Here is a 144179-nt window from a genome sequence, read left to right on the forward strand (position 1 = left end):
TGGTTTGCTTTACTTCATGCAGTCTGCCTTAGGAACTTTCTGAAGAAGGTGTTAACCCATTTGCTGTAGCTCAAGGTCACACATTTTTAGGAAGACCAGTGACCTGTGTGTGTCTGTGAGCTGGAAAACAGCAGCTCCATCAGGCTGAAGCTCCAGCAGCAGAGCCAGGGGTCTGGGTGCTTCCAGGCAGAGCCCCTGCCTGCAGGTGCTGCTGCCAGCTGAAATACTTGGCCTGGGCAGGGCAGAGACACTATATACATACCTGTCTCTTTCCTTTTAATGGGTAAACGGGGCCTTTTGATCTGCTGGACCATTAAACCAGCACCTTCCTATCATCAAAGCACTAATTTATTGTCTTCCAGTTATATCAGTCTGGAACAATACACTCCCATTGAGAACTGCTTAACTGCTATTGTTCCATTTAATGCCTATTACAAAATCTTTGTTTACTTTGTATCCAGATGGCTCTAATCTCACCTCTGTAATCACTTCTATTTCTCCTACTGAGAGAATATATAATCTTCCTTCCCAGGCTCCACTCAGTGTTGTCAGCTTCCATTAACTTACTGTAACTCTCTCAATATTTTTCTCTAAACCCTGGGTTCCCTGAGTCACATGAGTATGTGAGAAGCTTAGCTTTCATTACCAAACTATGCTTCTAGCTTATGTGGCTGCCAGTGAAGCTTGAAGACCTGAATCCGAAGGGCTCTGAAGCTATAGAGGACATGAAATGTTTCCTGTGTATTCCTATATAAGAAAAAAAAAATCCTAGTCTTGAAGTAAATCCTCTCCTTTTGGGCATTAAACTTTCTGATAGCTTAGACTGATGATATTGAGGAGGAGATTTGCCAGTGTAATTATAGCAGCAAAGCTGCTGCTGGGACTCAGGCAGCAGTAGCAGGTAGATGGAGAAAAGGATGAAGTATTTGAGACTGAGTGACAGGTATTTTTGGCACTGAAAAACTATAGTAAGACCTATTAAAGTAAGTATAAGAAATCTGTTTCAAAGCCTGGATGTTTCCAAAGGGTGTCTTATCAGAAAAGCCCAAGCTAAAATAACACAATAGCGTCACTCAGTATGTGGATCACTAATATACAATATAAATGTCATTACCTAATGTCTTTGGGAAGTAAAGAATTTGCAATATAGAAGAGCAGTCACTGGGTACAGTCTGTGTGATTGCAGGTGCAATGTTTGGTATTGTGGCACAGAAATCCATCTTGAAAACAGGTAGGCTTCTCTTTTCTGTTGATCTTTTTCTTATCTTTCCTTTACTTTCTTGTCTTCCTCTGTACTTTCCTCTCATTTTTCCCTTTTCCATGCGATTGCCATGATGATCAGAACCACCTTAGTTTCAGTCTAAATTTGACTAATCTTTATGGAAGATATGCTTTTATAGTGAGAACTGTGCTAGGTTGCATTAACCTGAATCTTGTCTTAGTTTCTAATGTGAATGTATGACACACCATTGTATTTCAGGAAATGTGCTGAGGTTGCATACACAAGCGTGATAATGATTGCATAATAAAAAAGGTGTACTGACAGTTATGGGAACAAAAATGGTCTTGTACTACAGGTTGATTCCTGCTCCTGCTGTTCTTTATTCTTCATGTTTTCAAAGGCTTGCTTACTATGTGTGTGTATATATATATATATGTTTAAATGTAACTCCACAGTTAATCTTGAGGAGTTTCCTGGGATTTTGTGTACCACACAGAGTTGCATGGACTAAAAATAAAAATAGTCTTCAGCTCCAAGACTCTGAATTGCTGAAACAATGCTTGTGTTTAGGATTATAGTATAATCCCAATTCTGCAAGAAAAGCGACTAAAAGCCCTTTTCTGCTCCCACTGTCAATCTAAAAAGGGAGGTTTCACAGACACATATTTACCAGAAAGGTACCCAACTTGATTTTTCAAACTCTGTATTTGGGTACTTCATTTCCGCAAGGCAACACAAGTGTTTCTGTACTTCTTTCTGTAAAGAAGATGCAGTATTGTATCAAAATATTAACCCCATTTCCACCTCTGTATACCTGTTCTGTCCCCTAAATCTTTCTTAAACGGTATAGGCAACCTAGGAATGACTAAAAACTTGGACATGTACATGTGGTTGGTATGACTAATTATTGGATTGCCTACTACAAGGCACTGTTGCCACACCCTAATTTTTTGCTGCTTAGCCTGAAATTCAAAAAAAAAAAAAATTACTTCTGACTAAAGGTATTGCTGGTCGACTGTGCTCCCTGAAGGTCAGTGGCTTTTTCTTATACCCAAGGCATACATTCCCGGTAGCCTAATTTCCAAATCTCCAGCTTAGACAATCTAATGATCTTCTTTTTGTTAATTTGTCAGGTTGTCTTGAATCCAATTTTATACAAACACCCATGACATCCCCTGGTAGAGCTTTTAATTACAGAGCATATTTTAATTACATTTTAAAGAAATCCTTCCTTTTGTTAGTTTTAAGTAAGAAAAAAACCTTCCTGTCTTTGGGAACTGTGATAAATACAGGGTAAATCCTTGTATATTCTATGCAAGGCAGAGATGTGGATTTTCTGCCAAGCTTCTGCAAGAAAAAAGGCAAGGCAGGCATTGCAGGCTCAGAAGACTGATGTTCTATTTAGAAGAGAAAACAGAGGACCCTGCCACACGTTTGGGAAAAGCAGGCGTAAATCGTCTGAGTAAATGCTTGTGAAAATGTACCTCTCTCCGGACTTCTGAAAGGAACCAGAGTTGCCTGAGTTCCCCGTGCCTGAATGCTGTTCTCTGTTACTGCAGCCTCCAGCAACCAGCACTTATCTACCCTAGTGCTGAGTCAGGCAGAGGACAAAAACCTACAATCGGTCTTTACGTTAAAGAGTAGAGGACTGCTTCATCTAACGCGTGGCTCTGATCATAAGTGCCCTGTGATGGCATTTGGTGGTATGCTTCTTTGTCCTACAAGGAAACCTTAGAAGCACACGTGCAACACGGGACTGTTGTTGAGTTTATAAAATCTCACAGTGAATAACTGTGAAATAGTCAAATAATTTGTGCAATCTTTATTCAATCTTCTGGTGTATGTACCTTATGAAAGACTCCAGTGCCATGATTCTCATCCTCAAGGGCACAAAAGGATACCTTCCACAGCAACTCTTACGACTGCTGTCTGTCTTGGCTGAGTGACTGCAGATGGGGCTCCCTTCTTACCACTGGTTTCACTCCCGTCTGCTTCTTTTTTCTGCATTGAAAAAAAACGGATGTAGACCACGATTAATTAGTATTTTTGTCATGTACCATTGCTTTACAGGCTAAAGTTTGTTGGAGAGAAATAGGCTTATTTTGAGATAAAATCAAAGGGTTTAGGAAGAACACAGTTTGCAGGTATTGCAACATCAGTTGTTAATCAACATAGTTAATCTCTGTATATGTTACTTAGTAAAAGTGTTCCTAAGACAAATAGCAATGCAAAATTAGAAGAAAGGAATCTACAAGAGCATAAGTAACAATGGATGAAACATGAAAAAACTTGTTTCAAAACCATGGCATATTGTCAAGTATCAAGAGGATTGTTTTGAATAATGACCTTCAAGGCAGAGAAAAATCCCCAAATCCCTTTACTCTATATCTGCCTCTTCTAAAAACAGCACTGGAATTCATATCATGATTATGCGCATAACCCAAGGCTGTTTTCACATCTGAGAGACACCATCTTCATCCGTTGAACTACATAATATAACTTGAAACACAATGCAGCACCTGAATTCTCTGAATCAGTGTGTTATTACAAAAAATAACAAACAGTTGCTTCCCATTGTACCTCACTGACTCCAGCTCGGTAGCATACAGGGATTTGGCCAGGAGTCTGACTTTTGGACCAGTTCAGTTGCTCCTGGATGCAGTCAGTGGGGATAACGCAATTACTGGTAACACCCTGCCAAGTCATTAGTGCCACCGTTATCTTTGCAGGACATCAGAAACATACCTACAAGGCAAGAGTGTCTTCTAGATAAAACGTCAGTTTCAGATTGTAAGTGGCTGTGGTCATTCTGCAGTCTGTTCCCTCACTGTTTGGAAATTGAAGTGCTACTGATTCGTAGCAGGCTGCTTACCTTCGGACACACGCTGTTACTCATTCTTTGCCAAACTTGCATCCCTCAGCTGCTGAGAATGGGATATTGGAAAATTACCTGGTCTCCAGTGATTTATGAAACAGATGAAATCACAGTTGGGGGAGATGAGCCATTTGTACTTACCTCATTGTACACATTTATAATGTCTACATCTATACACATAATATTTTCATCTATTGTTTGAAAACTCTCATTTTTGTACTTCCTCACGGACCAAGCTCCAACCGGGGCGGTACAATTTCGTGGCTTTTGGCCAAACCGGGCGCTTTTGGGGTACGTTTTACTGGGATCCCGGGCCTCCTCCCCGCTCACGACCCAGGCTGGGCACCGGGAGCGCTGAGGGCTGCAGCGCGGCGGCGGCCCCACGAGATGGCGGTGCGCGCCCCGCACCGACCGGGCCGCCGGGGCGGGGCCGCCGGCACCCCCCGGCCCGCAGCGGGGCCTTTGTCTCGCCGCCGCCGCCTCCCTCACGGCCTCGGGCCCGGTGCGGGGCGGCCCCCCGGGCCTGCGGGCGCCCCGTGCTGCCCCCTCCGGGCGCAGAGCGCTGCCCGCCTCCTGCCGGAGCCCTCCCGGAGCGGCGGCTCGGGCCCTGCCCCGCCCGCGCTCCGCCTCCTCGCCCCCCTCCGCCCCCCCCCGGCGCCCGGCGGGGACCCCCCGAGCGGCGGGCGGTGCTCGGCCGGGGCCGGGGCCGGGGCGGCCGTGGCGCTTCGCTGGTGGCGGCGGGCGGCGAGGAGCGGGCGGGCGGCGCCATGCATTGCCGCAGCCCCGTCTGGGCGCAGGCGGCAGCCTTGTGCAACCAACATGGCTGCGGGCGGCCGCGAATGAAAGGAGGCGCTTGGAGCTGAGGCCGTCTCCCCCCTCCTCCTCCTCCTCCTCCGCCGCCACCACTCCTCCTCCTCCTCCTCCTCCTCCTCGCCCCGCGGCCCTGGGGCCGTGTGGCCTGCAGCGAGCGGGGCAGAGAAGTTGGCTGCGCCGCCCCGCAGCAGGCGGGGGTGCCGGCTGCCCGGGAGGCGGCGGCAGTAGCAGCGGCAGCGACCCCCTCCCGCGGCTCCCGCTGCCCCTTTCCCGGCGGGCAGCGGCAGGAGGAGGGGAAGAAAAAGGAGGAGAAGTTGTCTCGCCGCCCGGGGGGCGCCGGCTGCAGGAGGACGAGGAGCGGCCGCCCCCCGTGCGCCGCAGGGAGGCAGCGGCAGAGCCGCCCTCGGCCCGGCCCGGCGCCGCTTCCCCGGGACGAAGTTCGGCGGCGGCGCCTCCCCGGGGCCGGGGGGCGAAGTTTGGCGGCGGCCGCCATGGAGCCGAAGCACAAGGAGCTGCTCGCCCAGTGCCGCCAGAGCCTGGCGCAGGCCATGACCGAGGTGGACAAGGTGGTGGAGCTGCTGGAGGCCGCCGGCGCCCTCGGCCCCCGCGACCTGCGCGACCTGGAGGCGGCGGGCGGCGGCAAGGCCGAGCTGCTCATCGCCCTGCTGCTGGCCAAGGAGCGGGACCACTTCCAGGACCTGCGGGTGGCCCTGGAGAAGACGCAGCCCCACCTGCTCTCCATCCTCTACCTCAACGGCGCGCCCGGGACGGCGGCGGCGGCCGAGGAGACGGCGGGTGAGCGGGGCGGGGGGCGCGGGCACGGCCCGGGACCAGGAGGAGGAGGAGAAAGGAGGGCGAGCGGCTGCCCCCGCCCAGCCCCGCCCGGCAGAGCGGGCCCCTCGGGGCTGGAGGTGGGGACGAGCCCCGGGGTCCTGCTCCGCCGGGTGCTCAGGGCAGGGCGTGGGGCGCTCAGGCTGCGAACCCCTATTTGGGGCGCTGTGCTGCGGGGGGTCCCGCGGTTGCTGCGGGCTGTGCTGCTCGTGGGTGAGCTGGGAGGAGGAGAGCTGGGTGTAACTGCACGCCCAGGTGAGAGGGGTTCAGCGGGAACCTTCCTCGGAAGCTGGGCTTTGGCCCAGGGGTCTTCCCTTTCCTCCTTTCTGCACACCACGGTCTGCTTTTCTTGAGATGGTATCAAGCTTCAGAAAAAAAAAAAACAAAACAACAACAACAAAAAAGAGGTGGTAATCCTCAAATCCAGCAGTGTTTCTAGATGAGAAATACTGAAATTGAACTAAATAATAAATCTGTGTTTAAATCCGTAGATAAGGAAATACGTGTTTGTCCAGGGGATGTGCAGGCATCCTCTTGTAGTGTGCGTACAAGCCGAGTGATTAAGAAGAGCGTTGTGGGTTTTTTTGCTGTTGTTACCAGACTTGGGAATTGCAGGTTGACTACCTGGTTACATAAGGAACTGCTCTGGGAGGGCTTCCTGACCCTTACAGGCTATAGGACTTGGCCAAAACAATATAACTCTTCAGAGCTGCTTCTGTCAGGAAAATAGTGCTTGTGTGCGCATTTGCACCGTGTCATCTGCCCCTATTTGAGTTATGCTGTTGATGGTAATAGTTTGCCAAATAGAAAAACACGTCAGGGTCTTCTGTTTTGTTTCATATCCATGTGTTAATAGTGTATGGCCTTGTCTAATGAATATATGGCAGGACCTCACAGGAGAGGGAAAACAGACTAAACAATGGACCTCAACACTTCTGGCATTATGTGGTCTGACATCAATGGGAGATGAGGGCACTGCTGCTTTTCAGAAATGGGACCCATGATGTTTTTGTATGATTAGATTAATGCTGGGGCTTGTCTTGTTGAGAACACATATTAATTGTACTGGGCTACCAGCATTCCCCAGCCTTATAAGCAGAGGTGTAAAATGTGAATGCCAGGAAAAAAAATGCAGTATATGTTGTACTTTGTAATACTTCTTATTTTTTATATGAAAGAATTGCAGAATGTCGTAACACTGAGCTCATAAGGAAAATGTAGTTTAATTAGCAAAACTAACCATATCCTTCTTGACTGAATGTGGTCCTGAGGATCATCTGAATTCTATTAACATCTGCATGGGGAAGGATGGTCCCCTGACAGGGTGGTTTTCATTACTACCGATAAATGAAAGCAAAAGAAGAGCTAACTTTGAGGGCTCTGTTTTATTTTGCTTTGCAATAAACATGTCTACAAATGAGTATGCAGAAAATAGCTACCAGTGAGTGAGCTTAGGGATAAGCTGTCACTCATGTATGAAGGTAGGGGACCAGAGCCTTCAAACACTGTCCTATGTATTTCGGCATTACTTGTCTGAGGAGGTCTCATGGTAAGTAGTCATGAGACTGCTTGTGTGAGCACCGAATGCCTCTGAAGAATCACAGCTGCTGTGCAAATTCATCCTGAATATGTTATGTGAAGGGTTAATGTTTGAGGGTAAGTGCAGTAGAACGGTTCTTGTTTGAACCTGTATTCAGATGTAACCAGGTTTTATTGTAGTGTCTCCCTGTAGGAAGTCTGACCACCCGTCTTCTCTTGTCTTGCCACTTAGGATTTTTACTTCTTTTCACTGTGGATGCTGAAGGCGGATGAGTCAAGCTGCTTTTTGTTCTTTGGGTGTAGTAGCAAACTGTAAACATAGTAGTAAGAAATGCTGTTGGATTCTGGTTTTAAAATACTCAAGAGAAACAGTTCTCAGCATATATTACGTAAAGAGGGGAAAAAAATAACAACAAACACCTCCATCTTAAATACCCCTTTAGTTGAACTTGTCTGGCTGAATTAATTTTTAGGATTACCGTTAGTATATGGAATATGACAGTTTGCAGTGGCATACTTGAGTAAAGGACACATCCTGAATGCCTGCTGTAGGTGAAAATGATTTACAACTGATACTGTATCAGTACTTGTTAATTCCTTTCTTCCATCCGATGTTGCTGTGAAAGAAAGGGGAAGGTAGTCAGCAACGTAATTTGGTTCAGAGATGGAGAATTCATACGTAGTCTGCTTATGACACAAGTGAGAGAGTTGTTCTCCTTAGGCTTGCATGTATGTGGTTAGGCTTGCATTTTCCCTTTGTTTTTCGGTTGCAATCACTGTGTTTTCTTCTGTCTCATTTTTAATAATCTCCTTTCAGATTTGAAATGTGATGTGAACTGTGATGGAAATGTAGGCTGTTGTTTATATCAACAGCTCTTGTGGCTGGCTGGACAATGTATAGCTGACACTTTTATAAGTATTTATCTACACAACAGGAAAAGAAGTCAACAGCTGTTCTGAGAGCTAAAGGGAAAGAATTGGGGTACTAGTATCTGTTGGAAGACCTCAAGTGTGGATAAGTGTAGTTAGGTTACAAGGAGCTTGCTTTCTTTGTAGAATTTTCCCCAGTCCCGTCTGTTTAAATATTTTTGTACTTTATAGTAGTTTCTACTTGCTTGTGTTAAATATAAAACTTTGTAGTGGTTTGATGACAGTTTTTACAATAAAATGTGTATTTTTAAGCTTGTTTATTTCTACTTTGAGAATACTGTGCTTTAACAGTGTCAGTCAACAGTGTGTAAAACCGAAAGGGCAACTACTTTTCATCAAAGCAAAAAATAAACAGAGTACTGTTAGCTGTGTTTTCCGTAGTCATGTTTATAGATGGCATTCAGTTCTTCCTTGAATAATACGTTTGGTTATTATGTTACAGTTCTGTGCAAGTGTTTTTGTGAGAAATGGGCTCTGTCCATTTCAAAGTGAATGCTTTGCTGATTTAAAATCTCCCAGTGCTTTTTGAACAGGGACCTACTCTTTCTTTTAAGTAGTGTGCTAGTTGCTTTTATTTCTCTATTTTGGTGACCCATGGGATTATTATTTGATACTTGATTGGGCAAATTACCTCTATTGTTCATATGAGAAATACTGTATTCCGATAGTCAAATATATCCTTCTAATGTAGACTTAAATCACTTCCAAGAAGTTGCTTCTGTTTCAGATACCTTCTAAACCAATGATCTTTCACATTAATGTAATACACATTTCTTTAACATAAAACTTTTCCAAGAATACAGCAGAAGATACGTATTTGTGACAAATGCTATTAAAGTGTTTTTCACTATTAATTTAATAAAATGGCCAGAACACATCCATTTAGGCAGCATAAAATAATATTGGGGCTTTGTAGTTAGATATTTATTTAATTATTGTTGTGATTTTTGGAAATAATAATAATAATAATAATAAAAAAAAAAGTAGGAGAGGCTGGGTTGCCATGCTTGAAATTTGTTTTTGATATGAACTTGTAGAGTGGAGGCAAAGGTGCTCCCAGCTCTGTATCCGCAAGCTGAGTGAATTGTTCAACTTAAAAAGCTTTGCTGATGGTTTCAAAACTATTAAACAGGTAGGTTCACAATCTCCTTTTTATATTAGCAATTGTTTTTCTTCATTTCTGTAACCATCTTGCTGCAGTAAGTGCATCTCGTCTCTGTAAGATTAGTAAGAACACAATGACTTCCTTTACCTGTAAGCGTAAAGCACCCTTTTGGATTTAAAAGCAGAGCATGTCAGTCTTCAGAGATGTTTTATTTATACAATTCTAGGTTACAGTTTTAGTTTCAAAATTTCAAAATTTAGAACTCTGATTGTATTTTTACACAAGTTCTTGAAAGGGGTCTGAAGGAAAGCAGGAAGATAGTTAAAAATTGACTAAATAGTTTCCTTCTGCTGTTTTATGACACTTATTTTTTTCTAGCTCTGTTTGTTCAAGGATAAAGTTAATTTCCAGTCCAGAAAGTAAATGTGGGCACTTAAGGGAGTAGAAATAAGTTAGAATTGAAACTTTTTTTTTTTAAGGATTATATGAATTTCCTTCCTTAGCTTTATTTAAAAAGAAAAAAGTATAGTGTTTCAGACAAAACTGATTTTAGGTCAGAGTTTACTTGTAAATATTGCTGTAGTCCTCATATACAGGCAGGCAGTGTGTCCTCTTATGTATGAAGTGTGGAGGTGGAAAGCTGTGACTCCCTCTGCTTGCTGGCAGCTCTGGGGCAAGGAGCAGAGAAGAAATGCACAAAGGGTCCCCAGGAGGCTGGAGCACAACAGCTCAAGGCTGGTTCTGGGGTCTCTGCCTTGTGCCCCCATCTGTAGAATGGTGCTCCACAATGGTAGAAGAGCCAGGGAGCTGGAGCGAGGAGCCGAGACCCTGAGCGGATAAGCTGTGAAATACGGAGACAGGCTGCAGCATCCTGCAGGAGGAAGTGGGAAGGCAGGGAGGCTTGGGAGGAGAGAGGGAGAAGATAAGAAATAACACTGGAAGCGTACGCTCCCTGGGGAAAGATGGAGAATGAAGAGAAATTGTAAAAGCATAATTTACTGATTCAAGGGCTGAACTGACAATTTTGCAATTAGGTTCAATTTATGCTCTATTCCACTGCTGAAAATTGAAGAGTGGGAGAAGTAGAGCAGTATGTCTGGGTTCTTTCAGACCTTTTATTAGTTCTCAGGGTAGCCTCTCAAGCCTCCTTAGAGGACTTCTTAAAAATGGTGCAGATTAAAAAGCAGGCAGCATTTAGGAGTCACTTACATTAGGGGAAATACAGGTCTCTGGCAGTGATGAGCAGTAATTAAAGTTGCGAAAATAGCCAGTGCTAGTTTTGTAGTACCTGTGCCTTCTGATGACCTCAAATACACGGTGTCTTTTGGAAATGTCAGGGAAAAAAAATGCAGGAAGCTTCTGGCAGGTGTTAGAGGGGTATTCACAACTGAATAGGTAATAGTAAGTGGATGGAAGTCATCTCTCCATCCCGAAGAAATGATTGTTTTAGCAGTTCAGAACTCCCAAGCATGGTGGTTCTCAATTTCATTTTTGTTGTGCTCATATGGGAGGGAGCAAGGCAGCCAGAGTAAACTGTTCGGACCACTGTTTTTGGCAGTGTAAAATCACTAGTGATTTTTGTGGTATTAGCGCATACAGCTACTGAGCTGCTTTGGAGACATACAGGACTTGATGTCTTACAAAATGACAAACCAGAGCAGAGTATGATACGTTTCTGAAGGACTCCTTTAACTTGTCACTTTCATGAGTGTTCTGAAATAGGAGCAGTTCACTTTCAGACATGGTCAGTAACAAACCAACAGCTTTCCATAACTGGTGACTTACTTGTTCAAGCTAGAGAATGCCTATCTAAGCTTGTTTCAGATCTAATTGAACTATCATTCTTAATGTTATTGTTTTATTGCAGCTGTAATGGTGTTGTGAGCTGTTTAGACCTCTGCCCTAGATAGTGAAGACCTCAGCCACCACACGGCTAATGAATTTGTGCTTTCCAGTTCAGTTAACAGCCTGCAATTTGAGCTTTTTTTTTTCCTTTGTTGTTTGCTTTTACCACTTTCTGACCCTCTTCTCCCCTTTTGTTTCATTCTATTTGCTTCTTAGCTTCCCTTGGTCCTGTTACTTTTCATGTTTTTGCCCTCAGTCCTACTTGCTATTTCCATTATTATTTTTTTTAACAGCACAACAATTTTTTAATCAAAATCTGTATCAATAAACATATACCAGTAAGTCTTGGTAAATTTCTTCAGTTTTGCACTTTTTTATTTTTTGAAGACCTGTAGTTCTGTAAGATGTCAGCATCTTACTTTATCTTTCAGAGCTGTTCATTGTCCAGCATGGTTCAGGGTGTTCCTGTTTTTTATATATAAACAGTCTTGAAATGCTGAACATGCTATAAAACTAAAAATGATCTAGGTAGCAAAACATGTTGGTGCACGTAATTTTGTAGGAAAAGATTTATAATAATAAAGTTGGGGCTTTATTAACATAATCTATGCTTCTGTGATTTTCTAATTATATTGTTTAGTTGCTGCCAATACATTATTTATCACCCTCAAGATACAAGTCATTAGCTGTTATTTAGTAAATGGTGTTGATTTAGAACTGATTCATCCTGATGTAGGAGGTGGAAATGTTGCACTGACTGAGCTTTGACTTGAGGGTAACCAATGTTTTTCTAATGTAAGCCTCCAAGAATGGGCTGTCCCCGGAGGAGATGAGCACTCTAACTGTATCTTGAACATGTGAGTTCTCTTCTTCCAAGAGGGTCACGTTTGGGTGTTCTGGGTGTCACTCTGGGTTATTAGTTCTTGCCAATGCAAGGCAGAGTTACTAAAATATTCAAGGAAACCCACAGCACCATTGCTCAGAAATGAGTTAGAAATGCGTGCTGTACAGTGTTTGCTGTGTCATTGGTGTGTTTATGAACTCACCATAGGCTGTGTTGTAGCAACAGTTATTTTGATGGTGATAGGTGTTATACCAGCATCTGTTGTTTTTTCAACTAATAAGTGAGATCAAGTTTGGGAATGCCTTCAGTGAGCTGCTGTGCGAGAAGGATCTGATCTCTATAGGATGCTCTTTGCATTGTTAAGCACCTGGGGATAGAGCAGATACGGAGGACTGCTGCATTTTGAAGAAGCTGACAATCGCTTGGCCACTTGGGCTGAACAATTAAAGATCTTTTTCTTGATAATGTCTGTTTGTTGGGCCATACAGAATAACATAATTACTGGAGGGCCCTTTTTACCTAAACTCGTGTCAGAGGAAGTTAAGAGCAAGCTACTGCCTTCTCGCTCAGCTTCTGCAATCTCCAGTTTACCAATTCCTGGGCTGAGTTACTCAGCAGTTCGCTTGTTCACAGCATAAATTAGTGTGCTCTGGGTTTCTGCTCTTTGTGTTTTGGTAATTTTTTTTTTTTTTTTTGAATTGTTGGCTGATAAAGGAGTTGGATTCAAAACGGCACATTATGACCTGGTTCAGAAGCTTTCCAGGCATACAAATGGACCTCTAGCTGGAGAAAAAAGGCAAGAGGGAATGTAAAGCCAGTGAATGTTTCAGCTGGTGAGTTGGTGGGTTGAGGAAAAATTGGCAGACCAAGGGTTGTTTTTTGGCAAACATTTTACGTAAATGACAACTGTGTGTTCAGAAATGTACAGGAAAAAATTCCAATGATAAATCAAGAAACTTTTCTCATGACTGTTTACATGCACTGTGACAACTTTCTTGTGTCCTCTCTCCTTTCACCATAGCTTTTTATTGTACTTGGCCATAGTTGCTGATTCATGAGTATGGGTATTATTTGTGTGGTTTTTGACCGTGTGAAGTAATCCCCATTTATATGCATCAAGTTGGACACGTGCTTATGGTGGCAGGATCAAGGCCTTGTATATGAAACTCATTGGATTAACCAATGTCTTCATCTTCAGTAAGCTGCCATTTATATATTGGGCCTTGGTAAGTATGGCTGAGACCTGCCACACTTACTTTTTTTCCTTTCAGTAATACTTAAAAGGAGCTTGTACGGGAAATTTTGTCTTGAGGGTTGATCTATAATTTAGTTCAAACTTTCAAAGTGCTCTGTGCAGATGAGCTGCATCCTGTTGATGCAAATGCACCAAAAGCCTTGCTTTTTGAGTGTATTCATTCTCTGAGACAGGCAGGCCAGCAGGTATGGATATGTATGATTTTCTTCAAAAGCATAAGAACTTTGGGACTAGGAAAAACTAAGCTGATGCAGTAAACATCCATATCAAAATTACTAAATATAGCTGCTAAATTGCTATGTAGATATTCATGCTATTTTAATAAGCATAAAATTATATGTACGTCCTTTACTGTTTCTGTGGATAGTGTTCTGTTGCGTGGTTACATGGAAAAATAAGTTTAGGAGGAAATAGATTTAATGATCTTGATCGAGCCATGTGATCTCGTACTTATCAAGCACTTAACATAATTTTAAGTGTTCCTCATGATCCTCTGGAAGAAAGAATTGTTGATTGTCTCTTCAACTGGAAGTCAGCAGGAGATGGATATGGTTTTAGTGACTTTACTCAGGAAAACTTCTTGCTATGTGTTTTTTGAAGTTCTCTTTTAATACCTCCTACACAGTCTTGTGAATGCTTGCAGGGATTTTCTGGAAGGTCTACTTCTCATTTAAAATGTGATTATCTGGCTTTCAAATAGTGTGCAAGTGAGTGTGGTGAAATCAGACTATCTAAAGGTTTTCTTTGAGGCTGTATGCATCACCACAATGACAACATCTGGGTATGAACTTAAGTTAATCTTGAAAATCATCATGAGTGTCCAGACATTAATACATCCTGCTCATGTAAATAAAAATACTTATTGGAGAAAAAGCATTGTATTGAAAATAAGTGAGAATTTGAAGACCTGTTCTCTCCTATTAGAACATTTCAGCTTATTGCTACATTATAGCTGCATTTAAGAGAGCAACAAAGAAAAAAATCCTCAAAATTTTAGGTTTTGTTGAGGTATGGTTGTATATATTACCATTATTGTATAAGACAAGAAACCACAGTAATTACTGAAACTTTTTTTTTAGTATTGGGGTAAATAGATACAGATGAAATGAAAGGAAAATACTGCTAACATTTGGTATCTGTTAGCAGTAGCTAGACTGTTTTCCTTCATGCTAATAATGGAGGAAATTATCAGAGTATTTTTTTTTTCTTACAGGCAGCCAGAAATTATAGCTATTGTAGTGTTTTATATAGGCTAGTCAGTATAAAACAGCATACTTTCATTAAGAGAAAAAATAAATCATAAAGGTCTCCATTAGTCACTTAAATGAAGTATTCAGGTTGAAAGAATGGAATCCTAATGAATTTCTGCATTTTGCTGTTTTCTATATTTTTATTGTGCTTGTTCGAGTGCAAACTATATTTTCATTGCTATCCAAGTATTTTAAACATTAAAAAAATTTGTCTAACATTGGGAAAATGTGTGTGGAAGATGTGTTCTTGGGGTATGTATTGCTCATTGAAAAATTCTAGCAAAGCCTGATTAGTAAATAATTGCAGCATTAAGTAAAAATATTCTCCAAGTCTTGACTTGCATTAAATATTTGATCCCTTTTTTTACGTTAGAAATCTTTCATTAATAAGTTTTTCTCCATTCTCTTATTTTTTTTTTTTCCCCGTGTATTTTTTTCTGCATGTTTCAATATACTGGCGAGTTACTGAGTATGAGTTTACACTGGAAGTTTCTTGATCCTATTGGGCTATTCAGGAAACTTACCTATTGAGGTAAGCAGTAAGACAAGTAGTTCTGATGTTGAACAATGCTATAAATTTGAACGAATGAGGCAAGTGAATGAAAAGCAACAGTTGATATGTTGCCATGTGCTTTCATCAGAGCATGCTACAATGTTGTGTAGCAATGCTTGTATTTTTTTTTTTTGCATCCTTTTATTGTTAGACTTCTATTGTCAACCTTTGATATATGCAGATTGTTCTTAAAATGAAAAGGACTTGCAATTATTTGTGATTTTCTCATACCTCCTATCTATTCAGAAAAGCATCAATTTCTAGTATTACAAATATTAAATCACGATGCAGTTGTTGTACCTCTGTCTAACTTATTTTTTTTGGTAGCATTTCCACGTAATACAGGTGAAAATGTTTTTTGTGCAGTCAGGCATAGGGGAAGTCTGGTAAAACTTAAGGATTTAAGATTTATTGACGATACAGCTTATGAACTCTTCAGACAAATGTTTTTTTTTCTCTTTGCATACTTAGTAGATTACTAAAGACTGCAGCAATAGGCAGCTGGTATTGGTTTTGTTCTGAGTGTTTTCGAAAAAGAAACAAACAAAAATGCAGCCTACCTCACAGGACCTTTGAAATGTTTACATTATTATTTAATGGACAAATTTAAAAAAAAAAAAAAAAAAAAAAAAAACAAAAAAACACCAATACAAGCTGTTGAACCTTCTGTTATTCATTTTAAGATTACTCATACCTTACCAGGAGTGGGTGAGTATTGAAGCAAAGACAAGTGGGAATGAATTCAAGATTAGGTAACTCTTTGATATCAGTACATTATGGGACAGGACCTCAAAAAGGAATTAAAACTGAGGACATTTTGTATTGGCCAAATACAAGAGAAACAGAATGATTTCATTATGTGTGCTGTGTGTATTCACTTACACAAGAACATATGCATGTTTGTTTTCATTGTTTCTTTTGCTGGCTTCTTTGTTTGTTCAGAACCAGAGATGATGGCATCAGTTTCTCAGTTTATGGTGATGTATTTCAGAAATGCTTGCATTCTTTTTAGTTGTGCATCTGGTAAAATAGTGTCATGTTCAACTGTGTTATTTTGATTATAGATGGCTAGTTAACAAAAAAAATAAATAAATAATGGAAGGAGAGAGTGGATGAAATATGTATTCCACATTGTGGTGAAAAGATAGTTTGTGAGAGAAGAAATTTGCCATGGTTAGAGCAATTTTAGGAAATCGTTCCCTGTTAATGAGGCAAGTTGACTTTGGATCATAGGGTTTTTAAAATTTTGACCCTGTAGGTGAAACTGGGAGATTGTGGCCCTTGATGGTGACTAATATCAGATGTTGAATAGTATTTGCATTTAATGTAGAATCCTTAGTGTTAAAGAGATTTGCAACCTTTTTGATCTAGTACTGGGCATCCTTTTGTGGTGGTGGCGTTAATAGACCTGTACTACTGCATGCACAAAAACATAAACATCTTAAAAGCTGATCAAATGGAGTATTTTGAAGTTATTTATTTCTAATGTTAGATAATTTAAATATAAATGTACTTTATGTTGTTCTCCCCATCTCTTCCCTGGCAACATGATCTTATGTACTGTTTGTAGTGTTGGTAAGATACCGTGTGGCACTGTAAGTTAAAGAACCCAGGAAAAATTTTTTCAGTCCTGCTTGGGCTTTATATAAGATAAATATATCTATAAAAGAAAGCATTAATAATAAAATCATTATATATTCCCTTAAAGCATGTCCTTAAATTGATGACCAATGTTTGTTAGCTTCAGGGGAGATGTTCTGAAGTTACCGTGGATAACAACATCTTTCTGAGCATTTACAAAGGTATTGAATGTGCGGCGCGCTGGGAAGTTGTAACAAAGCATCTATGTCTTTGGCTGTTCCAAAGATAAGCCGGTAGTGAGACTTCTCTGGGAGTGTTTTTTTTTTTTTTTTTTTTTAAAGGTTTTGAAGAAATTAACTTGTTCTCCAAGTTATTCTGTTACGTGTGACAGAAGTGATTTAGAAGTTAGTCTTTCTGCTGCAACAGTTTCTTTTCTGGTAAATAAGTGTATATCTGCAGCCTTCTGAATATAAAATTTGGGCATGTCAAAACATTTATTAGTATTACAGCTCTTGCTGAACTTAATATATTTTTTTCTGTTCTTTTAAACTCACTTCAAGGAAGTGCTTTATGTGTGGTCGTTCTTATTTTTTTTATTCTTCATTTCATATCATCCTGGAGAAATTTGCACAATTCTTGTTAAGAAGTAGTTACCTAAGACTAGTTTTCGTTAAGCACTGGTCAGTTAGAATAATGAAAATAATGAAATATATAAATTGGTGATACCTTTTCTCAGATCAAGTATAGGGTTTCAATAAAATAACGTTGAGTCCTGGACTGTTTCATTCTGTTTCCATCAGATACAGTGCGTGTCTGCATTTTTGGCGAGAAGTAGCATCAGAGGGAAAAATCTGTTACTCTGCATCATCTTCTAGACAGCTCTGTGCTCGTTAACAGTTTCATTAAGGATTGATCTGGTAGACTTTAAGCTAAGAACGTTCACTTGATAGTAATACAAAAAATGATTTCAGCTTCAAATAGTGCTTCTAAAAATAGCTTTTTAGAGAGAGACTTTCTTTGCCAACTTTTCATGTCCCTTTAGCCGTTCCATGAATGGCAGGAAAAAGAGGTGTAGTCTCACGGCAGCCAAAGCTTGCTGGTGCCTCTGGAAGGGCTGCACTCTGCCCATTCCTCAGCCACACGCAGCACCAGTCAACTGCTAAATTGATTTTTGGCACAAGGTGTCTTGTTAACTACTTCCTACAGACTGTTTTCGCCATACCATCCCGTCGTACATCTGAACTGAACATCCAGCCTTACTGATGCTAACCTTTCTAAATTCTTCTGTAATTTTTTTTACTAGCACTGCTAGTGTTAAAATGCTGCTTGAAAATGAAATGGAGGTATCTTCAAGTTTTAAATATGCAGTCTAATGCTGGTTTTCAAGCACTAAGCAGAACAAGTGTTCATGGTATTGCATGGGGAACATGTCGAATGAAATGTCACATCCCTCATTATTAAATATTCCTGCTCAAAGCTGAAGCTGTAAGGCAATGGACTATTATAAACATATAGTTAAAATTGCTATATTTTATTTAGTTTTAAGATTACAACTGTTCTCTGAGTATAAAGACGTCAGTTCACTTTCATGTAAGAAGTTATTTCTTTGGTGGAAATATTTCTTATTTGTGTCCTCAAAATTGGTGAAAATTACACATTTTTACAAATGTATACACTGTAAACTAATATCTAATTGAAGACTTTTGGAACAGGTTTCTGTCATTCTTAGGAAACTTTAATATGTGAATATTAATCTCTGTGGCAGACGAGAATCATGTCTTAAAAGACATAAATGACATGCCATATTGCATTGCATTTTTATTAGCATTTATGTTCCTAATTCCATTTTCAGCAGTTAATCTAAATTTACAGGTTCAGAATTGTGATAAAATGTGGTTTTGTAGTTGGGGAGGCAGTGAAGGGAGGAGGTCATCCCAAGAGACAGAAGCAGGCTAGTACTGGAAGACACTCTGCTCTAGTGCAGCCCGCAGAAATATGAATATAATTGCCATTTAAAAAAATTGCTTTCTTAAAGTACACGTTGTAAACTAAAACTAATATTTGAGTGCTGTGATGGTGTCACAGTAGCTGAATCTTCTTGGTACGTTTCCACAGAAACAGCCTACTTCCCAGTCCAAAGAAGAAATACAGGAAATACTGCAGCCTCTCCCAGTGGCTTACTGCTGATGGACTTTGTAATTACATCAGTCTAACTACATCTGCAGCCTGCTCTGCAAGAGGTTGGATTTAAGATTAATTGTATGACGAAGGATCCTGACTTACAACTATATCTTAATTAGAATTCAGAATCCACTTTACATAAAAAAAAAAAAAATCTGAAAAGTCTTTTCTGAAAGAATACTGATTATAGGCCAAATGAAAACATTTTGATCTTTCTCTTCTCATAATTTGGGAATAGCTTAAGTATATATAAATATATTCCCATGCCATCTGGTTTATTTCTCTTTTCATCTTGCTCTCGGCTTCTGTCATCTTGCTTATTCCTCTTTGCATTTATAATTAGTAGGAAAAAGCAAGTAAAAGTGACTTTCATGCATTCACAGTAACATTTATAAAGTTTTTGAATGCCATGTAAAATCACGCTTTTCTTGGTTTTGAAATTTACTGCTGTTAAATATACCTCTGCCGTTGATGTGTATATACTGGGTCGCTTATAACCGAGTGCATAATATTTTAGCATTGGTAATCAATACTGTTCTGGAAAGTATCACATTTTTCATAAATAAGTAGTTCAGTTCTTGAACTACAATATGAAGGCTGAACTATTACTGTTCTTTTAAGGTCTGGTGGTGTCCTGGCAGACATTATTATGTTTCTGAAAGCTGTGGTTTGGAAGTATTTAGTTAAATGTGCAGGAATTAACATTGATTACGTTCTGCGAACTCTCAGGGTATAGTCTTTTTGAAGAACAGTAGAGAAATTCTCTCTCTTTCAATGATTGGTTGGCATGTGTGCCAAAGAAGTGTGGGCTGGGAATTGGTTCTGAAGTCCTTCCTTAAACAGCAACACATTAAAGGTTCAATTTGGTGTAACAAGATCTATAAGCGTATGCTGCTCTTAAGCAAGAGATGAGTTCTTCTCTTGGGTTTTATAATGATATTGCTGCTTGCCTGAGTTAGCATTAGTATCATACTTAATCATCCTGTCAAACTGGGGCCTGAGTTACTGATAAGATAATTTGCAAATAAAATTTGCTTTCGTATAGTGTCAGTTGTGTTCCAGTTTTTCTGGCAACGTTTGGAAGTTACCTGCCCTAAGTTGGTCTTTCCTTGCTTCTGCTCAAGATCTTTCAGAATACTCTTAATTTCTAAGCAAATGCTAAACTGAAGGAAAAGCATCAAAAATACTTAAGATTTTACTTAAAACTTTCGATTAATCATGGGATAATACACCATTTTAAGGTTCCCTTAAAAACTAGGAAAATTAAGTTGGTTCTTATCGTGACATAATCTGTTCTGAAAATATGCAACTTTGTGTACTGCTTGCAGATAATAACAACTGTCATCTACTTTTTTATGCCATTAATAAATAACAACAAGTTCTCATGCGTTTCCTCACTTGATGGCAATCTACATAAGGTCTGTTGCCTTCCACAGAAATAAAGTAAAGCCAAGTAATTCTGGTGTTTGTGGTATTTTACAGCTGGACAGAAATGGTCTCTGTGAACCCCCTATTACTGGATTGCGGGAAGGCCTGCCATAAAATGGTCTTGATTACGTGGCTGTTCAGAGTAGTTGATTTGAGCTAATCTCTGATTAATGAGTGATCTTTAGCTTTACTGGAGCCATGCTGAGTGTTAGTGAAGTAAGAAATCTGATTAGGGTTTTACTATGTTATCATCTAAGAACTAAAATCTGTGTTTTATTCTGTAGTTAGTTAAAAGACAGTTAAGGTATTGGGATGTCTTCATATCTTGTCCCTCTTTCTGTTTGCTTTGTGCCTGTCTTTAGTATGGCTTTGTAATTCGCTTTAGGCATAGGTGATGAAAAGGGGAAACAGTCAGTTGGAGCATTATTATTGAGAGAGGAAATAGTCCTCCTAGGACAGCACCACGAGGATTTGAGCTGATAAGAAGCCCTTTGCTGTGTGATGGGATGGATGCTGTTGACACTGGCAGCATTTTGGATGGAGAAGAAAGCTCAGGTGGCATTTGTTTTAAGGAGGTACAACTTGAATTGTTTTTGTCCTGCATGTACAGAACTGAAAAGCTTTACTTAACTTGTCATCACTTCTTTTTTCCCATCTGTGGAGAAGATTGTTCTGATTAAAGTTTGTGAAGGGAATTTTGTACTTCAATACTGCAGTTCTAGTGTCTTAGGATATGGGGTGCTTTTTTGTCTTTGCTAATTTCTCCACAGATGCTCACCCCTTTCCTCATCAGCTTCTTAATTAAGTTTAGTGGATATCAGGAACTTGAAGAGGAAGAACCATGGTATATGCCCTTTACCAACTAAAATCGTTATGTGAGAGCTACTTAGCTCATCTGTGCAGTTGCAGTGCAATATTGTAGCATTATACGGAAGAGCAGTGCTGTGGTTAGATTCCTAGATTTGGGCAAAATCCAAAAGCTAGTTTTGAAAGCAAACAAACGCCCCAGTTTCCCTCTTGAGAGGGGTTGTAGTGCAGTAGTAAAATCCATTTGTGAGTGACCTCCCAGAACTTTGTAACTCTACACCAGCACATAGTAATTGTCAGCTGAGGTGGCGGCTGGTCCCGCCATTAGCCGCACCGACCAGCACGGCACTGGGCCGACTGGTTGAGCTGTGGCCTGGCGCTGCCGAGAACAAGAGGCCTTTGTTGGGCAGCCCAGGCCTTGCTGCAGGTCGCTCGGCCTGGGGGCTGCCAAACCTGTCAGCCAGCGTCTGGGCGGCTTGTGCTAATAAATCACCCTGCCTCCCACAGCAGCACAAAGTCCAGAGGGTATCGGCAGCGCCTCGCTGGGTTTTGAGCGTGAGGAGCTGTGCCGTGACATTTTGTGCTTGCTGTTTGCACTACAGCACAGCTTGTGGTGCCCCAAGGGTGATGGTGTCCTGGGTGGGTTAGCAGATCATGGCAGCTTGGACTTCTCTATCCGTGTCCTCACAAGTACTCTGCTTATGTGTTATACCAATGAAGCGGCTTGTAAAAGCTTACAACCTTTTTTAGTTTTGTTTTGTAAACAGAAATTTTGTTTTTGTCTTTTAACTGCTTGTCTTTAGCAACTCTGGGATAGAGACCTATATTTGTTTGCTATGAAAACTTATTTTAGGTTGCCTTCTCCAGACCTGTGTGTATAAATGTCCTGATATCAGAATAAAATTTTAAGTAAGTAAGCGTTGATAAAAGCGAAATGTCTTAGGTTTCCAAGGATATGGAAACCCAGTGATCTGGCTTGTTTCAGAGACATTGCTTTATAAGAATACTGCCATGTCAGGAAGCATATGAAGTATTTTGAAACTGCATCTGAACTGATTTCCATGGAGGTCTTTTGGATCTGTGTCACATTTATTCAGGCATTGCTCCTAGGATTGTTCTGATTTTTTTTTTTTTTTTTTTATCTTCTTGCTATTTTAATACAAATGCATTCTGCAGCTCAACTAATGGAGTACCAGTAATACTTGGTTGTTTGGTGTGCATAGCTATAATTTCTTCAGCTGTTTCCCTCCCCAGCATTAACTTATATTTTTAAATCACAGGGACTAAGCTGAATAGTGACTTCTGATACATACTCATAGAATATATGTTGCTCCATGTAGAGTACGGTGTGACTGCCTCTAATAATGCTTCCCTTATGCTTTTTTTCATAGTTGATACTGAACTTTTTTAAGCTTGCATTAACTCAAATAGAGTTCATTCTATTTTACTAACTCATGTTTTCTCATCTCACTCATCTTAAAAGCAGAGCTGAAGATTGCAACAAATACATTATTGCTATGATGTGATGAAAAAAATAATAAAAAAAAAATGTAATTTTACACAAAGCACCTGAAACTAGGTGATAATTACTATGGTCATTAAGCAACCTGTCTGCCTTTAATCAGGGACCTGTTTGCAGAACATGGGCTTGATGAGGAAGACAATAGCCAAATGATAATAACAAAGCTTTGCTAGGTTGGGAGGACGTGGGGAGGAGCATATATACTTCACCATCTGCATGATCAACCTGTAATCGTTGAGTTGAGGTGGAGGATGAGTTGGAAGAGAGCAGAAGCTGAAATGCGTTACTGTAGAGCTGCACTGAAAGGTATTGTCAAATTGAGTGGTTGCATCAGCGTGGTGTGGCTGTGTGGGCTCTGTGTTGGCTGTTCTTTTGCCTTTCTGCTTGGTTTTCGAAAGAGAATGGAAAAAGGACATGAAAAATCTTGAGTTACTGTTGCTATGTTGCTATGTGTTTTTTTTTTTTTTTTTTTTTTTTTTTTTTTTTTTTTTACTCTTATGCTTCCTTTATGGTACCTTTTTCTCTTTCTGGTGAATTTCATTATGTTGTTGATATGCATCTTGTACAGTGTATTCTGTGTTTTGGCTATTCTTTGCAGTAGTAAAGAAAGTTACTGTCCACAAGCAAAACTAATGGAAACGAATTGCCAGTATCCCTTTATGAAAGGAAGAACGCTTTCTGAAAATGTTTCAATAAGCCATTTTATCTATTGTTAAGTGAAGCATTCTGAGACTAGAATCAGGCTTTTCTTGTGGTTTGGTTATGATGGTGTCATAACCCACTTCCCTTTTACAGTGCTCAGTATTGTATGAGGTTCTTCAGCTTAAGTCTCAACCACCCTGGCTTCCTGTGGTTGCCTTGAGACTGATTAAAAACCACACATGGGGGAAGATGATTCTTTTTTTCCTTCAGATATAGAAATTTTTTTCTTCATATAGGATAGTATATATGATATGGCTACGTGCCATGGAGTAATTTCTTCATGAGCCATGTTAACCTTTTTAGCTTTGTAGAGAACCTGTAGCAGGCAATTCTGTACTGTAGCTTTTCATTATGTTTGTTCCTATATTGACAGTTTTTCTATAGATGTTAAATGATTTCTGGTAATAGTTTGGCAATAGATAAAATGGCTTATTGAAACATTTTCAGAAATGTTGGACCACCTCGTACTGGTCTGCATGTCCCTGATACTTTATAAATAGTGTAATAGGCAGGAAAGTATTCCTTCTAAGTGATGTTGAAGTTACGAACATGTGAATGTGATGTCTCCAGTTCATACCCCACAACTAACCTTCTTCCATTTCTAGCCATGTATAGAGGAAACAGTCTCACTAGCAGTTGAAACTGTAAAATCAAGGCATTACAAACCTGGATTTTTACAGCCAGGACTTTCTACAAGTGGCTTCTTTGTAAATGGAAGTCTTGCTAGTCACTGTCCTCAAACATATGGTGTTTTCATTTCTGTACCCACCTCCCCAAATGTTTTTGTTTTTAAGGTCTCACTGAACAGAACTTGTCCTGGAAATTCTGTGGGAGGGTTTGTATTAGCAGTGTTATTTGTAATGAAGCTTTGAATTTGCAGCTGTAGCAACCTTTTTATCCCAAACTGGGGATCAAATGGAAATTGTTGTGTTTTGGACGTGCCACAGCCTATATTTTGAATGGAGTGAGGGGCATTAATGCATAGCTTTTCTGGGAGAAGTTGATTTACTCCAACAACGTTAGTTCTGCACGGTGTGTGTTGAATGGAGCGTGGCTGAAAGTATTTTTTTCTGAGGGTTGCCTGGCTATCGTGGAAGACCTCATTGATCAAAGGCATCAGTGGGGCTGCAGTGTGGAAATTTTTTTTTTTTTTAATAAAACGTTCATAGTTGAGCTTGTTTTAAAACCTGTTTAAAGAGAAAGATAATACATGTAGCTGATGTTTCTATAGATGATGTTAAAAAGAGCATTTTTGTATACACACATGGATTGCTAGGCACATCTGTGATGTATACCATCACAAGGCATTCACGCAAAGATGATTTTTAAGCATTTTGTACTGAAGACATGAAACCTAAGTAACAACTGTTCTCATTCCTTTTCCTTTGCAACAGTTAGTGTAATTTTTCAGTAGTGAGAATAGGTTTCAGAAGGAACGAGTTGCAATAAAATAGCTTTGTAAGTTTTCAAAGTTTTGTAGCATTTCATCCTAAACACCAGCTTCTCACTCCACAGAAAACAAAGAAGTGACTAAGGGTGAAAATGATTAAGAGTTACAGAGTCTGCAGGAATTGCATTTTGTGGGGGCTGTGCAGAGATACTTCTGTACCTCCTGCATGTCACAGAGATCTGCTGCCTGTTTTGTGGAAAAGTAAGCTGAATGGGGACCACAATCACCTTTTTGTGAAGCCTGATTTGAACAGTCGGTAGCTTCTTGTTCAGTCCACAGGCAAATACAGGGACAGACTCATGGGACACGGTGAATAGCATTTGTCTTCACTATCTGCTTTAGTGACGTGGCACTTAATTACATGAGATAAGTATCTCATGGGGGATGTAGACTTTGCTTTCGCTATGTTTTATATTACCACATGCATGGATTTTGTAAAAGATTAAATATTACAAGATAAATTCATCTTGTAGTCTAGTAAATTGCAATTGCCACCCCATCGAGTGTCACTGTCAGAGCAGCTGTAGGGATATTAAGGCTAAGTGACATTAGCTTCAGCTGTATCTCCAGTTTCTTCAAGTTCTCAATTTAATCTTTCTCCACCTGTCCAAAAGCTTTTCACCTTCTTTTAAAATTCTTGATCCATCCATTCATCCGTAGTATTTTTGTTCAGACAAATATGCCCACCCAATCTTTTAGCTATGCCTTCTTAACAAAGAAAATATCACTTTATAGGGGTTTGTCTTGACGGAAGTGTGGGTTTTGTCATTGCAGTTTTCTCAGCGTGCATATACAAATCATCCTGACAGCTTTCCTGCCAGTCACAGCTAGGCACAGAGGCAAGAGGATATTTTTAAAATGAAGTTACGACTTATTTTTTTAGGACTTTCTGGTTCATATGTCTTATTCCTCTTAAAATGTGCTGTTAGGGCTTCAGTACTGCTTGACTATAATTGTGGAAAGCATGTGCATGCTAAATTGCAATTGTAGTCTGTATTATGTAGGATTTATTTGCATTGAGGTTGCTCCAAGTTTTCTGATGGGGAAATAACCTGTGTAATAAGAGTAATTCTTGCTTTTCAAATGGGTGTTTTGCTATTTAAGTTTTTAAATTTAGTATGTGTTTGCTTGAATATCAAAATGCATGGAGAAAAGAGATACTCATGCCTAATGTGGCTGTGTGCTTCAAGTGTGCTCCATGATTCAGAGTGCAAGGTCAAGGCAAATGCCCATTTACCTTGCTACCCTCAATCCTTGTGGTAATTCCATGCCACTTGAAACTATCTGCTTCAACCTTGTAGTCACAGGGACACAAAAAGCACCTTAGGGTGCTCTGGAAGTTTGTTAGGAGGTTTGACACAGAGAGCAGGACACTAAGGCATGTGTTCCCCTTGAGATGGCCACTTGATAGGTGAGCATTGTATATCATAACTCAGGGTTTTCTCCTGTCCTCATCCTGTTGTTAGCAACTGCATTGCAAGTAGTCTGTTTCCTATTCTGTTTTATCAGCTTCTTCCATGCCTACATCACTCAAAATAAGGCTGTATTTTATGGATATTTCTGGTCTTTCAAAGCTTTACTGTTGGAGAACAGACTTAAAACCACTCTGAGTGATACTAGTATGCTGGCAGCTTCCCAGAAAGCCGTCTGCTTCCCATTAACTTTGGAGAACATGACCAGTAATTTAACAACTCTGAAGGTTGATTTCTCTTTTTTTTTTTTTTCATGCTGTATTCTACTGGCTGAAACTTATAGCTGTCTAAAAACATGAGTTATCTTTTCTCTTTGTTTTTGTTGTTTGTAGAAAGAACAATAGGAGTATAGTGCACCATGAATAGACTTACTGTGCTCTAAATGCAATTTTCATCTGAAGTTTCAAAAATAGTAATAATGCTTTCAGTCATAGCTAGACGCATTCATGTTCCCCTTGTAAATGTAGGCTACGGCGTTTGGCTTAAAATCTCATCAATCTTGCAACCATGGAGGTTTGGAATAGGGGAAAAATAGTTTGATGTCAGTTCACAGTTTTGGGAAGGTAAGTCCAGACACATCTTGCTTCCATATATCGGCAGTGATGCTTGGTGATTTTTTTTTTCTGCTTTTGAAGAAGCTAATCTAGCCACATTTACTGTCTTGTACTAAGACCTGCAACAGAAAAACAATGCCATTTGTTTCAAATGACGTCTGTTGATTTAATCCAAAACGCAAAATTTACTTTGATAAATGGAATCAAGTAAGCAACAAACTTGCCTCCTAATTGTGTTGTCACTTGATGTAATTATTTAAGACTTGTTTTTTCACGTTGTGCATTATATTTTCCAGCTATAGTTCTATGTAGTTCTATAGTTCTATATTAAAAAAGCACCAGCAAGGTGCTTTCCTAGAGAATTTACTGAAGTGGAAAACCACTGTTTGTTGAATAAAAAATATTTTATAACAGGTCAATTGTCTTGAAGTAGCTAGCAGGGACTGGAGTGAAACAATTTTTGTTCTTCATTTTCACGTGTTCCTAATCTAATTACTCCAGGACCTAATCATCTTTTTCCTGTCTCCCCTTCCTTATTTGTTGGTAAGTGGAAGATAAAGGCATGGTCTCTAGTTGGGAAAATAGACTATTAGTTTTCTGAGTAGTGGACAGGAGATACTTGATGTGGTGTTACATGTTCTAAGAGGTTGTCATGTGTTGGTTTGGAGGGGGACTCCTGGCAGGGACTTCTTGCACTGTTGAAAATAGGGCTGTTTGCTCCCAGATGACAGCTTTTTTTTTTTTTTCTTCACTTCTCCCAAAATGCTAGTCATAATAGTGCCCCTTCCCCTGAGTAGTAAAGCTTGTATCTTTTTCTTCCTAAGAGCGACAAAATTAAATAGAAGTTAAAGTGAAGAAGCTGCCCACAGTAAGAAGATTAGCAATGCCTTAAAGCAGATAAAAGTTTGTGATAAAGAGCTAGGACTTATCTCTTTCTGTTGTGAGATGTAAGTAGGAGATAGGAGCCGCCTCCACTGAGGAGGGATGAGACTCAGAGCTGGAATTATGCAGGGCTGTCAGGTTTCTACTGGTGAGGAAAATGAAGGAGTGCAATTGCCAGTGTGGATTTCCTTACCCTGTTTCTACTAGTTCTACCAGTTGCTTCTCTACCCAATCTTACAGGAGGGGAATAGTTAGAAAGATCCTCAGTACTTCGGAAAACACAAAGCCAATTGTAATACCTCTGCATTCCAGTAGAGAGGAACACGATGGCCTGGTTGTCTGATCTGGACTCTCTCTGAATGTTAATCTTCAGCATTTCTATGAAATACTGTGCTTTTTGTCATGCTTAGCTGCAATAAACGCTGATACTTTTTTTTGTTGCATGTTGCTTTTATTTTTACCTACTGCTAATTACATTTAGGTGATCAATGTGCGTGGCGGGGGGAAAGAGAAATCATTCCAGGTCCTCAACTGCCCAATATGTTGTTTCTGGTGGGTTCCGGACCTCTCTAGCCAGGGAGATCATAACCTACCAGGCAGACAAGAATCAGTGGCTGAACAGCTAATCTATGCAAATATCCTCCATGCTTATGGTGAGCTGAGGAACTGCGGAGATAATTTTTAAAAAGCACTTAATACGTGACTGGAAGCATGTCATCTTGAGAATCAGGTCACCCATGCTGTATAATTGGTTCTGCAGGATTTACTAAAATACTGTTTGTGCGCTGTGTCCAGACATGAAGTGCTTTATAGTAGTGACTATTATTTGTTATTCCTAGAATGCTCACACAGGCTCATAGACATAGCAGGGGGAGATAAGTGTTGTAAACAGGCGAGGTGCTTCCTTTGACTTGTTAAATAAAACATATTTGCCTTGTATAGGTTTCCAGGATAGGGATGTTGCTTTCCTATCCAAAAGGCCACTGTAGGTCAGATACTCCCAAGTTTCCTTTCTCAAAGATTTTCTACCAGCTCCCCTTTCCATGTTGTAATTGCTTCTGTACATCATCACCAACAAAGCACTTGAGGCTGTGCTTTTTGGGCAGAGAATTCCTCCATGTTTTTTAAAATGAAACAGGTTCCAAATCTTCCTGGATGCAGCTTGGGCTTGCTTTTGAATTTTAAAGCTTCTATATGCCTCGGAGGATGCTTCTGCTCAGTTTATCTTAGTTCCAAAGACTGAACAATCAGCTCCTGTGTGTCATACATCTGGAGCTGAGGCCAACTCACCAGCTTAGCTTTCCTGTTGAGTGCTTGGGCAATGCAGAGAGTTTGAATAGGTGGGACAGGGACTTCAGCAAATCTCCCTCAGTTTACGCCCTTCTTTCACCTTTTTCTCATTTGAATTACATTTGTGCATTGAGTGCCTTTGTACTGATAATTTGCCTAGGGAATGGAGAAAAACATAGTTTATGAAACTGAAAAATAAGTATGACCAGCCTCCAAGCTCATATCTGTCAGAACGTATTACTGAATACATGCAGAGAATGTTCTAAAAAACAGGAACGCTCTGCAGATCAAGTCTCACTGCTTTATCCCATTATCCTCACGCAGAAGATAGCAGCATGAGGTTATCTGGCGTTGCTCTTGATCAGAAAATAAATATGAACAGATTGAAAGCCTATAATTATTTTTTTTTTTATAGTTAGAAACAAGCTATTTTTTCTTTTTCTTCCTTCAGGGATTTCTACAATAGTTTGGATTTCATTTCACTTTTTTCTTTTTCCATTTATCGCTATCCTGTGCATTTAACTGTCTTTCTTTAAAGAACCCACCACCATCAAAACAACAATACAAAACAAAACAAACAAAAAACAACCACTGATCTATTTCGTATTTCTGGATGGTTCTTTGCATTTCATTTAAAGTAAAATAGAATCATCATAAGCATTGCTAATTATACCTCAAATTAAGCTTTTCAAATGAGAAGTTGCAATATCTGTTTTCCCAACAGGGTAAGATGTGGAAGCAATGATAAAAAATGTGCATGCTATCAGTCTTTTCAGTGGAAGAATTTAAGTTGCTGCAAAATTTTCTCTGGTGTTCGGCTTTTTTTTTTTTTCTTTTGGAGGGGGGGAAAAAAGAAGGGTTAGTTATATGCTTTCACACATACTAAAAGACTTGGAAATTTGCATTATGGATATGGAGATGGGAACCACTTCATAATGGATCAAAGCTATTATTCACATTTAATTTATTTCTGACATATCTTCAAATGTACTCAAAACATCAATTTTTGGAAGGCATTATCCATGAAGAGAGAAAAACATTTCTCCTAAGGAACTTGTGGTTTACAGCACCATTGGGAAAATCAAACTATTGACCTGAGCTCAGATCCTGTATTTCTCTTTACGTACTTAAATTTATACAATAAAACATCTTATTTTTTCAGACATGTACTCTGTTGGAAGTGGAAAAAATGTAATCAAATGTAACCTGATTGTAAATTAAACATCTTGAGTGTTCCTTTTTTTTTTTTTGTAATGGAAACATAGAATAAAACTGTGTGTTGTAACAATGGGAAATGATGCCATAATATGCAAGATTAGGTTAAAAACAAAACAAAAACATCTTGTAGAACAGAGCTGCTGTATCAAAAGTAGGAGTAAAACATGATAGGGTAGATTTTTGTTCTACACTTCCAAAACAGTGATACATCTCATCCAGTGCTGTGTGTGTGTGTGTGTGTGTGTGTGTGTGTATATATATATATATAGTACAGACTAGTTGAAGTCAGTCTTCACTGTAACCTGTTTGAAACACCTTCATGAGTATGGCTAAAGTAGCATGATAAGAAATGTTCATTTGTTTTATTTGGTGTGGGGAGAAGTATTTTCTTACTGCAGAGGAAGATGCATGGTTTTGGTTATAATCGGTGCTTAACTGTCCATTAGCGTTTCATACTGGAGGCACTATGTATGCGAGGAGAACAGTGAATGTAAGGGATATATATATATATATATATATTTTTTTTTTTTTTTAATGCTCTGGCATTTTCTTCATGTCTTTCCTGTTCCTCTGCATACTGTGCCTTGCTGCCATTCTATTGATATGGAGAAATGGGAAATAAAATTGAACTGAGCCTCCTGGCAGCTGCTTTTTGACACCATCTTCAGTAGAAGCATCCACAGTATAGTCACAGTCTGTTCGAAGAGGGAGATGTGAAGCAAGCTGTCCAGTGTGGTGGTTTTACGGTGCTGGGCAGCTAAACACTACAACCTCTCTCTCACTCCCCCTCCTTAGATGAAGAGGGGAAGAAGTAAAGCAAAGAACAACTCACGGGTTGAGATAAGGATAATTTAATTAAAGGGAAATAATAATAATAATAATATTTAAAGAAAGATTATTATGAACTATACAATTTAACTAAAGGGGGAAAAAAAAAGGGAAAGGGGAAAAGGGAAGGGGAAAGGGAAAAAAGGGAGGAAAACAAAACAAATGAAGGCTATGTGGAAGTGAAGAGGAAAGAAATTAAGCAGGGCCTCAATCCACGTAGCTAGTGTTCAGGAGGAAGACTGATGTTTTCACAACGAGAGCCCACCCCTCCCCTCTTCTTCCTGTTTCCACCTTTTATTGCTGAGTGTGACATCACATGGTATGGAATATCCCTTTGGTTGGTTTAGGTCAGCTGCCCTGGTGATGTTTCTCTTCTTGCTTTTTGCCCACCCCTTAGGGGGGTTAGAGAGAGGCCCAATGCTGTGCCACTGCTGCTCAGCAGTAGACACAACACTGGTGTGGTAACACTGCTGTTCCAACTACAAGTGCAGAACGCAGCACTGTATGGGCTGCTGCCGGGAAAGTTAACATCCCAGCCAGACCCAGCACACTCACCAGAGGTTTGAAGTGAAGCAGAGATGTCACAGCCCAGATGAAGCCTGCCTGTGGAGGCGCAAGTTTTACTGCCTCTTCCTCTGTTGATATGGGAACTGTTAAAACACATGCATGTTTATACAGTTAAAGGAAGAGGTTGCAAAATGTTACCTATTCTATTTGCTACTCCAGGCCACCCAACACGCTTGTTTAAGGTATATCTGTGCTGGCACCAGTAGTCCCAGTGCACTGTAAACCTGAACCTGAATGTTAGAGCTGTCCTCACTCAGCCTTCATGTCTGATAATTAGTGCTGCTGGTGAGGCAGCATCCTTCTCTGCTTTTTGCATATGAGACGCAGGCAGGAGGAGGTTGAGGTAGCTGCTCTTCCAAGCAGGGCAGCTCTTGGCTCATTTACTGGCTCAGCTATTTCTTTCAGGTGGGAGGCCACTCTTTCTGTCCTTGACAGCTCTGATGTGTGCTGTCAGTGTGCCACATTCCATTTCTCTGGTGTTGAAGTCTTTTTCTCTTTTGTCTTCTTGTGCATTGCTGTCTGAATGCTGGACTAAGGCATTACATTCACCTTTGGAATCACATTCTGGACACGAACTGCATTCAGCAAGTGCTCTTTTTCAGTCTGTGACTGTTCCGGAGAGGCCTGTTGCACTCCATTAGTCTTAGTGTGCACTGTCATGTAATGATGATGGCAATACCACTTGGTGTTAGGGGTGTAATTTCAGCCTGTTGTACATGTATCGCCTATCCAGTAAGCTTTAAAACTTTTTCCAGAAGGATGAAGTGAGCAGCATATGACTGCCAATAATGCTGGCATTTTTTTCTCCTCATCATTGATCTAATGGTGAATATTAGGCTCATAAAAATACTTGCATCACCAAGATATGCCTGGTTGTCATTGATAGCTCAAATTCTTAGTTATTCTTTGTATGCTCACGGCTGTTGCTTCTTACCCAGACCTATTGGCTTAAGAGGTCATTGTTTACAAGTCATGAGCTACTCCATGACTTGCTAGAGTTGGAGCAGTTATAGTCACATTCTCTCCAAAAAATCATCTCAAGAAACTAAAGACCCACCTAGCATGTCGATATCCTCGCTGTGTACAAAAAAAGCTCTCTTGACTCTAAAACTGTTTTAGTCTTCAAAGAGGGGTTTATCATTAAGGAACGACAAAAAAGAGGGAGCTGAAAGAGGGACCCCCTGGCAATACTTGTGTCAAATCAAGCACACTCTGGCCAGCCCTGTCAAGAACTGCCTGGACGGGTAGCACAGACTCCCATGGTTTTCCATGACCATGGAAGAAGGGTAAGTAGTCACACGGGTGCCCTATAGAGAAGAGGCCAAAAGTGGGACAGGGGTGCATGCTGTCACTGCTTCCAGATGAGTTTCCAGCATTCCCCACTCCCTGCCTCAGACAGGAGAGTGAGCATTGCTGTACTGGGGCATCCTGGAGAAAGAAGGCCCTGTCACGTTCAGCTCCCCACGTTGCCTTTCCCTTTTGGAAGCGTACAGCTGCCTGTGCCAGCTGAGGAGGTAGCAGGCCGCTGCCACTGGCGAGGGAGGGGAAGTGCAGGTGGGTGGTGCAGCTGCAACCAGAAGAGGCATGAAGCTCGCCCTGGGGATTTCTGCAACAAATTATTGCTGTAAATAGTTCATAGGTAATAGGCTTCTGTAATAATCACCCGGTACAGCAGAGCACTTAAGGACATGCTTAATTATGTTGTTTAAAAGAGAGCGTAGGCGTGGTTTCTTTTTTATACCTATGTGTTTGTCTTCTGAAAAAAATATATTCTATGTTTTAAATACGTTTTTAATTGATATCATTACCTTCTCCACTCCTTCTTCTGAGGTCATTCGTATCAGTACTTGGCATATTCATTTCTGGAAACTTGTTTGGTTAAGCTATTACCTTTGCGAGAACTTGTACGTGTCTGGAAAGGTCCTGTACAGACACACATAACACTTGCTCCAATTTGACCAATTTTAGCGAGGATTTTCAGTCACCTCACCATTTGTTGAACGTTTTTGTTCCTTGCAGCATGTGCTATGCTGTAGTGCCATTTGTACAGTTGCGAGGAGCTTCCTGTTACTGGATGCCTCTTCAGGAGGACTTACGCCTAAGTCTGTAGGTGACAGGGACTTGTACCCTGCTTGCTGACCAGAGCCTTGGACTGTGTGCCTACAGAATTTATATATTTAATACATAATGTATATGTTTAATATATATACATTAAATATATGTATATCTTTAATACGGAATTACTTCTGGCAGCAGGATTTCTGGCTTCTCCAGCACTAAGTGGGGGAGGGGAAAGGAAGGGGGGAAGCTCTATGTTTTGTTGGTTATTTTTCCTTTTATAAATGAAAGCAACCAGGTAGAGCGTTGAAAAATTGTAAAGGAAATGGGAAATCTTAGACTAAATAATGTAGCTTATCTATTTCTTTTCTGTTACCATTTCAAGTAACAATCGTGAAATGAAAGATGGAAGAAGCCTGGATGAGAGCCATCTTCTACATGGAAAAGCATGTAGTTTTTTCCATTGTAAGAACACAACAAAATTAAATGTAGAGCCTTGGCTGAGGTATCTGAATGAAACTATTCATCTCAGAGCATTTTTTTTCCTGTTGTTGTTTTCTGAAGAGGGGAATACTGAGCAGCATATGAGTAGATATTGTATAACTGTAACTTCAATCAGTCGCTGTTTTAGTTCTGGAATAGTAACAAAGGCTGCTGTTTAAGAAGTGCATTCAAACTGTATGTTTCTTGTGAGATAAGTATTTTTTGTCAGTGTGCTAGAATTGTAGAAATCAGAAGTATTCAGAGTTGATAGCTTTGTAAGATGAAATTTTGTGTGGGCAAGTTGAGATGAAGTGTATAGTATTGGGGGGGGGATTCCTTGACTTTGATATATTCTCTTAGTATTACAAAGGATTGGCCTAAAGGCAACCCTCCCCCCCCCAAGTTGTAAACACCATCATCCCTTGGTATGGTTATGGCTTAAGTACTTTTTTCTTTTGTACTTAATTCTCTTCCGGTACTACTTTGACCGTACCATTATCATTAAAGCAGGTCAATTCTTACGTTTCGGCTACATTTATGAATGGGTGTAGATATGTGTGTGTTTGTGTGTTCCTGATGACTTGTTCTCAAAACGAAAAAAGTGAACTGTGGCTGTCATTTGTTCTGGGAGAAGTCTGAGCTGCTAGAAAAAAGCTCAAGTTAGGCACTTGATAGATGTTGCTGTTGCCTGCAGTAGCAAGCATGCACCCGGCACATTCTGCCATGTAAAAACCCAAGTACAAGGCTGAGAGTTCGTGGAGTATTGGATGCAGTAAGAGGTTGTTCTCATTGAATCAGTGCTTGCTTTCCTTGTTACCTAGTAGATTTCTGGTCTTCTGAATGCCAGTGTCTGCAGTTTTAAATACCTACCTGTAGTTTCTTTTTTCTTCCACGTAGGTTTGGTTATGGCATGTTGTGTCTACAAACATAATTAAGTGGTTACTTTGATTTAATTCCAAAATGTAAATTAAATTTTAAATATAGCATTTAGTTCAGGGTTTAATTTTATTTTGCCATTCATATTACCTGATTGCACAATTATTTGGTGAAATAATATGCTGCAAAGCTCTGTGTATATCTATGCAAATTAAATGAAGTTTAAATTTCTTTTCACCATTGCAAATTTTGTAGACCTACTGTTACAGATAGCTAAGGTATTTGTAGGGATCTGGTATTTACCACCCTCATCCCACACCAATTTCTTCCTTCTGACTGTGTAAGTATGTGGGTATGTTTTGAAAATCGTTTCCTTTCACTTAAATCTTTTAGGGTCAGTTGGAAAGGGCAGACTGCATCATCCTTTAGAAATCTCAGCCACGTTACTTGCAAAGTGTCTGGGAAATAGCTTCATGTAGAAATAAAATTGTCTCTAGAGAGAGAACTATCCTTGCAAACTTGAGCTTTCCCTGAAGGGACTGTTGAATAACAAAATAGGCAGCCAACAAGTCTTTCATCAAACCTCGAGAATTGGTTAGTGTGCTAGGAAAAGTAGGTGTGAATATATTACTGTCGGAGGTTAAATGAAGCTAGCAAGGAGAATTGAAGGTAGTCAGAAATGTTACTTTTGCCACAGCTTAATGACAGGAAACAATATTCTAAGAGGTGTTTGTTCCCGGCCCAAATAATGACGTGTTAGGTAACTCAGTGCATCATCTGTCTGTCCTTTCTTCCCTCCAGAATAAAAAGGGATGTATAACCTCCATATTTTTAAGAATTGTTGCTAAGCTCTCAACTTGATGGTATTCTTAAAAAGCTGTACCACAGCATCAGAGGGGTTGGGACAGACTTCTCTGCGATGCAGGTTGGAAGGCGCTGAGGAACAGTGACCAGGTGTTTTCTCCATGTCTAGCTTTTCTGTTTGCCAAGTGAAGTTTAAGGGTGTATATATAAACTGTTATGCATTTGTTTTCCAGAGCATCAACTGCTGTGCACATTTAAAAATGCTTCATGGCACTGCACGGTAGGACAAACTGTGCTCACTGCTACTACAGTCATTTCCTTCTTTTGATTTTTTACCTTTCCTTCCATATCACTTTTCACAGTTTTTGCTTTCGCTGTGTTTTTTTTTTTTTCTTTGTAACAGCTCTAATTTCCTTATACAGCTTACTCTGCCTGTTTTCTCAACTGATTTGTTGATACACTGGGTATAAAATGCTTCAGGTTTTTGCAGGGTGTAAGGGCTTCTCAGAACTGACTTAAGCTGCATTTGTTCCTAGGGTAGTGGAGTCCCACACTAGGTTGGTCCAGGGGTCCTGCTGATACTGGATATTTATAATAATCAGTTGATCATTGCATTTGGGCTTTATAGTTAACCTTGAACAAAATGGATGAGCCAAAATATTTACTTGCCAAAGCCCTTGAGTACAGATATGAAGAAAGAAACATTTCATCACTTCACATACGGGAAATGTGCTCTGACGCTGATAGCTGAAAAGATAATTTCATTTCATTTATATCAAGCTTCATATTCTAGTTGCAGGCTGGAGACATGCTGCTGCTTGTGTGCACAGGTGTGTTTTTTGTTTGTTTGTTTAAAGAAATTATACTGACCACAGTTCTGTTAAACCTTTTTTAGAAGTGGTATCACTTGCAGATTTATTGGCAATACTGTATTTACACCACACTAAGTCCTCTGGCCATAAAAAGCCAATTAAACCTTTTTCCAAAAAATATGTTCATCTACCAGCAGAAAGCGGGAGGGGCATTTGGAATTTTTCTTTGACTGACACTGTGTAGGATGAAGATGAGGAAACTTCCCTGGCCTCCAGGACTAAGTAGCATCATGTTACTGCTTTAAGGTATCCTCTAGATTAATCCTGCCAGATGACTTGTCTGATTTCCAAATTCACCTTCCTTCTGCAGTTGTAGTGAGCAATGCCATCCTCCAGGCATGGCCTAGGAGGAACCCAGATGGTGTCTGTGGCCTTTTGGTGCTGATGTCTGGAACTCCCCGGCCAGCTCTCCAGCTACCCTGTGTTCAGGTTCATCAGGCTTGAAGCATGAGGTCCTGCGAATAGAGACCATTGGCAGCAAGAGCAGCGTGCTTGAACAATTCCTTATCTTGCTTTTATCTATAGAGATGCCTCAGCTTCTTATTTGCCCTGTATGTGACAGTAAAACTCAGAAAATGGACCAGATGGATTACATAGTGGCCTTGGAAAAGACCTTTACTAAATGACTGATGAAAACCAGTCACTCTAGGTGTAGAGCAGATGAGAAACTTTTTAGAAATGGATGAGTCTGAAGTGCCCTGATCTGTTAGGAGTGTGGTGAAAAAAAAGGGTTGGAGAACAAATGGGACCAGGCTAGGTGTAAAAGCAGAAAGAACTGGCATGCTCCTTGAGGAGTGCTGCAGGGACCAAAACAGGGAAATTTGTGGGTGCGCCCTGAGTGGAGTAGATATGCCATGTGCCACTGCTCTCCCGCTGGTGTGCAGCTAGTCCCTGCTGGAGGTGGCATCACACAGGGAGAGCTGAGAGAAGTGCACTCAACATGATGTGGGTCCATAGGGCCTGCTGCTTTCTGGTGACTGCTGTCACTGCACTGCCCAGCCGAAGGAGCCTTGGGTCCTACCTCAGTGTCAGGAGTACCTAGTGAGAGGGCGGGATGCTGTTTGGCTGGACACGGTGCAGGTAGAGCCCTGGAAGAGCAGCGGTGTGCCAAGTGAATTTATGCTATAGGTTATCTGATTTCCTTCTCTAGATAGAAAGGGATTGGTGTATGTTCTCTGTTAGGTTTTAGTCATCTGTGAGGGTTACTGAAACATTACATCTCTCTTAATAAACATCTCACCTTAATAAACAAAATTAATTATATCCTGTTACATATAATTTACAGAGGAATCCAGATCAGAAAGATAACTTTCAGAGAAACATGAGGATGTGAAAATGAGATTGCAGGAAGCTTGCTAAAGTAAAATGCTACTAGGCATTTTTATATTTTTTTTTTTCCCCTTTGGCTTATCGTATAGAATCCACCAAGAAAATGTCAGCTTCCTGCTGGCTAGAAGCAAAAGAAGATCTAATGAATATGATTTACTCGTTACCAATGTAATGGAGGTGGCCTGTTCTGGGAAAAGCCAACTTGCAGTTTGACGAGTTTATATTAACCATGATTCTTGAAAATGACTTCTGTTTGATCACTTAGTAATATCTCATGAGACTTCTAGAACAGAAAACAGCACCAATGCTCTGGCAATAATGCAAGGACTAACTGTAATGTGCAAGAGCTGGAATATGTGACAAGTTGATTCAGCTGCCTGCATTGCAGTTTTACTAAGACTTGTCTTTAAATGCAGCTTTTTCCTGTCTGTACGAACTTCTGAGGTTAAAGAATCTGGAGATGTTTTTTTTTTTCCCTTTTTGAGTGTGAACCTACAAAAATGAACATTTCTATTGTACGAAGGTTACCAGTGAAGGCAGTGTGTGCATTCTATAAATGGGAAGTTGTTCTTTTTGCCAGAATCTAAGTGTAATGTAAGTTAGCATTCTGGTATTTCCACAGTAGCGAGGTATGTTGCTGTTAGCCTTAAAATAACTGCTGAAAAACTATCGCCCGTCTCATGTCACTACCTAATGGGAATTCAGGGCTGTAAGAGGGGCATAGTTGTTGGCTGTGTGCTGTTGAAGCTGAGTGTTGGAGACAAATGACTTGTCAAGGCAAAATGCACTGACTAGAGCAGAGTTAAAAGCCATCCCAGTCAAAAAGCAGGAAGACAAAGGTTAAAGTTGTTGTTGCTGCTTCAGAACCTGTATTGCTGCAGGACTTTTTGAATAAGTAATAGCAGTAGTAATTATTGTTGCATCTTTGGTCCTGGTGCTCCAGCACATACATTTAATCGCTTCTCATGTAGTTTCACAGAGTGCAAGAAATTAAATAAGTTGTTTTGTAAATAGTGAAGAAATAAGTGAAAGAGTGGAAGGTAGCAAGGGTCATATTATTTCTAGCTGACCTGATGTACTTGGGCATCTTTTTTGTTAGCTTTTAAGCAGTCATAAGGTTTTATTACCTCTTTGCAGTCACCAGGTGGCAATAGATATATGTAAGCTGATATCCTGCTAATAAAACATCATGGTCATTTGGCTCTTAAAATTTGCTTTTGTTGCATCTCCGTAAGACATGATCAGAGCATTGTATCTATGGCAAAATAGCTGGTATGCTGTTTACTACAGCACTGTCATCGTGTGTATTTTTTTGAACCAAACTACGCAAATTTAGGTTTGTCAAGTGGTTTAATTTTCTCTGTCCATCCTTATGTGAAAAGAGGATGATTTGACCCCAGGTTCACAATTCAGTAAACGAGAACAAATAATGTTAATAAAGTATGTGGATAGCAGCAAGTGTATCCTAATGATAAAATGAAAATGTATGAAAGTTAATAATCTTTCTTGTCCCTTTCCTTCTCTCCTTATCTTTCTGCTGTTCTTCTTTGTTTATTAAAAACATCAATTTCTATTTCTTTTGTAATTCATACTGCAGTAAGATGCACAGCAGTATTCTAGTGACTTACATTCTTTTTAAAGATACCTTATAAATTCTTCTTAGTACCTCACTGAATTCCTTGCTGACTATCAGAATAATTACCTATAGCAGTGAGTGTAGTCATTACTTAGCAGGGTATATTTAGGAATGCATGTTTAGAAATAGTAATGAGTGTCTTCGGTCTACTGCAAAGTGTTTTGAACATTTGTTCATGAAAACAGGAATTTTCCAGATATGGATATGTTGTTTTTAACACCTGAACATCGGATGTTGTACGTAATTACATGACTGATGGCTTGGAACTTGAGCATCTGAACTCAGGGCTGCTTACTGATGTCTCTGGCCTCAGGCAAGTTACTTAACTTTTCTGGATCTCAAGCTGCACAGAAACTGTCACATTACATTACAATCAGCCTGATCTGTTATTCTGTCACTGCCACTGATTTTTACGTGTGTGAACTGTTCTGTCCTTAATAAGAGTTTATTCTTTATCTTTTCTAGTTGAAAAATAGCCTAAACTCTAAAGTATGTCTTTTCCAAAACTATATTCTTGTTGTCTTAAATATGTTGTTGTAAAATACTGTCTCAGTTGTAAAAGGAGAATAAATACTTTGACCCTCACTGTCTATGCAAAATTATTATAGTTTGAGGTATTTGAGAAATCAAAATGATAATTTTTCATCTGCTTCATTCTTAAAAAAAAAAAAAAAAAAAAAGCCATTAAATGGCTTTTTTGTTGTTGTTGTTTTCATACTGTCCTAAAAATAAGAGAGCATTTTATGCTTCAAGGTACAGTGTTTGTGAACTGTGGGTATGATGAATAAATGATAAAAGTGTGTTTAAAAGCAGATGGGAGAAGAGTGCAAGCTTTTGCTGATCTGACCTCTGCTACTGTTTTACCTTTACTGTGAAGTTGAGTGCCTTTTGGTTTTGGAGTTACTCTTATCCTTAAAGGTAAATGGCTACAAAGCATCAAAAGTGAAGGTGACACGGACAGAAGTGAAAATCCTGACCTCACACGACACCTTAAATAGGATATAAGGTCTGAATGTCACACAACTAGCAAGAGATGACTGCATTTTATGGTTTCTGACAAACCTGGCTGTGCAGGCTTCCAAGAGAGGAGTAGCCTCAGAGACAGACCGTGGCAGATCCGTGTGGTCTTCAGCTCCTTGGGCAGTTTTGCTTGTTGTAACATGAAAAGCAATGAAAATGCTGTAATCTGGGTCATTTCCAGTTTTAATCAAAGTTTTTTGCTCCCCCACAGCAAGTAGGAGTCCTGCCAAAGTCAGTTGAGCTTAGTGTGCCGAGATGTGGATAAACAAATGTTTGTCCTGCTGCCCTCCATCCGGTGTGCTGGACCCCCGTCAGAAACAGCCCTTGCTGACAAGGAGCTGAATCAGCTGGCAGCCGCAGCACTGGGAAGGGAGGTAGGAGGAAGAGCAGAGTTAATTAACAGTGGAAACTGGCAGCAGGGGAACATGAGGAGTTGTTTAATGACATCCTAAAAGTAGAGGTGTAGTAAAAAACCTTGTGTGGGCAAAGCAGCCTTTCTGCCTTTCTAGGCTGAGTCCTGCAGCACTAAGTGTTCTAGTTGGGAAGGGTAATGAAGTTAGAATCAGCAGTACTGCAGATTGGGAATAGAATCCTTTAAAGATGGGTTACATGCCAGGGGCTGTGCAGCTCAAATCAGAGCACTCTACATCTTGAGGGATGAAGCACCCCATGTTCTGTGAGTTAGAGCCTGGTTCTTCATACTGAAGCTGCTTCAGTAGACCCACCTCTTTGGCTCTGTGCTTAAGGTGTATATCTGAGGGAGTAATTATTCTTATTCCTACACACTTACTCAGAATAGGAAACTTTAGAAAGTAAAATAGCCTTTAGACTTGACAAAAAATCTCTTTCAGTTGAATTTTATCTATTAACTTTGTAAGTATTGGAGAGTAAAACATACATTCTGGGGGGAAAAGTAAGTATTAATGACACATGAGATGAATTTAGAGAAAACTGAGTCCCCTGTATCTTTTTTTTTGCTGCTGTAATCAGTACAGTATTTGTTACAGGGCCGTGAGCAGAGCTGGTTTGTATGCTCTCTGGAAGAAGAGAAGGTCGTAGCAAAGCTAGCTTTCAGCTTATGTGTGACTTCCTCAGCTAAGCAAGTAGTTCTGTTAGTTCTTAGTTCTGTTCCTCAATTTCCAATTTTTTAAGTGGTCTTCCTCCCATCAAACTTCATAAGAAAAGCAAGAATTTGAAGACATTCAACGTGTTGTAATTGTATAAGGTAGAAGGAAATGGTATTCTTGAATGTTTTCTGTACGTAATGTAGCAGTTACTAAATTGCTCTGTTCTTTGAAAGCTGCTTATTGTAGCCAGGAACTAATAAGAAGCTCAATCTGGTTGAGCAAAATAGGAAAAAAACATAACAAACAAACAAACAAAAACACACACACACACAAAAAGCAAGTCTGCCATGCAAAGGCAAGCATGTTTGGGCTTTTCTTCTTTTTAGTATGAATGTGTATCTGTAAATGTCTGGTCACTTTTTTTAATGAAGTACGAGCAAAATGTACTGTGTTTATCTAATATCTTTCTACTTCAAGCTGCAATTTTGAACTTGAGTCAGTGAATTGACATCTGATATAACAAGTTTGTGTGCTGGGAGACTGTGGCACGTGTGATGAATACTATGGGAAACATATAAAAGGCAGATACTTGGACAAGTGTGGTGAAAGGCAGGCAAACCCCCAGATGTGAAGCATTTTCAATATTAACTTAATGTACTCACTGGTTCTTGGTGTTTTTTTATTCCGATGTTACTCCTTGTGCAGCCTGACAAGATGGACAGCCAAAAAGTTCAAGAATTTCAAATAAAGAGGAGAACAGTTTGCTCAGTGAGGAGAGCTCATGAATAGATCATATAATGCTTTTTCGTTATAAAATCTTGCCTATGCCTTTTTTCTTGCCTTTTCTCTGTATTTTAATTTCTGTTGGAGTGATTAGGAGCATTTTCCTATGTCATGTGAGGAAGCAACCTACAGGGTGGGGAAATGCTCTTGAGGACTGTTTTCAAATACTTCTGATCATGTAAACTATGGTGCTAATTGAGCATGAATTTAATACATGGATATGTTTCAGTTCAGCAGCTAAAAGTTAATTTTAATATTATGAAAGCTATACTGAGTTTTCTAGTAATTGTTTCTGACATTTAATATTGCTGATAATGATGATGATGGCACATTAGAAATAATGAACTCATAACTTGTGTAGTTAGAAAATCCAGACATCCCCACAAACAGCTTGGAAACACGATCAACAGTGCTACTGGATTTTGGGGGGCTGGGGTGTTAGTAGTGAGGAATTATGAATGGGTCTGGTGATTCCTCCCGTTTTCACACTTCTCACGTTTTCTGTGATAATGTATCATGCATGCCGTATCTTGCATTTCGAAATCTGAACTGATGTTTTAAGAACATTACTGGAAACAGTCATATGTCCTGCTTTGATGAAGTCAGCTTGACAAAACTTTTCTATCTATTCCAGAGAGCAGAATTTGACTTGCTTTAAATTTTGTCTTTAGCTTTTAATTCAGGGAATGAGGACAGAAGGGATTAGTGCTCTTGAAGATAGATAAAGACAAGATCAGCTCAGATGATGAGAGTAGTTCAAGTATCTGTTTCAGATCAGCTTGTACAATCATTGATGTGCGATTTAAGCACTTTATGTTATGGACAATGGATCCAAGTTTTTCTGTTGCTTACATTACTGTTAAAATATGAGAAGTGCTGTAATCCTTGATTACATATCAAGGTGTTCTATCCAGTATTTTTTTTTAAAGGTACACGAAAAGCCCACTCATTTTCAGAATATATTTCTCTTTCCGCTACTACTTATGTGGATTTCCCCTCCTCCTTCCTCGTCAATTTGTGAATTAAAATAAACAAATGTAGGCAAGTGTAACTTAAGACATATCTGTTGAACAGTGGAAATCCGTTGAGCATCATTTGAAAGTATGCATGTGAAACAGAATGTTGACATAAAAATGTAAGGGGAAAATAAGATACTGTTCTGGAAAAATTGTCGTTGACCCAAGTTGTGTGGGAAATGTAGTTCATGGCTTTAGTAATAAAGTATAGTTATACATGTAAGACAGCTGCGGAATGTCACCTTGTTGATTTTTCTTACAGCCTCGGTGTTGATTAGTGTATGGCTTCTTTTGCTTTGTGGGTGCTATATAGGTGCTGTAGTTATCTTCTAATATCAAGTGCTTTTACAAGAGTTACTGTATTTTTCTGAAAGACAAACTCTACAGCTAATCATTATATGCAGATTTATAGTAGTAATTACTTTAAACTGGTGTTATCAATCAATGTCTAAACGTAATGTGATCCATTTTTAAAACTTGAGATGATAGATGCTAAGCACTAGAATATATCTTAAGTCTCTTAAAATTTTCATGTTGATTCTTAAATCTGACTGTAGAGAAAATCAGACTGAGGTGTCAGGTAGAAAAGCCTGTGCATAATTTTATTTTGCTTCAGCTTTGTACAGCACATGTAGCAAGCTATCTTCAGGGCTTTCCATCTTGATCAGTTTATCCTCAAATTAAATATTTAAAGGTGGGAAACTGAGATGTACCAAATACATGATTTATACGGATTGCACAGAAAAACTGAGAAAGAGCTAGAGGCAAAATGCAGATCATGTAAGTTTGATCTACCATACTTAAAATAGTATTGCAGATACTTACTTGGGTACCTAGAGACATCCTGTCCATTCACAAAATAGTCAATGGATTATTTTGTAAATTTGGTTTTACAAAACTCCAATGCTTTCCATCCTTTTCATTATGGTTGTGGCAGTTGGTCTTTTTGCAAATATCCCGAAGGAAGAGGAGAGCACTTAATCACATTATCTGTCATGGAAACATTTTCTTTCTCCATGCCTAAAAAGAAGCAGCAGCAGCTAACAATCACTTGAACTGTGTTTCCATGCGGGATTCCTATGTAAGCTTTTAGAGGAAGTGAGTGATTTTAAGTTGCTGAGTGTAATCATGCCTCACTTCTTGGCACACGATTTCATTGTCTTTGAGTCCCATGCAGTTCTAATATGATCTCGACACACATTGTCTGTTGTAAATATGTGTTCCTTTGTTTAATACATCGATCTGCTTTCTTCAGCTTCCCCTTTGTCTCTAATCATTCCAGCTCATACCACAAGAAATCTGAGTTTAGAACAGGCAGACGTTGATTTTAATTAATGACAAAATTATTTTGCTTTTAATAAGCACTAATTAATTAGAAACAGCTTAAATTGTTATCTGAAAATGGTTCAAATGGAAGCAGAAATACACAGCAGACTTCTTCCTGAAGCTGGTGTGTCAGTGTTGTGCTTGTAAGGTTTTATTTAAAAACCAGAGCAAGCCAAAGCAAAAATAAGCCCTTACATCCTGTATAATCAACTAAAATTATTTGTGACCAATGTATTTTGAATCATTATTTATAGGAATGTGTCAGGTGGAACAGTGTACTTCATGATCCATTTCTTTTTTTTGTACTTATTGGAGCAACGTCTGCTAGTAAAACCAAGGGATTTGTTTGGAAGGAGTTTAACTTGGCTTTTGCCTAGCCATTGTCCCTTTAATCAAACTGGGGAGCCTGATTCTTTGTTGAGATAGCAAACATTGAAACTGGGGGGTCCAACCAAATTTTACTGGCTGGGAATCTGGCCCTAAGTGTGTTTTTTCAGTTGATTTTGCTGTTATTGCTTGTGTTGTTGGTCAGCTTCTCTTCATCACTTCTTGTCTTTCCTTTATCTGATACTGTGATGATAGGTGTTAGTTTTTTCCTGAAGTAGCACAGGAGATGAGCTAAAGCTGTACTTTATTTAATTCATTTGAAAGGTAGATCCATGCGTTTCATGTGATGCTTCTCACCTTTCATGTCTTAATTTCAAAAAGATTGGAGGAAACAAATGATGAAACATAGAAAGGAGGACTATAGGAAAGACAGCTCCTGAATATATTGATTTCATTCTTGAGCTCATGTCCTAGTTGTGGCTGGAAATGGACCAGATTTCAAATCACTTAGCCACAAAATGATTCCCTTTCCTTTACTATGGGGTGCTCGTTTTGTTTGTGAGGGATGGTGGAGCTGTTTAGTTGTTAAGGTTTTGAACTAGGGCCTGTTTTTTCAGTTCTTCTGGGAAGTCAAACTTAGCATACTTTTAAATCAACTAAAATGAAAGACAACTCTGTTGATCAATTTATGTGTGGGGAAAAAAAAAAAAAAGCTTTCATTATCATCAGTGACAAGTTGGCTCCAGTTGCTTTTGGGATCAGATACTTGAAGTTGCACGTGTATGCAAGCAAAACTTATTTACTAATTAAATTATATTTCAAAGTGAAGAAAGGAATACAAATCAGTAAGATGATCAAGTTGAAGTTGGCTCATTAAAAGACAAGTAATCAAAGTAGATTCTGATGATCATCAGACACTGCTCAATCTTAATGTTTCAGAGAAGAAACTTTGTATTTTCACTGTCAGAAATACTCATTGTTTTAGTTCATTTTTTTTTCTTCCGATTTCAGTTTTACTATTTCACCTGGAATAATTTCCTACTTGGTGTGTACTGTGATGTTTATTTACAAGTTATCCATTTCCTATTAGAGAGCACAAATGTTATTAATGCATAAAAATCTAAGTCAGTGCCAAGAAAACAAATGGTTAGCTTGATTTGGGGAGAAGAAAAGAGAAGTAGTGGTAACACTGTTTGTCTTTTTCTCATTCTAGGATCTACTTACAGTGTGCTGTCCATAATGCCTTCTGATTCTGAAAGCAGCAGTTCTCTGAGTAGCATCGGTGAGTAAAGGATTAATTTAAGAACTTGATAAGCAAATCTTTTGGGAGCTGGGATAACATGGTTTTAACCAAGTTGTCTTTGTGAAGGGTGGAGGGCTTCAACTCATAGGATCAAAGAAGTTGAACTAAATGATAGAGCTATGCATCTTGATGAGGGAAAAATATATCCATATTGTGTAGTGCAACTGAAGCATTTTTGTATCTGTATGCAGTTGTTGCCAATAAAATCTATGATATTTGGATACATCAAATTACATTACTATGCTCCAAGTTACTGAGTAAAATGATGTAGAAATGGCAATGTTTTTACAAGTCTAGTGTGTGTATATATATACATACAATTACAGGCATTTATATATGTGGATGCATATGATTATATAAATGATAAAAAGCATCACAGAAATTAAAAGGCTATGATCTTGGCTAATAGTATTTGAACATTCTTGTAAGTGGCTGCAAGCTACCTTTTTTCTTTTATTTTCTTTTATTTCCTTTTTTTTTTTTTTTTTTTTTTTTTTTGACCTGAGTGTAATGAGTTGATTCATCTTTTGCATTTTTAAAGCTATTGGGAAAGAAAAAAGAAGACTGGAGGAAAAAGGAATGTGGACAAAAGCCCTCTAACAACAAGATCATCTCAGAGTAGACATATGGGCTGTTAATCTTCCTATTTACTTATAATTTTATAGTGAAATCCATGTAAAAGTCATTGGTCTTGGATAGGGAATGTATGGTTTTGCATATTTCAAGTTCCACCGTAGTGTCAGGCATCCATGGAGTTCTCTGACAGCACCAGGCAAGTCAGTTGTCTGTTTAAGGATGCGTGTAGACATCTGTTGCAGTCATTGGAGTGAACTTTTAACTCCAACATGAAGGAACAAGATTTTAGGGTTGATTGAACTATTTTCTGAATGTATGGGAAGCAGTGACATGTTGTTCTGATTTTTATCAAGGTCACACTTCTGTGCTACCTGAAAGAAGGGTATGATTTGAGTTATTTAAAAAAAAATAAATGGGGGGGGGGCTGGAGAAGGGGGTGGTCTGTAAGTAGGAAGAGAAGAAAGTTTCTAAGCTTTAGATTGTTTTTTCTTTTTGCAGAAAGAGCCTTCCAAAGGAAGTTCTTCAAAGGTGAAATACTATTAAGTCCGTGAAATAATTAGATGAAATAATGCTTGAAATATGAGAGGATGCAGGTGGTCCTTTTTAGTCCCATGTTCCCAACTTCAATAAAGGAAGGGAACGCCTAATCTTGTTATTTTTTTTTCGAGTTTTATAACTTCATGAACGCACATAGTTGATCCTTTGTACCTGATATTTTATAAATTTGGAAGTAAAGCTAGATAGATTAACAGCTAGTATTTGCTGTCATGGAGAGAACTTTTGCTTTAACTGCTACCATTTGCATGTTACATGTATATAGCCGCTGTTTTCCATTTTACTGATTTTCTGTACCTTATGCAAGTGCAGGACTATTGTTTTCCTGTTTCTGCACATGTATTTAGAATTTGGCATTTTACTTCTGAAACTTCCTTTATTCCCATATATGAATCAGAACTGAATTATTTTGAAACTGTTTTGTTCATTTCATATTTGAAAATATTGAAGTGCATACTAAATAACTGGCCTGTATATTGTACCTTCAGAGCTATCCTTGGAAGTGTTATCCTTGGAAGTGCACACACCTTTGGTGTGTGCAGTGGTACAAGTTATTTAGAACAAGAAAAAAGTGACCGTTCTTAAACAAAACTTGTCATTTCCATGCTTTTGTTGTTATCATATGATTAAATTAAATTGGGTATTTAATATTTAATACACTAACAGCCAGGGGATTTCCTTGTTTGAAGCTGGCATGTTTGTTTTATGGCCTGGTTATAGACTTGTTAGTCTTGAATATCATTCTTCTTTCCCAATCATTTTCTCTCCCTCATATCTTGTTCTACAAGAGATAATATTTTTAATGTGGTCTAATATCAATAGCAAATTTTCTCTGCTTAGTAGCCAACATGTCCTAATAGATGTTTGCAAGTCACTTCAAAGCTGTAGTCAGGTTATTTGGATACTGACTGATCCGTTGAGTGACAAGCCATCATAACTGAAAATGTTTGTGTGCCAGCTCCCTGAAGGCTCGTTAGGACTTCTTGGATGGAATCCCAACAGATAGTGAGTTGTTTCAGTGTTTCAGGAATGTTACATGCATCTGCCTTCCACCACTGCTCTCCACCATGTTGGGCAGTGGAAATAAGTTCTTTGCCCATGAAATGAATGCATTGGTATAAAAAGGTAAATAGCTCATAGTTTGGAGACAATACAAGGTTTGAAGTGTATCGTTGGACCATGGATAGGTATGTGCACACATGTAAATAAAAGAATATTTACATTTCTCTACTCACATATGTGTTCCTTGTATGGCAGAGAGGGGATCTGTTTTTTTTTTTTTTTTTTTCTGGATTCAAAACACATTATCGTATAGCATTTAACTAATTTTTGTTTCTGATGTGCCTAGTTACTGTTTGTCAAGCAAGTTGGAAATTTGACCTTTCAGAGAAAATTAGAACTGTATTATAGATGCTAATTTAGTCCAGGTAAAGAAGCAGAGAGTCTATCTTAGCATCTTCAACTAGGAGAGATGATCCAAACTTTTGTAGTCTTTGGTCTCTTGTTCATAAAACTAAATAGTGAAGAATTATGTCCTTATGCTTCATCTTTTATTTCCAGTCTTAATAATCCTAGCTATTGTTGTAGGCAGTTTCTGCTGCTAGCATTGTTAGTTAAATGATGTTTTTCTGAAATAGTTCCAAGTAAGACAGGATGTTGTGAAATTTAGATGATTCTATCAGTTTTACAGCTATGCTGGTTTTGAGTTAATTTATGGAGCTGATGTATATAGTAAGAAGCATATTTCAGGAAAAAAAAAAAAAAAAGACCTTGATCTAAGGACTAAAATAGTTCTAGGGCAGTTCTTAAAAGACAATTTGACGAAGGTGTGTGTTCAACCTCAGTCAAAGCAAACATGGTGTTAGAATTTGGAAAGGAAGAAGAGGAAAGATGGTTTTATCACTGTAAACCTGTGGTGTGCCTAAGTCTGGGGTTATTTGCACTTCTGAATCTTTGATTCTAAGAGAACAGGATAGCAAGCACAGAGCAGCAGCACAGCTGCACGGTTGTGGAGCAGCTGTGGGGAAGCTATGTGGGGAACAGCTGGATACTCTGGGTTTCTTTGGTCTGCAACGGACAATTGTAGACATGCTTGTTAAGTCATCAATGGCTTGAGGAAGGTGAATGGATAATACAAAACTGGATGGGCATCAGCTTAAGCTATCATGACAAATTCTTGTAACTTGTATTTGAATCAGAGAGCTTCATTCTAGAGGATACTCCAGGTGTTTGTATTTGATGTGGCCTTGACAAACAACTAGACAAGTTCATGAAGGCAAAACCTCTTGCTCAGGTGATTGTCCTGAGCTGACAATTACTAGAGAGAGTAAGAATTCTGGGCAACCTCTTTTTTTTTTTTTTTTTTTAATTGTTCTTCAAGATGTTTCAGAAGCTGGTAGTTTGCTCTGTAAAATTGCAGTATCTATTTTCTCATTAGCATCAGTGCTGGAAGTGGTATAAATGCTCTCCACACACTGTCTGTGACAAGTTTCTACCTTCTTTGTGCATATTTTATGGCATGAATAGCTTGGAATCCTGATCTCCCGAAAGTGGGAATAGTAACACTAAATGGTGGTCATGTGGTATAAATGAACTGATGCTAATGATTGTTAATTCTGATACATGAATGCAGAAACAGAATTGATCAGCAGATTGTACTTGTTGTGGGACAGGCAAACCTGATAGTAGTGAAATAGACAAGGAAAATTACTTTTTGTAGATCAATCTATTAGGTCTTTGGCACCACAACAGACTGCAAAGCTTTCTCCTTCGTTTCATGAATGCAGGAGGAAATCCTTGCTGACTGACTTTTTTTTTCTAATGGTACTTGAAAAAAATGTAATAAATGGATAAGCACACGGTTTACCTAGCTTTGCTTTACATTGGCTTAATTCTTTCCATGTCAGATGCTTCATCGCTGAAGTATCACTCTTATTTCTTTGTGTAGTGTATTATATAAGTGTTTTCATAGGTACAATATTTATGTTTTAATCCCTGAAAATGGTGAAAGGGAAGACCTAAGAAGTACACTAATAAAGCCACTGAGATACGATAGTTTTGTTTTTCCTTGTGTAATAGTGTTCATCTTTTAAAAATTCCATTCTTAGTGAGTTAAGTGTTTATTTGTTAAGTTTAGTCAGAAAAAAGGCTGGTTACATCTCACAGTTTTGATATTACAGGGTACAGATTAATATGGGGAAGGCATTCATTGTGCAGTGCAGTGTATCAGTGCATGTCCCTCAAGGTTGTTTTCTCTTGCTTCAGTTTGTGTCTTGAACTCTTTCTCTGTCCTGCTGCATGCTCAGTGGCTGTGTCTGCAGGCTCTCAGCAGCTGGGCAGGCGCTTGGACCCTTCAGGGCAGGACAGGCTGGTGACGTTCATCAGAGAAGCAGCAGTTCCCACAGGAAGACAAGAAAATGACCTTGCCTGTCTCTTCGTATCCCAATGCAGAACTAATTGTGAAAGAGGAAAAATGTCTCATTTTGGGGCAAAGGTCTTTTGAGGGAGAAAATTAAGCTTTCTGACAGTTCGTTCCAAGATAAGAACAATATAGAACGAGAGGCATGAATTGTTAAGATAGAGCTGTATATGCACAAGGTGATTCTTCAAAGCATGTGGGAAGTCCATGCATCTTTGCTGTATGTTTTTCTAGGTTAGAGTCAGGATTTTTAAATTTATAAAGTCATTGTCTTCATTAACGAGCTTTTCTATTACCATAGTAGCCTTAATTATTGTTGTAAACATGGAATGTTGGTACAATAGGAAAGTAAGGGATTTTTGGTAGGTATCGAAGAAATTTTACTAAAAGGGTTTTGATGCGCCTAAGAATAGTTTCCTCACTACCTTCTTAGCTTTTTAAATAACCTGTGAACTTTTTTTTCCCTTTGTTTTTATGATAAGCAGGATGGCAATAAGTTGTCCCTTCACGCTATTACTTCCTTACAATAAACTAAGGTACAGCATGACCTGTTTAATACTGCTATTGCTGGGGTTTTTGTTTGTTTGGAGTGGGGGGAAATAGGATTTTCTTGACAGTTACACCACGAAGTAGCAATGCGTTTCATGATTAGGTGTTAGGTAGGATTCTTGAAACAGAGCAAGGTTTTCTTTCAGTGACCACAGTAACTGTTTCAGTGTTTCATGCACTTTTCACTGTCCCAAAACAGGAAAGCACACAAATGGATGGGATCTGGAGCCAGATTGTGAAATTCCTCTCCCTCTCGTGTTGCTGCAGGTGTATATTCACAGGGAATTTTTTCATCTTTAGCCTTCAGTAGCTGTTCTAGTCCTGATTTGAGAAGAGAGCAAGGAGTGATGTAGCATGTATAATTACTGATATGACTCACAGAAGAGTGTAGGGCTACTCTGTAGCAAGCACTGTGCTGTTATCCCAGCTTTTTTCCCTTCCCCTGCTTAGAGGGGCTTGCAGGGCATGATGGATACAGCAGGAATGAAATCCCAGCCACGCATGGTAGAAGAAGTGGTTGAGTAGAAGCCAAGGTATCAGACCTGCAGAAAGAATTGGCTCTTCATAGACATAACTGCCTTTTTGTCTGTTTAGTCTGTACATAAATACAGTACAGAGTGACAGGCTGTTGTACTCTACAATTTTTTCTTGTATTTCTTCCTTATCATTCAAAATTTGTTTAGATAACAGTATTTTCTTTGTTCCCTTAGATTTCCTTCCTTTTCTTTCCACTGTATTAATAATGTTCATGCTGTGCATGGGAACTAGCATTGGTAGCACTGAGGGGGGTAAGGGGGGGCGTGTCACTATTAATTCCCAAGAGAGTTATGATATAAACTGCTGTAACCTCTGCATTCCACCATTGTGCTTTGGCCCCACCTTTTCCCCTGCAAAGGAATAAATCCTCATTAAATTGTCATGCTCTCTTTGTATTTCCTTTCTCTTTGCTCTCTGTTAGTCACAAAGATTTTTGTGTGTAAATAGAAGCATCCTTCATCTGCCCACTCCCCGTGCTCAGCAGACTCTCTGAATGGAGCTACAATCCTGCATCTCTGACATCAGAATAATTATTTATGGAGATGGAGTGCCTGGCGTGCCAGGAACGGAACAACAGTGTTACTTTAGGAATTGGATAGAGCCCAGTAACAGAGCTGTTGTATGTGACAGTCACTGGCCCATCTCCCACTTGACCAGTAATGGTAACGGAGAGGGAAAGAGCACAGAATAAAGAAACCTTTTGTTTGGTTGTTTTTTGTTTTATAATGTGCCAGTTTGTATAGTGCACTCAGACATTTGGCTTGTATAATTTTGAAGATAAATGTTCAGCAAGCATTGAACTGAACTTGTATGACACAGTCTTGGACAACCGGTGCCAGGCAGCCCTGCTTGAGCAGGGAGGTTGGACCAGATGTCCTCCTCCAGAGCTCCTTTCCAACCTCAGCTGTTCCGTGAACTATTCTAAGTTCGTGTGTCAGAGGTGATTTGTAGGGTATGCTGAACTCAGCTCTAGTGCCAGTGTGCCAGACTGGCACAAGGGACCATTCCTGTTGATGTTCAGGAGTAGATGACGTAGGCAAAATGGTGGAAGTATTCAGGAGATCTGCATTTTGGATTTCTGTTTGTTTTTTCCAAAGTGTAGTATAGTTTTAAGTTCCTAATGTCAGGTTAATCTCAGTCTCAGTTTCTCGCTGTACAGCATGTATTCTGTACAGTATCAGCTACCACACTGTATAGCATTGTCTGAAACGTCCATAAATGTAACATTACAGAGAAAGAGATGCTAATTACTGAGTCACTTAATTCCAGCTACTTAGGAGGAACAAAGTGATAGTTCCTCTGAGTATTAAGTTACTGGGAATTTATGTGAATACCATATGTACAATGTATCTTGAGTTCTTTACCTTACCTTGATATACTCAAACTGAATAAACAGTCCAGACTAGAAGTGTTGTATTTTTGAAGTATGCTCTTAAAATATGTGAAGTTATTTTTACTCTTGCTGTATTCCAGCAGAATTTTTTGGACCTGTAAGGAAGGTTGGAAGGCTTGTTCTGACTCATTTCCTGTAGATGATGTAACATCAGCCCAAGGCCACCCTGCTTATACTTCAGCATGAAATTGTCAAATTTGTTTGCTACAGGAAGTAGTAACACAATGTCTTAATAAATTTCTGTGACTATATGGATTATCTACTTGACTTCCCATCTTTTTTTTTTCTAGTTTTTTATTTTACTGGCTCCTTTGTCCCTTTTTGTAGTAGGCAAGTAAGCCATGGCTCTGACTCACGTTCTTTGAAAAAAAAAAAAAGTCTCTATGAATTTATTTAGTCTATGCTACAAGAGTTTTGAAACCCAGTGTCCAATAATACGCTGTTGACCTAAGCAATGTTTTGCCGTGACAGGATTATAGTTTCTGGAATCAAGCCATTATTTAAATATCCCAGTAACGTAATATAACTTCAAAGTTTTCTTTTAATGCTTTCAAAAAAAAGTGATTCTTTGTCCCCGCCTTGCTGCACAGTGTTCTTTTTTAATCTTTATTTTTTCAGAAACATGTAAAGAAAAACAAGCAGTTACATTCGGGGGTCAGGCAATAGCTCTGAGGACATTCTGCTGCGTTATGCTTTTTTATGATGCATTTTGAATAGAATGGCATTACATTCTTTTTCAGTTTTCATAACTATACCAAGATATTAATGAGTGAATTTCCAGAATGGAATAAGCTCTCCATCTGCATTTCTATAATTTCCTCATTTCCATATCTAAATCTGAGTTGTTGTGATTGCAGCTGTCAATCTTGTATTCCCTGTACTCTTCATCATGTATTCAAGCCTCTGTCTTGCAGCTGAAACCATGCTATTATTCCAGCTGTTCAGTTCATTGCAACTGGTATCACTCTTTTAGTCCTAAGTGTTTTTTTCTTGCCCTTCCCTGTTAGTATCACTCTGCTGCCTTTTACTAGGTGAATTTCCATTCCCGTCTGTAACAAACGCCATCATCGGCACTATCGTTTTATGACTTTCTCTTGTAGTTATCAGGTTCCATATGTCTGTCCCCACTGATCTCTTCCAAATTTGACTTGAACCAACAGTGTTTCCTTGCTTAACACTTTGTTAGTTTATCAGCCTGACAGGCTATTTACAGGTAGTTTTTCACTAATTGCAATTCAAGTGCTTAATCTGAGGCCCTTAATTCTTACTCCAAAGCAAACATTACACCCCTCCCATCTGATAATAATTCCTTCCCAACAAAGCGTAGCCTTTCTTTCACCGCTTCACCTTGGCCATTTTGACAGCTGTCTCTTTATATTGATGTTGTTTCTATTTATTGCCTCACACTTTGTACAGCTGTGCATAACAAAGTAATTGTTTTCAGTATTCATAGAAAGTGTTCAATTACAGGTGTGGTTTATGATACTCCTTCAAAGATAAACTCTATTTCATTGCTGGAAAATGTCTTTTCCCTTCCCTTTGCTTCCCCTCCTTGGCAGTCAGCCTGTAAATCTCTTTTTTGTTGATGTTTTCAGGTTTTGTGCTAATGCAAACACAAACTTTACAATTGATAAAGACACCTGGACAGTTGTCACTTGTTCCTTTGTCAGCATGTGCTAATACGACACCTGCTGAAGAGTTACAAATGATGCAGAAAACTTAAGAATGCTTCCAGTACACCACATCAGGATCCTTTTGGGCATCCCAGACTTCAACCTGCTACCTCCATCCCAGTCGTTCTCTCTATTCAGAAGTCATTTTTTTTTTGTGTGTAAAGTTTGACCTCAACAGTTGAGGCAAACCGCTTTTTATAGATTTAAATCCTATGTAATTTGCTTTTCCTTTGATCTGAGTAGTACATGTTGAGTTTACTGGAAGCATGGTTTATGAAATAACCACTCTCTTACACAAACTTAGAGTAGCTTCACTCTCCTTTGATTTTCCTCTGTTCGGTTCATAAATCATACAGGTTATCCTTAATCTCTTTGCCTGAGTTTCAATATGTTTACGAATAAGCACCTTCTCTTAACTACTAAGTTCTTTGAACAGCTTCATTGTATTCTTGCTGACTTATGGCATCCATTTCCTTGTAGCTATGGGTTAAAATGTAGTCATGCAGTGTTCTTTCAACTTCTGTCACTTCAGAAGTACTCAAGAATTGTTAAGTGGACGTGATGCTCTTTTTTAAAACTAGTAACAACAAAAAAAATGTTAACTTTGCTGATATATAGTCTTGGGAAAGGAAGGATTTATTTTTATTATTTTACATTGCCTGTAATAAATCAGTTTGAATTACTTCTTGGTCTCTTAAGGATTCTGCTTGAAAACCTGTAATTAGTATCTGACCACTTCATGCCGTTTCACTTGCTGCAGTATCTTCTTAATGCTTGGCAACTGACTGATGGAATTCCTGAAGATTCCATCTGTAATGATTTGAATGGGAATACAGCATGTGTGAATACCCATCTCCTGCACTCCAGACAGCACGTCTGGAACACGGTGTCTTTACTACTCCCTGAGGCCCTTTATCAGTCTGTGCATTCAGGAAATCCTTTTGGTGTCAGCAATTTTCTTTCAGGACTGTAAAACAGTATGGTGGAACGATGCTCAGAACTCCCCTCAGGAAAAACCTCGAAGGGGTGAGTATTGGCAGGTCTCAACCTTTTGGTCGGGGTGCAGTAGTTGACCCTAGCAGTTGCCCTGCTCAGGTTTGCATGGGGTTCTTGAGCCCAAGTTATGCTTTTGCTGTGTGGTTGTAAGCCTTCCAAAGGGTTTGATCTTTCCCACAAGGGAGCTCTTAGCTGCTCTACTCCAGAAGCTTCAGCTGTATTTTCATGGTCATGGTACAGGTTTACAGATTTTATTCTCTGTTGTATTTTACTGAAGAAAAGTTCTGCAGGGAATTTTTGAACTGACATACCTGGTATTTTTTCTCCTTTCTTGTAATTACTGGGTATTAGATTGGGATTATCATTCATGTTGATCTTTCCAGAACCACTGCTCAGTGGTTCACTGCTTCAGATTCTTAAGTCTTAAGTTTATCTAAGCTGAAGTTTGTTTCATATTTTGGACAGTTGATTTAGCTTGTTATATTCTGTATTAAAGCAAATACTGAAGTGTTTTATGTTCTTGTTCTTGCACGTTACATGATCTTTGCTGCTTTCATAACCTGTTAAGTTTTCTGTCTGTCATATGAAACTCTTTCCACTGCTCAGTATTGTGCTTTTCAGTTTCCCTTCCTCCATGCATTGCTGCTTGTTTTCATTAAAGTTTTATTTCACTTGCAAGGCAGTTCTGATCCGTTATTTCAAGACCACTTCAAAAGATACACATGAGGAAATATATCTAAATGATAGCTTTTGTTATGTAATCCCATTCTAGTCCTCGTAAATTACTGAGAGCAAGTCAATATTTTAGCTGGTATTTTCCTACACCTGGCGTAGGTCTTCCTGAGCTTAGGGAGAAACCCTATTGGTCATACTTTGCAACACATCTTTTGTCTTGTTTTGCAAAATTCTTTTAGTTTTATTAACATGTTCTTTCATGATTTACAAGGCCATAGAGAAATGATATTCTGACTATCCATGTTGTTTTTTCTTGGAATGAAAGCAGTGAGAAAGGCTCAGGTGTATAATGACTAATCTGATTGCTTGCAAGCAAGAATTGGCACAAATTTGTAAGATGACACGAAAAAATCCAAGTAAAATTTGAAGCATTATGTTAGCTTATGATAGATTGCCTCTTGAATTGGTTAACACTCATACAAGTGTATTCTCAGAGTAAATTAATGAGTTTATTATAACTTAAAATATATTCACAGTATTTCTTAAAAACAAAACAAACAAAAAAAAACAATAGTTTTTCATGCATTGGTACTCATTTTCCTACCTCAACATGCTCTTGTTTCAGTGTTACGCATCTTGGTCAGTTAAAAAAAAAGCACAACAGTCACATTTCTCTTCATGTTGTGTGTTTCAAAGAGTGCACTGCCCCACACCAAAATAATGGGGGTGACATGAAAATGAAGTTAACAGTGCTGTGGTTTCTGTATGGTTGTATTATCTCTTCAATCATTGATGATTAGGAAAATCATCAATAATTTTATTTAGTATGTACAATGTTAATGGATCTTTGTGATTTCTGTGAAGTCAGGTGTTTGAACTACAGTTAGGGAAGATACCATTGCTTCAGATGGAAATTTATTTATGTATTTATTTATTTATTTTTTAATGCAGCATATGTTGGGAAATCTGCTTTAGATTAAGTTCATGTGTACTCAGGACTTATTGCATATACTGCATTGGAGTCAAAACTTATTTTGTCCGTAACGCACACCCAGCATAGGGCTGTTTCAGGTGTTAGTGGAGCACAGCTTACCTGGAGGCTGGCCAGCAAAGTGGCTTGCATACTATTGTGTTTTCAGTGCCAAAGTGGACCTAACATCAGAAATGAGTTTTGAGGCTTACTGAAGCAGATGAATGAGTTGTACTTGGCAAGACACACAGTAAATCCTTTTTAACAAATGCAGGTTATCTGAGAAAGCAGGTAAGTTACTGTAAGGTGGCATCATTTGGATAATGGAAATTTAGCCTGTAGGCTTGTACATTTTAAGACCAGTTTGTCTAGTTAAAGAGCAGAAAGGAAGTACTGTTGCGTAAAATATGCAGTCAGATGGAAAAAGAATACAAAGCTGGAAGCACAGGTCGCTTTCCTTACACTGCATCAGGATGTCAGATGCAATAAAGGGCTTTTAGCATCTAGCTATAAAAGCTCTTTTGAAGGAAATGAAGAGTATTGAGTTTTTCTGATGAAAGAGAAGCTTACTGAAGCTTTTTGGAGTGTCCACAAATTTGATTTAACATTGTTAGATGTTTTGTACAACTATTGAAAATGTAAGGTTGTGATTAAATTGAGCAATGATATTCTTTTTGGACTTCTTCTAAGTTTAAGAAGGAGAATATATGAATTGCATTGATCTGAATTTTTATAGCACTTACGTGTAAATCTTGGCTGGTATTAAACATTGACAATATCATCATTGAGTTTGACATGCAGATATTTGTTGATGTGCATGTAAAAAGGGACGAGTCAATGAAAAAACAATTTCTGGTACTAAGATTAATGGTTTCACATTAGTCAAGAAAGCTTCTTTCCTAAGGCTAGCTAGCTTGTCTTTATGTAAAGCAGCCTTGCCTTGCTTGGCATAGCTTTGGGACTGAATTTGCCCAAGACCATGCAGCCTGTCAGTACTTGAATTAGAGTGTGTTTGTCTACCTTTTCACTTCTTTATGAAATGATCCTGCTCATGTCCAAACGGTTCCAAGTTAATATGCATTTTGACTTTTGCATTTGTTTTTTTCCCTATTTACTCCTTACATCATGAACATAGGATAGTGCATGTTTATTATTTTTAGTTTCTCTATAATCTTTCCTTAAAAACTTGTAGAATGATTTCTGTTTTAGAAAATCAAAATAGTAAAAAGAAAGGAGAACTGTGTTTCAAGTGTGAGATCCTTGGCCCTCACAGAAGAAGGGTCTCCTGGGTGGAGGAGGGGACTATAGAATAGTGAGAGAAAAACTCAAATGCAGCTTCCATTTAGAATTCTTTAGAGCAATGTAAATCTCTGTCTTTGTGTCTTTCTACAGAAGACAGGTTGTTCCTGCAGTTCTTTATTTCTTCATTTGCTATTAAAGTGTTTGCATGCACTGTTTTGCAATAGCTAAAATTAAAAATGAGTGTATGCTCCCAAATTGCCTTCACAGAATTATAGGAGCTGCTGAAGGGAGTAAGAACAAGGATCCTTATGCTGTATGTATGGTAGTCATAACCCTAAAGTTACTTTGGTGTGGAAACTTAAGCACAGGTAGATCTACTTAAAATTGGAGCGAGTTCTTGCATTCTGTAATACCTTCTTGAATTGCATTTAGAGGAAGAAAATGAATAATAATAATAATAAAAAAGTCAATCCTTGTAACTCATTAGCACTTGATCAGATGAAGTAACTGAAAATCTTTATCTTTCAAAAGACAGATCAGTGATCATCATTTTACAAATGGATCTTTTGTTGTTTCATTAAAAAAAAAAAAAAAAAAGGCACTATCAGGGCACATCTTAGAAAGCTAATGCCAAGTAGTTCTAGAACTTCTTTTGGGTAGAATACAGTAAATTCTGGTATACATCAGGACTTTAATTTTCACATTTGTAACTTATATCTTTGCTGTCATGTGTGTATGATTAAAATGGGTAGAAATAAAATTAGAGTTGAATTAATGTCAGCATGTTGTGAAACATAATATATCAGACTGTCATCTGTTAGGTGGAAGACCTCTTTGTATTGATGTCTGAGGTATCTGAGAAGACAGTAAAATTCATTCATTGTACATCTCTGATATTTAGAAAACAGAAGAAGATCCCACCATACTCTTTAATGTATGACTGCCCCTTAGAGGAAATTTGATGTGCTGCCCAGTTGCAATTATTGTAATGTGTTCATTTTAACTGGTGTTAATATGAAGCCCATCTCTCATAATTTGCTGGCAAGTCAAATCTGTATGAACTGGACTAATAAGTTGTGACATATGAAAACATAAGTTGTCTTTAAAAAAAAAAAAAAAAGTGGTAGCACATAGAATAGTGTGTCTGTGAGGCTAAAGGAGCAGCTGCTAATGTGCTGTAGCAGTTTCTCAGTTGTTGGGCTATGTTGGTATATTTTTTTCTATGTGATTTTTTTTTTTTTTAAAGCATGGAACATGTCTCTTCTCTCTAAGTGACCTTGCATCTGTGAGTTCTTTGTCACTGTTGTAGTTTTGGAGGTCTTTGCAATTGTGACTGCTAGTTATTTGTCCTCTCTTTGGTAACTTGTAAGTATGGGGGGAGCAAGGGGCCTATTTGTGCAAAATTAACTTGTAACATGGATAGAGTTTTTCCAATAATGTAAAGTCTGACTGAATTGAGTTGTTCTTCTACCAACTTGCTGGTGAAAACTCCCACGACTTACTTTGGTTTTGAATGGGATTCTGCAACCAAAAGTATGTGATTTTTTTATTGTTGTTGTTGTTGTTAGCACTGACATCTTTGGTGAAGTTGTATTGTTCTTTTGAGGGGTTTTCTAACTGTCAGTTATTTGTCTTTTGGTCAGGTACAACTGGTAAAGCGTCATCTCCACCACCTGTAACAGACACAAGACAGATGAGTGAGAAGCTGGAGACAATACTATTTCAGCTCCGTCAGGTAACTCGAGAGAGGGATGAGCTGCGCAAGCGACTTGCACTTTCATCTCCTGGATCAACTTTTGATGACTGCAGGTAAAAATAAAAATAAAACAAATGTACATTTGAATTCGGTCTTCAGGAATATTTTCAAGTGTCTTGTCTCCTGCTTGCTTGAAAAGCAGCAATAATATTACAGTGCATTTATGTTGCATGTAAGGTACCTGCTTTGTGGTGATGTATATGTAGGTGACCATATCCAGGTTTCAGAGCTGCGTGTTGGATGCCTTCTCCTGCTTTTTACAGCAGTGTTACTGTGGGATTGAGGGGAATAGGGCTCAACTCCTTCTCGAGAAAAGCAAGCAAGTTGTTGAGGATTCCTAGGTTATGTTATGGAAAGAGGTGGAAGACTGTGTGTCTGAAGTGTTCGCAGTTTTGAAGTGGTGATTAATTGAGCATTTCATCCATAGGAGATGAGGTCTTGAGGTTTGAACCAGTGAACTGATGTTGAGAGAATGTTTAATCATTCATTCCTTAGCTAACCATCTCAGGCTCCCCAAGCCGAGGTGGTTGCAAGAGATACTGTAGGTCTTGAGGACCTTTGTGTTCTGTCAGAGGGTCTCAAACGAGTTTCAGGGATGGGAGAGGAAAAGTTCAAATGTTAACATCTTCTGCTGAGCTTCGTGTTACTTTTAGCTCACACCAAGGACCTTATCTGAAGTCAGTAGAGCTTAGGCATTGAGGATTTTACAGCTTAGAATATTGTTCTCTATAATCCCAGCTACTATTAATAAAGTTCTGATGAGCTGTCCTCTAGACTGTCCCAGTTTTCTCTTTTTTGGTTGTCAAATCAATTTTCTGCCAATGTAGGGTTTGTATGTTGTGGAAAATATAAATGTTTACAGCTTAAACAAATCTCATGAAAATAAACATTGTGTTTGTGCAGTGCTTGGACAGTTTGTTAGATGGAGGATGCTACTTCCCCCCTAAAAATTAATTATCTGATGGGGTCGAAATGAATGAAGTTGATTAGATGACTTACTGTTTTCCTTTAGTAAAAAAGGAAATTACTGCTCTCATCTAAATACACATCTATGGTTTGTGAAAATGTGCTGGTATTTTTCACTTTGTTCCACATTCTTTCTTCATATAAAATTAATCGTCAACCTTCCAGGATTCAAAGCCCAGATATTGCCAGCTACCACCCTGAATTGTCAAGTCTGAAAGACCACTGTTTAGGTGGTCACTCTGACAAGCCAAAAGGCTTTGGCTTTCCTGTCTACATGTGCTCTTTGAAAAATCACTGAACCAAATGCAGGTAGTGTAGAGACAAATCCTGACACATCATGGTGGCGTGCTTAGAAATGGTTTCAGCTTGCAACATGTTCATAGGCTGGGCTGGGCTGGATGTGAAGGCTGGCAGTTGCAAAGTTGAGATCTGTTTTCAAAAACTGGTGTTGACTAAGTCCAGAGCAATGGAAGAGGAGCTGCAGAAGTGGATTGTGATGAGCTGAATCTGATTAGCATGTGTCACTCTGCTGGACAGGAGTAGGATTGCTCATGCTGTGCTTGAGTCACTTGACAGTGATTATACGCATGCATGTGTTGTGGTGATTAAGCAAAAATTTAACTAAATTATTTAGTGTGATCAAGGTGAGCTTCAAATACTTATATTTGATGTTAGTAATTGTAGTATTTCCCTTAGAGAACCGCAATACAGAGAAAACACCTAAAAACTGCTTTTGAGAAAGGACTGGTTTATGTGCAGTCTGCAGTTGTTGTTCATGGACCTGATATTGTAAATGAAAATGTTTTAAAGTTGTTGGTCAAGTATTGCCCATAGGAAGGTTGGAACTGCTCTTGGCATTAGCTTTTACATCCTAATCAAATATATCTAAACGTCAGTCTTGATGTGGCCCTCATTTAGAATCGGGGTGATTCCCTTGGGATGCAGAGGATTTTTAGAATTGTTATGTGAATATCAGAACAACAGTTGGAACTCTGACAATAGCATTTTAATTTTTTTTGTATAATTTGTATCTTGTTTGAACTAATGCTTTCAAAGCAATAACTGATGCTTCTCCTTTATTGAAATCATAATATTTTGTATGTTCTGGTGCAATTTAGCATTATACTGTGGTGGTCTTATTTAAATGAGATTTGATCACTGTGTGGTTTTGAGTGGATTGCTTTATTTTAAGAGTTAGTTTTTTGACTTCTGACCAATGTTTAGTTCCATATCCATATTCTTGCTGATTAATAAGCCCTTGAAACAGTAGTGCAGGACATAACTGCCTTGGCAGTGCAGGTGTTCTGTTACATGTAGATGAGCTAGAGTGCGGGAGGTTACTGGTGGCATTGTTTGTTTCTCATTGTATAGGTAGGCTAACTTTTGTATTTACCATGTTATCTTTTTATCTAGGATTTCTGTTTAGAATTATGCTTCAGCAATATATGAAATACAGATGTGATTGATGTTAGATATGTTTAAGTTCTCACCATAGCTTTGAGGCTGACTTAAGTTACTTTTTAGAAAAAAAAATGCACAAATATTTTGCAGGAATGTGTGTTTATGATTACAAGCTTAATATGAGCAAGTGTTAATGGAACTCAAGCTTAAAGATTCAGCTGAACTAAACCATGCTTCAATTAATATTCTCATTGTAACGGCTGGGGGACAGATGATGTCTACCTACAATGATTTCATCCTAGAGACTAATTTAAATCAATACTTGCGGTTTTAGTGATTTTGTCAAGGGTGTGAACATCTCAGGTAGTTTTACTTACACTAATTGGGGTTGTATTTTCAAAGAGAAACTAACACTGCAATAGTTATGGTAATATGTCTGTAAATCTGTATGAAGTATTTCCTTTTATACCCATAAACAGTGAAGTAAAAACAAACAGAAAAACATCCAAACAAACACTGAAAAGACATCCCTGCAGATCTGACTTTATATGTTACTTTATACAAATTTGACTTTTACTTCTTGTTACAGTATGTCAGTTGAGGAAGGGATTTTTTTTTTCCTTTGCCTTTGTTTTCCCCGGGAACACTTGTTCAGGGAGTAGGGAGAAAAAGAGGAATTAAAATGAAAGACTGTACTACTCTGCAACCTAAACACAACTAGGTTGCAAAAATGCACCTTCAGATCTCGCACACATTCCCTGAGCATCTGTGAATCAGATGTGACTGCTATTTATTTTTCTGTTACTGTCAGCACTGCAGCCATGCAAAACCATTTCATTTCAATTCAGATGCCAGCTGAATTTCTGTTCCAGAATCCATGCTGCTGTTCTTATATGAAGCGAAGAGCATTGTGATTACTTCTTAGATAGAGCTTACAGTGAAGCTGTTTGGGGGAGAGAATGTTAGCAAGGAAAGGGAGAAAGGGTGATCTGTGCAGCAGTGGAGCAAATGTGATAGGAGAATAAGCAGTCAAATTAGACATCAATTAATATCTTTCTTTTCTTGTTGTTTGTTAGAGGTATGAGACCTGGGAGATGCCATAGAGACAGCTGTTAGTAGTTTCATTTTGAAAGTAGAAAATTGATTGGTGAAAAAAATTTGAGACTGCAGAGGAAGAACATAGTTCAGTGTAGAGTGTCTTGAAGAGTTTAGTGCTCCAGAAGAAGGTGGTATAATTCTGGTAATTTAGTTTTCAAAAAGATTTATAATATTCTAATATAAATAGAGGTGTTACATACAGTGGATACACATTGTAGACGTAATCTATGTTGGTCAATTGCCAGACAAAATAGGTAATTTTGGAAAGCTTCTCGTCTCCCAGTCACCATGATATACTTAAATAAATAAAACAAAATATCATTTGATGGACTTTTGCTTTCATGTTGTTCAGCTTACTGTAAATGGTCTAACTAGTCTCATCAAACTTTGCTGGCACAGATGCATGTATTTGGTGTCCTGTTGAGATTCTATGTCTCAAAACTAACCCTAACTGTGGTTTTCCTAGGGAGCTGTAGATAAGGTCCTCCAGCTGTTTCCAGGATGATGAGTTTTCCCTAGTACAGGTTTCCATGCCACCCCACTTGACTTTGCAAGCCTCTTTTCATCCCCACTCACACTGCAGCTCTGTGCTTTTTCTTTGGAAGTCTGGGCATAATAATGCAAGGAAGCGGTGTTTGTTCTGTCGCTGAGTTTTCAAGTGACAGTTCTGGTCTATGATAATACTGCTGCTCCAAAGAAAGGAATGTGGACTCACAGTACAGTTTTCATTTGATTTAGCATTGGACAACTGGCTCGTTATTAAATGGTATATCTCAGTACAACACTGGTACAGGTTTATCTTTGTTTGTGGTTGCATCTTGTTGTGAAGCTGTCACTATTTGATTTGAAGTACAATATGGCCTAAGTATAGTCTGTATATATCCGAAGCTGTGTGACAGTGTTTATTGGATTTTATTCTAAGCTGTTATTTGACTTAATATTCTTTTTCTGCGCTAGGCCTAGTCCAAAACCTAATCATGACTATGAAAGACTGAAGATTCAGTGCATGAAGGCCATGTCAGACCTTCAGTCTCTGCAGAATCAACATACCAAGACATTAAAAAGGTGTGAAGAAGCAGCAAAAGAGGCAGATTTTTATCAGTAAGTACTAGTAAAGCTATAAAAGGTGAGAGTTAACCGATCTTTGCTGTAAGGTATTAAAACATGGTAATCAAACCATTATTTGTATTATTTTTCCACTTTAATTGCAAGATTAATGTTTGAATGCATCAGATAAAAATACTTTGGGACTATTTGAAATGAGACAGTTATGGACTGTGTCTTATTTTGAAGAATTTGAGGTGGCAATCCGTAATGACTTGGTGGGACACTGACAAGGAAAGGCTAGTTACTGATTTAGAATTACACTCCAGTCAGGCTGAAGAACAGAATATTATTTGAGAGAATGGAATTCATGATTTCTTAGATGATGTGATGGCTTTTTTTATGACTTACATAAGTTTTATCACAGGCCAAGACCAGTTGTAAGCATTCATGAAAATGCAGTAAAACAGGCAGCAGCTGTTGAATAATGCTAGTCTGTGTTTTAGTTTAAAAATCAGTCATTGATGCAAATAGGGAAGTTTTATTTACCTGGGAGGCAAATAAACTTGAGTTTTTGAGGATGGAGTATCTTCTCTAGTTTACTAGCTATTTTAAAATTGTAAAATGGTCCTATTCATTGCTTCTGTCTGTTTTTTATTTAATTATGGGCTTTCACACCTGCTGATCATCAGCTTAGACTTCAGTTTGTATCATTCTGTTTCAACAACAGAAGACAGTATCAAACTAGCAGTCTTTATTTAATATGCACTAGTATAATGTGTTCAAGTGAGTTTTGCTCTCATGCAGCAATGATTAGGTCTAATTTTGGGCTGTTACCTTGAATTATAATTTGAATGCTAGCCTTATCATGCTAGCATTCTATCTTAGTTATTTAGTTTCTAAGTGGGAATAAATCTCTCTCAACAATTATGGCTTACATAATGAAATGTGGAATACCTTTGGTGGCATTTTACCGACTTGAATGTAGTTGAAAGAGTACTTTCTGTTTGTTTTTTATGGTAGGAAACAAGATTTTTCTAGTTTTAATCTGTATGTTGATTAGCTGGAGAGGCCGAGGAGGAAGGGGACTTAATGAGTGAGATAATTACTGTTATCTCCAATATCATCTTTGGCTCACAAACAATTCCTGTTTGTCTATCTAGTTGCTTTTAAGTGGCATTGATGCGGTGGTATAGGTCCATCATCTCTCCTGATGCTGTGTTAAGAGTACTATATATTTAAACATTTTTTTATACTTAGAGGTTTGTTCTTCTCTGATTTATCTTGTTCTTGGAATATTCAAATTTGAAAATTTGAGTTAGTTTGATCTGTTTTCTTGGTAGAAAACTCATACATGAAACTAGTTAGTACAAGAATCTGTCTACGCAAATTTGCCTCAAAGAGTGTATTTTCTGTATGCCATGACAGCACGTTGCACAGTCGGCTGCTGAGTGACCAGTCACAGCTGAAGGAGGATATGGATACCTTGAAGAGGAAAAACACACAGTTGGTGCGAGAACATAATCATCTCCAGCAGTCATGTGAGGAAATGAAAAGACTTCATGACGAGGATCAGAAAGAGATAACAGATCTACGCAGCCAGCAGCAGCAGGTAAGCTACAGCTTGTAATGTAAATGCTAGAAGCAGTTCTAAGCTTTTCCTTTGGTAAATACGTTAATAAAACCAATTAACTGGATTTTGCTGAATTTTGTCTCACGTAGTCTAGAACCTATTTTTTCCCTCAGTGCTGTAAAATGTGAAGCATGAGATCTTGAATGCGATTTTTTTTTCTTCTGTAACTAGATGAAGAAAGAAGAAGGGATGTAGAATATTAAATAGCATGAAGAAATTTTGATGCAGAGAAGAACTAAGTTTACGTGATGAATATTGTAGGTGACAGTAAGTAGGTGGAGGAGGAATCAAAAACCTAGTTTGAAGTTGCTAAGAGATGAAAAATACTGTTTTCAAAGGGTATTTTATAGGACGGGGCTAGCTTTAAACTTGCATGCTGTTTCTGCTTTTTTTTTTTTTTTTTTTTTTAATTCTAAGTGTCACAGAAATAAAGAGTGACCATTTTTCTTATTTTTGGTGACATCTTAAATGCAAGGCCAATGATTGAACTCAGGTTGCATATTTAGGATCACAGACACTTGAGTGTCTTAGAACAAAGCTACAGACTGATGAATGTTTTTGAACTTGTGACAAAAAAGGCAATCTCTTCAGGACTGGAAGAAGTGGGCATTTCAGTACTGTGTATAATAGGCTGTCTCATGAGCAAAGTTGCTTGCACATTCTGGAGAAACAAAGTCAAGAGGAATAGTCAGGAGTAACTGGCGCTATCAAGTCCATTGTTCACATCCAGAAGTCTGGTCATTAAGTTAACACAGCTACAGTAACATGAAATGGTTAAATAGAATATCTCATTTAACTGTGTGTAAGCTGATTCACAGGGCAAACTTGCAAATCAAACATGAGGCTTCAGAAGCAAAACCTATGCAAACAAAAATAATTATTTTCTAGAGTAGGAGGGGCAAAGGTCAAAGTAAGCTGTATTGCTGAGTGGCACTTTCAGAGGTGTTTTGGGGCTAGTGCAAAAAGGAATTAAATTAGTATTTGGTTGTGACCCCGTCCTCTAATAGTTGTGCTGTGAAGTGGTTTATTGACTTCGTTCAGAAGGTGGGTTGTGTTCTGTGTAGCAGAAATGGCTGTTTCATGTAAATGTTCTGTGTTAACCTGGATAAATGGCTTAATAGTTTTGTGCATCAGCTTCTCAGTCTGCAAAGCAGAGGTGTAAAACCTCCAAGAGAAGGTTGTTGTATTTTTAGACTGTCTTGAAATCTGAAATTGTCTTGCAGCAAAGGAGGTTCAAGCATTGTTATAAGTATTTATTGAAAGAAATTCTCACATCAGTATCATGATAAGACCTTTACAGAAAAGTACCTATGTTATCCTCGATGAGAAAGTTGTGTAACTCTGTTTCTCAGCATGTCCAAGTGAATCATGTTTGTTGTCTTGAAGGGGCGCCAAGTTCTTTATCTTGTCTGTGCCACTTCTCATCTGAGTTAGTCTAATTCTGTTTATGTTGACCTCTGAAGTGTTGTTCCATTGTAAGGCTGTAGCAAAACAGCATCTTAGTGGCTTTGGAGAGTATAAACTGATTGAGTTACTCTTACCGTGGGCTTGTCATTGATTTGCTGTTTAGCAGCTGACCAGATTATGTTTCTGCAGCTCACAATGTTGCTTTTTGCCATAGCTGTCGTCTTTGGCCCATCTGGGACTACTTGCTTTTCCTCATACTGGGATTTTGAATGGGAGACTTTCCTTATTCCCCTGCTTATTGTTTATGGTATTTCTTTGCTCCTTTGTGAAATCTGTTAGCAAATTGATGATAAAATTAATCAACTTTCTGGTATATTTTTCCTTCTTTAATTATTTAGCATTTTAAACAAAATAATATATATATATGCTTTAGGCAGTGAAAAGTTGCTTGTTTCTGTGTGGATTCTCAAATATTCCATTCTCAAACCTGTTTTAAATATGCTTTGGGAAGTAGTTTTCAGGAAAAACAGCACTCAAGTACATATAAATCAACACAGTATCTAACTTCACATACACCTACAGTTTCTTACACAGAATGGTAGTATATTCTTGAATAAGAAGCAACATCAGCTTCTTCAGCTTCTCTAAATTGGTTCAGTGAAGCACGCTAGCTAATCATGGGCCCAGCTCTGTGCAGGTTATGCTTCTGAAGCTGCTGAGGACGTGAAAGTGTGTGCAATCAGCCATGCTGGTGAGACTCCCCAAAGTCCGGCCTCATTCCAGGACCCCTTTATGAGCGATTCATTGTTTTTATTTATGTACCTTGGTTAGCTAAAGGAGACCAGCATCAGGATGAAGAACTTCTCTTCTTTTGCCTCTGTACAGAAGCGTTTTTCTGACAGTAGCAATTTGTTACTTGCTGCTTGTGGGCAGTGAGCAGCGCACAAAGTGGGCAGTCTCTGCATGGTGTCAGCCATTTCTGGTACACAGGCATCCGTGCTCCGAGGAGCCAAAGAGTACCTGAAAGTGTCACTGAGGTGGTGTATGTGTGCACAGTAGGGAAAGTGTGTTCCAACTGAGTATTGAATCTGTGCTGTCACAACTCTGCAGCAGATGGCTAAAAGACAAGTCTGGTTGAGGTCTATTTGACTTCCATTTGTGGAGTGGTTGCTCTGTTTGTTAGCAACGTTTTATAAAGTGCAGCTTTTCTGTCTTTTTTTTCCATAGCTTTTTAAGACACACACACAGACGCACACCTCTTTCAGCTCGTTGGGGATGTAGGCTAATGTATTGTAGGCTAATGGTAAGCTTACATAAATTCCTGGCACCTCTGTCTTTAGCCTTCCTATTTCTTCCCACTACATGAAGTTCAAATTTTGATTTAAAATATAAAAAGAGAAGGGGAAAAAAAGCATGACATGACCAACAAAAAAAAAATAAGTCCGTCTCACCAGTGCAAGTTATTTTTTGTCTTTTGAGACAGAAGGAGTAGATTTGCTGACGTTCTTTATGGATTCTTGTTGTTGCTGGTTATTTAGAATGAACATTGCTACTTAACAGCGAGATTTTTATGTAAATTAATTTGAAACCAGGGTTCTGGTCAGATTTTATTGATGTTTAAATGGATTTTCTGTCCGTTGATATTTTATGAAAAGTTTTTGAAACTCGAACGTTTGTAGTTATTTTCAGTTGAAATACTGTATGAATATTAAAACACATGCCTGAGTGCATGTCTCTAGGATATAGGCAGTCTGTCATCAGTGCCACCTCGTGGTCGTTTCCTAAATTACAGCTATCAGCACGACCACCAAACGAGTTACTTCTTGCTCAAAGAACTTATTCGAAAACCATGTGAGTTTAATAAATATTGTTTGCAATTACCATTTGAGAGATGGATACATTTATGCACCCTAAGCTGTGATAAACCAGACTTGGTTCCAGTTAAAATTAAGTGGATGTAGTGATGTTTAGAGTAGCAGTAATGCTAAGGAGAAGCTCCATGATTTCTTAATCAATAAAAAGAGTGATCATTAAAATTGGTGTATTTTTGTTCTATTATTATGTTCTTATACATAGTCTTAATAAAAATATTGGACTGATTAAAAGCACCTTATCAATACAATTCCTGACTTAAGTTTTTATTAGTCTGAAGGGCAAGATTATTCCCTAGATATTTCATCACTGCATTGTCTGAATACTACTTAAATACAGATTTTTTTTCCCGAGGGGACAGGAGTTGTGAAAAACAAGTAAAAACAAATCATGTTCCCGTGATGAGAAGTGAAAAGATGTGTACTTAATTATCTCTTTATAGCTCAAATTTAATGACGTTTCTGTCTTTTGTTTTTGTTGTTGTTGTTGTTTTTTTAGGTTATGAAGCAAAATGGGTCATCAGAGATACTAAATAAGCTGTATGATACAGCAATGGACAAGCTAGAAGGTGTGAAGAAGGATTACGATGCCTTAAGGAAGCGGTACAATGAGAAGATAGCAAGTCACAATACAGATCTTAGCCGTCTGGAGCAGGCTGAGGAGGAGAACAGACGTCTTCAGAAGCAGATTGACATGTTAATGAAGCAAAGGGACACAGCAATTCATTTTCAACAGCAATATTCATCCTCTCTCAGAAGGTATAATCAGTTTTTGATATTAGAATACACTGTGAAGGCAGTAACTTTCCTAATACAGCATCAGACTTTTTCTGTGGTAAAATCTCTAATATTTTCCTGAAGTTTTTCTCTGGTATTAATTTTGTGTTGAGTAAGTGTGTGTTTCTGTATAAGATTTTTGTATAAGGATTCCCAGATCAGGGTTTTGGAATTGTATGAGGAATTTTAACCATTGTTTACCTCATGTGAAGAAGGGCTTTCTGCCCTTAAAGTTAAAAAAACAAACTAACAAAAGGCGAAATAAAACACAACCAAAGCTTTATCAGGTTTAGTGTTCCAAGTTAACTCAAAGAGTGATGAGTCCATTGGCATACGCATCTTTATAGAGATATTTAAAAAAATACTCAAGAAGTGCATATAATTTCCAATGATGATCAGCAAGTGACGATTTTATCAAGCTAACATTTATGACATAAGAATTGCTGACCATAGGGGACTCTTGAGACAGAGCCTCAGACTGGCAGCAGAGTTGACTGCAGCTACCTGGAGGTCTTGGTTCACCAGGAAGATGCTGTTGTGGTTATGAGCACCACAAATACCAAATCAGAAGGGCACAGTGTCACACCATACCTCTCTTTGGTCCTGGTTGATACTGAGTCTGCAGATAACTATATTGGGTAGGATGAATGCTAACATATAAAAGGAATCCAAAGAACATCTGTAGGCATTGAGAATATTTTTACTGCCATAGACCGAAGCCAAGAAAGTATTGTTTTCCACATTCATAGACTTGTAGTAATTTTAAAAGATGAAATTTAGCGTAGATAATATACTTGTGAATAGAATGTGCATATTTCTGATCTAACTAGTAAGTTAAAAGAGTATGTGTAAAAAGTTACAGAATCACAGAATCATCTAGGTTGGAAGAGACCTCCAAGATCACCTAGTCCAACCTCTGACCTATAACTTTAGAGTGCCATGGATTCCTGAAAGTGAGGAAAAGCCCAACGTATGTACTATTAACAGACACTGGAACCATACTAGTAATAATACATGGAGAAGCTCAATGTATTTGTATTATGGTCTTGTGATTTAGCTCCCTTTCTTGAGAAAAACGTGTAGCTTGATACTGAGCAAAGATCAGTTTTAAGAATGTCAGGATTGATCTCGTTATTCCTATGAAACAGTGAGCCAACTAAGTTACTGTGATTGGACTTCAGGAATTCATGCTATTTGGTTGACTTTGGGTCTGGACTTCTCTGTACTGGTTACTAGTTACAGAAACTCAGTCTTTATCTTATGTTTTATACCCTTTCTGCATAACCAAGACTGTACTTGTTTAGGTGAACAGAAAGTTTTAATACATGTATCAAGTGGGTGTACTTTTCAGAATACAAGACTCAATGGGTTTGCAGTTTAATGATGAATAAGTCATAAAATGCAGCACTGCATTTTCCTAGTAATACCAACTGGAAACCAGTTGCTTTTAAAGAGAGCAGGAAGAACAAGACTTAGTGTCCCAGCTCTCTTTTTTGAGTGAAAAAAGAAAGAAATATCTTAATTGTTCAGCCATTTTTCTTTTATCTACGAAGTTGTTGCAATAATACACAGTGTAGGAACTCTACCAAGATGACTGACCTAGTGAATATATTGCATATGAAACAGGCTAATTCCTATGTGCCAAACGTTACTTTTGATGTGTCTCTCTTCATTTTGAATGTGGCTGTGGCACTCAGAAAGATCTGCCCATAGTCTGATTATATTGACGACAAAGCAGGTTGCCCTAGTTGCTACTTAAAAACTCTATTCTTATTGCTACTTAAAACCCGTTATTTAAAACATGCTACTTAAAACCTGTTGATGACAATTGTTGCAATTGGTCTTTCTCTGCAGAAGGCATCTGTAAAAATGTGATCCAGCCACCTGTATTTCCTCCTTAGGAGACAATGAAGTGTAAAATAGGACTGTGCTTTTTCAGATAGAACTTGAAGATTTCCTCGGTTATCACTATTTAATATATATATTAATATATTATAAAATTTCACATTAATATAGCATTGCCTTCTATGGCGGAGACTGTCCTTCCTCCCTATGGTTGCTTTCCTAAAGGCTGTTGTTTTTCCATATGTTGGGCTGCTTATCTTTTTTTTTTTTTTTTTTTTTTTTCCTTTGCTGGTGACATCTCCTTGGTTTGGCAAACATTGCCTGAAATTGCCATTTTCCTTTTCTTTCTTCCCTATGTCCTCCCAGTGTTGTCCTGGTTTTGACTCCCAAATAGTTTGCAAATCTGTGGCTTTTTACATGGCAATGAGGTTGTTCAACATAGTTTGTCTTAAATTCGTTATATATCCTTGTATTTCTCTTACAGTGTATTCTTTTTATCTTCATGTTGACAGTTTAGAAAGCAGAAATAATATATAATTTGTAATGTTAGGAGTCCTGTACTGCCAGCCTTGATGGTCTGTTAGACTGAAGAATTTCCTGAAAGGAGGCAGGGAGGTGGTTTTGAAACTACTGGCAGATGCCTCAGTAATACTATGGCAATCCTTTGAATTCACTGAGGCTTTCAAGGGAATATTTGAAATTGGGTTTATTAGCTCTCCCTGGGGAAAGGTCAGGCAACGTGCTGGATTAGACATGCAGTTGCACTTTAACAGTGTGAGGTGAGGGGAGAGCAAGTTCTTTTTCAAGCCTAATTTGTGAACTTACATGTGGAATTTCATGTCCACTTGTAAAAAATGTTTTGTCAATATAAATTCAAAAATTACTACCTACAAAGAAATTAAACATTTTCTCTAATGTTCAAGTACATATGCTTTCCGTCTGTGTCAATCTTTTTTTATTTAAAAAAAAAAACACATCTTAAAAGATGTGTAGCATTTGAGTTTTATTGGATGACCTACTGATTAAAATGAATGGGTGTGTTTGAATTTTTTAGTTCCATTGTTTGGATTTTTATAATCAGCCCACTTTTTCTCCTCTAAGCTGTCTGATACCAATCTTGTGGCATATATCTGGGCATATGAACGTTGGGTCTTTTTCTGGTTTCTGCATTTGTTTCTCTTCTTGCCACATGCCTGGGAGTGTGTTTTGGGAAAGGAAATACCTTCTAAGATAATCAGAACTCAGCACATCAAATAAGGTTAAACTTGTGCTATTAAATAATGATATTTTTTTGCATTCCTTTTTTGAATAATGGAGTTTAATTTTATTTTTAATAATTAAAAGTAATTCTAACTTCTAGGATTTTTTCAGTTCCTCAAACAGGTTCTGCCTTCCATGATAATATTACTAAAGCAATAATTAGCGTAACTTTTATTTTGTAGTACTCTACATTGTTTAAGAAGTTACAACTTCTTAAACACAACTGCAGTTGTGTTTTACCAATGGATACATTTGGTTATCCAGCTCAATCCTTAATTTATATAAAAGAGAAAGTGAGGAATTAGTATCTTACTGCCATTTCTGCTTGTTTCTAGATTTGAGTCAGTACAGCAGGAACTAAGCAACGCCACCACACAAAATAAAGAGTTGCAGAGAGAGATGGAGCGATTACAGTCAGAGGTGACAAGGTTCAAAACAATGCAGCTGAAAGCAGCAAAGGATGCAGAAAAATACAAGGAAGAAAGGGATTCAGTTTTCAATGAATACCGCCTCATAATGAGTGAGAGAGATCAGGTAATCAAAGAGGTAGATAAACTTCAAACAGAGCTGGAGCTTGCAGAGTCCAAACTGAAGAACACCTCTTCGGAGAAACGAGTGGCTAGTGAAGAGATGGAAGCTTTGAGACAGGTACTAAGCTATTGTTTTGGTGGGGAAGGGAAATGAGTATACATTATTGGTGCTAGAATTGGGAATGTATGACCAGTTGGTGGAAAATATGAATGCACTGCAAAGAGGAAATTCCATGCTCATGTTTTATTAAGTTTCCATGTTTAAATAGACTGCATGTTAGTTGAGATTTGCTGTTTGCTTGACTTAACTCTCTTTTGTGTATTACCAATTCATCCTTTTCCAAGTTAGTTTTGTAGGCTGTTTTCAAGGAATGCTGTCTCGACAGATTTAGGTCTAAACATCCATTATTTCTAACTTTTAACAACTACTAGAGGAACCATGGGATGCCATCTACCCTGACTTAAGATGTTACATGATAGATAAAATAGCACAGGGTTTGCATTAATACATTAATATATTTGAGACTGATATGCATATTCTTACTCATTTGCCCTCCTTCTGCTTTGCTTTGAGTTAGAGGATATTTTGAAGATATATTTCTCTTGAACTGAGGCATGCCTTAAAGCGTGTGAAACCTGAACATCGTATCTTTCAGCAGTATGTTCTTGAAATGTTTATAACACAACACTGTTACAAAGATGCTGTTACAACAATGCTGTTAAGATACCTAAAACATAGCTTGCTGCTTGGTTTCATTTCAGGAGAAATGCATTCACTTCACTGTTTGCTTTACAAATATTTCATTCAGCATGAAAACAATAAAAGCAAATGTATTCATTGCCTATAAATCTCATTTTACTTTTTTTTTTTTTTTTTCCACAGCTTTACAACTCAACAAAATGCCCTTTTTGAAAATTCAAGGCATAGAGCTTTTTTAAAATTATACCCTTGTTGAGGGGCATAGTATAGATTATGACACATGGCATCAGAGTTTTTTAAAAATAACTATTTTCTGGTTTTAAAAATACAAAACTTTCAAAGCTGTATGTGTGCCAGCCAAGGAATTGAGCTTTTGCATTGAGTGAGGTTTTAATAAGTTTTGTACATGTTCTACTTGAATCTACACCAGTAAACCAATAGGAAATTATTGATTTCAGTGGAACTAGTGTAGCTATATAAGGAGTACTGGTGACAGTGAACATGAGTTCTTTCTTTGCACACCTGCTCCAATTTGTTATATATTTTGTCATGCCACTATGAGTAATTTTCCAAAGTGCTTTAATAGACAGGAGATGTCGAATTTTAAATGTGTGTTCTCTCCAGATGACTGTCTTGAACAGGTGGTTGATAGAGAACGAAAAAGGGCCTAGAACTGGTGAGTGAGATGCTGAGAGGGGGCAGACATGCATTTTTCTTTACCCCCTAGACAGGCTCATCAGAAAGCAGAAATAACTGTTTCTGTAATGTGCTAAATGGTGTAAAATATTGGTATTGAGTTTTTTTTTTTTTTTTTCTTTCTGATTTTCTGTTCCTGTATCTATGAGACTTGTGGTTGTGAACAGCTATGTCCTGTGTCACGTTGTATTGGCTAGCAGCAGTTGCATTCAATGCAGAAGGGATTCTGTAGCTCTGGCAAGGCATATGTAAGAGAGGTTGAAAAAAATGATTTATCAAGTGATATGTTCACTTGAAATAGTATACTGCAAGATGCCTCTCCATAAGTGGGATTAACACCAGTGACAGGACCCGCGGGAACGGGGTTAAGCTGAGGCAGGGGAAATTTAGGCTTGACATCAGGAGGGGGTTCTTCACAGAGAAGGTGGTTGCACACTGGAACAGGCTCCCCAGGGAAGTGGTCACTGCACCGAGCCTGTCTGAATTTAAGAAAAGATTGGACTGTGCACTTAGTCACATGGTCTGAACTTTTGGGTAGACCTGTGCGGTGTCAAGAGTTGGACCTGATGATCCTTAAGGGTCCCTTCCAACTCAAGATATTCTATGATTCTATGATTTTCCTATTAGTGACTAGTCCGATGCTTGCTGAATTTTAATTCACTGTGCTGTGTTCTTGTTCTGATGTAGGGCAGCTTTACGTGCACTGTTACCTTGCATCCACTTACTTTTTGGGATTGCAAATTGAGGTTATTTTAAATGTAGTTTCTTCTGTGAAGCTTGTTTATATTAGTGTACCTTTTGTATACAGAAGAAATGTAAAAGCTGCTGAAATTGAGAAGGGGGTGATTTTTAAGCATTACATCTTGAGCAGTTACTATGAAGGACAGCAGTGAGTCCATTTCCTAGGTAGATATTTAAATTCCAAACTAGGCATCAGATGATATAGATTTCAATAGATGTTACAGATGTCAACACCACCACCCCCTTCCCACCAGTCATGTTCTTGGTTTGGCATAACTTTAAGCTCAGCAAATCCTTAAGAATATGGTGTTTTATCTCGTCGTTACTCAGCCTTCCCTTCTGTTTAATAGGCCTGTTGAGTTTTATCCTGTATGAGGTGATTGCACTGTCTTCAGATGTGAGAAGTTTATTCACACATGACTTTTTTTTTTTTTTTTTTTTTTTTTTTACAAATTCAGACTTTTATTGAAACCAAAGCACTGTAATGTGTCAAAACAGTGTTTGTACTAACCGGTGCCAAATAACAGGTGGTCCTGTGCTGTAGCATTGTAATTTTGTGCAAACGTCATAGAAAAAGACAGAGGTGAAATTTTACTACTGACCACTGGAGGCAATGACTGCTCTTCTACACACAGATTATACCAAGCAATCTGGAATAAATTGTGGCAATACTTTTTAAAATTGTTTTAAAGTACTTCAAATTTTTGTTTAATGAAGGGATTTCTGACAACTTTCCCTCTGCTTTGATACTGTGGTGATTTTCATTTCTGCTACATGTTAGAAAAGACTTAATATTTTTCTTTAAGTTTAGCAGTTTAGCACATATACTTGAACACACATTTTGATACAGACTACAATTAAGCTGTGCAAAACATTGCTTACAGTACTGAAATTTGATTGCACTACCCTATGGTTTAGGCATTTTTTTCTTCAGTTAAAAAAAAATAAAAATCACAACCAAACTTGAGTGCTCTGTTAATTGGGATTTGCTGATACGTTTGAAGTTCACAAATTGAGTCATGATTTCTAGTAGTTGTCTTACTCTAGCACAAAGTTCTCCATTTTAATACATCACGGGTGTTTTAACAGCTTGAGTAGCCTTAATTAGTTGTCATAGCTCAAGAGCAACTATGTTTGTACTGCAAAATACAATGGTCTTCCATGCTTTAAATTCTCAGTTTTATTCACTGCAAATCATCCATGAAGGTAGAACAGAACTGTCACTTCATTGCATGGTGCCTTTCTCTCTTGAAGTATTTAGACCCTTTCTTTTCTCTGTCTTTCAGATACCAGCTGTTTTGAATCTTTTTGAGATCAAAATATCAATGATTTCCAGCTAGAAAGAGTGCCTGTATGTAGAAGGACTTTGGCCATTACTGAATGCTCCTATAGAGAGCTGTACCATCTAAAAATGCAGCAGTCTGAAATTTAACTTTTTCAGTGCCTCATTCTTACGGAAACACCTTAAAATAAATATAATATTTCTAGTCCTGCATAGTTGCACCAAGTAACCATACTCTGAGTCAGTTGTGAGACACACATGCCACTTCATGCATATCTTCTTTGTTCTGTGGTATCATTTTGCTAGACATGTCGGTGATGTTGTGATAACTGTAACATCACACTTAATATTCTTTGCTAGTCATTACTTGTATGTAATATGAGCACAGTACTGTTCTGCTTCCATTTTTCAGAAAATTGGTGACAATCTCTGTAGGATTTTTAGGTTGTCAGCATATATCCATTTGCAAAGATGAACCATTTCCTTCTGTACTTAACCTACTGCAAACAATGGATCTTGTTTTAGGAGCTAAACTCAGCTCTAGTAGAAAGAGATCGAGCAATCTGTGAGAGGAATGAGTTGCTGGAAAAATATTGTCATGAAGTGAAGGACAAAGCAGAGGCCCAGAAGGAACTTGATCAAGCTTGCAAGGATATAGAGACGGTGAAGGAAGAAAGAGATGTTGCCAGAAAAGAGAGGACAGAAGCTATCATCCAGAGAGACCATCTACTAAGGGAATACTATCAAGCCCGTCAGGTATTGCAAGTTTTCAGTTTATTTTTTCTTATTAGAATCAAAGGGTCATTTTCATGAGACTTGATCAAGATCTGGCAACATAAGTTATTTTCCCCCTTTGCTTAGAGTCACACTGTAGTGCCTACATATGCATCTATCTTCTTTAAGAAGTAGTGACAGAGCTTTGTATTGGCAAGAAATACAGTCAGGCTTCATATTAAGTTTGTTTTTAAAAAGAGCAATAACAGGAAGCCAGTATAATGTTGTAACCCTGCAGGTTCCTAGGCAATTTATTACCTGCTGGTAGGCTTGTTACCATCTATTACTGCGTGTTGTTCATGCCTGTGACCTGCTCAGGATGTTAGTTATTTCTAATAATTTACAAAGGAAGTTAAATAAAATATGACTGTAAATGTTCAAATTTGTATGCATTCTTACTATAAAGACAATCTGTTTCTGTGTATGGATAGTAACATTCTTAAAATTGATGAGTTCTTACTGGTGCTCATCCTGTATGAGCTAGTAAAAGTCAATCCACATACAACTGTAAATGCTTTTATATAACTTAGTTTGAAAATGCATAGTACCATAACTTTTATGTTCATGAAATAACAAAGGGATATGAATTTGTTTAATATCAAAGCAGATTTTTTCATGAAATACGTATTCTCTTTTTACTGAATATTAACCAACCCTTTATCAGTACAAAAAGATTTAGTCTTAACTGTCAGGATTTGCCAACCCTGAATGAACATCTGTGGAAGTATTAAACCACATTTTCCATTGCAGTTTACTTCTGCTTATTGTGCTGCAAAATTCAGGTACTTTTTATGCATCTGTGTTACCATTGTCATCATCTCTCTTGTTCAAAATAGCGAATGGTAGAGGAACCAGTTAATATAAGAAGTAAGTAATTTTTATCTAAAACAAGAAACATTACAACTTTTTTGACCTTCTTCATCTACTTGTCCCTGAGTAGACACTCATGCAGGAAATCTGTATTATAACTGCTCATAATAGTATATCTAATTCCTGAATCTCCTTGAAGATTTTTGTCTGATAAGCAGAACAGGATAAAAGCACACAATGTTTTTTACATTATACAATATGAAATGTTCACTGGTATTAATTTCAAATAAGATTTCTTATTCATGTAGATTTTCTTCCTTTAATGTGTGTCAGTGAATGAAATTCATTACAACTGTTTTTGATTTTTAACCCAAAGTTGTTATTAAGGTAAGTAGATTTTTGTCATGAAAATGTGAGAATTAGCTACTTCAGGTAACATATAGTAAAGGTTCTTTGAGTGCATATTTAAAACTGTCCTTATCTATGTTTCTTAATTTCTAGATACAAGATTCTGCTACACTAGACATAGAAAGAGCAAACAAAGAAATTGAAATGCTTCGGAAACAATATGAGGCAATGTCACAAGAGCTAAAGGAAGCTGTCCAGGAAGCAGAAGTAGCCAAGTGTAGGAGAGATTGGGCTTTTCAAGAGCGGGATAAGATCGTTGCAGAAAGGGAAAGTATACGGTAAATAAATGTTAAATGGTGCATGAGCGATGTTTGTAACATCATGTGTGCTGTCAGTGCAATTCTAGGATATAATGGATTTTACTAGCACTTGTTTCAACTTCTTGGAACTCCTGCACTATCAGTTCTTTTGTTTGTTCTGTAAAGTTGAGGGTATATTACAAGACACTTTGCTTGGTCAGTACTTTAATCTTTATAATGTGTCTCCAGTAAATACCTAAGAGCCTAGCAGCACTGCTACAAAAGAATAACAAAGCATGTCTTCTTCTAGGCCTGGTTATACTACACTCTGTTATAGCTATAGTCTTGCAAATAATTCTTCACCTATGGGGACACTTCAGAAAAAGTACCTAACATATTTGTTACTGCACACGTAAAGAATAAGGAAAAATAATTTAATCGGATTTTTTTCTCCTAGAATACAGATCAGAAGAAAAAAAAGTTTTGTAATGGGTGAAGAAAGATACAGTAATTCTGATGAGTTCTTCCGTAAAAAGTAGCTTTTTTTTTTTTTTTTTTTGCCTTAAAACCTTTTCTTACTTATTATTTAGCAGCTTATTAGATATTTTGAAACTGCTTCCTTTACTTTTGAAGGACTTTGTGTGACAACTTAAGGAGAGAGAGAGACCGGGCTGTGAGTGACTTGGCTGAAGCTCTTCGCAATCTGGATGACATGAGAAAGCAGAAAAATGATGCTGTGCGTGAACTGAAGGAACTGAAGTATGTTACAGAAATAATTGAACTGCATGGAATCTTTGTGATTAAAACTTCACTTCATTAGCTCTGTCTCTGAATGAGCTGTTTGTTTTTATACCTGTTGGCAGCACGATCTTTTTATGTTGAAACACTGCTCATGTTTTTAGTTACTGTGGAAATTGTTGTGACTGACATGATTAAAACTCTTACAATTTCAACTTTTTTTATCTTACTGAGACAAAGATTTTAAAGATTGTACTGTGTAAATACACTTAAGCAATATGGGAATTTTTCACTGAAGTTGGATTAAGTGCAGTTTACTTCTTCCCTACTGTATTCTCACTGTCTTTCCAAAATAATGCAAAGAAAAACTTCATTATATGTCATTTCAATGGGTTATGTTAGAGGTTTTTCTTCTGGTGTTTATTATGCCCGATTTGTGATAAGCATACTGATGCAGCTCAGCTCAGGGTAAACTATATATGCATTGTCGGGAAGGCATGTTAGAAATAAAGCTGTGCACTGTAATCATTTAAAAGCAATGCAAAAAATGTAAGGAAGAGATAGCATGATATATAGAAAGTAAAAGTCTGTTTGATAGTAGCCAAAGGATATTGCAAAGATGGAAGCAGGAGACAAATATTTGGCACACCTTGGACTTCTGAGTTAGAAAATAAAATGCAAGTTATCTCATCATTATAATGTTGTGCATCAGTTTGTTTAAAAGATTTGTCTATGTGTATAAATATTTTTCTTTCCCTAGGGAGAAGATGGAGAATCAATTGGAAAAGGAGGCCAGATTCCGTCAACTGATGGCTCATAGTTCTCATGACTCAGCCATAGACACAGATTCTCTGGAATGGGAAACAGAAGTGGTAGAATTTGAAAAAGACAGAGTAAGTCAAAGATACTAACTGGATTGTCTTGAGTAGTTTTGAAGTCGACTGCAACATCTTGATAATATGTATGATGAAATATAGTATTTTAAAGTTTTCTATTGCGATAGGAACCATGCATTTGTGGTAGCCCATAGATGAAAACTTGACAAAAACAAGCTGTTAACATACAAACTATATCTTTGTCTTCATACCGTATATAAGTAAAAACAGTCCGTTATCTGAACTTGCAGGATACTCAGGTCCATATACTATCAAAAATGTGTTTTTAAGTTAAATGTTTTGTTCTTTAAATTGGTGATTTATAACAGAAATGGCAATGCTAAAGCAGGAGAAATTTAAGACGTGATAGAAACACTGATGTCTACTGTAATAGACAAAATCAATTACAACCTGTGTACAGGATAGATGAGCTCTTTCATGAAGCTGTTTCACCTACTTTTGCTTAGATTTGGTGGTTAGTAAAGTTAAAATATGTTCATCATGACTACTTTTAATATTATAGTGCAACGTTGCTCTTCCACTTAAATAACTGTGATGAAGGGATGATAATCTCCCTCTCTGTAGAAAGAGTTATATGCCTTTTCAACTTTGGTATATTAAGATATTTATTTTTTTATTTAGTGTTCTATATAAGAACATAAATATTTTTATATTTGGTGTTCTATACATCCTTTTCTTATCCTAGTAGTACTTTAGGCCATTTAATTTTATTTTTCCTCATTGCAGTCTAGAATTTAAATTTCACTGCTCTGCATGCTATTTGTACATGTATATGCTTTTCTATTTGAAATTTTTGTTTGATGTGTCACACTGTTTGCTAATAGTCATTTTTGACTTACAACACTTAGACGTAGTTTTCCATGTTCTGTTTCAACTAAAACAGCTTTTAATCATACTAGAATTTCTTGCTGAATCCTGAATGACCACATTAGCAATGGAAAGCTTTCAAATCACATCTCTTTTATTTTGCTGCAGTACCTGGGGTCATGCTTTTAACACCATTGCAATGGTTTTGTTCTGATGGTGCGTCCCAACGGAATCATTAATACATTCCTATTTTCACACTCAAAGTACTTAGTATTATTATATATTGAAAAAGAAGATATGAAGCAAGTACCAATGCTGGTTCATCAGGACTAGCACTTCTAGATCTTTCCAGGACATCTCCTCTTCTTTCACCATGTTTTCTATCTCTTCGGGCCAGCTTCTTCATTGACTTATTTCATGCAATGCCATCTTATCTATTTTAACTGAAAACTAAAACTTTCATGTTTTAATTATCTGGAAAAATTAACTATCAAGTCCAATGTATGCTGTACCTTTGGTTAAAAAAAAAAAAAAGAAAAAAAGAAAAAAAGAAAAAGTGGCCTGATGAATTTTCTATTCATGTACAACTATTTAGTTATTCTTTACTTTAAAGGTTTTTCTAAATGTTTGCAATACTGAGTTCAAGAGTGTAGCCTTTATCATTTGAATTTAACTTCCCCTTTTTTTTTTCTATTAACAAATTATAATAATGCTGTTGTGCAAACCTTGATTAGATATATGGGGAAATCTTGCTGATTTATCAGCATTTTATCAGCATTTGAATTTCTGGATTGAGATTATAGAGTCAAATAAATCTACATCGTTTTATTTTCGCTTCAACCTCACCTTATGCCTGAGTTCTGCGTAATTACTCAGCTCAAAACAGGGAAATAATAGTCTCTTCTCAACTCAAAATAGAGAGGAATAATGTTCACTTCGCTCTGAGGCTGAGCAATTATACTATGATATCTCCGTTTTTATTTTCTAGAAGCCTCACTCTCTTCCCTGTGAATTTTCTTGTTACGTAGAACAGCTGGAAGAGTCACAAGGCTTTTAGTATAATTCTGGTCCAGTTGATTTCAAGTAGAGTTCTGTAATTTTTTTTTTTTTTAAGCGTATCATTTAACATTGAAAATAACAATAACAAATCAGTTTATCGCTTTGACCAACTTTCTTTTTTTTTTTGTTGGCAGTGACCTTCCCATTTACCAAAATGAACACTGAATTAACACTTCCCACTTCAGTTCAATGACTAATTTGTTAAAGATGCTTATAATTTTTAACATTGAGAACTACCTGTTTTGTACAAAGGTTGGATGTTATCTCTAACATATATTTAGAATCACTCTCCTATAATGTTAAAACTTTTTTTTTTGCTTTTTACTTGTGGTCTCTGCCCATACTAAAGCATATGCTTTATGAATTCATCACTGAGATGCAATACTGTTGTCTTAGCTTTGTAATTTTTTTTATTTTTCTTCCTAAGTGATGCCCATTCTTGGAGAACATGCCCTTTTTCTCTCATGACACATCCAGAATCATGCCTAAAAACAGGTGCTTTCTGAAAGTGCTTTCTCCCATGCTCTTCTGCTTTCTCATCTCTCTTCTGTGAAATTCCCCTAGTACGTTGTTTCAGCCTTCATCTGAGAGAAAATCAATTTCCTAATGACACAGAATGTCTAATACCTCATGAAAAAGGGAGCTTGTGTTGCAGTACAAAATGCAGCAACTTGCTATAATGGATATACCCTGTAAATATAAGGGCATAGTACAAGCTTGCACTGATGCCTCTTACTAACAGACAGAGGCACGTGGGTTGGCAGTGCAGTTGAGTCACTTGTTAATAATATTTCTTAGGATGATATGGACTTGAAAGCACTTGGTTTTGATGTGGCAGAAGGTGTGAATGAACCATATCTCCCTGGAGACTGTGGGATCTTTGTTACCAAAGTAGACAAAGGAAGTATTGTGGATGGTCGATTAAGGTAAGGCTTTGCTTTAGAAGATACATCTTTGATTGATCATAAACTAAATATGAGCATATTGTGAAAAGTCTTCAGTATTAACTGTTTTTCAATTTCTTCTTTTGTCATTGTCATGTGTACCATATTAATGTTGGTTAGGAAATGACACTGACAAGACCAGTACCTAGAAGTATTAGAGAAATTAAAAACTTTTTGACTTGTCTCTTAAAACTCCCCAGGATTTGAAATGATGCTTCTGTCTTTGGTTTCACTGTCTCTCTCCTGTTCTGTTAATTTTCTCTTCAAACTTCAAATTGATTGTTTAAAGTTTGGGAAAGATGAAGGTGAGCTTTTGGTTAGGGGTCAAGGATAATTTGAAACCTGTTTCTGTTCTTAGCCTCAGTAGGAGGGTTTTAATCGCTTTGTTCCCTTTGAAGAGTTCCTTTTAAATAAGGAGTACTTAGCAGTGATTTGATGGTTTCACTTTGCTAGTGAAGAGCAGACTACAGTTAAGTTCCTGTTTTCACTTAGCTTCTTTTTAATGCTTTTTAAGGAATGGAGAACTCCAGAATATTAAGGATTAGCATATTGAGATATCGGCTATGTTGCACCCCTTTTCATGAATCTTATTTTTATACAATGTCCTGATAAGTATGCTTGGAATACTAACATCTGTATTTGAATTTTTCTGCCAGAGTGAATGACTGGTTGCTGAAGATAAATGATGTGGATCTTACTAATAAGGATAAAAAGCAAGTTATAAAAGCTGTTCTAAATGGAGGAGGTGTTATTAACATGGTGGTTCGAAGAAGGAAGTCCTTAGGTGGGCGAGTGATAACACCTCTTCACATCAATGTTTCTGGTCATAAAGGTAATGAATATAAAGGCTGGATGTACATGTTCATACAACCAAAATAAAGGTACATGTTTTGAGCCTCTGTTTAAATCCCATTTAAACCACTACTAGATAGGCATTTGAATCAATTTTATGTAGCAAACTAGGAATTGAGCATATTGATGATAGGATTCTTCCTTAAGTATCTTGATCTTTGTTTTCATACTTAGTTCTATTTGATTAAATCCATCAATCACCCCTGATTATGTTAAGTATTGGGATGCCCCAAATCCCCATTTTCACACAACGTTTTCTTATTTCTTTAAAAGGAATTTCAGTAATGGAGAAGCTCATTTGGTTTGGTAGTTACATTTCTTTCTCATGCAGGCAGGTCAGACATACATGTGCAGTTATTTGGGCAAGATAATTGAACTGCAGGAGTACATTGATGTTTGTTTTGTAAATTTCAGAAAGTGGGGTCAGCCTAGAAAATGGAGTATTTGTTGCTGCTGTTGTGCCTGGAAGCCCAGCTGCCAAAGAAGGTTCCCTTTCTGTGGGAGACAGAATAATTGCTGTAAGTCTAAATACATTGTAATTTTTTTTTTTTCCTTTGAACGTCTGTGAAACAGAAGGTAACTGTGAATGTATGAATGAGTAAGGGCTAATGTAATCAAACAGATGTTATCAAACATCATTATTAGTCGGCTGAATATGAGCCAGCAGTGTGCTCAGGTGGCCAAGAAGGCCAACGGCATCCTGGCTTGTATTAGGAACAGCGTGACCAGCAGGGCTAGGGAGGTGATCGTCCCCCTGTACTCAGCTCTGGTGAGGCCGCACCTCGAGTAGTGTGTTCAGTTTTGGGCCCCTCGCTACAAGAAGGACATCGAGGTGCTTGAGCGGGTGCAGAGAAGGGCGACGAAGCTGGTGAGGGGCCTGGAGAACAAGTCCTACGAGGAGTGGCTGAGGGAGCTGGGCTTGTTCAGCCTGGAGAAGAGGAGGCTCAGGGGCGACCTTATCGCTCTTTATAGGTACCTCAAGGGAGGCTGTAGCGAGGTGGGGGTTGGCCTGTTCTCCCACGTGCCTGGTGACAGGACAAGGGGGAATGGGCTTAAGTTGAGCCAGGGGAGTTTTAGGTTAGATGTAAGGAAGAACTTCTTTACTGAAAGGGTTGTGAGGCACTGGAACAGGCTGCCCAGGGAAGTGGTGGAGTCACCATCCCTGGAAGTCTTCAAAAGACGTTTAGATGTAGAGCTTAGGGAAATGGTTTAGTGGGGACTGCTAGCGTTAGGTTAGAGGTTGGACTCGATGACCTTGAGGTCTCTTCCAACCTAGAAAATTCTGTGATTCTACTAGGAATAGTAAAATTTATTCAAAAGACCTAGCTTTTAGTGGAGAACAGGACAAGGTCAATCAGACTTAAGTTTTACATGCGTGTAGAACTAGTATTTTTCCTGTGTTAGAGATGGTACTTTAAGATGCTCCCCACCTGCCATTTTGGTTTTATCTATCTCTGTTGTGACTTTTTTTTTTTTTTGGCATGTAGATCAATGGCATTGCACTAGATAATAAGTCACTTACTGAATGTGAAGCTTTGCTACGAAACTGCAGGGATTCTCTTACCCTGTCACTGATGAAGGTGAGTAAGAAAAGCTTAATTTGCAGAGTTTTCTTGAACTTTGACAGACTTGTCTTAGTTGTTAAGGGAAGTGTGTATTAAAAATAAATATATCACCATGGGAAAGTCTCTGCTATAAATAGGACCATCTGGATGTATTTCGCTGATAGTACACTTAATAGTTATTTCCAAACTAAGGCTGTTGTGGCATCTGGTAGGAAACAAAATTTATTTGTTGTTTTTCTTTCTCATTTGTTTGCTGGTCACGTGGAATGACTTCTAGCACAGTTACTGCTATTTTATTGCTTTCTGCTGCAGAGCTGCACCAGTTCTGTGCATGAAAGATAAATTCTCTCCTGACTACAGAAGGGTTTACTCTTAGGAGGAAGTTGCACAGAAAATTGAACTCTGTCGTCAGGGATAAGTAGTAGGCTTTCTTTTTCAGGGTTAATGTTATAAAAAAAAATAATATTCTTCTGCTTAGCTTGTTGGGGTTAGAATCCCATTATTTTGGGCCTGTCAGCGACAATTCCAGCTCCAGAGAGATTGAGTTTTTAAGAAACTGTGAAGATAAAATGTATGAAGTGCAATGGGCAATGGAAGATGACTGCAAGCACAACATAACAAAGGTAGAATTAGAATGGAGGTACTTGCTGTCAGTTTGATGCTTCCACTTAGATGTGGAGTTGACCTTTTGGGGGTTGTTTTTAGAAGTATTTCAATTTTGGGGGGTCTTAATTTTATATGATGATCTGTGCTTTAAATCTGCATTTTTTTTTTTATTAAAATTTTCCCAACATTATCTGTACATATGTACATATATATTCAGGTTGAGGTAAATCAAGGAGGCTAGAATATGCCTCATACTGTACTGGGTCTGGCTGGAACGTTAACTTTCCCGGCAGCAGCCCATACAGTGCCGTACTCTGTACTTGTAGCTGGAACAGCAGTGTTATCACACCAGTGTTGTGTCTACTGCTGAGCAGCAGTGGCACAGCATTGGGCCTTTCTCTAACCCTCCTAGGGGGTGGGCAAAAAGTGAGGAGAGAAACATCACTAGGGCAGCTGACCTAAACCAACCAAAGGGATATTCCATACCATGTGGTGTCACACTCAGCAATAAAAGGTGGAAACAGGAAGAAGAGGGGAGGGGTGGGCTCTCGTTGAGAAGACGTCGGTCCTCCTCTCGAACACCGGCTGCGTGCGTTGAGGCCTTGCTTCAAGGACGTGGTCAATCATCGCTCATTTGTGGGAAGTAGAGAGTAATTTCTTTCCTCTGCACTTCCATATAGCTTTCATTTATTTTGTTTGTTTGTTTTCCTCCCTTTTTTCCCCTTTCCCTTTTATTTCCCCTTAGTTAAATTGTTTAGTTCATGGTAGTCTTTATTTCATTATTATAATTATTTCCCTTTAATTAAATTATCCTTATCTCAACCCGTGAGTTGTTCTTTGCTTTACTTCTCCCCCTCCTCATCTAAAGGAGGGGGAGTGAGAGAGCGGTTGTGGGGTTTAGCTGCCCAGCACGGTAAAACCACCACACATACTAAACAGAAATCAGCTGTAAAAATATGGTTCTGGTTTTTTGTTTTAGGTTTTTCCTCAGAGTTCATCTTGGAGTGGTCAAAATATATTTGAAAATCTGAAAGATTCTGAAAAAATATCAAATTGTAGGGTTCATGCATCAGAGATACAAGCCCAAAACAAAAGGAATCTGAAACTCAACAGCTCAACACAAACTGACATTTTCAATCCAGACATCATGGATGGCAAGAAGGACCAGAGTGATCAGAGCAGTCGTTCATTTTGTGATCACAAACCCTTCCCTAATAATACCTTACGAGTAGACTCTCACAGGAGCACAATGCACAGTTGCCACAGTAATTCAGAACACAGTCTCAGCTCCTTCAGCCCAGAGGCATATGGGGACCGAGGCTATGGAGTTGTTGATTTGGACAACAGGAGGCTGCCTTATGAACCTACAGGAACTGACTGTATGATGATGGAGACCACATTTGACAAAGGACATGGTGTTAAGCATAGTGGTGGTACCTGGCCAAAAGTCATGGTTAATATCTCAGCAACAGAAACAGAGAAGTTCTCTGTTTATAAAAAGCCAAAACAAAGGAAATCTATTTTTGATCCTGATACTTTCAAAAGACCACCAACTCCTCCTAAGTTGGAGTACCTTTCTCCTAATCAGGTGACAGGACATTCGCCTCAGCCATCAAAAGCTGAAGTAGCTTCAACTCCTCCAACCCCTCCCAAGAGAAGTGACTCGATCAAATTTAAACATAAACAGCAGGCAAGCTCTGCATCTGAGTCTACAGTAACAACTGGATCACCACCCACCAGCCCAGCCACTGCCCAAGCTCCGGTTTCCTTGGCACTTAAGCAGGATTCAGCTACTCTCAAGGGTCGCAGCAGGAACGCTGGACACTATTATCGTGAGGAGGGAATTGACTGCACTCATCTGTCTTCAAGAAAATCCTGTGAAGATGATATTGGCTTTCAAAGAGTTGAAGAGCCAGAGATTAAAAGACCAAGGCCAAAATCAGCCCCTGCTCTGAGACATAAAATGACCCCTGTGCCCATTCCTAATCCTGCCCTTCAGGTAGAATTTTCATATGAAGGCTTCTGCCTTTTGTTTCAATATGGGTATTTTCAGAAATGTGGTTTTGGGTAGCCAGCTGCATACCTTTACAGGGGAAACATAGCCCATTGTCAAGGTCCAAGTCCCCTTAGAAGCTACCTCTGACTCACTTGTCACTTCACAGTATCATAAAATACAAAGTCACCTAACAGAATGATAGGTTTCTGCTTAGTGGCCACATCTTGACTTTTAATGCTGCTTCATGGAGGGAGGATCAGGGCTCTTCCTGGTATGTTTTTGACAACATAAAATAAATAAATAGAAAAGAGGCAGTCTTAGAAAGCTGAAATTAAGGATTCTGAAGTTTTACAAAAATTACATTGGCACACTGTACTGATTAGTGGAAAGGGTATACAATTCAGTGGTGTTTTTTCTAAGTCTTTCTATATGTCTATGTATCTGTAAATGTAGTCTGAAATTGATAGAGCATTAGGCATGTCACATTGCAAAGATAGACCATTTATGAAAATATGATTTAACAACATTATTCAAAATGGGACTATTTGTTTGAGTAAATCTCATTCTGGAGACTGAGTGTCATGTCTTACCAGGTTAGGTAGAGAAAAAAAGTATGTGTGGTCTAGGAAGGCTAGTCTATTTAGCTATATGTGTTATACAAAGTGGTGTAATTAGTAATATAGTTTCAGATCCTTCATCTTGGATTCTTTCAGGTAGAAAAAATATTACCTGTATTTTTTTCCTGAAGGCTCAAGTTTCAGAGTTACTTTTCCTTGTATGTAATCAACATCAGAATGAGTTAAAATGTCATATAATAGCATGTGTATATGTTACTAAGTTTGTGTAGGTTGGTAAAATAGTAAGTTCAAGAAAATTTTGATCCCTGAGTGGGACGATTTTGATCCCTGGGTGGTACGATTACTAACACACCCATGGTATTATTCAAGTGTTGGTTCTAAGAAGGATTCTTTTCATTTTATAGTCTTCATACTGTCAGTAACTTTGTATAATTAAAATACCACTTTGATTTTAAAAAAAAAATTGTAACTATTTTTCACTTAGTACATCCTTTTATGTAATGCTTTTGTGTTTTATGTTTAAATTACGTAAACTCTGCATGCTGAACCCTGAACTTGTATCTTTGTAGCATCATTGTCAATATCTGAGCTATTTTCATGTCTCCTAGCTCACCAGTGCCTATTTGTTATATAGAGAACAAATTGGCATGATTCCTCAACCTGAATTGCTATGTTAAGGTGAGGTTGGTTCACATATATCTGACAATGCAGGCTTAGAGGAAAACTTTCTGGCAGGATAGCCAGGTGTCCTTTGGCAACACTTGCAATAATGTCTAAAGGAACAGAATGAGATCTACAGTTGAAGTGTCTTGTGAAAACAGTAATAAAAAATGTAACTAAGGTGTACTGTTCTGAAGGAAAATATATCAGATAAGTTGCAAATACTGACCTAAAAAGAGGACAAAATAATAAATAACAGCAGTGTGGAAGAAGAAGAGTTGAGGTTAATAATATCAGTAGAAGATAAAAAGTCAGTTCTTGTTACACCTTTAAGTGATGGCTAGCACATTCTGGAATATGTATTAGGAAGTCTGAAGTTGTTTACTGCCTTTAGAGTATGGATATTTTCTTCTAAATCTCCAACTGCCTGTAATCACATCCTGTGTTTATGTAGGTGCAGAAGTATACTCCAGCCAGTGAGGAGCATCTGTCTCCAGAGCTACAGGAATGGGCACCATATTCACCAAAACGTTCTGCTAGGCACAGTGATGGCTTTGTGTCTTCCACCTTATACACTGGAAGTATGTCATCAGGTGCGTGACACTGATGTGGATGGCAAGATATAAAGTGTCAGTGTGGTTCTTTATGTTTAAGTCACGGATATATCTAATGTGACCTGTCTGTGTTTCTGATATCCTGAATAATAACTGTAAAATTTCCCCCTTCTGAATTATTTTATTCCAGAAATACGCTTAGTTAAACTACTATATTCTAAATATCTACCCTGGGATTAGGTAAGAACTCAGATTACTTTCTAAGAATGCCCCAAGGAATCTGTCCCTATCAGTCAGGATAACTGAGGAGCAAACATGAATCCCAAAATATATTTTTGGGGTCTGTTGTAATCTCAGCATGGTGTGTTAGTTTTCTGGACTGTAAAGAAGTAAAATGTATTTAACCATGAAGGAAACTGAACAGCTTCTGGCTGAAGGATTTGTTTCATCTATTTCTGTGCAAAGGAGTTCTGAATGTGTTAGTGGTGAATGAGGTATAGCCTGTACGTTAGGGAGACAAATGAGATGTTCAAGGTTTTTGAAAGTGAACAGTAAGTGGAGGCATCCTGAGTGATGGACACTCAACTTCTGAAATATTTTAAGCAAAAAAGAAACTAATGTTCAGGAAGTATTATGTATCAAACTCTGCCTATTGGAAGTAAAATGCTTGGAATATCTCAAATAGAATGCCCAAATTGGTTATATCTTATTCTGTCTTAATAAAAGATTAGTCAGCGTGTTTGAGATACTGTTGAAGTGGGGAATCAGAAGTAGCTCACATGGAAATCAGTATAATCAGGTAAAACTGAAAACATTTAACATATTGTCTCTGTTCTCATCAGTTGTTAGTATTGAAGGTAGAATTGTTAGCCGGTTGACAGTGTGCATGGACTTAAGCAGAGTGCCTCAGGAGGTAATGAGGCTATTGTATGCTGGTTGCTTTGAGCTGGTCAAGATGCATTTGATTAGACCTGGTAAACTCGTGGCCAGATGGATGGTTCAGTTTTCAGTGCTTCAGTAGTTTCATATGACACTTGACATTCAAACAAGACAATAGTGATATTTATGAACATACTCTCAGTTTTTTGCCAAGTCCAAAGCTGCTACAGGTTCTAGAGCACTTCTTATTGGAGACCATGGAGAAGGTAATGACTAGTATGTGTAGAAGAATGGACAGCTTCGGACTGTCTCAGAATGTGAAGACATACTAAAGAGTATCTCATCTGAAAGAATCTTTTGCTATTTGGTTTCTGTTGTTCTTTTCTATTCTGTCACTTCCTTCTCATTGAGAGAAAGCAGAAAACTGTTATAAGTTTTTTCTTCCTAAAATAGTCATCTTGTCATGGTACTCTTGATTGCACAATAACCCAGTCAAGTCAAACCTACATTATATGGTATGATTCTGTCTTGAAACGAGAATAAGTTTTTTGCTGCTGTATGCTATGCCTCCACTCACTTAAGAGGTATTGATCAAATAGATTTAGAATACTGAAGGATGAGTGTACTTGAATGAGCAGCTTGAGTAATAAGTCTTCTGAATAATAAAATAATGCAATACTACAAGCTAAAGCCATAGGACATGTCAAAAGTAGGAGTCTGAACAGAAACAAGATCATTTTAGCTGCATGTAGTTCAAGTACTGAATAAAATCTTGACTGTATGGAGAGAAAAACAGGCTTGTTGTTGTTGTATAAAGAAGCTTAATATTTGAAAATAGACGAAATCTTGTAGTTAGCAGTACGTTTGAGAAGGATGTCCAAAATTTTATTTGTTTTGTAATCCAAGGCACTTTATTATTGAGTCATTATGAAATTATAATCCAGATTTTAAGTATGTATGTACTACTTAAAAGGTGTTGAATGATACTGAGTATTCTTCTGCATGGTAGTGAACTTAGAGATACATGTACATGTATATGCAGAAATTAAATATTTATATAATTATGTATTATAAATATATTTATAATCTGTAATTTATATGCTATTAATTTTAGTAAGAATGTCTTTTTATTGTCTTAAACAGGTACTGTACCAAGAAGCTTAGCTCCATGCCCTGCAGTAACTGCGGTCATGAGAAATCCCATCTATACTGCATGGAGCCATAGAGTTCACACCAACAATTGCCCATCAGTTGCCAGCCAAATATGCCATCAACATCTGCATCCCAGGTATTTTGAGCTTGATATCACCTTCAGTACTTATTTACATTAGGATGAAATTGTTCCTGGTAGTTGGTTTATACAGTGCAGAGTGAAAGACTGCTATTGTCTGTTATGTTGACCCAGACTTCTCAATAACATTATTACATAGAGATGATGTGCCAGTTGCTTTCATCTTGCTTTCAGCAACTGATGGTTTGGGCTTCTGTCCTGTTCCATGGGCTAATATTGGCTAAGAAGTTACTTTTTTTAATGAACTAGTTCATATTTTTTTCTTTAACAAAACAAAGTAAGCTTTTCATTTGTTTTTTCCTTTTTTAAAGCAGTTTAGGCTCTTTTCTCTCACTTGTCTTAATTCATAAAGTAGTGAAGCCATTAGGAGGTGGGAAGGAGGGGAACATTTATTTTACTCAGGATAAGGATAATGAAAATTGTTTGGCCATTTACTATTTGATGAGATGCTTTGCGTGGTTCTGACTGTTGCCCTATTCTTTGCTTTTGATGTAGTGCTCAGCATCAAGGTCGCTTGAGTTTGGACCTAAGTCATAAACACTCCAATGATTACTCTGAAAATTCACGTACAAGAGCATCTCATGGCTCAAATTCCTTGCCATCCAGTGCAAGACTTGGTAACTTGCTTTTCTGATTTATTTCATGTGAGACTCCTGCCTTTTGGAAAGTAGTAATGAATGGAAAATTCCTTAAGGACATGCTTAATGGGATTGTTATAGCTAGCAAAGCCTAAAAGTTTTCCTGTTTGTCTGCATCATATTTCCAGTTTTATGATTAAAGGTGTTTCCTGGAAGTAGCCTTGTTTAATTCACTCTTTATAGGCTTTAAAATATTATTTTAAATTATTATTTTAAAGATGCAAACTTGCTCTTTAGATGCCTCTTATTATTTGAAAGTATTCTCGTGAAGGTGTGGGAGGCCTAGTGAAAGTATTTTTGAGGTTCAGTGAGGTGGAGAGGTAAAGAAAGAAGGAGAGAGCCTGCAGAACAAAGAAATTATGACAAATGGCCCAATGTAAATTGTATTGTTGGAAGATAAGTTACAATTATGTTTACTTGATTGATGTTTAAGATTGTTTATGCCTGTCCTAATAATACCAAAGAAAACATATGCTTTATAGCAGTAACATTTAATATTGTGGAATTTTTTTCATTTTAAATTATGTAATACTTTTTTTTTTGTACACGTATGTGTTCTTGTGTTCCACCTGTGACTGCGACTGCATTTGAATAGAGCCTGAAAGCTTTGTAGCCACAATGGAGCTACAGAAAAAATGGCACAATAGTATGGAAACAGTGTCAAGAAGTTGTGTGTTCATCTAAGCAGAATATAATCAGAATACTTTAAATACCTTTTGGAAAGTCTCATAGGTTCTTAGTAGTCTCAGGTATTAGTTTCTTGCTTAGACTTCAGGTTAAGTTGCATTTCTATTAAAAATGTTTGAATATTTTTTCAATCAGAATGGAAGGTGTGTATATGTTGATATATATAGTATATACCATGTATATACACACACAGTACAGGCTGCATTACGTTGTTGTACTTGCTATGTAACTGAGACAATTAACAAAAAGTATGTTGTATACGATATATCAGTGTTTCTACAGAAATTTAGAGCACCTTTAGTGTTCCCTGAAAAATTAATGTATTTTTTATTCAATGTCATTGCGTTTCAATTGTAGAGTTTTAATTTTTCTCTTGTAAAAATAGGTCTTCAGTAAACTTGCAATACAGAACAGAACGAATTAAGATCCCTTTAACACCAAGATACCAAGTCCATCGTGGGCTCTGACAGAGGTGAATTATTTCATAAGTAATTTTATTGTAATATTTTAAGTATTGCTAATCCAAAGCCTTTGCAGTTGCTCTATCACGTTGCATGAAAATCTTGACAATTTTATGAATATTACAAAACTTGTATTTTACAACAAAAAAAAGGTAAAGAAAGAACCTTTAAAATGAAAGGTGATTCTTCTGTTAGTTGATTCTAGAACACAGCAAGAAAATGTGCACCAAAAAGTAAGAGTAAGCATAGCTGCGTGTTTTATGGTTGTAATTTTCCTCAGGAATGATGTCCTTTAAAGTTTTGACAGTGAAATGACCTGCAGTAGTATATATTTTTTTTTCAATTCTTTATATTATTTTGTATGCTATTGTATTACAGATGATAAATCATATTTTGAAATCCAATGAAAAAAATTTAGTAGTTCACTATAAATATTCTCTCTTGAGCAATTTTTAATATATCATACATTAAAAATACCAGTTGGAGTGCTCAAGAGCTTTAGAATTCAAAATTTGATTACAGTAAATAGCAGCTGTTTGCTGCCATTATTGCTCAAATATTTTATAGCCTTAATTGATTGTATGCAGTTGTTTTCTCTAACCAAGTAAATATAATTATTGCAAATGGCTTTTGTTTGTAATTAGTAACTTGAGATTTATTTTCTGTCAGAAGAAGCAGATGACTGAATGTTCTTATTAGGGAACTTGTTTAGTAAATGTCTCAAGGAGGGTACAACAAGTGAAAATTAAAAAACAAACAAAACAAACAAACAAACAAAAAAAAACAAAAACAAACAAACAAAAAAAAACAAGTCAGGCTTGTTAAAAATTGCAATACTTTCCTGTCTTTGTGTAAAACTCATGCTGGGGTTTTGTTGGTGTTTTCAGGTGTTTCATAATGCTTGTCATACACAAAGGAAAAGGCAGTAAATAAAGATTTTATTTGAAACTAAACCAACATATTAAATCTTAATTTTAACTTTCCTGTTTTCCATTATTTTTCCTTAACTCTTTCCTTAACTGCACTGTGAAGTGTTTTCGAACATGCCTGTGTCTGTACTCAGTTCTTTATGGTGAGAATGGAAATATTTCTATGCACACATATAAAAGACATACTTCATATATTAAGGAAAGAGAGTTTACACTGTCTAATGGTAGTTACCGAAGTTAGGAAGCTGGCTTCCTAAGCTCATTAGATAGTTAACAGTGTGGTCCTTATTTGTGTCTGGTGTGTATGGTGTCTTTCCCTATGTCTCTGTAGATCTTCTGAAGCATGACAAATGCAGGACACTGAAGCCTGACTTTGATTGTTGTTGTTTTGTTGTTTTCTTTTATAGGCTCCTTGTCACACTCTGAATGTAGCAGTCCCAGCTTGATAACTCCTCCACAGTCACCTCTTAACTTGGAAACATCTTCCTTTGCCAGCAGCCAATCCCAGAACTCCCTTTCTACTTTACCTAGAATTTCTATTAGCCCAGTATCTGTTGGAGAACGTAGAAAAGATAGGTAAGGTCCCCACATTATTTGCTTTTAATAGGAATGTGTCTGAAGAAATCTTGTACATTTATTGGACCAGAAGGAATATGAATAGTTAGTTTAAATGACAAATAAAGATAGAGAAAAGCATCTCAGGTCCTGTTACTTAATGTTTTTACTTTTTTAATGAAGTATATAAAAGATCTTTGTGGTTTTTTTTCGAAACCTAAGTCTTTGAGTTCAGAAAAGTAATGAATTTCATAAAGATTTTACTTCTTTATGGTAAATTAATGGCCATACCGAACACAAATAGTCTAAAATACTCCTTTAGCTGAGCTACCTCAGATGCTTATTAATGATAGGTTTCATCTGTACCCTGGAAAACTAAACAAAATACCTAGTAATATTTGATAGCTTAATATCAGCTGACTTAGTATAACAGAATATGCGTTCTAACCACTGTGCCTTGATTCAATTCAGCCAGATGAATAAAAAGAATAAAGTAACTGTGCAGGAATATATCTATATGTACAGACTCTATTTTACTACTGTGACTATGATTGCTTTGGTTTTACCTGGACCACTACTAGCAATAGCGTTAAGTATATGCATGGCTGTTTGCACAATTTGAACCTCATATGATAGTTTTCTTAAGATCATGAGCTTTGTGTTGTAATGACTTATTATCTCATGATGAGTATGTTCAAGATGCATTGTTTATGGTATCAGTCTTAGGCATTTTATTTCATTTTATTGTGATCTGGCTAGACTGAATATATGAAACATTTTGCATGAACTCAAAGCATTGAACAACAAGACACAAATCTGAATCAGGCTTTTATTTACACTGAGGCAGCTAAATGCCACTCAGGCAGTGTATGGCATACCGGGAACTATGGTGTGTTGGAGTATATTACATTTATGTGTACTTCAGGACCCCTTTGTATTGCGTGGCTTTTGTAAAATGACTGACCATAAGAATGTGAACAAAGTAATAAGGATATTTTGTATTCTAAGTTTGCTGGTAGTAATAAAAAGTTCTTCATAAAATGTTATATGAAACTTTTTTGTCTCGTTTAAAGAATCTTTAAATAAGTTATTGTAGTGACACTATAGATTGTGTGCACTGTTACTTTGAAACGGAATGTAAAGAGGTCTTTGTGGGTTTTCATTCTTTTTTACTTCAGTGTGACTTCTGTACTATGTTCGTTTTCTCATATAAATGTTTCTGTAATTGTCAATTGCAAATTCAAAGTCAGTATTTTCTTCACCTGACTAATTATGTTTAGTGTTTGGCAGCAAAGCTAGATTTTTGACATCCCTACAACTTTTGTAATGGTCAGGACATTCTAATGTCTAAAAATTAACTTCTATTAATGGTGATCAGAATATTGAAGTACAGTCAGGTGCCAGCCCATCAACTCTTGCTGTACTTGCATGTAAACAGTAGTATGAATGACTTTCACAGTCTAAAAAGGATATGATTTTGTTTAGAATAAGCGAAACAAACAAAAAAGACAAAACACAAAAATAGTTCCTAAAATAGCTACTTGGCTAAATGAAATATTTTAAGTAAATGTGCGATGATGCCATGTTAAATGGTTATTTACTCTTTCTATCCCTTCTCCTCCCCATAAAATATAAGCGATTTGCTTGGCATTTCCATAGAATATATAACACAGATGAAAAAAACAATCTATTGTGTTATGGGAGAACCAATTTAAATGAAAATGAAAAGAATCAGATTCATTACTTTTTTTTTTTTCTAAACAGCATTTAGTGATTGTAGCAGACAGTCTGAATATTGTAAAAGAGTGCATTTCACTTGATTTTAATTACGCTGCTAATCAAGTAAGATACCTTTTTAATGCTGTTTTATTTTATTATTGTATCCCTACTATATGCATTACTAGTTATCTTTCATTTTGAATTTACTAGAGTTCTAAGATATGATCCTGTGCAGTTTGTATGGGCTTGATTCTTAATCATTCCAATGCAAAACAAACAACAAAACTGAAAATGATTGTGGTAGATGGAAGCAGAAAAATACAATAGAGCAGAAAGGTGTAATTTTAGTTTCCAGTGAGGTGATAGACCTTCATAACTTTTGTTTGGGCCCATTAACATGTAATCATCTTGTGATATTAAGAGGTTTCATATGACATTGTAATTTACATATATTACTCAACTGCTTTATCTTCATTACATTGACAGACAAGCTCCAAGGGCATTACTGCTAGCAGTGATGTTGATGCTATAAGGTTCAGGTCCCAGAGTTGCATACTTATCAGATAGTTTGTATATTTTCTATATTAATAAGGTGACAAAATATTATGCCCTGCTGCAGAAGGCTACCAAATGCTTACCTTCAAAGCCTGTAACAACAAGCATAATTTATGAAGTAATGTCCTCTTCCCTCCTCTCACCCCCCATGCATCCCCCAAATCCTGGTCTTCCCAAAGATACCTTTCATCTGTCACATTAATAGCAGTGAGTGAAGTGCAGTTAACGCAGCAGGATTTAAATAAACAGTCTGCACAATTCAGAGAATCTCTAATTGATATAATGAAGTGTTCAGAAAGAAGACATTCCAATTAATGCATGCCAGAAGTAGTATAATGCTATTAAAGTTGTGTACTAGACAGGCTGCCAAGACCTTCTGTCTCCAGTAATGTGCTCTAGACACCCTCAGGTACGTCTGGTACCTCATCTGTTTCATTCTGAACTAGTTTAGCTGTTAGCACTTGGTGGTACCTTTTGGTATATAGACACCATTAAGATCATGGTAATATGAACCAGCACTTTTTAGGACACTTCCGTTTGTTTATACATACTGTGGAAGGGACTAGCCATGTTTCCATGGGTGGATACTTCCCAACTATGGGGGGCGGACAGGGGAATGCATCAGGGTTTTATTTCATATGATCTGTTCTCTTGTTATACTTACTGGTGTTGTATTACTGTATGTCTTTTTCTAAGTGTTCTTCTCTTCTCAAATCTTCTACGTCTTTCAGATATCTGTTCCGTAATAGGTCTTTTCTGAGAATCCCTGTGGCTCCTAGGCCTAGGTTCTCATCACTAAGGAGTTTGAGGTTGGCCTGATATAAGGTTGTCCTTCTCAAGCAGTATTGCGCACTTTGTGCTATTTTACGTTTGGATAATTGCCCTGAGGAGAATTTGCATGGTAATTTTAATACTACCATGCAAACTGCTGTCTTAATGGCTTGAGTTTGCAACTGCTTAATTTTCATTACTAATTTATGTTTCCCTGCATACAAATACAAAATCTGATATTGTGCATTGTTGTTCCTTGGTTTACTACCTCATCATTTTTGATGTTTATTTTTACGGTCAGTAAAGACTTTCAGCATTTATAAGTAACATATCCTTCTGGAATATCGCTTGTAAATTACATATTATATATAGTAGTTAAATTACTTTTATATAATATGGATCTGGAAGTTTCTTTTCCTACCAATTTCTCCACCATAATATTTGTAATTCATATTTACCATAATGCTTTAGACCAGTTGTGTACCTGGTATATGTTTAGTTCTGCCACCGTACATTGCATGGTGTTAAAGGAATGCATTTAAAACAGTTGACAATATTCTTTTTAAGTAACCAATTAAACTTATTTTATTATTGCAATTCAGACAGGCATAAAATATTGCATGTAAATCTCATTGTTATGGTTCAAGTGCAATTTTTTCCAAATCAGTTTTAACTATCTCCTCTAAAAGGCCCTACATGGAAGAGCCACGTCATGTAAAAGTGCAGAAGGGTTCTGAGCCACTAGGGATTTCCATTGTGAGCGGAGAAAATGGTGGAATATTTGTCTCTAAAGTAACAGGTGGGAGCATTGCACATCAAGCTGGCCTTGAATATGGTGATCAGTTACTAGAGGTAATTGTTTGCTTACTATTCCTTTGGTTTAATGATTACTTCAGTTCATATGAGTCCAGCAATAACTGCCCTTGTTAAAAGACTATATTGTGAAAATTTGTCTGCTGTGAGAAATAGCAGAGGTTATTCTTTCTGTATTGTCGTAGTCCAGTAATTGTGACTGTTAGTGGCTTTCATCAGGCTTTATCATAAAATAATGTCTTTTGATGATAGGACTGCTTTGCATCTTATACAGATATTTTTCAAATTAAAGTTAACTAGCTAAGTTGCTTAAAACAAAATAGTCCTAAAGTCAAACTTCACTCAACTTATGAGTCTTCCTCATAAGTACTCAGCTTTTACTGAGTTTTGTGCTGCTGTTGTGCTGTACCTATACCTGAGACAGCTGGTTTAAGAAATACTGAGGTATGCTATTAGCTACAGTCACATTTTGGCATATGGCCAAAGAGTATGTAGAGGAACATTATATAAAGTACGGAATCACTTTGTAAATGTATGTTAAAGCATAGGTATGTTAGACAGTGTGCAGGTGACATAAAATGGACCTGAACAGGATTATGGATCTGAATTTACCATTCAGTCCTGAATTTTTTCACATCAGTCATCTGAACCAACTTTCATTTAATCAATGATAGCAAATCATAACACAGTTCAGAATACTTATGTCTTTCAATAGTAAAAGGATTTTCAACTCATGGTTACATTACCAAATAATAAAATTAGTGATTCCTTCCAGAGAGTTTAAACCCTAGGAATCATTGCATGGCAGCTCTTCCATGCTTCTGGTTACTCCAGTTGGGGGGGGGTGTGGGGAGAGGGAAGATCAGCATTTAATTATTAGACTAATTAGGAGACTGAAAGAATGGTTTTGCTAGTTCCCATTTTAAAACTTTGCATCCTGTTTTCTGTGTTTTTTTTTCATAGTTTAATGGAATAAATTTGAGAAATGCTACAGAGCAACAGGCTCGACTAATTATTGGACAGCAGTGTGACACCATTACTATTCTGGCTCAGTATAACCCACATATGTATCAGCTTGGCAATCATTCACGATCAAGGTAAGGATGGCAAGGCTTTTAAAGAACTACTCTAATCCATGCAGTTGTATAGATAATAGATAACTTCTGTATGAGTAATTTGTATGCAAATGTGTTGATAAGTAGTGTGATTGCATAGAAAAGTAATGTGTGAGTACATGCTTATCACAAGAAAAAAGTTTTATACACCTATACTTATTCTTACCTAAGACATAATCCTTAGATTCATTAAACCAAAACCGACGATTACCTCATACTAGTATTAAGAGATTCCAGTACTTCAAACCAATTTTGTATTCTTTCTATAGCTGAGGAGTTTCCTGAAACAAATTGGACAAGGCATATGACTTAATTATATAAACCATTTTCATGCATGATCACATATCAAGATTGACCTTTATCTTTGTCAAATTTGTGGGGAGCGTACGTTATTTGGCATGTTGTTTGGGGATATTTTTTCTTGCTTTACACTTGTTTTTGCGGTCAAATTAAAAACTGTGTGTCTACATGGAAAATACTCATCACTGGTGAAGTTCTAACCACTAGCCTTATATATATATTATTTTTTTCTATTAGTTCTCGCCTAGAACCTGTGAGTAATCATTCCACCCCTCAAGGCAGTGGAGCTGCAACACCTGACAATCATTCTATAATTGATACTGTGAGTGAACAAGATGAAGGAACAATGACACCCCCATCCAAGCAAACCACACCAACTACAAGTCCCCGGAGTTCCTTAAGGTAAAATTTTTTGTCTTTATAACAGAAAGCAAAAAGGTCAGAGTAGATGTGGCTGGTTCAAATGAGTAAGCAGACAAATTAAGTCGACCCAGGATAAAAGTACAGGATTTCAGTTTGGATTTGAAAGATGGGTTCTGCAAGGAGTGAAGTAAAGTCTAAGTTTTTTCTCAACTAAGATTTATTTGAGAAGATCAGTAAGTGATGTGAAGTTTTTCTCATGATTGTATCTGTAGGTGACCTGTTTTGAATAATAATTTTGCAAACATGTATTGTTCAGGAATATAGTTCATTGTATACTCTTAATACAAGTTTTTAAAGTGAATTACATTTGTGTTTTCTTCCTTTTGCAAGGGGCCCTGTGGACACAAATAAACGGACCCCTGAACCTAGAACTGTTGTTGTTAAAAAATCCCAGGTGGATCTTGGGATCCAGATATGTGGTGGAAACCTCTATGGAATATTTGTGTCAGATGTAGATGATGATAGCCCAGCAAAAGGGCCTGATGGACTAGTCTTGGGTGACATGATACTTGAGGTAAGTTAGGAAAACTGCAGCATACTGACAAAATGTCTAGGATGGTATAAAGAGGGAGTTGTACAAAGAATCTTGCTGTCTTGCAATGGGAGATGTTCTGTGAGCCTGCCAGAAAAACTTGGTGAGAATGGTGTGTAATCTTTGTTCTGACGGCAGCCTGTGAAGAGCTGGATAATACACACCTGGAGAGTTACCACTGAGAATCTAAGTTGCACAGGCTTGAAGGACTAATATATGTCTAATGGAATTATGAAGAGCTGTTCTCTCATCTAAATGGAAAACCTTGAATCCAAATGCTGTATGTATGACAAAGATAGGAATAGGGATGACACTGTGAAACCTAGAAGAATGTTGAGTTTACCCCAATGAAATTATAATGAGGCTTCAGGGGAAAACATGTCATGTCTTTGACTATGCTTTCTCAATTTGACATGGGAATATTTCTCTTCTAGGCTGGTCTGTTAAGGTGATAAATGTGCATTTGTTTATGAGCTTTTCAGATAGAGCTGAGCTATACTTTCTGAGCATTGAGATTCTCCCATTGTGCTTCTAGTATCCAGATGCAGACTTGGCTTTGTAGTTGTGTTGGACTTTCCCTCAGACTACCTGTTTCCCCTAAAAATATTAACTTCTTTCCACTGTGAATTTTACAATTTTCAGCTTATGCTTTGAAAATTATTTAAAGAAGCATAAACTCTCTCTCATGGAGCATGTCTGCTGCATTCAGTTGGTATTTTGCTTTTCACCCCAACCCCTCAATTTCCTGTTAGACATCTTGAAGTGCAAACTGTAGTATAGTTAAGTGGTAAGATTCACTTGTATATTGAGTCTGTCAGTAGGAAAAAGACTAATTTTACATATTTTTCAAGCTCACCTGATTCTATTGCACGTTGAGATCTGTATCACACTTAGGGTTTTGTGTTTTGCAGTATGGGTCCATTGATATGCGCAATAAAACAGCTGAGGAAGCTTATCTCGAAATGTTGAAGCCTGGAGAAAACATCAAAATAAAGACTCAATACAGAATAGAAGAATTTAATAAGATAAAAGAGCTTCCTGGAGATGGATTCTATATTAGGTATTTGAGCGTGGCTGGTAATGAAAATATAAGGCAGCTTAGGGTAGCATGCTGACCGTTATATGAGAGAAAGAGTACAAATGTTGTACTACGTTTTATAAATTCCAAGTTATTGATTTATCCCAGCTAGTTTCTGACAGCAAGTATGCAACCTGTAACACTGGTTAAAAGATGCATGTTTCACTGTAAACTTCTGTACTCTCGAAATGTAAAATGTGACCCCAATCTATTATAGTTTTTCTCAAAATGCATCTGTTCTGCCCTTGAGTTGGTGGAGACCAGTTGAAGAGATTATTTATGTCTTTCTTTCCAGAGCACTTTATGACCGTCTTGCAGAAGTGGAACAGGATTTAAGTTTTAAGAAGGATGACATTTTGTATGTTGATGATACTCTACCACAAGGAAACTTTGGTTGCTGGATGGCCTGGCAGCTAGATGAGAATGCTCAAAAACTGGAAAGAGGACAGATTCCCAGTAAATATATGTGAGTGACAGCCATACAAGTTAGTTACTTTGGTCTTCAAAAGTGTCTGACTAATGAGATGTGATGTAAAATGTGTTTGCTTCTATCATTTCCGGGAGATGTTAATTCTCAGATGTCGTTTTCTGGGTGACATATTTTAATAACTTTAAATATATTGCTCTACCAAGTCATCTTTAATGCTACTGAGAAGTAAATTAGAAATGGAATGGATACAAAGCCTTATGGTGTGACAGGTAATTCAATAACTATAAGTGATATTAACCACAGCAAAAGGATCCTTTAACTCACTACTGCACTCATTCTTGCAAAGTACCAATGGTTTTAGTTATCTGTGGATATAAATTTTAATATAAGATTGTGTATTCACCTCAACTGCATAACATGGGTAGAAAAGTTCAGGAGCATGGAAGAACTCAAGTTTTTAAATACTTACCGAAATCACGAGTTATTATATTTATTACAAGTGATAAAACACTTGTTCATTTCAATGTTCCTCTGCTTTCCTTTATATTTTTCTGATAGTCTTCTCTCCATGTTTTAACTCAAAACTCAACCTGATCATGGGATAAATGGTATTATGTAGAATGAGCACTATATACATACAGATGCATACACATTAGCTTATTACTAGAAGATGATTAGTAAAATTAACTACATTTCACGTGTTATGTGGCCAAAATATTTGTGCTTATCTAAAATAAAACTACATGTTGTTTTGGGCTGATAAGAGATGATTTTTAAGGATGTGTATAACATGCAGCTTCATATGAAGAATGGTATCTTCAGTTGTATGCGAAGGCTGGCTTTACTGGAGCTTTGGAAAATTTTGCCCTGGCTGTTAGAGTGGTCACCCTACATGCTTTGTTGCTATTTATAATATAAGAACCTGAAAAAATGGTGGTGGAGTGAGATTTGAAATGTTGTTTATTTGATTATTGTAAATGTTTGGTTTTGATTAATTTTCTGTCATGAAGTTGTTCCAGATACAGCAGTAGTATGGTTTGTCAAAAAAAAAAAATAGTAATATACATGTACATGTATATATGTGTGTGTGTGTTGGAATACCAACCACTTACTCTGTTTCATTGTAGGATGGATCAGGAATTCTATAGGAGACATAGTATGTCGGAGGCCAAAGATGACAACAGCTCGTCTAAGACATTGTCAGCAGCAGCACGAAGGTCATTCTTCAGAAGAAAGCATAAACACAAGCGAAGTGGTTCCAAAGATGGAAAGGATTTACTGGCTCTTGATACAATTAGTACAGACTCAATTCCGTTCTTGGATGGCAAGTACCTTTGTAATACTTGGGAGTGGCTAGCCTTTCTCTTTTGTTTTTAAATTGCTGCAGCAAGACCCTTTACAAATAAAATAGGTTTCCTTTTCATGTGCCTTTAAATGATGAGTGTACATTACTTTTAGTATCAACAAGAACAAAAAATAATGTATTAAATGGCAAGACAGATTATCTCAAATGTAGACTAGAGGTTTTGTTTTTCCTAGTTCATTCCTAAGTCTACTGACATTAATGTTTCATTTGCAGAGGGGGATGGCTTTTTGATGTGGGGTTTTGATCATTCCTTCAACTATTTAATTTTTATCCAGGTGACTTAATCTAGACATAAATCCTGAGTACACTCAAAAATATTCAGTTTGATTTGTTTAGTGCTGTACAGAAGTCATGCTGATTACACTTCGTGGAAGAAACCAGCAAACCAACTGATTATTGTGTCTTGTTCACACTGTTAGGAAATAACAGGAATGATTGCTTTTAAAAATTGGGGTGGGGCTGTAGTATGTGTGAAGGGCGGAAGCAGGAGGTTCGTTGATGAAAATAGCTATTTTAAGCTGTGAAATGCTATAATGGCTAGTGATCATTTTTGTACTTCTCAAGGCCCTTATCTGCTGCAAGGTAGCTGTTTTCACAATTACTGTTATCTCATTATCTGAGGAATGCCAAGACAATAATGTCTACTTCTATAAACAAGTCTTCTGTGTGTGTAGATTCTACAAGTCTGGCGTATCAGCGTGTACAGAAAGTGGACTGTACCTCTCCTAGGCCTGTGCTTATTCTAGGACCATTACTTGATGCTGTGAAAGATATGTTGGTCAAAGAATCCCCTGGAAAATTTTGCAGATGTCCTCTTGGTAAGTATGTGCATATAAATAATTTTTTCTCCCTTAGCTAATAACATCTGTATGTGAACTAAACGGTAGCACAAACATGGAAAAAGCAAAACCTTAATTTACAGGCTGTTCTGCTAGTTTTGTTCTATGCCTAAGGAATAGGAATGAACAATGGCTCTCTTGTGCTTCTGTGTAACAGAGGTTATGAAAGCTTCCCAACAAGCCATTGAACGGGGCGTGAAGGATTGTCTGTTTATAGATTATAAACGGAGGAGCGGACATTTTGATGTGACAACTGTAGCTTCAATAAAGGAGATAACAGAAAAGGTGAGCCACTTAATCCTGCAGTTCTTGGTAAAATTTGTAATATGCAATCATACTATTGGCGGGGGAGGGCTAAAATTTATTAAAATGTTGTCGTCATTGAGCCATTGAGAGGCTTGTTCCTAAGGTCACAAAGTGGTTACCTGTAACAGTTTAAAAATCATTTTCAGTAATCTCACCTTTGTAGAAGTGGGATATTTTGCACTATTGCTAAGTACAGTTTGAAATTATTCTTCTTAGAATCCATAGGTTTCACCTCCCTGAAAACTAGGATTTTTTAACTGTTTCATTTAATGTCATCCATAATGTAAACATAATGATCCTAAGACAGGTTAATTAACAGACATAAAATTAAAATCTGTTCATTGCTTGTAGTTTTCTGTCAAACCATAAAAAAATCTAATTACTTAAACACTTTTGTTTACTTTTGATTTCTCAAAGATAAAATGAATATGTGCATTTAAATTGAAAAAAAAAAGCAACACCATATTGCATATATTTCAATCTCAGTTTTCATTTCATTAGTTTTTAAAATACTCTTATTTCTATCAGTGCATGCTTTTGGTACTGTGAATGGAATTTCTTGCAATTTTTCATTTTCTGTCTTTTTTTATTTTTTTATTTTTTTACTTGCAAGTTATTTGGGTACAAATTTATCAGTAGCCCTAAAATGCTAAACACGTAGTGAGATTATATTGAGTTGTTATGATGTAAGTGGGGGAGAAAAAGGGGGGTTGCATGTGTGCTTGTGCTCTTTAACTGAATGAGTGTTTTGCATTTACATTTGATCTTAGGATTGTCATTGTCTGCTTGACATCGCTCCTCATGCCATCGAACGGCTCCACAGTGTTCATATCTACCCTATTGTAATTTTTATTCGCTACAAAAATGCTAAACAGATCAAGTAAGTCTGTAAGGGGTATAGTTCAGGGACGTTTATTTTCGATTAAAATGAGTTTTGGTGCTGGTGTTATTTTTTTCATCCCAGTCATGTTGAATCTCTTTCAAATGCAGAAATTAACCACCATAAAAATCACCTGTGAAGTAGATGGCCTTAATTTCTTTTAGGTTGCATGGCAATTAAATGAATCATTCACAGAAATTAAATAATGTTTTCCAAACTGAATGTACTCAAGGAGTCATTCAAATTCTTCTTGCTTAACTCTATTAAGCCATAAGATAGATATGGGCATGATCCATAATGACATTGAGGATTAAGTGGTAACTGTGACCTAGAGCTTCATCTCAGTGGGGCCAAGTATGATGATGCTTTGCCAGTTTCCTCTCCTACGCTGCAGCCAATTGGTTCTTGCCTTGGGCTTTCGCTCCTCTATTCTCCAGCCAGAGAAGTCACCTTTTGTCATGGAGTGTGTATACTGTGGTCTTGACAGGTAGTACTCTTTAAGTAATTGTGAATTTCCTACTTGAATTCCTGTCCAGAAACAGGATGCAGGAATTACAAACCACGTGATATTTTATTAAATAAAATATCCCTTGATGTTTTATTAAGCCTTTGCACCTTCTGACAGAGGTGCAAGAAGTGACATAATCTCCCTATATAAGTATTAAGAAACAGTTTTGTTTTACTTTAACTTCAAAAATGAAAATAGCAAAAGACTTAGATTCTTGATCTTTAGATAAATTTGATTCTTTTTAATAAAGAAGATGAGTATCACCACTTTCAAATTTAAGAAAGACATAAAGGTCTGTTTCAGCATGGATTGTATGTTCGTACATGGAATGATAAATGGAGTTGTCATGTCTTGAGCCCATTTGAAAATAATAGTAATGACCATTAAAGCTATTCTATTTGGTAAGTTATTGATAGAGACAGAAAGCAAGGATTTCTAATAGTTATAAAGTAAGATGCAGTGGCTTTTGCCTCTGTCTCCTCTGGGCACCAAAGGTTTCTCTTGAAGAACCTTTTTGGTTTGCCACAGATTCTATTGACATTCAGTATATATTTTTGTACACAGTACATTTGTGTACTCCCCATCCACACGCTGTGTAACATAAAAATCCTACATAGCAGTGATCACTAAAATTTCCGTAGTGACTTTTGTATTTATAAAATAAAATATTGCTTCTTTTTCTCACTGCTCTAAGAAACTATGCTTATATGCAAGACTGTCTTGCTCTGATAACTAACCAAAATTGTTAGCACACAAATGATCCTGATGACTTTAGTGAACCTGATGAACTACTGCTGAACCACAGTAGATGGCACTCTGTGCACAGCATTATGCCTGCAAATTAATTAGCTTCTCACATTCAGGTATCTAGAGGTAATTATATTGAGTCCATTTAAAATAAAATTACTGTTATGCAAGGTTTTTCTTTTTTTCCTTCTTTTTGTTTTTGCAGAGAACAAAAAGACCCAATCTTCCTGAGGGACAAAGTTACACAAAAACATTCCAAAGAACAGTTTGAGACAGCTCAAAAAATAGAACAGGAATATAGCAAGTACTTTACAGGTTAGTATTTAATCAGTGTATCACTAGGAATACTGTGGCAATTTCTTCCATTTACACTGTAATTCCAAAGAAATATGTTCCTTCATAGAGTTCTTTTATTCCTTCTCCTTCCTTATTGGGCAACCTCATGCTCTGGTGTTTCATTTTACAGGGAAAGGAAATCTGAAGATATAAGTACTATCCCTTGCTTTTTTGTGCTTTGTTTTTAGCATGTTACAAATCTTAAAACCGAAGGAGATTCTGAGAATGTTTTATTACAAGCCCAGGAGTATTAGAAATACAGTGAAGATAATTTGAGAATGACAGATGACACGGTGTTATCAGTTTTATACCATGTAAGGAATATTGTTTCATAATTGGGTAAAGACGAACAAAAAACCCACCTGTAACTGGTGTTCTAATTATTTGAGGTGTACTTCAAATCTTTCAAAAAAGGACAAATTTTGTCCACGATGTCTCAAGCGCATTGTAATCGGGAATAGTTCAAGTTTACAGACCTTTTTAACATCTTAAAGTGTGTTACCTGAACCTTGGATTAAAGTTAATAAGCTGCTCAGCAGAGAAATGTTGCTGTATTTGAAGGCTGCCTTGTCTTATTTCAGAGTAAATTTCCATGTGGTTCTACATTACATTCAAAAGAGTAAGGATGAAATTTTATCCATCTTGACTTGAATGGCAACAGAGCCTATAAAAAAAAAAAAAAGCCCAAACCAGCCAGAACCCAACCCCTCACCCCCAAAACAATGGGTTCCTTACAGAAGTGTTTTGAAACACACCCAGAACCCAACTCCTCACCCCCAAAACAATGGGTTTCTTACTGAATTGTTTGTGAGACATACCTGCCGAGTGCAGGGGAGTGGATGCATTTAGCGCAAAGCTATCCATCCGTGTATCCTGAGAGAAGTTGCACATCCTCAACCAAGCTGGTTCCCTGGTATGTAATAGCAAGGCAATTGTTCATTTAAATTATACTGAGTAAATGTTCACAGAACTTAATTTGCGCATGGCCATATTGTAGAACTATACGTTATCATCTGCTCCTTGTTAAATCATTTGTTACATTCCATTTGCACCCTGATAGTGGAAGTGGACTCCCTTGAACAAGGTGCTACCTGTACCTTCTTAGTTGCCTGCGGGAAGGGCCTCTCTCTGTTAGTGTCAAGTGTAATGAACTCAAGCTGTCATCAGCTTTTCCAGATGCTGTTAGTCAGGTTTCCTGTTGAAACTGCACTGACATGTAAGCTTACTGCAATTGTGATTTGGTGCATTAGACTAGCATGTTGGATACAGTAGCTTCCTCATGAAGTTAGTTGTATGGTATACTTTACAACCTGAGTTCCGCAACTACTTCATCAAGTACATTTTTTGACTCATTAAAGTGCCTTTGTTGCCTGCACCAAATTTTAAGCACAATTTGTTACCTGAGTCACTGCCTAACTGCTTTGTCACCTTTCGTAGACCTTACTGGTTGCACGTTCTGTAGCCAAAATCATGTGACATCCTTAATTATAGTATAAACTGCAGAATCAATTACTTCTTTACATAAGAATAAAATCTGTATTTTCAGAAATGGGAATTACGCCTTAAGTTTTATAAGGTTTGGCATAGTCTTCCAGCATTAGCGTTAGCTGTGGCCAGAGGCTTTGCTGACACATTTAAGTCCTGAAGTTCCTTACCTTTTATGTCTTAAAGCTCCTATATTCTCCCTTGTTGTCAGTGTTAGTATTTTACTTCTTGTGACTGTTATCTTTATCAAGGGTAGAATATAAGGTGTTCTTTGTTTAACTTTTAATTCATTTTCAGAGATTTGCTTCCAGTTGGCCTTCTATTCCTTGAATGTAGTTGTCGATAAGAGTTGGGGTAGCAACCGTGGCTGTTTTGTTTTACTTCAACTTTGTGAGCTGCTTCATAATTTGATTTTAATATTTGTAAATAGTGCCTAGTTGCTACAGCTATAGTCTCTATGTATATTATCACATAAATACAAAACTCTTAGCACCACATGCTGAACAGAGGTTTATTATAGTAGTTTCTGACCATCTTTAGACTTAAACTTCGCCACCTGATGTGTCTGAAAATAGCACATGGGAGGGCTCTAAAAAAACAATTGTCTTAGTTGATTATAGCCATCAGTTCTACTGCTTTCCAGAGCTGTTTTAACAGCTAGCAGAAGAGACTGTGTACTGAATGTTTGACCTCCTTGCTCTGTTTATTCTTCTCCCTGTCTCAATGGTCATGCATCTGGCAGATATTGAATTGGGCAAATTAATTCTGATATGTTGATAAACACTCAGCAGAAAAATGCTTAAGACTGGTCTTCGTACTTAATCATAACTGTTTTTCAGCCTAATTTTTTTTTTTCTTTGGGGGGCTATCTTTTTCTCTAGGCATTGTCCAGGGAGGAGCCCTTTCAAGCATTTGCACTCAGATTATGACAACTGTTGATCAAGAACAAAACAAAGTCCTGTGGATCCCAGCTGGCCCACTGTAGATTTATTTTGCTGTGAAACTGCTTTGCAGGTGTAAATAACCAACTAACTTTCTATCCAATGGACTCTGTCCATTTCTGTCTTTATAAAGATATAAGTGATTTCTGTTTCATGAAGGGGAACAGTAACACTGAACACAAAAACAAAAAACAAAACACGAGGCACGTGGGAAGGGGTTCATCACTTCACCGAGCTTGTCTCATTGTACGCGTACATGTGACAGGTTGTCATGTGGTGTGCAACCTGTGTGTACTTCTCCGTAAATAATGGATTTAGCAATGCTGCAAAACCCTGTAGAATGACCAGTTTACAAAACCTTTTCTAAGTATTTGGATGTTGCTGTTTACTTGAATGTCCTATTTTTTTTTTTAAACTCTGTGTCCTTTCATGTAATGAGGTAACTCTCCACAACAGAGTGAAATTCTGAGTGAATGGTTTATGCGCAACGTGACTCTTACTTGCGATTTTTACTATTTCTAAGCACATTTACTTGACAACCAGATAATAATGTGGGATTTTATCGGTACGTCTTGGGAGTAAGCTCAGAAGGAAGTACACTCCTCTGCGGGGCAGACCACTGTTTGTATTATGTCAACACTTGTCTGTCAAAGATACTGTTTCTTGTTTTATGCATGAATCTAATATTTAAACGTCGTAATATATCTGAACAATCCAAGCTTAACATGTGTTGAGAAATAATGGTTTTTGGTTGTTGGGCCTGGTTTAAATACTGGTGGAGACCAGTCCTAAGCTAGGCCTAGCATGCTGTGCCCTGTCTCTTTTAGATACTGTAAATATGGAAAGCTTATGTTGGTGCAATTTTGCAGGGTAATTCTTATCTTTGTATTCCAGTGTGTAGCATTCACATGGATTTTTTTTTTTTTTTTATTTAAGACCAGCCGCAGGTTTAGGGTTTTGATTAAAAGCCTTTAGGAAGGTACTGAATTGTTAATGTTTTCACTGTAAAAAGTGATCATTTAGTTTTGGTTGCAATACTTATTTACCTGTTGTACCAAACTCCATTGTATCAGTTCCTTTTTTTTTTTTTTTTTTTCACTTCTGACTCTGTGTTCCTAACACAGGTTTTCTACCTGTCTCTTCTGTCTCTGTGCCATGTTTTTTGAGTACTGTATTTTAATTGTTTTTAAATATTATTTGAGTAGAACTGCTTCTCAATCTCTGTTCCTAACATTTCATTATGTAGAGGTTTCTAGTTTTACACTACAGCCTGCAGTTTTGTTTGTTTGCAGCTTGTTTAAGTAAATAAAAAGGGATTCTTCTTGTACAGGTCTTCAAAGAAAGATTTGGTCCAAAACATAAATTGTTTTACAGATGCTATTTTATAGTTCAAAATACTATATATAGTTATCTACTATATAGAGAGTATTTTTGAACTGTAATACATACAAAATATATGTATACAGTATTATTTTATATAGTATTAAACCATACTGTTATAATACTGTGTATATATATATAAATTAAGAAGGTGGCATGGATGAATTACTAATCAAAGTATGGTGAGGGATAGCAGTTTTTCTTTTATCTCCTTTTAGCTTGTTTTTTAAAGTTTGAGGTCAGAGTGGACTACGATGGTACAACTTAAACTGGTACTGTTCTGACATGGATTTTCTGTACTAAAATAACGTCACTTTGTATTAAAAAAAGGTTAAAGAAACTGATTATAAGCAAAATAAAGGTCAATTTCTATAACTTGACTTGTGTGTAAAAGGTGTTTATACCTCATGGCCTGTTTGACTCTGTTTAGAGTCCAATACATAGTTTTATCTCTTGCCTAAAATTAATGTATATAGGTACAAGTGTCCACCTTGAAAGAAACAAATTTTGGTTTTGTCTTTTTGCCCCTGCCTTGTGCACAGGGCCATAAATACCAAATAAAATAGCTAAAAGCCATAAATACCAAAGACGTTAAAAACAGCAGGTTGCAAGAAAGGACATTTTGGTTTCTCTTTGCAGATTTTTAACGTTTTGTGTTCAAGTGGCACATAAGGATTTTAAGTAGATTTTTTTTTTTTATTTAAAAATGCAGGGTTTGATGGGAGAACAAATCTATTCCTGTTATTTTGAAGAGAGTGTCACTGAGAATTCCTGCCCTGTGTTCAGGTGAAACCCAGATTGCCAAAGCATTTATTAATAGCCTTAAGGTACTCTGTACCTGTATTCTGTACCTCTGTTTTTACAGTTCAAATAAACCAACATGGTTTGTTCATTGAGTTATGTTAAACTTTAGAGAAGGTAATTATTTTGTATTATTTTTTCTTTTTATCAGTTGTTTTATTCTCAAATACTAAATGGTCAACTTGAGCATGAACCAGACTGGAAGAAAATCAGTCTTCCAGTAATCTGACTACAGAACTTGTACACCATCTTCAAATAGAGGACAAAGAGAATGAGAATACTCAGGCTTTGGAAGGTCAGTTAAAAAAAAAAAAAGCCATACCATGCATGCCTTCTGATCACAAGGAAGTAGAACTGAAGGCTTGGTTAAACACAGAATAAATTTCCTTCAGTTCAGATTAAGAGTTACCTGACACACCATTTTATTTTATAATACTACATGCTGGAGCTAGATTTGGCCATTGTTCTGAAAACAATAACTTTGTACAGGTCTTCAAATAAAGAATATAGCTCTGTGGTTATTTTGTAAATCCTTTAAAGGTAATGTAGTTATATGACAAAATCTGCAAATGTCACACTCCTGCTTTTAAACTGCCATGTGTGCTGTAGGTATGGAGTTAACTTTTTACTTTATTTCCCATAGCTAAACTGGCATAAAATGGCTGAAGATACTGTGTCCCATCTGTATGATCTGTTGTTGACAAGCATCTGTCTACGTACTTACAAACCTTTGCATTCTGTTCACGTTGACCTGAATTGCAGGGCAAGGGTTTGTTACATACAGAGTTACGGTCCAGCAGCTCCAACTCCTCTGCATCAGACAAGGGTCTTTTTTCAGAGTCTGATAAATTGTGAGGCCATATCATAATCCCTTTCAGTGAATGCCAATCATTGTGCTAAGCAGTCTTGAACAGCTTTCCTAGATGCATCTGAGATAGATGTATTCATGGTTGAAGTGTTATAATCTTTTCTAAAATTATGCTTAAGGCTGCATATAATTTCTAATATTTCTATTCCACAATGGGTGATTTCTTTTAAAATATGCTGACACTGGAGAAATGTGCACTCATTTGGAAATTGAAGAGACATCTGTGAAAAATACAAATATCCAACAATGCAGACTTCAGTGTTGTGCACTGATTCAGTAATGGTCCCAGAACTGCAGAAACTCAACAAAATAAAAAAAGGTGTTTGGATTCTTCCTTTAAATTCTGTTATATCTAAATATTGTTATATCTGCTGTGTCAATTGATGTGAAGTGTTTTTTTATTTATTTGGTTGCTTTTGAAGAAAGATGTTTTATTTTTTTCAGCCTTAATTCTCTGTCATTTTGCTTAGAAAATATCTCAGCGTTCTTCACGGAAGAAGTACATTTTTGATGATTGTTTGATAGCAAACAATTATTCCAGTTGCGTTCTTTTCCTTTTAGTATTCGAAGACTACTAAAGACTACTGCTTTTGCTGTCACAACCTAAATAGTGCAACCAAAAAACCAGGTGAATAGGGGATTTGTCACTGAAGTGCGAATGTACTAGCTTAATTTGGGATTGTTTAGCACTATTTTAACAAACAATTTTTTTCTCTTTGAGTAATTTTAGGCTAACTTTTTAACTTTAAATAAAAAAGCTGTCTAGATGGATTTTTTTTTCTTCAAGTAAATTGTGCTTAAAAGGATATTGTGAATAAAAAAACTCAAAATATTTTCAGTACTGTAAACCTACAAAACAACTTCCAGTACTGAAAATGTTTTCTTTTATGTATTATATTCATTTCATATAGTAATTTAGTTTAAAAACAGTGAGAAAGGAACTTTAAAGGTACTTCGATTGTAGTGTATCTTATCCAAGTATGAGCTTGCAATGAGTTTTCCTGTATAAGATTTGCCTCTCAATTTAATCCCGATACATGATGCACATCTGACAGATTACAGTGATTTCTGTAAGATTGGAACCTGGTCATTCAATGCTAGATGCTTTCAAATATCTGGTAATGTTTCACTTTGATTTGTAAAGGCCTTTTTAATTTTTTTTCTTTTGTTTTGTTTTCTCAGGGCAGGTGGGAATGCTTTTTTCATGTAATACTTCCTGTCCTCTAAAGGCAGGGGATCATTGGCTTTCTGGAAACAGTGACTTTGCTCTGCAGAGCAAGTGACCCTTTTCCCAGAACTTCTGCTTCTGGTTTTGGTACAGATCCAACTTATCTCATTAGAAATAATGGTAGTCATTTGAAATAATCATAACTTCCTAATGAGCCAGATCTGACTACTCTTCAAGTACTAAACTTTACTCAAATCCTCTAATTGGTTAACACAATTAAGACTATTTACAGCCAACCTGTGACAAACCTGAGTGTGTTTTGAATTTTTCTGATGTTTACATAGTGCAAGCAACAGAAGTCTGAAAATGCGTCATTCCATCCAAATATGGTGTCCTGGTTTCAGCTAGGTTAGAGTTAATTTTCATCATTGTGGCTGGTATGGTGCTGTGTTTTGGATTTAGGGTGAAAATAAGGATGATAACAGGCTGATGCCTGTTAATCGTTGCAGAGCAGTGCTAGAACACTAAGTCAAGGACTTGCTTCTCTTACTGCCCTGCCAGTGAGGAGGCTAGGGGTGCACAAGAAGCTGGGAGGGGATGCAACCAGGACAGCTGACCCGAACCGACCGAAGGGGTATTCCATACCATGTAATGTCATGCTGAACAATTAATATGGGGTGGCTGGCCGGGTGGGGGACCACTGCTCAGGGACGGGCTGGGCAGTGGTCAGCAGGTGGTGAGCAATTGCACTGTGCATCACTTGCTTTGTACATATTATCATTACTATTTATTATTGTTGTTATTATTTCTCTCTCTTTTCTATCCTAGTAAAATGTCTTTATCTCAACCTACAAGCTTTTACTTTTTTTACCACAATTCTTTCCCCCGTCCCACTGGGGATGGGTGAGGGGTGAACGAACAGCTGTGTGGTGCTTAGCTGTCTTATGGGTTAAACCACAACATATGGGTAAGGGGTCTAAGTATGATTTTGTATCCTGTAGTTTTGTAGTTACAATTACTTAAAAATTTTTGATTTCAGTAAAATCAACCAAAAGGTCCTAAGGTATGTTATAGACTCACATATGAGAGAGAAACTTATTTTCTCCTGTGAAGATATGATTTGAAAATGCTAGCAATTGCTTTTATTATATTAGTATCAAATAGGTTTGTGATGCCAAGATAAATTAGTACAATTTCTGAAGAACACAGGTATATGGAGTGGAGTTCCAGGATGGTGATACAAGCTGCAAGTCCTCAGTAACCCTTAAGGTTGGTCCCATGGCTACAAATCATTGCAGCTTATATGTGGAGCTGGTTGAACTGTCTGACCTTGTGCAGCTTCTGGCTGCAAATGTTTTTCTAAAATTCAAATGTGAAGAGATTACTCAGACTTTTATACCCTGACTTGTTCTGTAGTGAAAAATGTGTGTTTAATAGCCACAATTATGGTGTGAGCTGTTGAGACCTGCTGTGACTGATTTGCAGTTCAATTATTTAGAATTCATTTGTCAGGGTGGCACCACGTAGTTGGTTCCAGAGTGACTATTTTACAGCCCCAGTCTAACCCAAATGAAGTTGTAAGAACAATTGCATATCCTTCCCTTCCCTATCCTTCGACCTTACGTGGCAGAGTTTCCCTCAGAGACACATGATTTGAACTCCAGGAGACACTGAGTTCAGAAGTGTGGGGCTGCACTGGCTTCAATCCACAGCTGTTTTCTTCCATGTGATACTTCCGAACACTTCAGACCATCTTGACATGAATTAACCCTAGGAAGATGTTTCCAGTCCTGGCCCCAGTGTGCTCAGATGACTTAGAGGGCATGGTGGCAGTTCTGAGCCTTCCAGGGCTTCACACTGTGCCTTGGCTGTCTAAGTCCTCTGAGGTCACTTGGTGCTTCAAAAGAGCATACAGATGTTTTTTTCCTCAGGGGAAACCTTGTCCTTTTGATGAGACAGCTTTCCATTTTCTAGGATAGCACAGAAAATAGAGTAGAATGCTTCTAAAATGGGGTTTCTGACCAGCAATTGCTGCTGCATTTTTCATTTGTCATTTCCTGGCTGCTGTGTACATATATACACAGACACATTAACTTCAGTAAGTATTCCATGAAATTTTCCTTGGAATAGGTTTATCCAAGAACTTTGTTAAGGATACATCACAAGGTCCCTCTTTTACAATTAGATGCAGCTTTAATTAGATGCAGCTTTAGTTTCTCTTTCCTCTAGTCTTGCTACCTTTAGTATGTGAATCCTCTGTCAAGGTGTGTCTTTCAGTGCAGACTTAGTGTTAGCACCATTTCCTTTCTTCATGCATCACTTGCATCAGTGCTCCATTACTTCTTACCTAAACGCTGAGTTGTTCGTTTTTTTTACATTGCTGATGCAACCTAATCTCTCTCTTCCTCACCCTGTTATCTAATGTTAAAGTATCTTAGGATGTTATGTAAAGCCTGCTTTGTAAAGCATGCTGTGCAGTTGAGTATTAATTACTGATTTGATTCTAGACACTCGTTATACTCATTGTTGAGGATCTTGTGAGCAGTAGGAACTGACCTAATGTTTTAGCAAGGCTTCCAAGTCTGCAGTTTCTGAAGGAGATGCCTTGCTCTATTTCCAGTAGTGTCAGCACTACATTTGTAAAAGAACTGACTTGGTAAGCAACAGAAGACAACTTGAGGAAGTACACACACCTGCCTTAGGGTTTTGTGACCTCTGTTGGCTTTCAGAGGCTGCAGTTTTTGAATTGATTTTGATTTCTGTCTACACTGTTCTCATTCTGCAGTCACACTGCACTGGTAAGGTATGCAGAAGTATAGCTGAACGACTTGGTAAAATTATCGAGATCAAAAAATGGTGCTTCAGGAGAAATAAACCACTTTTGCTCTAATTTTGTTTGCTCTAATTTAGGATGCTACTGAAGTTACAAGAGGTCAGTTGATGAGTTCTGAAGTGCTGGAATTCACCTGAAGTAGCCATGTTTGTCTTGTTTCTTCCCCACCCTGCTTTTGCACTGAAGCCCAATTCTTACTCTAATTCCTATGTGTTACCACTCTTTAGTCTGCAATACACAGTGTGACAAACAACAACGGTTGTTGGATGTTACAGGTTAAGGTCCCTTAAGATCCGTTTTGGTTCTTTTACTGCGAGTTCTGTTCAGATATAGAAATGCTTTTGTTAAACAATTACGCCAGAGTTCTAAAGTAATTTTCTTTTTTGCTTTCAGTACTTTGATAATGACTTTCAAACTACCTTATTTTTAGAAATCATCTTGTGTCCAGACTGAATGCATCAGTGGCACCTTAATGCTTATTTGTTCTTGGTCTATTTTAACTTCACTGTCTCAGTATGTCTTTGATGATGCAGAGCACTTTCAGCTTTTGTTTTACTAAGATAAACAAACTTACCTGTTGTCTCTCATATAGTAGATTCTTCATTCCTGCAAGCTCTTCTCTGTGCCTTTTATAGGTTGAATGAAGGTACTTCGAATAACTAAGGTTTGCTACCACATGAGCAAATGGAAATGTGACTTTCAAGTCATTAAATGAAGTTAACATTTGCAAAAGAACAGAGTTGTTCTCTTCTATTGCAGAGCAATTACATTGATTGGAGCAATGAAGGTTCCATTTACAAAAAGTTTCTGGCTATGCTACAATCTTACTGTGTGGTTTAAAACTGTCAGTTTTCCATTGAATTCTTAAAGGAGCTCTTTAATCCAGGGACACTTTTTCAAGTATACCAGATGCAAAATAATTTTTTTTTAATGTTATTTTTGTGTGTGTGAGTGTGTGTCTTTCTGTTGTCCCATGCTACTTGTCAGATCTGTTTGTTTAAGTAAGGGTTTGTTCCATCATTAAATTGGCCTGCTTGATAATATGAATTCACGGTTCTATAGTCCTTCCAAACTGATGTTCTGTTCCTCAGTGGAAAAATAAAAGGCCAGCTAACCTGTCCAGTGTGGGCTTCCCATCAGAATATATAAAAGGTATGGTGTTCCTTTTTTATTGTTGTTGTTTTTATATGTAATTCTGCAAATATAATACACAACAAGAATACTTCTTAGAAGTCAGTGGTACTACAGATAGGTAAGTGGCTGATTTAGGGTTTCTTAGTAAAAATGAAACAGAAAAACTATCAAATTGTTTAGAATGAAGCTGATAGATTATGTACATTAAGAAAAAAAAAAGTGTTCTGTTTTTCACTTAGCCTTATTCAATTTTTACTATAACAATTTAAAAAACTGGTACGAGTCTGAAAGTTATATTTAGAAAATGTAAATGAAATTATATTTTCAATATACTGAAAATGAAGTATTTCATTTGGTAAGTGTTGAAATAGGACATTCAGTTTCAGCAGCAGGAGGGCTGTTGTTCTGCTTCATCCAATTTTATGGTATGCACTGTTTGCATGATTTTAATTTTTTATTTTTTTGCTTCTCCCAGAAAATATCTCATTTTCACTTTCCTTTGCCTGTTCTCAACACAAATGTTTTTCCCCCCATCTGAATCAAGGTATTGGCCAGTGATTTCAGGGCATCTTAACCCATGACATGTCAAAGGGGCTTGCAGCTTTTCAATCTTTACAGTAATAGAAGCTAGATATTTAATAATATTTGAAAGAGAAAGGACACTTGTAAATGTGTCTCAAGCCAGCTGTTGAAAAATTGAGTTATACTGGATAACCCATTAACCCATCACTAAGAGTTTTGTTTGGGGATATTTAGTGTACATAGTAGACAGAATGCAGTGATTAGAGGGAGAAACAATTCTGATGAGTGTGAGACTAAGCCTTGCTTTTCCCAGTATGTTAATATTGCTAGTACCAAAGCTACAAGATTTAAAAAAAAAAAAAAAAAAAAAAAAAAAGACCTTTAAAAGTTTTTGTTTTGTTTTTTAAAAAAGAATTAATAGTACTTGATAGATCATTGGCATTTATCAAATCTGATTTTCAAATTTGAAAAAAAAAAAATCCCTTTATGCCAATTGACTATTTATTTTAGTTACAACATTTCATCAACATTTCATTTATAGTCATTTGTTTTTCTTGGAAGACTGAGTAGAGTTTTAAACTGTCATCCTCAAGGTCACAAGCCTGACAGTTTTTTTGTATATTATGAAGTACTTCAATAACCAAGAGCTAAGCCAGATAGTTATGTTTAGAATAAAGAAAATAAAAGAATGCTTATTCCATGACAATTTCTTCTTTAAGACAAAGTGTTAGCAAGATCAATGGTGAGAATTTGCAATGTTAGTGATGACTCTACATCAACAGCTTTCACACATTACATGAAAGCACAAAGAGACTGAATCTTAAAATAGTGTAAGCAGTAGTCTACAACCCACAACTAATGAGAGTTCCAATAATGAGGGTTCTGAGGAGATTGAAAAAAACATGGCATATTTCTTATCTGTAAATCCAGTGTTACTAGTGTGTTAATTCAAAATGCCTAATATGGGCTATTTTGTAACAATCACTCTAAATTGATGAAGGCATACTAAGCCTTGTATGGCCATAGACCTTTAGTTGAGACCAGACAATAGTAATCTAGTGTCTAAAGTATGCAAAAAGCATGAGAGAGCATCAAGCTGACTGGCTTGGTGTCAAGTCATACTTATAAAAGGTATGACTTAAAATGGAAAGCCTTTGTGACAGTTTATGCTGACTAGCTCAATGTGTATAGCCTATGCAGAGTTATTTTCCACCTATTCATAAATACACAAGCAAGGAAATTGGCTTTAAACACAGAGAGCTGCAGACAGTTCATTTGTTTAGTCAAATAAATATTTTCCGATGGGCATTTAACTGTTTGTAGTTTATAGGCAGCAGATGGTTTTTGTTCTGTAGTAATTGTTTTTACAGAATATAACTGTAGCAGAACTTGTGAGGATTTGATGGCTCTTTTCTCATAGTTAAAGCACTTTCTTGAAACCACTTGAGTTTTTTAATTAAAAAGGAAAAAAAAAAGTGACTTCCTGAACCGACCAATGCTAATTATTTTATTATATTCTGCAGTGGTGTGTGTTTGTTGTTTAAGAGGCAAAGAGTATTAAACATGTTATTGAACTCAGCCTGGGAAAAAAATATCCATAAGTGTTTAGACGATTAAAGCATAATATTAGTTTCCTAAAACTGTCTCTGCTTTCAGCTCAGGTAAAGCGCAATGGAATAAGACATAGGTTCTGAGAACTGTTCTTGAATCCATCTTTGTTTAAAATGAAGTGTCTACAATTTCCTGATAGTGGAACAAGTTGTGTTCTTCTTGTTCTGGGACTCATGAAGAAACAATTTTTTTTTTTTTTTTTTTACCCTCCATTCTTGTCCCCCTGAAATAGACACTTTACCCCTTGCTGTAGGCACAAGAACAGGAACTGAGGCCTCTCATTTTATAAATGCTCCTGCCAGAAGCATATTGTTAAGTTCTATTTTAATGCATATTAAGTGTTTTGAGTGATCAGAGCAATACCAGGAAGCTTTAACCTTAATAACCTATATGCTTGTTTGACAAGGCTTTCACAGCAGAAGTCACTGTTGTATAAGCCTTCACAGATTTAACACTTGTCTCGTTATGGAAACATATGTACAGCTGGAGTAGCACGTTCCTTTTAGGACTTACTCAAAGCTCTCTACAGTCCTCCAAGGTATATTCATACAAATAGAGAGAGAGAAAGCCCTTTAATACACAAGAGTTTGAAATACCAGTGTCCTGTTATGTTGACTTTGAGCTTTAAATTTTAAAGGTCCAGAATTCAATGGTAACAGCATTTTTCCCCTAACATGCACGTTTAGTGAGTACCAGTTTCTAGAATTATCTACTTATAGAAGTTCCTTTTAAACTGAAAAAAAAAAATAAATACAGATTTGCATGCTTTTTGTTTTGCTTAGGTACCTATGTAAGTAATACAGTTATTAACTTGTCAACTAACTATTCTGCCATGTGTTGCTGTCTTGTACACAGCGTATGCAGATTATCCCAGTGCCAAACTAAAAGTTACTACGTCTTTCCTTCTGCACTCTATGCATTGGGCCATGACCTTTCACTTCTAAATTTCTTTATTCAAGTTACAGACGCCTCTGAGTACAGGTTTTGATGTGAACTGTGCCCTGTTTGTAGTGCTAACCCCTACCATCAAAGGGCACAAGAAACGGTCTTATTCTGGCACGAGGAGAAGCATGGCTGCAGTCCAGCACTGCCTGCTGTGTGTTTTCCCTGTACGTTTCGGGTTGCTGTTTTTTCAGGGACTGAGATGCTGGCTGGGTTTCTTGCTAATCGCTCCTTACCCTGCCAGAGGCCCCAGGATTCCCACTTGCTAATGTTCCCTTCCCCACCTCCCACCCCTTCCCCACCTCCATTTGCTCTGAGAACATGAAAGTACTTAAAAGCTGTTTTAATTACCTAGATTCTACAGGTGGCCTCCCTGGTTGTGTTTGGAGAAAATCTAGCAACATGGAAAAGGAATGGGACAACAGGGTCAGTGAATGGTTAGCTGCTGCAATTACCCAGCGTAAAATAATGAAAACAAGCCCTTGAATAGCGAAGTGGTCTTTGAGAGGCTGAGCAACACCAGATGTGATGGCAGGGGTGGCCCCATGTTGGTTGTCCAGTGCTGTTGCCTCTTGGCTCCTGTGTCATATCCCAGAAGATAAGTCCTTTTTATGCAGCTTTGCATCTTTGCCCTGGTTTATGGTAGTACTCTAAGTAATGCCTTAAAGAGGAGAGGCATGTCAGTCCAGTTGTGTTGCTTAATAGGAGAAGTGTGGTGCACAATGGTGCATAAAGAGACAAACTACCTTAGGACTGCAGATTTCATTGCACTCAGTGAGGCAAATAATTACTCCAGGAAATAACATTTCAGTATCTCACAATCAGCATTTCTCTAGTTTACTTCTTGCATCATTCTGTTCCTATTTCTTTTGGCCTTTCAGAAAGGACTTCTCCCTCCAGTGCCACTGAAGGCAGCTCAAAGGCAAAGCTTGTTGCTACCTTTTGTCATTGCTCAGACAGCTGAAAGATCAATTTGGTCCTGTTTTGAAGTAAAGCTGAGTTTATGCCAGTTGACACAATGGATATAGTAATGGACTATAGCCAAAGTTGGAGGAAGAGTTGGTCAGTTTTAACCTGATGAAGAGCAGAGATGGACATAAATTCCCCTTTCTAACAGTTGCTAACATTTTTCTTTTTGGCTGCTTGCGTTTTCCCTTTTGTAAACTTGTAGAACAAAGGAATTTGAAGGACAAAAGTCTTGATCACATTAGTGCTTCAGTTAGTGGAGTTTGCTCTAATTTACCAGTGTTTCCTACTAGAGGATTAGTCGTTGTTATGCAGCATCTCGGGTAGCCCTAGATTTTCAGGAGAGCTGGAATATGGTGAAGTTACAGTCTTGATTTCCAACAAGTACTAAATACCAATATTCTATTCTTTTCATTAATGACAAAAATGAGTTCTGAGCACCTCTGAAAAGTTGGCAGTAGGGACATTTGATGCAGTACAAAACTACAGCTTGGTGTTTGTTGTTCCCAGCTGCCATGAATGCTGTGCTCTCTGAAAGACAGTGGTCTAGAATGGCTGCTATAGATGGACTTCCACTGAAGCTGACGCTTTTACGCATAGTTTAAACTTAAGTTGCTAGAAGACAAAGACTAATAGTTTCCTATTTTGTTTTTAGTTTTTGTTTATCAAGGCTTGTATTTCATTTCCTACAAAGCATTTGCTTTTTTGGCAGTATGATAAGTCAATTAGAAGAGGCCACTCAGTTTTCATCTCATATTTTCCCAAATTTCACAGAATGCATTTTGGATAGTTTTCTTCCTTGCATTCTGTCCATTCCATTAGTCCATCTGCAGATCCTAATAGGAGGCATAAGGGCAAGCCTAATACATAGCAGTAGGTGGTAGCACCAGCTGCAAGCAAACTTGCACAGCTTTCTCAAAAACGTTGTCTTCTGCACACAGAGTATCAAGTATTGGGATGATACAGCTCTGTCATGTGAAAAAACCTGCAGGTGTATTTCTGAAGTGGGAAAAGGACGATGTATTCAGAAAAGGGTCAACTTTCCAGTGCCCTTTTCACTGCTTGAAGTGGTGTCTGCACTGAACTTCTGTGCACAACCTTTGCCTATAGGAAAGAGAGGTGCTGGCTGCCCAACTGCTGGTGTCTCTCAGCCTTAAACATGGACTTGACCTGCAGCACTTGACAATACCAAGGATGTGAGAATACCTATATTTACTGACATTCCCTGCAAAGTTATTGCCCTCCTAAAACGTGGGTATCAATTACAGCTAGAGAGAAACGTGTCGACTGCAAGGTCAAGAGATGAGAGCATGTAATCTGGAGTTTCCATCACAAGTAATTATGCTTGTGCTTCAGCTATTATAAGTTACAAGGTTACATTTCTTTTGTGGATGTTTGCTTCTAATTAAAGAAAATGCGTGTGCGGTAAGAACGCTGCATAAATAGATGTGAATTTTTATCATTAACTCGGTTTCTTAATGCATTCCTTTTTCACACGAATCTTATCTTTTTTTTTTTTTTTCAAATGTGCTTTGTGTATATGTTGAATGAATTTAACAATGTTCTACTGCATTTATGCTTAACTTTTATCTTTAGAGGCAAGTGTTGCCTGCAGCACAACACAGAATGAGCTTTATAGTTTTGTCTTACTCTTTTCTTCATCTTTGGTGTATCTCTGTTCCCTATTCTCATTTAGTGCCTGCCTGTGTGGAGGAACTTCAGACAGTTAATCTAGTTGTGTGAATTTAATGTTGACTGCTGAAACCAAAATGGACAGTATGGATACACTCATTCAAGAACAGAGGCATTCTGAAGTGAGTTACACTGCAGAAACAAAAGTTCCTTGAATTCCGATGAGCACACTCACACCACAGTGTGAGATGTGCAAGTACTTCAGCTAAAAATAAAGTCAACTTACTTTTCGCAAGTGACTCTTTGCAAACAGCAAAACTCAGTTCCCATAACTCCAGCATCTTGATAAAAGAATGAGTCCGTGCATTTTACTTTTATCCCCAGCATTAATTTCTCTTGTAGCAGAACAGTTTCCCTTGAAGACAATGCTTTCCATTTTCTCCGGTAACCTTGCTTCTTTATGTGTGTTTCAATTATATCATTTGTACTCCCTGCTTGTCTTCCTTATTGTTCTTGTATTTATGTTTTCATTATTTACTATGGTTTGAGTATGCTGGTAGATGGAGTAATATTTTTTGACGCAAGTCTTTTATGATGTTTATTGATGAGACATTTGTGAGAACAGTCCCTTTGTACCCTGTTCAGTTATCATTTGTTTTGTGTTAATGTGCTGTTTTTCAGAAGCCTTTCTGTAAGATGCATAAAATGAGACTCCCAGCTGAGAGTAGTTCACAGAACATCTCCTTTTGGCATAGTAGCTGCCTTTGTATTTTAACTGAGAGTCGATGAGTGTTCTGAGGGTTGTATGAACAAGTACATCTGAAGCTACACTAGTTTAGGATAAATATAACATGGGATGTCAAGTGCATGCTTCCACAGAAATACTCACCTATGTTATGTGTGTGTAGCATATTTATATAATGGGAGATTCTCCTATCAACTGTGTGGTCTTGACAGTTAGTTTTCTGCCATCCCTTTTGAAACTCTTACTGTGTATGACAACTGTTAAAGGGAAGGCTAGTAGCGTATCTTGGTCAGTGGAGAAGAGACAGCTCTTTCCTCTCTATATAATTGATATATATCTCCTCAAAGCAGAGATTGCATTCAGTTAACAGTGGTGTTGAAAGATGCAGAAATAAGGAAGTGATTATAAAGCTGCTAGCTGGAGTCTGGAGAAAATTTGTCTCCCATTTCTGGGAAATACTTGTAGAATCTTATTTAAGTCAGTCTGGTTTGGCATTGGATATATACCATGAAAATCTTAGCAGACTTGATGAGAAGAGAGGAAGATACTATAGTCAACATTACACTGGCATAAATCTACCCAAATTTGAAGAAGAAGAAGAAAGTTGTTTATATTATTTTCATCTTCCTTCATGTACCCTTTTCCCAAATTATCTAGATTATGTAGATGCATCGTGAAATGGTTACCATTCTTTGTCTCAATTGCATGAAGAAGAATGCCATTTAATATTTTTTTTGCCAGTCTTGATGAAATCAGATTGTATCATTTGATATAGAATTGGTATAGCACCTTGTACAAAGAGGCTGTTCGTTCTGGCCCTTGTCCAGCCCAACAGGAAAATGTGTAGAACTGATGTATATGGAGAAATATCTGAATGTAATAACATTCAGATAGTGCAACTCACTGAGGAAGGGAGATGATCTGGAGCTGCTGAAATAGCAACTAACACAAAAAATAGGTGTTATTTGTTTGATCACAAAGCATTCAATGCTTTCAGTACCTCAGCTGAGTCCTAACAGCAAAGGGACATGAAAGAAGCAGCCCTTCCTGCTGTGCCCTGCCCTGCCCTGCCTTGCTGAGCTTGAGTTCTTCAGGAGTCTGTAAGAATGGTCAAATGCACTTTCATTTTTTCTGAAAATGCCTTAATATCCATCCGCACCCACCATCTGTCATGAAATTTCAGGGAAGAGAAATACTGCATTTGAAAAACAGCCTTCAAGAGCAGGGAGAAACAAAGGACAGAAATGCCACAATGCTATCTCCACTTTATAAGGAATATAAGTTTGTATTTTGCAGACCCTCATAATTTTCAAGCTGCAGAAAATGGGCTAATGGAATATATATAATGTATTAAAATAATATAAAGAGAGATTTATTGACTGCAGAGCAAATATGGGCCCTTTCAGTCTTTCACATTAAAGAAAACAGCTTTTTGTGACAAGAGAGGAAGTGGGAGTTGATGTTCAGAGTACCCAAAACAGAGAAGAGTGGTCATGTCTTCAGCCATAAGCTTTTCTGTCATCTTCTGTCAGCTGATTGCAGTGACAGCTGTAACACCAATGGAATACACATTTTGGCTGTTTCTGCCAGCGTCTTGACTTCTCACATAAAATGGTTTATATCTGCAGAAAATACAGGCATGTGCTGAAAACAGCCAAGGACTTTCACCTGTTGATACTGCTGTTGTGCTGGCACTTTGCAAAAGTATAGCAATCAGAGAGCTGTGGTGTTTAGGGAAGAAATCCAAGTGGTATAAAAGCAAGTATTACTGTTGATACTGAGTGAGGAAAAAATGCCAGTAAAGGAAGAAAATGAACAAGAACCCTTTAAGACAAATTAATACAATTACTTTGCATGCCTTGGACATCTTGCAGATGATTTTGGACAGTAAATAGTTTTCAGGGAATGCCTTGTTACAAGGAAATTCAAGATACTGCAGGAAGGAACACCACCAGCTCTGCAGACAGGTTGCTCCAGAGCTCAGGGTCTGGGTTGGCCATAGGTGCAGTGTCTCTGCAGAGCTCCTATTGCTTACTTATTTGTACTACTGGCAGCTGTTCTCTTCTGCAAGTATGATATGCTGGCCAAATTCTAACTATAATCCTTACAGCCTACTTAACTTAAAATAGCACATACATTAAAATATGTCATTTGTCTTCTAACTGAGGGTGGTGTTTTTAAACAATTTTCATTTTTCACCCCCAAATATGGCTCTTTCAGCTTTGAATATTTCTCTATTTCTAGCTTGTTCAAGTATTTGGAAGGCTTTATGCATTGCATGTATGAGAGAAGCTGTTATAAATATTTAGCTTGTTAAAGCATTAGTGATTTTTTAACTTCAAAGCTGAAGTAAATGGGTGTACTTGTAAAGACTCTAGCATGTTTTTGTTTGTTTTTTTTTAATTTTATTTTTATTTTTTTTAACAGAACGTTACCTTAGTAAATCTGTCACAATAGTTTGGGACTTTTCACAATGTGCCAAACTACATTTTACCTTAGTACCACTGGGATTCAGAAACTAGACAAAGCATCAGAGAGTAGAACAAAGAATATTCCATATCTGGAATATTCCTAAAAGACACTGCCTGGATCAGTTCTCTCTCCAAGTGCCACTCTGAATGCTCACTTGTCCATTCCTTTCCGCAGACCCTTCTCAGTTGTGATCCTACAGTCTTCCAGTGAAAGGAGGTGCAGCTTTGAACCATCCAACCCCTCCCACCAACACCACTCCTGGAAACGTTCAGGGTTGAGCCTTTACTGCTCAACGCACAGGGTGTCTGAACTCGCCTTTTGAAGCATCTGCATTTCTAGAGCACCATGCGGGTATCCAGGTTTTATTTTCTGCTCTGGCAACTATCACCTAGAGACATACAATATCTTTGCCTTATTATATTTTGCCATCAGATTTTGAGCATCAGGAGGGTGTTTCGGGCTCCATCTTTTGGTCCATTTAAGTGTTCATGTATATTGAATGTATTGAACATATAGCCTGTGTTTAAGTCTTGGCCATAGTTGAAAATACAGAGTGAAAATTTTACATAAGAATCTGTGTGTTTTATTTGCTTGAATTTTGATAATTTTTACTCAGAATTTTGGTCTGGATGGGCCCATTTTGTAGTTGAATTGTATGTTTCCTATTTGTCTGTGATGTTTGAAACATCACACCAGCCTATTGATAGTTTACCACTTGTACTCCAAATAGTTAATTTTCTGAGAGGAAAAAAAAAAAAAAAAAGGGTGTTGGGGGGTGAGTGGTATTAGTTGGCAAGGATTGGTGAGTAAAATAGTTTTCCTTCATGGGTGGTGATGGTGGGTATTCATAAGAAAAACAGTGGAGTCTGTGGTTGTGTTTTCCTTTCAGTTTGAAGCTCTGGGTCATCCTTAGAAGGTTGTGTAGCCTCTCCAGGCCTTGCCCTTGGTCTCTGTAATAGGAGCACCAGTATATCCTTTCCTCATAGAAACGTGCCCTGGATAAGATTGCAAGGTACTTAAAAGCAACAGGACTGGAGTCATTACTGGATAAACTGGATAAATGTTTCTTACTTGTTTGATTAATATTCTCTTAACACAGCTGGACAAGTAACTGGAAGTGCTTTTTGTCCATGTTATAATAAAAGGTAGAATTATTTTATCTACAAGCAGAACTTTTACCTTAGAGTATTTCAGCAAGTAGTTTTAAAGAAATCTGTGGTGAACAATGTTTATGAAACAGCTAATCTTAGATAAAAGTGTTTAAAGAAGGCAAATATTGAACTCTAAACCACTGCTATTTGCAAAAAAAAAAAAAAAAAAGAGCCTGGTTTCAGTCAAAGTAATGGAAACAGCTCGTGTGCTATCTGTGAAATGCTCTGCAAGGCTTGGATTTCAAAAAAAGAAGTCTACTTGCTCACAGACCATCTTTAGGCCAAAAATGCATTGCAAAAATTAGTGTACAGAGGGCACATGCAAATCAGAAAATGTTCAATGGTAATTCAAAAATGAAATAGTTTTACCAATATGTTTACTGTTTGGACAGTTAGTGCTATTTCTAATTTTTTTTTTTCCTTGTAGTCAGGCACAAAGCAAGGGAGAATGGAGCTCCAAAAAGGGAAGTGTTCAAGGTTGCCTTTATGTTATCAGTATGTAAATGTTTAAGTATAACATAATAAATGTTTAAGTATGTCTTCCCTGCTTTTCAGGCTAGGATTAGACTATCACCAACATGCCTAGGGTGAGTGTTGCTCAGTCTCAGAGCCACCCTTATCCATGTTGCCCTTGGTATTTAAGACACCACAGTCTGTTGGAGAAAACATAACACAACATTTTCATCGTGTGGTTTTGTTTTAATTGGATTGGGTTTCAGCTAGGTCTAGACAACCACTAATGAAACTGTGGCTTTCACATATTTTTCACTGAGACTGACCAGAACTGATAATTTATGGCTTGTAGAACTGATGACTTTGCACTTTCCAAGTTAGATCTGGAGCCAAGTACTGCAGTAATTATTCTGCAGTCAGTTTTTAATGGATCTTTGAAAGCTCAGCTTGGGACTGAGTGAGGACCAGAGGCAGTGCAGTAGAGGCACTGACAAAATTGCAGTGGTCACTAGCAGTTTATGCAAACTCCAAATCTCACCATTGCCCTTTTCCAAAAGAAGCTTATGGCTTATGATCAAAGTGACTAAAGTTGCTCTGTTTTCTGCAGAAATTAGAGCAAAACTATCACACATACATATATATATATGACTGCTGAAAAGTTGTGCTAAAATCACTGTGAAGTAGTCTACCACATCTTGCTGCCCTTTCCAACAACTGAAGATACTCAACAGCAAGAGGATCTCTAAATATGCTTTTTTTTTCTTTGAAGTGCCACTTCATAATTATTCTGTTAAGCTCAAATGGAAAACTAAGATGAAATGTATTTCAGAAAGAAACTGAGTTGAAATGCACAGGGAATCAAGATAATGCTCACTCAGGTTGTAGATGGAAGCTGCTTGATAAGCGTGATGTTTATCTCTTTCAAGATTTTCCTTGGATTTCTCTTGGGACATTTTCTGATTGGGAGAAGATACCAAGAGGGAGAGGCTGTTTTCAGCTGTATTGTACATAGCATGTAGTAGTTGCTTGCCTTTCCTCCTCTACCGTTTGCATTATATCCTACCATAGTTCAGCCCCATTTAATTTACTCCACCGGCCTCTTTAGTAATTGCATGGGAATGCCCCAACTTTTATAACATGACTGTTTTAAAATTAACAGTCAAACAAGCTTTTCTCTAGTTAGACAGAACATGAGCTACTACCTTCCCTCTTCTGTCTTCAGGTCACTTAGAAGTCAGCTCCCAAACTCAGTTAATGCCCCCCAACCTGTGTGCAGCTATCCCTGGTGCATATTATCATTTAGTATGAACAACTGTTTCACAGCACTGTGTATATACAGCTCAGCATGTCATTATGACTGATAGAGTTATTCAGGTATTCTTAAAAGCTCCAGTATTCGAGAGCTGCTTAAATCTCATGCAGATTACCTACCATAGAGCAATAGAAGGCCGCTGTGTGATGTCATTGGACCACAACTTGCAACAGCACCTACAAAAACATCCAAGATGCTCATCATCATCAAAAATGATACTGAGAGGCCTAGAGGAGCAGCTTCATGTACACTCTAAACCAGTGAAACAGCTTTATATATACACAGCAAGACTGAAATACTCTATCAAAAGAATGTTAAGAGATGGATCCTTGGTGTAAGGATCTATCCCCTGGGTCTTGAGCTGTGCGAAAAGCTTTTAGAAGCTAATGGTGCTTCTTATTTTTGAAAAGGGTCTTTCGCGATGTCAGGTAGAATTTCATGCATTTTATGGTAAACAGAGGCACTGCACATCAAACTGATTGCAAAAAAAAAAGCCTCCAACTGCTTCCTTCTGTGGAGCCCTGTATTGAAGTGGTCCAACTCAAAAAAACCAACAACAATAATAATAGTATTGGGGGCAGGGGGGAGAGAAGGGTATAAATTGGGTGACTTAAAAGCATCCTGGCATAGAACCTGTTCTGAACCAATGCAATTTGTCAGTCTCTGTTGGATTTCAAGGCTGTTTTTCATTATTATTTTTCCCAATTATTGTTTTTTTTTTTTTTTTTTTTTTTAATGGAGGTTTTATTTGTTTTCGGTGTGTTTATGTCCATCCCCTCCCACTTGAAGTGTTTGTTGCTGTTTCCAGTATTTTGAAAATCATGCTGTCTCTTTCTTCTGCTACAATTGACCCATATTCTATTCCTCCATGCCAAGCAGTAACTTTACCTATAAGTCGTCTTTTCTTGAGTTTTCTGAACTTGCCTTCTTTATCCTAGGCATTTGCTAATTTGTTAACCTTCGTTCCCATTCTTGTCTGAGCAGTTAAGTACAACAAAGGGATGATTTTCAGGCTGGGAGAATACTAAAGCATTTTGGTGGATATTGCAGCAACCAGTGACTATGTAGAAAGAGTATCTGCATCTCTTAACCCTTTTGATTTCAGAAGTTCTGATTCTCCTTGTGACAGAGGTCTCCCTATAACTTTAAAGTTCCTTTTTAGCTCCTTCTAGGCCACCACCTGCCATGTACACAGATCCCACATTTCCCTGTCCCTTGGTTAGCAAGGCTATCCCCAAGCTCTCTGCTGAGACTGTCCTTTATCAGTACAAAGCTGGGCTTTATCTTCTACAGGTGTTCTCTGACAAACATGGAAGTATGCTTGCACGTACTAGTGACCTACCCATTATAGCTCTTTATGCCCTTTATTATGGTGATTTAATGACATCCATCTATCAAAATATAGCTGAGAATTCCTGCTCTTCCCCATGTGCTTCAGGGTGACAGAAGGGGGAGTATCACATGCAGGCAAGGAGCCTGCATTGCTTAGTGAGCTGAATAATTAGTAATTTACGAATTCAGTAAACAGTAAACTTGCTCTTGACCTTCCACTTGCACCAGCTGCCCAATGAGGCACCCAGCTGACATGTCCAGCTGCCTGATGCCTCCACCCTGTGCAAAGCCTCCACCAAAGTTCCTGCTTGCTCTGTGCTGGTGTTTCAGAAGGCAGCATGGTACTGCCTACTCTGCATTGTGCTTTCTGATTCATGCTAATTCCTTCATCTTCCTATGGAACATTAAGCATAATCACAATATTGAAAATGGAGGCGTTGCAGATTTAAAAGTGGGATCTGCTCAACTAAAAATAGCACTAAAGCAAACCCTGTCCTTCTGTGCTGAAGGACTGGCGGACTGGCTGGTATTTACAGTGCTGTATAGTCATTAAATGCGAGCATAGGAGTAGGAAAGAATGCCAGCCAAGAGGGACCAGGAATTATAGCCTTGTCCCGGTTTATTCCAAGCTCCTCCTTGCTCTGTGACCTTGAGTTTGTCACATGGTGTACCCAAATCACCAATTATTTGTCTGTAAAGTAGGTATAATGCTGGTTTTGCAACTCCGGAGCGTAAATGAAGGAATTCATTTTTTGCAGAGTACTTCAAGATCCTTGGAGCGGTAGTAGAAATAAGCAGGAGACCACACATACATTTGGTACTCATTTCTCTGAATTTTAAAGGAAAAATAACTTTACAATAGATGAGTTCAAATAATTCCTTGGAAATATGTCTTGGCATACTAGACTAAGGCATCCATAATGCATCCTCCAATCTTTGGCCCTAGTTGCCATGATTTCTAGATTTACTTTGGTCAATACTGTGATTCGAAGTTAGCTTTTAAATTACATGTTCCAAGGCAACTATAACAAGAACAGTTTTATAGGAAGAGAAACCTAGTTTATTCTTATCTTATTCCGTCTTAACCTTCTGCTGTCCAGAATCTTGCTAGTTCCCTTTATACTTCAACATGATTCTGTCAGAGAAATACTGACTTGGAAAATGAAATCGTATTTGCAATAAGAAGGTTTTGGCTTTTAATAGTTAAATTGTGAAAATGCCATGCATACTGAACTTTTCCCTTACCTAAAGAATTCAATATTTTTATTAAATTGATGTGTAAAGTAGGAGAGATCATTACAAATTTAATGTTGAAATGACCTTGCCAAGAGCTAGAAATGTTTTAATATTAAATTAAATCAGACTCTCTTTAGTCCTTAATTCTAAGAGCTGAGGTTCTAAGGAAAACACCAACTGTCACAAGTCTTGCCAATCTGCTTATGCATTTCACTATATCAGTTTTCCTTCCCTTCACTCTTCCTATTCACTGCAGTTGACTCAGACTTTTTTTCTAGGTCTCAAAACCTATTTAAAACTCTACAGCTTGCCTCCCACACTCTCCTCTCTATAGTAACAAGCAGCTACAGTCTGCATTCAGATGTCCTGTGATCTTCTTAGGGCCGAGGTCTGCAAGCAGAGACTGGATATTGTACATATGTTTGGTATGGCAGTGTAACTTAAACATCCCAACCTTTTTTACTCAAATCCAGCGAGAGTGTATTGAGGAAACAAATGACTGCAGGCGCCCTTGCACTGCTGAGCTGGCTATAGTCCTGTTCCATTAGTTCTTTCTCCCCCTCCTTGTTTAACTAAGAGAGCTTAGGAAGGAGTAATGCTTTTCTTTTATCACAGCTATGCAGTCACATCAGTGATTTCAGGGCTTTCAGAGTGTTTAAGGTAACAGCTCAGTGGCTTACCTTAGGCAAGTCTCATGATCAATGGTATAATCTCAGGCCAACAGGGTAGGTAGCTCTTGCACGTTTCTCTCTCAGCTTCCGCAGCTTTCAACCAACACTTTAACCAGTGACATGTTAAAGCATTAGGATATTTCTGCCTTTTAGAAAAGCCCAGTGAACAGGATGCAACCTTGGGCAGTAAAAACAATATAGAATATGAGAATGTTTGTAGCTGTGTTGTCATGGACAGCCCTGCATTCTGAAGGAATAAACAAAAGCCATAGTTTTACCTTATGTAGAACCAAAAGTAGTTAAGGTCTAGGCTGTGATTTTTATTGTAACTTGCTGGCTATTATTTTTGGGATGGCTGCCCAAATCTCAGGAGGAATTATTATAAATAAGACCGTGCTTTTTCCTTCTTATTCTGGCTGTCCACTTTTAGACATGGAATGACTTGTGGTGAACATGTGAGTTTACTTTCTTTGTGTGTATGAAGCTGTCGTTTGTAGTATGTTGCTATTGTGTTTTTGTTGTTGTAAAATGAAAATTTTTGAGAGGTCACACTTTTTTTTCCTCTGAGATTTATTCTAGCTTAGGTATTTTTTTAGGCATCAATCACTGTTGTTGTGGCTATAAAAGTGAGAAGGGTAAGCAGACTACAGAAGATGTTTTTCAGCTGCAGGGAATTAATATTTTTCCTTCTATCAGGCTGGATCTGCTCTCTTAGTATCACACCCATAGTAATAAATCTGGTTCTATATATAGTCATAGAAGACAGCTAACTAAATTGCATATAGACAGTACTGGGGATAGAATCCAGGATCCCATGTTTGAAAAGCTTGACCACTGATATTAAAGAGGAACAGCTCATGCTTGTTTACTGACTAGTAGTCCCTTCCCTGTGAAAAGGAGACTGTCACAGCCACATGGAGATGCACATGCTTTAACCGATCTGATGCCATCTAGCAGATATATACATAAGCAGACATTTACTTAACAGAAGGTGGTGGAACTCATATAAAGTTTGTTTTATCTCCAGTACAGTCAGGCATACTCCTGGGTGTTGCTAGCTGAAACTCAGAATTTTTGCTTCTAATTAAAAGAGCATCTGTTTTCAATATTCTACAAAAATGATTCCAGGCTAAAAAACATATTCAGAAAATAGCTGTTCCTCTAATTAGCACACTGAATTCTTATCTGTTCTTCTTCTTCCTGGTAATAAACAGTTTCATTGTATTTGGTGTTCATTTGTATCACAGGCTACCCAATAAATTAGACGAGATGTCAATCCGTATTACATTATGCCTTGTCTTAGTCTTTTTAATGAAATAAAATATTGTATAAAAATAAAATAATGCAGTATTACATGCCATATTATGACATTTTACATAAATGGCAGGATGATTGTAATGCATGATATGACATTCCATATTATATTGTGACTTGTTGAAGTGACATGTACTAGTTTAAGACCTAACTGCAGCAAAGATGCTCTGTAAAGAATAGCTTTTTTTTTTTTTTTTTTAAAGAGAAAGCGTAAACCAAATCCACTGTATTAGCATTTTATGTTTTTAGTGACCTTCAAAAGCTACTATAACTTCACAGCAATGTAAAGGAAGTAAAATAAATAAGTCTGTCAATGTAGAAATTATTTCCAAGCAACTAGGAATAAGCCTAACCTTTTACTAGTTAAAGAGAAAACTATACTGGAGCATCCTGTTAAGAACATGAAAGCTAGTAACAAAATCTGGTTTTATCACGTCAGAACCTAAGAAGCCTTTCAGAGTATAGTTTTGGAGACGGCTGATGATTCAAAGATAAAAGAAGAAGTCAGGGAAATAAAAGTCATTGCTGAAAAGCTAAATTGATACATTGGTTGCATCAGTATTCAGGGAGAAGTTTATCAAGGAAGTTTGTTCAGCAGAACTTTTTCTTCTCTGTTCTTTTTTTTTTGATCTCACACTAATTTGAGAAATTGTCTTAATCTCAAGAGGTCATATGAGATTTTTTTTTAAGATAAAAATGTCTATCTCAGTTCTAAAAGGATCACTAATTATTTACCTTCATGCTCAAAAATACATTAAAAGTGGAATTTTTAGGCAATAATGTGGTATGTTAGTTGTTCCGCAGAATGTAACCAGGCACGGGACTGGGACATCAACAGCCTGGCTCCAGATATGACTGCAGCTTGACTGTAAGTTTGGCTTGCATACTAAGCAGATTAGTAGAAGCTGTAATATAGAATACAATTCATAGACACACAGCTATAATATACTAGAGAAAAGAAAACAGCCTGTTTAAAAGGAGATGTCAACACCTCACAAGTCTGCATTTGTGAATGCAGTAATTTAATTCTTTAAGTTTGTGTCAGGAACCAATGTCGATTTTTCTCACAAGCCACTTCTCAAAGGACCATATTTTTTGGAAAATTGACTTTGGAGTAAACTTCGGTTCTGGTCACAGAGTTTTATTCTATTAATTTTAATAGAACAAATTAAAAACTAATTTTAGTTAAACTAAAATTAAAACTATTAATTTTGTTCTCATACTCATTAGTATGTACTAACGTCATTACTGCCATACACATGGAACTGCTGAACTCTGCTAGTGGGCTTCCTGTATAATGCATCCTCAGAACTTTTTCTTTTCTTTTTGTCTCAAAGAGAACTCAGCATGGTCATTAGGTTTTCTAGGGTCTGTAGAAACATTTAATGGGATGAAAACAGGGCAGATAGATATGAATGTATACAAAGTATATCCCTTAATAAGAACAAAACACTATGAATCCAACCCTTTGCAAACAGAATCCAACAAGTTAACATGCTGCTCTGCATAGTTAATAATAATGATCATGAGAATTACACATGGGCATTGAAAGGAGAAGAATAGCTATCGTGTTGAAATATTGTGAGAGATTTAGCCATCAATGTGCTAAAATAATTGCCTGCCTGCTTTATGTCAGCAGCCTTGTCAATTTGATAATAGCTTCAAGTCTTTATTCAGTTGCAACATGAAAAGTCTTTGTATAATGTGCATTGTGATTACAGATTTTGTTGGTAAAGCTGTGCATGTCTTTGTTTTGATAATAGATTCTTTCTGAGGTAGCTCAAGTTTGTTGATATTGCTTGTTCTGGCTTGGCACACTGAACATATACTTTACTAAAAGAAACTAATTAATAGTAATGTATCTTTATGGTTGTTTTACATCTGTTAATCCCTCCTCCCCCCGCCCCCTCCCTTTTTTTGGCTAATGGTGCCTTCAGCATTTCTGCAGCTGGCATCATTATAAATGATGACCCATCTCTGCAGATGGCATGGGCTGAAGGGCTGTACAGATTTCATCCTTTATCACTCCATTGTAAACATGAACTCATTGTCCTCTCAATCAACAGAGAAATAGAAGGAGCCAAAGTACAGGCAAAAGGCAAAACTTTTGGTTCTTTCACTGAGTAGAATCAAACAAGTACAGAAACTTTAGCACAGAAATGGAGAAAATAACATTGGTTTGATAGGATGAATTTGTCATAATCAGTGCCTTTGTGTGACAGTACTAACTAAATGAAAAATACTGGTCTTCATGACCAAAATTTTGAAACTGATTGTCAGAGTCTGGAAAGTAATTAGCATTATAGGTATGATTTTCTTTGCGGCTTCCTGTGCCTGTAGACACTTCCTTGCACCTTCCTTTAGACCAGTTCATAGAGGCCATGATGTGAAGCAGAGTGTGTGTGCATCTGTGTCCATTAGATGGCAGTTTGGATGAAATCCCAAATGGCAGCTCCACCGTAAACATATGTAGGTCCTTACTGAATGTTTTTATGTAGAAGTTTAAGAGATTTTGAGTTCAGGAATACCTGAAGGGGGAGTGAGTTTTAAAATCATATAATTTTTTTTTTCTTCTCTGAGGTCTTTTAACATTAACTATACTGTGTATAGCTGCATTTGGTTACACAGACTGTCATGATGTGGGTATCTTTGCTGAATGAAGAAAAAGGGAAAACTTAAACTTTTGGAAAGGAACTGATACTGACAGGTAGGAGCTTTTTAAGTTCAGTATCTACACAAGAGCCAATCCCCAAAACCAAAATCCCATTCTTTATAGTCATAGAAAACAAAAATAATGGACAATAATTTATGCAGTTTTACTTAAAAATTAAAAAATAAATTATACCACAAATTTTGTTTGCAATTTATCTGCACATAGAAAAGAATTATCTGCTGTCCTTTGATATTCTTATGCTGTAGTGAATCAAGCTAACAGGAAGTATGATTAAAATCATTGTTTAGTTGAAATTGCTGACAAGATTGTTTGATATTTTGGTAATTAATCTTGATTTGGCTAATATAGGCTTGTCACTGGTCTTTATTAAGTTGATGTATTACCCCCAAAATAAGTATATACAGAGAGATTTACACCTAAATATTTATGTCATTTACATCTTTCATTTGAGTTTGTATAAATCTGTGCTGAGGTTAGTTACCAAATGGGAGGGAAAGGACAATTCACACAGCAGAAGGTGTATGTTTCAGATGTGACCTCATAGAGTGAGCCAGCTGGGGACATCGGCAGAGAACCATGCACTTGAAAAAAGTCTGAGCACTTGCTAGCAGCTGTTGATGTGGCAATGGAAAATACTATGGGTTCCAGAGATAACAGGGCTATAATTCGGCCTGCAGTAAAAGTAAGCAGAAACGCTCACTGAAGAGGGCTCCTGTTATAATCAATGAGGTTTTGCCATTAGCTTTAATGAGAAAAGCATTAATGCTAATGTGTTTTTATGTACATTGTTATTCCAACAGCAATTTAACATGAAGTTTCTCTGCATGGTAGCATATGTCTTTTTCAAGGCAGCTGATGAGAAAAAATTGCGATCATAAGCTACGGATATATTTCAGTTGTATTTAAAATGCATCAGAATATAGTGTATATTAGAACACAAGGGATAAATATTTTGTAGTTTATACTTAGAATATTTTAGAAATACTGGAATGCTGTTAAATATTAATATTCTATTTTAAATTTTATTTCACAGTCTAAGATGACATTGTTTTACAAAACATCATTTCATGCTATGTAAAACGTAGTATTTCATGCTATGTAAAACATAGTAAAACAAGAAAGTGTTATTCCCAGTCCATGTGATCCTGTATTCTAATGAAATCAAGACAAAGTCTTGTTAGGGCATCAGCAGAAGCCAGTATTGAAGGATCCAGTTCAGGTTTTTCAAATTTTCCTAATAACTCAAATATTAGACTAGAAGCTGTTTTCCAGGACTGCAGCGTGTATGAAAGTTAACTCCTGAAGCTAAATGGAGCACAACTAATTCTGATAGGGTATGGTGTTTTTTTTTTTGTTTGTTTTGGCGAGGCTAGACGAGCCTAACAGAAAAAGGAAATGTGATTGTAACAACAACAACAACAAAAAAGCTATATTATTATTAATGAACATCTTTGCAACTGAAACTACTGACTTGATTCAAACAGTACAATTATTAAAATTCATTCCTGTGCAAATGTGTTGCAGAGCCCTTATAGCATAACATATTTTGACAAAATATTTGACAGGATGCATGCATATCCCAGCTCAACATAGATTTACAGAGAAACACGGTTTCGTGGTAACCTTAATATGATATATTCTTGTTTTTACTAATTCTTTGTATTTTCTACAGGAGCCCATTCCTTTGTTCTTTGGCCATTTTGAGCAAAATTTCAGTGTGACTTCCATATGACTAGGAGTTGGCTAACGGTGCAGTTTTTCAGAGTGTGCTGTAGCCAGACAGGTTGGGGAATGCTGTTACCTCATGGCCATTCAGTGGGTCTTAGCATTTGTGTTGAAAGAGATAAACCAGCAGACCAGTCCAAAATCAGTTTATAATAGAAGTTATTAATTTCACAATGATTTCCCCAATAGATGTGTAGTAATGACAGATTATTTTTCACTTACACCATTTCCTGTACCATTACCTTGTTCTGAGGGCAAAGTAGCAGTGAGGCCACTTGATTCATGGCATTTTCTTTGGACTCATCCCTACTGTATCCTATCTATGTGTTATTAACTTGGTTTATCAATATCACTATGAGACCAAATGAATAGTATTGTTCACAATTTACAGATGCACACCGGAGGAACAAAGCTATTAGCCCTAAAACTGTTCCCTAGCTCTAACAATCTAGTTTTGTAGATTCAAGAGTAGAGCAGTGTAATTTTTTATCTATTTTTTTTTTTCACAGCACTATGTTCTATAGCACTTTATGGGTTGACATAGCAGACAAATCAAATCTGAACTTTAGACTGCACCATGTTGAATTTTAGATGAAAATATCCTGTGCTTTTAGAGCAGTCATTTGGGGAGAAGATCAGTAAGTAGATGTAAAGGATTAAAAAAGTCTCATTAAATCTATGCTCTAAAATAACTATCAGTGAGATTTACAGAATCTCTAAAATGTAAAGAAACAACTTTGTAGAGAAAAATCAAAAAAATAAAGAATTAAGAAATCCCCTAAATACCTATTTGCCCAGCTGGTGTATAGCATCATGCTTTTAAATTTTATTTCCAGTGGATTATAGTTATCACGCTATACTATATTTTGTGAATGCCTTCAAGAATAAGTTGCACTTGGTAAAAGCACAAAACATTTGGAAAATACTATTTCAATCACAAAACAAATTTATTTTACTAACCTCAAATAGTAAATAATACAACCTTTATTCTGTTTTTGGTGATAAGAATGAGTGTTATAGAGAAGTGAACTTCCAGTCAGATTTTCTAGCTGTCAGACCTGAGCTTGTGTCATGTGTTATAGTGTGATGTTGAAAAGGGTCTTGAAAGAAAAAAATAAAATTAGCTGAGGTACAGTATTTGGAGAGAGATGGCAGGCAGCCAAAAAAGGAGAGGGTTTGTAACAACTGTGTTACGCCTCCTCTTTTCTCGTTGCTAGCTTATGCTCACTTCACAACCTTAATATCAGATAAGACCTGGTCTCATATACCTGCTGTTCTTTTGCTGCTTCAGAATGCATACACATTCTGCATGTTTCTTTTAACAGTCTGGAGGCCAGGAAACCAGTTTTGGAGTTATGAAAGTTCAAGTTCTTTTGATAGTTATACACTCCCGTGCATGGTAAATCCTCCAGCAAGAGCATTGGATTCCATTAATAAAATTAAAGTATCTCCTGACAATTAGAAGACTAGTGAACAACATCATATCTTAAATCTACCAGCTCTGAGTCTCCAGCCAGAGGCTCTGTACCAAAAATAAAATGCTTTTTGCTGCAGTGGCATCACCAGCAAGCATCAAATGAAAAGAGATCAAGATAGAGAAGGAGTACTTTTATTTCTCATTCTCTTCTGTGCTTGTCATCATGCTGCCATTCCAGATATTGAGATCATTCAACCTTGACATGAGCAAAACTTGTTTCTGAGGGCAATATGGCAAGTGAAAGAGCAGCTTTTAGACTGGAATCTTTTGAAAACACATTATTGCAAGCAATTGTGAAAATTCAGCATCTGTCTTCTCCAACTAAAAGCTAAACATTGTTTTCCTTCTTCTATCATGCAAGTATACACTCTTCTCCATTAGAAATGAGAAACAAAACAAAGCATTTCAGCCTGTATAAGAACATCTGCATGACCCAGCCACAAGTAACCAATTTGCTCTTCTTAATTTGGAGTCAAATAGGATCACTCCAGAGATGCACAGAATCACAGGGGAAAAGGCATTGAAACTAGTCAAATCACCTACTTCAAACACAGTCCAATTTGATTTAAGGTAATGAAACTCTGCTAGCACTGCAAATCTTCCCCATACAAATAAGGAGGGAGGTCAAGAAGCTATATCAAGAAGCTATAAGCATATCTTGGGTTTCATATCCCCTGCTCTTTTACTGTTGCTATCAGGAGACACTCACAGACTGTAAATGGGTATAGCAAATAGGAAGGGGGAAAAAAGAGAGAGATAGAAAGCTTTTTATGCAGTCAGGTTGCACATGGCAGATTGAAAGTTAGAAGAATGGAGTTCTTTTCTTCACTCTGCCATTTTCCTATGAGATTCTAGGCACAACCGAAAATGCCTTTTGTCTCTCACCCATCAATAAAATGGGGAAAAACATATCTGTTTTTTTTTATTTGTTTGCTTTTGTTTTTGTTCTTTTCTTCCCACAGGCATCCTTTGAAGTTAAGTGCATGATACACTTTAAGTACCATAGATACTTTCGTAACCTAAGGGTCAGAAGAATCAGAGGTAGCAGCTACCTCAAGAAAGATAAAATTTAACACATTTAGCCAATGAAGTTTCTTACCCAATGAGTAGACAGCAGGCTTAAGTTTGCCTTTAATCTTTATAATCTTTAAGTATATCAATTTCCTGAAAAAATAATTTCAAGTTGGCATTGGAATCTGCCTTGCTGAGCTTCAGTAAGTGCCCTTTTGTCTTTGTGTCTCTGTACTTTGACTTTCTTCTTCTGAGTGGGTCATGCTTTGGAGCAATTTTTTCACAGCAGTACTGCGTGATACATACCATGGGTGAAAAATCAAAAACCCTTCCTGTGACTGGCGTTACTTGCCCTCGTTAGATCTGAAATGAAGACAAGAGCAAGCTTAAGATCACTGGTGTTCATTTTATGTCTGCCGTACTGTCATAAAGATGCTTTGTTACATCCAAGTTTAACAGAGGTGAAGGAGAAAGAACAGGAAGAGAAAGTGAGAACACCGTTTTCTCTTTAAAAGAAACACATTAAGAGTTTCCAAAGTTTTCAGAAGACTTTGATCTTCCAGATCTTTCATATTGTGTATATATATATCTTTTTTTTTTTTTTTTTTTTTTTTTTTTTTTTTTTTTTTTTTAGAAAAGATATA

General features: G+C 37.5%; 1 protein-coding gene across 1 annotated transcript; it reads left to right on the forward strand.

Moving 5' to 3' along the window:
• Positions 1 to 5073: 5073 nt before the first annotated feature.
• Positions 5074 to 113132, forward strand: DLG5 (discs large MAGUK scaffold protein 5). The gene is given in 34 exon segments (XM_032190934.1): positions 5074 to 5705; positions 46355 to 46423; positions 60672 to 60837; positions 65207 to 65350; positions 66722 to 66905; positions 70704 to 70963; positions 74422 to 74734; positions 78561 to 78791; positions 80121 to 80305; positions 80900 to 81025; positions 81765 to 81897; positions 84565 to 84692; positions 85367 to 85542; positions 85977 to 86080; positions 87050 to 87142; positions 88713 to 89732; positions 91422 to 91560; positions 93544 to 93688; positions 94187 to 94310; positions 95403 to 95461; positions 95463 to 95488; positions 96814 to 96982; positions 100696 to 100858; positions 101783 to 101916; positions 102472 to 102636; positions 102988 to 103171; positions 104101 to 104249; positions 104563 to 104733; positions 105825 to 106021; positions 106738 to 106881; positions 107060 to 107187; positions 107979 to 108088; positions 109549 to 109658; positions 112046 to 113132. Coding segments are annotated over 34 exon segments (6057 nt in total). The 5' UTR covers positions 5074 to 5401; the 3' UTR covers positions 112150 to 113132.
• The last annotated feature ends 31047 nt before the right edge of the window (positions 113133 to 144179 follow it).

The sequence above is a fragment of the Aythya fuligula genome, chromosome 7 (genome assembly GCF_009819795.1).
Source record: "Aythya fuligula isolate bAytFul2 chromosome 7, bAytFul2.pri, whole genome shotgun sequence".
NCBI classification, from domain to species: domain Eukaryota; kingdom Metazoa; phylum Chordata; class Aves; order Anseriformes; family Anatidae; genus Aythya; species Aythya fuligula.